This window comes from Charadrius vociferus, unplaced genomic scaffold, assembly GCF_000708025.1.
Source record: "Charadrius vociferus isolate BGI_N301 unplaced genomic scaffold, ASM70802v2 scaffold385, whole genome shotgun sequence".
In the NCBI taxonomy this organism is placed as follows: domain Eukaryota; kingdom Metazoa; phylum Chordata; class Aves; order Charadriiformes; family Charadriidae; genus Charadrius; species Charadrius vociferus.
In genome coordinates, this window is record NW_009648925.1 from 5,238,931 (window position 1) to 5,347,060 (window position 108,130).

The 108,130-nt window shown below is 37.0% G+C and overlaps 1 protein-coding gene across 1 annotated transcript; it reads right to left on the bottom strand.

The window, feature by feature from the left end:
• Positions 1 to 9,003: 9,003 nt before the first annotated feature.
• PTPN4 (protein tyrosine phosphatase, non-receptor type 4 (megakaryocyte)) lies at positions 9,004 to 79,683 on the bottom strand. The gene is made up of 26 exons (XM_009887282.1): positions 79,524 to 79,683; positions 73,372 to 73,479; positions 69,307 to 69,349; positions 69,131 to 69,209; positions 65,114 to 65,158; positions 64,811 to 64,863; positions 62,496 to 62,616; positions 61,289 to 61,376; positions 60,028 to 60,116; positions 53,059 to 53,122; positions 46,515 to 46,687; positions 42,390 to 42,458; positions 35,263 to 35,397; positions 33,851 to 34,009; positions 28,680 to 28,839; positions 25,526 to 25,609; positions 25,385 to 25,441; positions 23,854 to 24,010; positions 22,218 to 22,384; positions 20,706 to 20,796; positions 20,559 to 20,620; positions 19,642 to 19,788; positions 17,232 to 17,360; positions 15,553 to 15,701; positions 12,291 to 12,426; positions 9,004 to 9,753 (listed from the first exon to the last, which is right to left on the bottom strand). The coding sequence occupies exons 1-26, from the start codon at positions 79,659 to 79,661 to the stop codon at positions 9,667 to 9,669; spliced, it is 2,790 nt and encodes a 929-aa protein (XP_009885584.1). The 5' UTR covers positions 79,662 to 79,683; the 3' UTR covers positions 9,004 to 9,666.
• Positions 79,684 to 108,130: the final 28,447 nt, after the last annotated feature.

A 108,130-nucleotide genomic window follows, 5' to 3' on the forward strand; every position in this document is an offset into this window, starting at 1 on the left:
GGGGGGGGTGCGTGTGGGTGTGATGTGATGTGGGGTGGGTCGGTGGGCAGCGCGGTCAGCGCCACATGGGGCCTGGCGGGGAGAGAGGGGCCCGGGGGCGAACACAAGAGGGGCGCTGGCGACCAGGGAACGCGCTGGCGAGGCGGCACGTCGATGCGAACCTTCGGGGTGGCTTTCAACTGATTTGGGAAAATTTCCGGAGTTTTTGCTAACAGGGAGTGGAAGTTTTCCCTCAGCGGTTCTCTGTGCGGAGCCCTCCCCTGGCCAGCACGGACAAGGGGCCTCAGGCTCTTAAACTATAAAGTTTAGAAGAGAACCGTGTTTAAACACTGCCTGAAAGGGTAACTGTGGCAATACACTAAACAGAGCAGAACTGCGCCCAAACTAGCACTGTCGCTATTAACAGACTGGAGGAAGATTATCAGGGCAGACCGTGATGACAAAACGCCGTCTGTGATCTAAAGTCCTTTGGAAATACAAGTAGTCAGTCCCAGTGGTGGATGCTTTTATAGTTTTTCTTACTTGTTGCTGCAGCCTAAGGGGAAGATCCCCCCTCCCTGGCATGGGCACCGCCATTGCAAAGGGCTGCACCGCACTGTGGGTTTTTGAACACGTAAGTATTTGTACCTGGGATCTCCAAACAGAAAACCTCACCAACGACAACGTAAACTCTGCCTGCAAAGCACAGTGCCAGCTAACAGAGACGGTGCTCCGGGTGAAGGAGCTGCAGGCTCCGTCAGAATCCCTGGGAATCCATCCTGTCCGACAGCCTGGGAAAGCAGAGACTGTGGCTTGTTACTGGGAGTGCTTTTCCTAACGGTAATGCACATTTAAGGGAGGTGATTCCGCCCCTCTACTCCACTCTGGTGAGACCCCACCTGGAGTATTGCATCCAGCTCTGGATGCTCTAAGGACATGCACCTGTTGGAGCGTGTCCAGGGGAGGCCAGGAAGATGATCAGAGGGCTGGAGCACCTCTCCTGTGGGGACAGGCTGAGAGGGTTGGGGCTGTTCAGTCTGGAGAAGAGAAGGCTCTGGGGAGACCTTATAGTACTCAAAGGGGGCCCAAAGGAAAGATGGGGAGGGACTCTTTATCAGGGAGTGTAGCGATAGAATGAGGGATAGTGGTTTTAAACCAAAAGAGGGTAGATTTAGACTAAATATTAGGAAGAAATTCCTTACTGTGAGGGAGGTGAGGCACTGGCACAAGTTGCCCAGAGAAGTTGTGGATGCCCCATCCCTGGAGGTGTTCAAGGACAGGTTGGATGGGGCTTTGAGCAACCCAATCTAGTGGGAGGTGTCCCTGCCCATGGCAGGGGGGTTGGAACTTGATGATCTTCAAGGTCACTTCCAACCTGAACCATTCTATAATTCTGTGATTTTCTACCCTGGGCTACGAGACCCAGGCTGAGATAACTGGTCACTCACCTGCCATGCAGAGGAATGGGCATAATGAAACACCCCTTAGTACACCCATACGGCTAAATCGGCTCCGGTGCCCAAATACATCGAGTTATCTTGATGTCATTTGCTGAAATGGCAAAAACAAAGCTGCCAAGTAATTGCCCAGTATTTGCTGACAAAGCAACAAGCTGATTTTAATGTTAAATGTCAGTTATTTTAGCACGCCTGTGTTGACAACAGGCCAATCCTGCCACAGGCAAAAGGAACAAGGCAAGCTTGGGGAAAGGTGGGATTCCAGTCCGTGCGGGGTTATTTACTCAAGAATACAAACTACAAAATGGGGGAACTTAGATATATTTTTATCAGAAGAGCAGGGATTATGCTTGCTCCCACTACTCTGTCGGGAAATACATGTAGGAGTTTGCAATAGTTCCCAGAGGAAACATACAAAATCTTATTGTATTTAAAGAGGAAAAAAAAAAAAGTATCTTGAAGGTTTTTAGATCTCATGAATTCTCCGTGCAGATCAACTATCCGATCATTTGCATAAGAAGGATGCTTAGTTTTTAGCCGAGATCTCTGTCACATAAATAGTAGTCTCCTTGACATTAAGTCTACGATTCAACATTTTTGTATTTCAGACAAAGTTTTCTGGAGAATAAATTACCTGATTCTGAAGAGGTTGTCCCTAAATTTTCTGCCCGTCTTCAACGCTTTCCTCAAACTGAGCTTCTTTTCACTTTGTCACACTTTGTACAAGCTCCCTTGTCACCACCAATAACTCCATTATTTCCAGCTTCCTTTCTGTAGTTTCAGTGACACAAACATTTTTGCTCATTTTTCCTCTTTCTACTTCACACCAGCTTCTTGCTACGCTTCATGTAATTACAGTCTACTCCTTCCCTTCTATTTGATACTCAGATACAGTCCAAGTATATGCACATGAAACTGGTATCTGTGACTTGTCTTCTATCCAGTCTTCCTATTCCAGTTTAAACAAATCTCTTCCTACTTAATCTCTCTTCTTACTATTTCTCTCCTTGAATGCTTTCCCAGTAGTTTACCTTTTTGTACTTGAAATCCAAACACCTTGTCCTCACTTTAAAGTCCTAAATTGATCAGTCAAATTAAGAACATATGGGTCTCTCTCTTTTCTTCGACTCTTATCCTTCCTGAGATTTTTGTCTTGCCTCCTAAGTCCTTTCATCTTCTTTTCCTACTTTTGCTTTGAACGCGTCCTCACTTTTTGGCAGCAAATATTTAATCTCAAGCTTCCATCTGGAATTTTTGTTGTTCACATCGGTATTCCTCATACCCTCAGTTTTCTGATCAGGCTATGATCTATTAAACACTGTCTCCAAAGCACTCACGGTATAAAAGATAAATAAAGAGTTGTTCTTCCACTAGAGAAAAAACTGCAGTATGTATTTCAGATAAAAAACCTTTGGCTGATACTGTCCTGCTGCTTCTGTAGCCAAGCAATTTCACTCCTGATAATTTAGCATCCTCTTATAGTGCTCATAGGGCTGTATTTATGGCATAAAGCATCAAAAAGTAAAACACAAGATGAACATTATCTGGCATCAGCAGTGTATTAAAAGTAGCATAGCAAAACTGTGTGTACAGTAGCAAGAAAAATCGCAAAAAAATGAAACTTTAAATTACTAAAGCACATCTTTATTTTGCAATTAAACAATTAAGATCCACAAGTAAACTATATATATATTTTCAAGTCTGTACCTAGACAACTATTTGTCAACTGAAATTAAATATATCCACAAAATATGCATAACAGCATTTTTTCACATAATAGAATGAAATTTTACTTAAGACTAAAACAAGACTTGTTAAATGTTAATTAGCATATTTATCCTGGGAACTGCTGGTTTTCGGTAGAAGTTAGTGTATCATTTTAATGGCAAGAAATTTCATTTTATCAAAATGAGGACAAATACATAAGGCCCTTTAAAGCATACAGTAGCTGCAGTGACAAAAGCTGAATTTATTTTCACATTGTCCAGTGTTGACCAATTTCAAGTTTACATCATTTTCAATCAACCACCCTGGCTGTTTAGCCAAGACGTTGCATTTAGTTTTGTGTTTTTTTTTTTTTCCTCCCCTTCATGCTTTTAAACAAATTTATAGGCAAAAGTCTACTTCTGGGAAGAACCTTCCCATCCCCCCAACATTAACAAAAATACACAAGAGTTAGTCTAACCAACAAAAGAGCTATTCAACTCCGAGATGATTTACTTTACACTTGCAGTCCATCATTCAGCAGTATGAAACTGAGATGAAATTTGACAACTGAAAGCCACAGCTGGAAATGCAAATTAATTACCAGAAATAACTAGCAAAAAATATTGCCACCAATTCTGATTGTTAATAATGATCTAAATAATATCCTTCCCTTTGTATTTACACATAGTATAGCACCTGTTACAGAAAACCCAAAACCTTACACAAAGAGCCCTGCCAAATTGACTGGTTAAAATGGGATCACTGGGAGACTAACCAAAGCAAATGGACAACAAATCTGGATAAAATAAAATCTTTGTTTTCTTACCTTAATTTTCCTGTAAAATTATTATGGGTTGTTACTGTGGTGCCCCAATGTACTGAGATAATTGCACTGGATCATTTATAGTCTAGTCTTTGTGGATATATTCTAGTTAAAGAAAACAACAGCTTAATGTAAACTGTTTAACCCTTTCACTCATGTCTTAGGCCCCTGGCCTAGGAGTAAAAGGGTGGCAACTTCTTTAAACTTTGTTGTGCATTATCTTTAGTTATCAAAATTCAAATAAGTTAAGTAAAAAAAAAAATACTGATTTCCAGGTAATTGATCTAATGTTAAAAATAATGCTTAGCAGAAAGATTTACAGTAAACATAGCTAATTTGCAGCTAGCTGAGAGATCACAGAGATAAATTTACGAGTACCCTGTAGTTTCTATTTGCACCTTTTTTTTTAAATGCAAGCTTTATATTCTCTTTAAGACAGAAAAATTAAGATGATAAATTATTAATATCTTAATATCTGTTTTCTGACAGTCCCTCAGAAATACATGCACAATAAACCAGAAATGCTTGGAACAACAGAAAGCATTCGTACCAGGGTGTAATCAAAATCATCTCTGTACAAAAACCCACTAAGCATCTCTCTCCAAACCCAATTTATTTTGTCCAATAGTTCAGTCAGTAGTAAGCATGAGATAAAGTGCTACTATTCAAATATCACAATATTTGAAAAAAAACACAAAACAACCAACAACCACCCACCCTTTAAAATGTGTAATCTTGCTAAATATGAAATAACACAACGAACAAATTGTCAGCCAGTCTGTGAAACCACAGCTATACCATAGTCTTAACTAAACCATGCTATAGCAGGCTAGAATGATAGGCATTTTAGTGGCAATTTTTTTTTTTTTTAATAAGGCTACTGGTTCAAAGAAATCAAAAAGTCCACATTTTTTAATTGAAAAAGTCAGCATTTTTTTAAAAAAAGTGACTCATCTCAAGTTTTTACCATTGTGCTCTCAAGGAGCAAAATATGCCAAAACCAACAGCCAGAGCTTACAGCTTATGCACCAGCTAAAAAGCTGGGGAAGCCCTACGAACTGAAAGATGCACACTCATGATAGCAACCAGCACAGAGGTAAAATCACATAATCACAGAATGGTCAGGGTTGGAAGGGACCTCTGGAGATCATCTAGTCCAACCCCCCTGCCAGAGCAGGGGCACCTACAGCAGTTGCACAGGACAGTGTCCAAAATCCAGTGTTAACAAACTGTCCTCCCTTGCAGACTGCTAAACAAACATGCAAAAAAGTATCAAGTTTCAATTTTTAACTGCAGTGGGATAACAGAGACTGGACAGAACAGTTATACTGAAGCAAACCAACCATTTTCCCCTTCTAACAGCTTCCCAATCACCACTAATTATAATCCCCGCAATTCCATGCAAGATCCACATCTGATCAATGAGTACGTTTGTATCAGATTTTGATACTGGATCCTAGCACTAACAGTAGCAGTGGAAAAGAGCTTTTCAAGTCTCAAGACAAAAGGTGGGTAAATTAGCAAATACACCCAGCCAAACAGGGACCTGAGATGTGAGCTACAGAAAGACTACAGGTGACATTACAGGGCACCATTCCTGTACGTTGTGGAAGATCAAATATGCAAAATTTTAATTTGGACCATAACCCAATCCTTCCCTTTATCCTCAGGACTGAGGGTCTTGAAGATTGCCTGCACAGTGGCTCTACAGTCAAAACTACAGCATACATACCGGACAACCTGTTTTCACTTGGAAATCGGTGGATCTGTAGAGTTTTTCATGCTCATGCTAACTCCCTGAACCATCAAACATCACCCACACACCTGCACACACACTGCAGAAGCATAAAAATATCATGTAATTCAGCTCCACAGCATACCTGGAGCTCCAGCATCTCTATGCCGGACCTTCTCTACCTCCCGTCTCCCTGGGGAGTGCAACTGCAGCAGGTCCGCCGCATTTTGGCCCTTCCATGGGTACCACAAAGCTTTTTGGAAGGTCTCCAGGAAAAGTTGCTGGCTACACAGGTTCCATAACATACTCCTCGTGTTCCTTGATCTCCCAACTGCTTTCTCACCCTTTCTCTAATAGATGGTGTGCCAGACTGCGATCAGATATTCAAGAAGTGTTACTGCTTTATCTATATGGGACATAGCTTTCAAGATTTAACAAAGAAATGTGGAAGAAACATCAGCTAGCATTAAGTGTAGAGAGAAGAAAAAAAAAAAAATCAGGCTTTCTCTTTTTCATATCTTGGAGAGAATACATAAAAATAAGTTATTTAAAATACCAAATGCTTCCAAATTCAGGATAAATGAATTCTTCAGCTTTCAGTTGTTTGGTATATCTAAAGCAGTATTTCTCAAAGTGGATTGGCTGACAATCTGTAGCTGGTTTATTAAACAATACCTGCATCTTAGTTCATATTTAGCAAATATATAAAATGCCCCCCAAACACTCAGAGCCCCCACTAGTGCCCCATGTCTTTCTAGTAAAAAAAACCCCTTCAAATCCACTTTAAACAAGAGATGGTAGTGGTAGTTTTCAATCCAAACCTAAAAGGAAAACAAGATATTAATATTATACATTGGCACAAAGTTGTCATAATATTGCTCTTATTCACAATGAAAACTTTTTTTTTTTTAAAACTGGATTTGTATCATTGAAGTGTTTCAAACATTCTCTTTCCCACACTCAGCCAACACTTTTCCTAATCAAATGGTATGAAAATAATTATTCATGAAATCCAACTGTCATAACACCAATCACATATAGATCTATAGGTCATTATGTCTGAAAGATACATTCATGTTTTGTACAGCATGAAACATACAAAAACTTCTTTAAAAAACTCTTAAGGATGATACAGATCTTCATAACCCAAAGTAAAATATTTAGTAGTTTTGCTTTTTTTGGCCATATAAAAATATTTTAAAGGCCATTTATACCACAACAAGTAGAAACATTTGAACGAATGACTTATGGTGCAGAAAAAGCTTCAATGCTGTTCTCTTTCCCAATCAGTTTTTCGTTACCACTATCCTGGCTTTGGAGAAGCCAAAAAGCCACTGAGTCGCTGATGGCCAAGTATCTAAGAATAGTTACTTTGTTCCAATTTCTTCCCCAGTGCAACTAGTTAAGACACCACAAATCAGCTTAAGTCAGCACAGAGGAAGATTCTGAAGAGACCTATTATTCTTGCCTGTGTTTGTAATCAAAACAGTAATGACAAACAACCAACAAATATCCTACTCTTAACTGTGGTATAAATGGGTCTTTTGAACTCAAACTGCTTTGGCAACTTTACGTAAGAATATTTAAATATGTGACATACCAACACTATATAATGTTGCTATAAACTCCATTTCTGATTTCCCTCAGAAAAAAAGGGCAAATGCTATTTTCATTTACAACTTGACTATGAAGAAAATTTATTTCAATATAATGGATGAATTATTTTAATTTTTAGACATTAAGTGCTGAGTTTAAAATAACCTTCCAACTAGCCAGCACCTCAGCTAATAATCTCGTCACATGGAAGTTAAAGCTTATACTTTCCTAAAGAAGAATTTTCTTTTGTTGCAAATGGCTTAAAATAAAACTGAGATTAAAGCTACCTTATTATTCTTTTTCAGTTTATCAGATCCCGAGATTCTTGTGAGATTAATTTTTCACCGAGGGATAATATTGATTTATGCATCAAATCTAGAAATATAAGTAACAGGGCCACAGGCCACCTAATACTATTTTGTTTTCTAAAAATATTTAAAACTCTATCTTCCATTTGGCATTGTGGTTCACGTTTATTACTAAGTCATAAGCCAGGATTTCACTTTGCCTGAATCCCTTTTCACTTAATAGTTCATAGCGGATCTCTTTCAAATGTCCATAGAACACAGTATATTATATTATATAATTCTTCAATAGTTAAAAATTATTTAGCGTAGAACTTTCCATTTTAATTCTATGCTCTATATAGCTTACAACAAAATTTACCGGATAAACATTTTCAGGAAACCAATACAATAAATTAAAACTTTTAAATAGAGGGCACAAAGTTATGTTGTCACAGGGCAGTCAAAGAAGTGACTGATCTTCTTACAGTATATTACACTGGACACCCTGCTCCTGACTTGTATCTCTTATACTGGAAAAATATTAAAAAACTGGGACATTTATGTATCTTTATAATGAGCTCAGATACTGCATCAGACAGACATTTCTTACAAATCTTCTACCTACTAAAATAAGAAGCAACCCATACCAACTGGAACAATTTTGCACAAGCATAACAAAAGGTGACTGGGGTCACTATGGAATTAAAGTAAAGTTCTGGGACAACTTCATAGTGTTCTCCCCCCGCCCCCCCAACAATTAAAAAAAAAAAAAAAAAAAGGCGGCAGACCTGTACGAACATGGCTTGAAATCAACTATGAGGACTTAAGAAGTAATTGGTTAGCAGATAATGGAATTAAATCGCATCTGATTGTAAGTTCAATTTAATTATCAGTGCTATTAAAGAGTTATGTTCTAATCAAGTAAGACAGATATCTCAATAAAAGGATAAAACAAAGTATCAGCTTCTAATGACCTACCAGCATTTCATAGTAAGCTGCTAGTAAGCTACTAGTTGGAAGGAATGAAGGAATGTGTCAGATTTTTTCACATAATTACAATACAGCAGCATACAATGCTCATTCATTAAGTTGGCAGAGGTGCTTTTGCTACCGAGAATCGCACTCAGGTACTTGTAGAAGGAAAGAGGGAACGGTATTTCCATGACCCCTTGTGGTAACACATTCCAAGCACCAAGGGCCGTTTTTAAAATCTGAACCCATTGAGATAAAAATGACAGGACAATACCACCCCCACAGAATCATGAGTGCCTTTCACTGGATGTACGCTGTAAGTCTCAAGGCACTTAAGGGGTTAAGACATAATGCATGCACTAGTTCCCATCATGTAATCTTAAGTCACACGAATCAGAATACACCAGTGTATGACACACAAGCTGTGTCAAAGAAACGCTGTTTATTTTTTTTCTTAATTTTTATTGTTATTATTTTGTACAAGATGCTGGTAAGTGGGCGTTATGCAGCTACTGCTGGGTTAACACAGACGCCAGCTTTGCTCTAACAACCAGCTGGTCTCTAGTAAGGGTGTAGGACAAAGTGTGCTGCATCAGTAGGCAGTGTGTATCTATCTAGTATCGGCAATATTGCTAATGTTGTAAAAAACAAAACAGTGAAGAGTCTGTACATAGTAAATAAACCTAGCACTGGAAAAAGACCATGGCTTAGTGTATTTTTTCATTTGTTTTTCATTTTAAGAGACACGGGTGTAAAACAGAGTGAAATAATTCCAAGCCTTGTTTGTAGCAATTCGACCAGAAGCGCAGTATATGGCACTACAATGAAATATCGTCGATTACCCTGAACACAATTAGTTCTTTCAGTTTATGTTTTGTCCGGAGCAAAGCACGAAAATAAAGTCTTCAAACAGATGAAGGTTAGAAGAGTTTCAGAGACTGATTTTGTTTCAACGTAAAGTGCAACAGTGCTGAAGTTTTCAAAGTCCTTTGTCAATTCTTTGCTGTACTTCACTATCGTTTCCTGCAAGCAGTATTATGGCACAAAGAATGCTGCCAGTTCAGTATAGAGGACAGGATTCCCCAATTGATATCCTAGGTTTTTAGCTCTTTACTTATGCAGTGATGCTTGTAAAGGTTTAATAAATCCTTCTTCATACACCTTCAAAATAGCTTCACATACAAATCTGTATTGACTCTGAAAAGGAAAGTAGGTTCAGTAAATTGAGCAGAAATGTAATTGAACCAAGTCATTTGGAAGCAGAAAAGGCCTTTTAAGATTTGCCCACCCCGTTCTCTTGACAGGCCAAGAACTGTGCTTCAAAGTTAGTTCAGGAAATACAACACAACAAGAACTTTATATTAGAATGCCTTGTTTCTCAACAGAAGAATGGGATGAATGGCACTTTGAAATATACACCAAAAGTCATAGCCGCAAAACCGGTACCATTAATACAGCATCACCTAGTTAGTAATTTTATGCTCTTCATTTCATTGCTGAAGTTTCACTGACCTGAGGTTTCCACGCACTTGGATTTAGAAGCTATAGTTTCAAAGCACTTTTTCATACTTACATTAATTCTGGCATGTTACTGGCACCTCCGTCTCAGAATTTGATAAAAAAAATAAATTGTTTCATGTTTAAAAAAGCCAGAACTCCAGTTTCTCAACATTGTATCTACCTCTGCAATGTATTCAAGTCTAGCACCTGCATACACAGAGGTCACTAATATTTTGTTTTAAACAAATAATAGTTAAAAACCCTAACACTGATCAAATTAGAATATAATGAAAATAAAAGTTAATAAAATCACTGTTTCATAAATCACCAGAACTGAGTAGTGCATAATGGTGTCCATGATGGTCAGAAAGCCAGCACGCTTGCCTTTTCAGTGCCACTGAGTATGTCAGATCTTAAATGGGCACAGTAACAGATTTAGTAACAGAATCATTATTTACTGTGTTGCTGCATGTATATTAAAATAGTTAAATTTATACATATTTGTGTAAAATACTTATTTTGCCTCCAAAGCTCCCCGAAGGAGACTCTGAACTCTCCTCCTATAGCACACGCAGCAGACACCCATGCATAGGGCCATCTTGTGGACACTGAGTAAATCTTTCAGGAAATGAAAAATCAGGAAGAGAGTGCCAGAAGAGAAATAACAATAGCTAATATTTATGAAATCTTTAAAGAAAACACTTCAAATCTTTTACTATCCCTTCTCCCTCTGATGCAGTAAACACCTGCCTTTCACTGAAGCTTGAAAATTCTTGTTTCTCTTAGAAAAATGAGAACCAGAAGATATTTAGCAAATGCTGTGAAAAAATACAGTTAAAACCCTTACCACTGCACCTCCTACCTTTACTAATAAAACTCTCTTCTTCTCTATGTATGTATCTAGAGAGATATGCTATTCATCCTGTATAGTCATCACAAACAGCAGGAGCAATCCTTTATTATATTTTAATGTATCTCCATCTCCCTCATCCTTCCTGTGCTAGCTGAATAATACAACTTTTTTTTTAGTGGAATATGAATAGTGAATGACAGATGACCTAGAAACGGAGGCCCATATATACTTTTTGTTAATCTGAATATTCTCTGAAGAACAGAAAAGGTTAATTCAGATTTGATTAGAGGAACAGCAGCAGGGACACTAAGATTACTATAATGAGTAACTAACTACCTTCAGGTAATTGTGGGAGAGATTTGATACTAGATCAAGTGCCTTTTCTCCTTCAAAATACTTTCTCTTTAAATGCTATATACTATGACTAAAACTATACAACTGATTACTGATTTAAAAAAAATAAATAAAAAACCACCCAAAGTGGAACTGGTCAAAGCTCGGAACAACCAAGAGTCCAAGCTCTTCTTTTTTTTTTTTTTTTTTTTTTTTTTTTTTTTTAAGACAACACAACTCAATCTTTTGACCCTGTTTAGTTATTTTCTAAAAATGCAAACACAAACTGCTCTCAGACATATGCAACACTGACCAAAGTTTCTAAATCTGTTCTAAAACTTTCTCCATTCTGAAATATAATACATTAAAGCAACATGACAAATGTCTCAAAAAATCCCAAATATTACAGATCCATGAAAAATTATAGCCTCTTCAGATACATAAAATGTGAAGAGAGCACTGAAAGAATCCTGGTAGCAAGTTACTTTATTTAGACTAAATACACTTAAAATTACTTTGTTAATTATTGCATCAGATTTAATTACACTGTTTTTTAAACATATTATTTCTCTGATTATTTCCCTTTAATTGAGTCACTACAGGGCAGAGTTAAGGCTTATTTTCGTTATGACTAAGGCAACAAAATCACTGAATTGCATCACTGAAGGTTTTTCTTGCATGTCTTGAATCCTTCTGTGTTTACCTTTTATACAACCCACATTCTGAACACCTGGAATTAGCCTTCTGCTTTCTCCACTGAGTAATTTTTACACTACTTAAAATTGCCCCTTTTTGACATTAATTTCCAGGTATCCCTGAAACCACTGCTGCTTTTTCAAGTTTTCTTCATAGAAATTTAAAGAATTGCTCCTTTCCAATGGTCTTAGCAATTTATTCCTGCCTGAAGCCAAGTCTGCAGCTACACTGGGTAAAGGTAACCTCTTTGCAATATGATCAACAGCAAGTTTATTAAAAACCTGTCTAATGATATGACGAGGTAATAGGAAATTACTCTTCTGTAACACAGAATAGCAAGCATGATACTCACAGGTGTTTGGATCATCATGGCTCTTTGATCTCTCATGGTTCTTACAATATCTAATGGATAAACAGGCTGATTGCACTCAATGAGACACATAGCTGTCTCCATAGTGATAAGAACTCCTGTCCGTCCAATCCCAGCACTGAAAAAAACAACCAAAAACCCAAAACGAAAAATGAAACAAAGCGTCTGGAATATAGTTCATTCATAAAGACCTTCCTTCTCAAGGATTCTCACGACTGATCGTTATGAATCCCATACTATTGGGGCAGGGGTTAAGACAGTTTGTGTCTGTGTCACTGGAAGCCTCCATCCTGCCCAAAGAGAGCGAAAAGCAATCGCTGCACAATTGTCAATCCCTTGGAAGAGGGACTGTCTTAACCCAGCCATTCACTTGAGCAGAATTTACAAACACGTATTTATTCAGATCATATCAGAAGACGATAACAAAGCACAGAGATACCTAGCATACACTGTGCACTTTGGGTCAATTTGACAGTTACTGGAATGACCGTTACTGGAATGTTGGGCTGATTTGATAAGATCATGTTTATATTTTTGAAGTGATCCATACCTTCATATTTCAGAATAAGGAATAGAACAGTTACTAGAAACCTTTGGAAGATGACAATAATGATAATTTTCTTAGTATTAAAAAGTACAAGAGAGCTCTAACTTGTGTAGATTGAAAAGGAACACGTAACAGCGATCCCTTTCAAGACAAGGAAGAACCACAACATATACATCTCAGAATGGCAAAATTTCTAAGAGAGCTTACACAAATCATCTTCAGCTTAAAAATAAAACGAAACTAAAGATTTATCTGCCTTGTTTTACATATACATAGTTTTCCACAAGTAGCAATCCTCGAAGACTGAATATTTAACCTTGAACTTGATAATCGGTTTCAAATTAAAATTCTTCATATTCAAGAAAATTATGCTGGGCTTTTGAAAGAAAAAACCCCACGATTCTCCATATATGAATACGTGACCAAATCCTTATTTTCAAATGCCAGCATTATTTCAACTCACACAACTAGCATTTCCATCAATAAATGAAAGTGTTTGCTTCTAAATTAGTTAATATAAACATTCCAAACTTTGAAACTTACTTGTTCTGATTTTGAACGATAACTTCAAATTAAGTCTGGCCAAACCACTGATTTAAATCTTTGCCCAGAAGGTGGCGTTAAAGCTACTATATATTTCAGTGATGTCATGAGAATTTTATGAAAAGATGTAAATGTACTGGTTATATAACATTATTCAACAGCATTTTGTATTTCTAGAATTTATACATATAGAATTTATATGCAGAAGTTTTTATCAAATCCAGACAGGAACAGTATCTGTCAAAGAACTTAATGACTCATTTTACAACTTCAAAAGATTCAGAGAAAGGCAACAACAATGATGGAAAGTGTGATAGTTTTCATGCGATAAACGTAAGGTAGGCTATGACTCTTCAGCTTGGAAAAAGAAATCTTTGACCGATGGAGGGGAACATTAAGACAGGACATGAAAACCACGAAGGGCATGGACAGGATGGGCGGCTCACCATCTCATCTTGAACAAGAATTAGAAACTATTCAACTAAACTGGTAGGAGCCTTGTAAAGATAAAAACGAACACATGAAGACAAGCTTGGAAACTAGTGCTTTAAGTAGTTTAACGTAACAAAAAGCTTTCCTACTTCTTCATGATTTTGTTGCTGTATAATCTCTTTGGTTTTGGGGGGGTTTATTTTTAAACTGCTATTGTACAAAAGAAACATCTGCTCTACTAGCTACTTGGATTCCCCATAAAAAAGCTGGTGGCTTAGTTCTGAAAACAAGTTTTACCTTTTTTTTGCACTAATGCCTTGCCCTGTTATACTCAACAGACATTAAAAATAGTGTGCACGCACCATATGGAGGAACCCTTGAGCTACTTCAACATGTCTTACGAGTGGAATTTACTTATACTTCCCAACAGCCACCAAGTTAGGCAAATTAAGTAAATTATGTTTAACTGTGATATTCCCTCTCTTTTCTTCTGTGAAGCATAAAACTGTTACGTTGGTATTGAAATTATCAGTATGGAGCTAAACTGATGCCTCACTGAGATGAAAGAAACTGTTCATACTCTCCAAACTTGTTGTTCCAGCGCCTCTGCAGATTTACACACTTTATATTGTAAAAGTTGTATTTGGCTGATACTTTCACTATTCGTTCACAACCATATCAACCAAAAGTACATTAATAATGGAAACTGAGGAACAATATAATTTATGACAGTGGCATTCTGGTACTGGTTCACCCTGACCAGCATAAAGCAGGCGACAGAGTAAAACCAATTAAATACAATTTCTGATACACAGAGTGTTAAAGAGAGAAAAAAAATTACTTTCATCTTCTTCAATAAATCTCTAGTTCACTTGTAGATTACATAGTCTTTAAATTGATTTTATCCCTTAAACCTCTCAGCTTCTCTCTGAAACAGGAACGATGCACGCCTGACTCAGGAACACTGACTGTCTGGGGAGTATTTTGGAATTTAGAGGTCAAATTTTATTCACAGTAGTGCTCACACAGAATTGGTATAGCACATGTTCATTTGAAGACATCTGGCATTATGCATTATTATAGTTTACTAATTAGGCATTTTAAAGGATTAAGATTTTGAAATTCACTATAGGAATGTAGAATGCTATTAAAAACTATTGCACAAGAAAAACACATTTCATGTGTACATAGAAATCTGAGTAACAGTTATTTTAATTCATGACTAAAGTAAATTGTTCAGAAAAACGTGTCATCTTAATGTATGTATCAAAATATCGCGTAGCATAAGACTGCAGACTTGAGAGAAAGTGTGTCTTATTTGATCATTGCACATACCACCCACGTTTGGTGCTATGGATTATTTATACAGCTATTGTGGAGTTTTGTAGAACAGTCACCATGAGGAAGATGCTCCCAAGTATCTTTTGCCATTTCCCTGAATTATTATATAGACTGTGAGCAGAGGCTTTTTAACTGTAAACAAAAAAAAACCCCAAACCAACAAAATCCCCACACAGATCAATGTGTGTAGATACTCATAATTTTGCATATGGAAACATGATTACGATTTTAAGTAATTGTTTAATTTAAACGTTGAGTTCTCCTGTCATCCCCAAAGCAGATACAATTACATGTTTATTTACACAATGAAGCACAGAAAAGCTATTTGATGATAAATAAGTTCAGTTTGATGATTTAATAAAGTTGGAAAAAAATGGATACCTGCAATGAACAACAACAGGTTCTTCTCTGCCAGCCCTCTTCTTTCGCACAAGACACACAAAATCTAGGAAATCACTGGAATCGTCGGGAACTCCATGATCAGGCCATGCTATATACTGGATTTGGGTTAGTTGACGGCTTTCCTCTTTCTAATCAGAAACGTGAAGTTTATTCAAGTGTAAGTCAAGTCCCATTAAAAAAAAGAAAACAAACAAAAACCAAGCCAAAAATAGTAAAATAAAATAAAATAAGAAAACAATAAAATAAAATAAATTAATAAAAAATTAATAAATAAAATAAAAATAAAAGTGCATTTACAGCAACTTGTACTCGTAATAAAAGTGGCTTCAGGCAATTAGCAGCACTTTATTAGTGTTAACCATTGCTCATCCTGGATTTTATAATTACTTTTTCTCTTAAAAATAAAAAAAGTAATCCACAAATGTTTACATCTTCAACAGGTTAAAAAAACCACACGCCATGTAAGAGCAAACAGTTCAAGGATACCAGTGATCTATCAAACACTAGATGTACAAGCAGGCGGTCAAATTTTTAGCAAACAAATTTAACAGAAAGAGGTACTGCCTTGCTAGGTCAAACGCCAGAACTGGGATAGGAGGGGAGAGGCAGGGCCTTCAGACATAAAAGCTTCCTTCAGGCTCCGTATGAACAGCAGCATTGTTTTGCTTTATCTGCACCTCTTAATTTTATCCAGCGTACTACACACAAGATGCAGAATGACTTCGTTTTCCACTCCCTCCTGTCCCTTGCTCTAATATCACAAACATGATCTGCCTCTGGTTAGTGGAGGGAACGCGCCATACAATCAGCAGTATTTCAAAGAATAGGATTTACAGTACCTTAAATAACCTTTAGGCAAGGAATAATTTACAGAGGTTCCACTGCTGATAACAAATGAGCAATTGTCTTAACGGGTCACAGGGAAGGAATTTTAACTGCAAATTGACTAAAAGGCAGCTCTCTAAAACTGGCATCTCATCTGGCAACCCAAGCAGTGAGAAATGAGTACGTGAACTAAATTCCAGATATTCATTTCCAAACATTCCTGAGACTGAAATGTAAGCTGGCGAGGCTCTGAAAACTACACACACCCTGAAAATCATGCAATGCATGTTCAAGAAGGTCCTTGTTTACATGTAGTCACCAATCCCAATTCACCTTTCTCTCAGCAGGATTTATCTTCTATCTACCTCCACATATTCTCCGAGATGGAATTATTAATAACTGTTTGCTTCGACAAAGACAGATTTTCAGTTGCAATAATGAAATACATCTGTGTCATGTTTTGAAAACATCAAGGGAATAACAAGTTTCTCAACTTCTTTAATTTCTCTTTTTCTTTGGCCAGGGTATAAAAGACACCACTAAAGACTTTTAAGACAAATAATACATCTTTTATGGGATTTAAAACCAAATAATATGATTACGGAAACTGAACCTTTGTGATAATTTGCTAGTGAAAGGTTCGTTATCATTCTAAGAGCAGAGTTTATACTAGGTGACTACATGGCAATATAAGTAGTTTTCTAAAGGCTTCTAGAAATTATCATTTATGTGGATATGCCACCAAGTTGAAAAGAAAGTCTGATTAAGTAGGTTTTAGCTAGTCTGTGAGGATTCCACAGACTAATACTTAAAAATATATATTATGATTTTACCTCCAGATTAGTCAATGTCATTTCTCGAAAGACATAAGCAGGATTTCCTTCTTCTGAATGGCAGGTAATCTGGAAATTCCCATAAGATGAGCTTCCTGATGGCTCTGGCCAGTACTGATGGCATTTAACCTAAGATGAACACAGTTTTAAAGATGCCTGTGTTTGAATTCAGAATACTATTTTCATTTTCTCTAGTTTCCTTACACCTTTGTTCATTAAAGTCTATTTTGATCATTTTGTAATCACTGTTAATTTACTTACCAAATGGACTGTATTACTCATTGTTTATAAAATAAGGTATCGCAGAGATTTCCTGGTTCTCTTTTCAAGAGGACATATGCACCAGCTCTTGAGGTTAGTTTAACTGAAGATAGATGCCTTTAACTTTCATTACGATTTTAAAAGTGTATCGATAAATATTCCATCTTAACACTTGAGTGACAAAGATACTGCTTTATAAACATTTCTGACCTCCAAAGCACATTTATGTGGGAAAAGATCAAATGAAAAAAAAGGCGATAAGCAACAAAAAAGTTGCTAAACTAATGCAGAAATTAGGGGGATGCAGATGGTGGACTTGAAAGACTCTTGATCAAGTCATCAAATGTGACTGAAAACTTCCAACACTAAGATTTTCAGGTATACTGATGAAACGCCTAATTACAGAGGTCATTTCAGCTCAAGTGTACTTTTGTTTTTCCAACCCACCTGGCGATTCTTTAAGAGCAGCCAGATTTGCAGACTTCCTGCTCCACTGAGACACCCCGGCATGCAGTGGGATAGTGATGTCAGTAGCCTCATGATCAGCTTTAGAGCAGGGAGTCTGCCTATGGGTATAAGACAGATAAGTCCTTTTATTTCATTACTAAGCAGCTCTCCAAAGAACTCCACAAATGTCATTATTGAAGGGGTGGGGGAACCTCAGAGAACTGCTATTGCAAGTCTGTTCTTAGCAGATCTGCAAAGAAAACTCAAATTAAAAGGGCACTTGTACTGAAATTCCCTCTAATCATGTTTATTTGGGGGCAGGCAACATCATGTTAACATTGAGTCACTGAAAAATGCTTTAAAAACGCTGCAACTCCCCTTCAATTATTTTAATTATATTTAGAGGCCTGACCTCCCAGGAAATATGTGGTTATTAAAAAGTTAGAATATATACAGACAGATGAACTACAGTCTGAGTTGACCAGAACACCCACAACCTGCTATAAATCCATCTTCAAAAGAAATCCTGATTGTGGAAAAATTCCACTGAACTATTATTCCAAACTGTCATTTCTGTCCACGGTCCCATCCATCCAGCGCTACTGTGAACACTCCAGACTATAAACCCACTAACTCTGGAATTACACTGTGTGTATGATCAGATTTGATTGTTCTGCCTGTCTCCAAAGGACAAAGCTGCATAACAAACAAAGCTAGTGAGGAGAAACTATAGCTTAAAATATCCCAAACAAACCACAACATACGCAGCACCATACACAATTATTTTTAGTAATTTATAACTGATTACTTTATTACTAGTAGTCTATTTTTACACATTTTTGTATGGAAATGACTTAAAGGACAAAGATTCTTTCATATGATTAAACAAATGTTTACAGCCACAGAAGAACATTTTATGAAAAATTATTTCAAACTTATCAGGGATTCTATTAAAGACAGCCATGCAGGAATGGGATTGTAACACTACAAAGCTATGTTAGGCTGCCTTAAAAAATTAATCTCTCTAAAAATATCTCTCTACATATCAAAGAACTAATCTACCAAAACTGATGAAACTTCTTGGAGATCCTTCATGTGAAGTTCGGAGAAAAAAAATCCTATGAAGGTAAATTCTAGCTGCTTTTTACTTTGTAATAAAAAAATCAAACAAAGCAGCCTAAAAGTATTTTAACAAATATGCAAAGACTTCAGTGTATTTCAGAACTGAATGAAGTTTAAATATTAGCTACGTTAACAATATCAGAAGGTTTAAAATGTAACCATCATCATTGCAACAGTACTAGGAATGTACTGCCCTTATGAAAAAAGTCATAGAATCATACAATAGTTTGGGTTGGAAGGGACCTCTAAAGGTCTTGTAGTCCAACCTTCCCCTGCAACGCGCAGGGACATCTTCAACTAGATCAGGTTGCTCAGAGCCCCGTCCAACCTGACCTTGAATGTTTCCAGGGATGGGGCACCTACCACCTCTCTGGGCAACCTGTTTCAGTGTTTCACCACCCTCATTGTAAAGAATTTCTTCCTTATCTCTAGTCTAAATCTACTCTCCTCTAGTTTAAAACCATTACCCCTTGTTGTATTATATGTAATAATAGTATATTCCTCTAATCTTTTAAAGGCTAATCACCAACAGGTTTTTAGAATATTATGCAAGCAGTATTTAAGGAAATCTTTTACTTACTCTGCCCCGTTCAACTTGAGTCGTTAACATTACAACCATAGACGAGCCTTGTTCCCAAGTCATCTGCCAAAAATCAGGACAAGTGTTCGGTAATGGACCTTGACAAGCAATGTACTGGTTTATTATTGTGGAAGAAGGGATTTCCATCTAAGAGAAGACAAAGTCATTATTTTAATTCTTACAGAAAATGTAAGTCAGGCACCAGACATTTACTGTTTAGTAAGTAATATATTAAAAAAGCATCGACTACATTAATTCTATTTATTATAAGTTAGTAAACATGGATTGGCACAGACAAAAATTCTTCCAAGTGTTTCACGCACAGAATTATTACAAAGATCCAAGTACACTTAACTTATTAACTGACGGTTATGTAGTTGCCATAATCAAGATTAATGGTCGAAAAAAGAAATGATAGACCAGTTGGCAAATAATTCAGATGCAAACATTTCACGCTCTGTGGATTTCTGACACTAGCTTTAAAAATACTGATCTTGGAATTTAATTTAATCTCTGTTTTTTGTTCCTGAAAGGAAAAGTAAGTACCTCTAATTTTGTCATTACTGACAATGGGAAGGAAAAAAAAAAAAAGTGAAAGGAAGTGCTGCCAGATTAAACTTTACTGATGTTGAACACAACTGCCACATTAGTAAGCAGTAAAGAAGAATTAATTCCTCTGGTAGAGGACTAGCTTCTCTTAGCAGTTTTTGTTTTTCTTGATTTATAAAAACACCTGCCAGACAGCACTAGCAAGTAAGTATCTCTACAGTAAATTTCAAACCATCTGACTAAACGTTTATCAGCCATTCTAGTCTGAACTAGATTCATGAAAATGTTTCTATCTTTAACCAACTTCTCCACTGAAAAAACTGCAAAATTACTTAATGTCAGAAACTCTTTTGAAAAATACTACTCACATTTATATAATTTGCATTGATGTAATCTTCATTACTTTTTAAAATAACCCGTGTAGCATCATCTGAAAAAATTTTCAGAAACATGTTACTTATTTACTAACCACAGTAAAATACTTTTAGAACACATATACAAACACACATACTTACAAGGCGAAATGTCTCTGTATCTATTTTTGGAAATGTTTTGAGGTAATCTGGCACAAGACATTGTCATTCCAGGCTTTTTCCTATACAATTGCTAAAAGACAAAACTGATGGTCAGGCCATAATAGATGCAAAAGACATGTTAGTATATTATTTGCCTAGAGGTACTTTCTAGAGCAAACTACTGCACAAAGGTAACTTCAACACGCATGAAAATACTTTTCAAAAGAAAGCACTATGAACTAGGTACGCTGAAAATAATCAAGACCTCATCACAATTTGTTTAAAGACAAATGGAACGCTAAACTTCAAGCTTCCATAAGAACACTGATCCAGAGAAAAGTCAATATTGTACACTGGTAAGGGAACTGACTGACACTCCCCGTGGTGATTTGGGGCAAGCAGATTGTATTGTCTATAGGCATCTACCTACATTGCAGTTTTTTTACTTTTCTTTTTTTTTTTCCCCAGATGTCCTTCTGTATTTCAATAACCAGAGCAAATCCTGGGCTATCTTACGCTTTTCCTGAACAAAATCACCTTTAAGAAGTTCCTGCCCTCTCATGCCTTAGCCATGCGCTACCACAACCCTTGTGCTAAAATGCTGTATTAGTGAAATGATCTGGGTTCAATAAAAGGCACTTAACTTTTAAATATTGAGCCTGTTTGGGAGATTGAAAATGTATGGTTAAGGAGGGATTTTAAAGCACTTTGAGAAAATCTTCTTTTTCTATATATAAAAGTAAATTTTACCAAAGTTCTTAAAGAATAGTATGAAAATGTATTTTATAAATATACATTGTAATACATAATACTAGGTCTCCATTTGGTGAGGAGTTCACAGAATTCACACTGCTGTGTTTTACGGATCTCCTGCTTCCTGCTTGAGTCACTTGATCTCATGCATAAAAGATGGAATATGATGAAGGCACAACTGGGAGAAAAAGACAGACTATAGCTATCAGCACCTTAGGATCCCAGAGGAAGATCACTGTTCTTCTGAAATATGTCATTAAAAAAATCAACTACTTATAAAAGACATTGTTACATTAACCCTTAAGATTAGGGTTGCATTTTCCATTGGTAATTTTATCGTCCCTCATTGAGACTGTCCATAAAATGTCAACAGCTCAGCTGTCATACAGCTTCTACAGTAACTTAGATATGGAATGAAGGTCTGAGCACAGAACACATATTTCGGTATACATTTTTCTGTCTTCACCTCTATGGAAGTATTTTACTAGCACAGGTCCCCGATAACCACAAAAAGCTGCAAGTAATCAATAAAGCAATTTATAACAATTGACACTAAAAACGAATATTAGGATTATTCTATGTGCATACAATACAAGATTGGATTTTTTGTTGTTATTTTTCTTTTGAGAGTGTAAGACAATTGCTTTGCTTCAAAATGGTGACTCTACTGAAATGCAACTCAAATCTGCTCTGCTTAAAATAATCACTATCCCAAGAGACTTGGAACTTGCACACAGCTACAGATGACACAGTACTCACATCAAACTGAGCCAAAACAGTTCCAGTGATAAGCCCCTCTGCTAGCTGAATCATGGATTCCCTCAGAGCATTATCATCTTGATGGACACCATCAAGTGGAGATTTCTCAGGGATGTACTGGAAGTCAGGCTCACTCTCCAGCTTCTCTTCCACAACATCATAGACAGCTATAACAAATAAAGGTGTGAATGCTCTGACTGAACGTGCTGTTTGGCAAGTGAAGCTAACTCTAAGTCATTTATTTAAAACAGCAAAAAAGACAAGTGTTTCTCCTGCAGAAAAATTCACATTTATTAAGACACTGATTTTAGTCCCCATAAGCAAGGGCAAGCAGCCTTTACTGATCATTATTAATAGCAATTTTAAGTGAAAGCACATCACTGACTGCTAAAATTTTGATCAAAACTCATGTTATACCATACCTTGTCTAATGTACCTCCCTAATCTCAGATTCTCACATCTTGCCTTTCAAGTCACTATAGTTGTATTTACATTTTTACTTTAAATTCACTTTGAACAGATTTTAGACTTCCGTAATTAGGGTAAGATGTGCAGACCAACGGAGAAAGTGGCATTAATATATGCCATTATAATGGTAACAATGCTGTATGCACGTCCTGCCTATAAATAAACGGAAAAATAATATGCATCTTCTACTACATGTAATAGAGACACACGCTGTCAAAAGCCTGGTTTTAAATATCCCATGACCACGAAGGAGGAAACAGCCAGCTCCTCACTTCCACAACTCAAACGTTTTTATCCAGAACACAAAGATAATCAACACACAATGGGAAACTGTTTTAGTAAATCTGTAAACAAAGCTAACAATTTTGTCCGAAAAAGAAAGTAAGCACACAAAAGCTGTACGAGAACTTACCGAATGAGAGCACAAGTGAGTAGTGCAAACAAGTGAATAAAGGAAAATTTGTTTATGAGGTGGCTGAAGTACTCTCCTAAAGTAATCTCAATTATTCCGATTAAACATCTTTATTTCTCATTTTGCTTTTTCCTCTGCAACTGTACTATAATTGGCATGTGCAGCAAAATTAAATCCAATGACCATTTGCTGGCAATGCTTCAACACTGTATTTCATGACTATATTGCACAAGCTGTTATTTAGACTGCATTTTTAGTATTTTCTTCTATTAAGCCTCCTCAAGTAGAAATGTCATTCCGGAGTGTTTTAAAAACATATGGAAGGCTTTTGCATATATTGACCTTCATAGTCATCCAAACACTGGGTGTTTAGTGAGGGTTTGTTTCTTTGTTCCTGTTTGGTTTTTATTTTCCTTAAGGGAATAACAGCAACCTCAGAAACTGCACTCAATATCCATATAGCTTTCTGGACATTTTTATCAATGAGAGTCAGAACAAAATTTAAATAAGCTCTCTGCTAGAAATATTTGATCTCTGACTTTCCTATTAATTTTCAACACTTAGTTATGCACAGCTCCTTAAGAGTATGATATGTACAATTTATTGTTTTGTTGCAATTCCTTTTCAAGCAAGGGAGCTCGTTCTTACAAAGATGTTAAGCATCCCATCTCAGGACAGAAAATGGAGGTTAGAAAATGAAAGCAAGCTGTGGATTTTTATTTTTTTTTAAATTATTGTTATGGAAAAATCACTCACCATTGGGTCGAACTAGGAGCACAAGTTCCCCTGAGTGTCTCTCACAGCTAGCTTTAATAAACATAACAACTTGATCATGGGTATGTTCTGCTATATCCCTGCCGTTAATCAGTACAACCTGGTCCCCTTCATTCAAACGAGGGACACAGAGATCAGCCTGCAGAGCGGGGAAAAAAAAAAAAAAAAAAAAAAAGAAAAAAATCTGTAAAACAAGCCATTTCCAATTTCTCACCTTAAAATAGCAACTTAAAGTAACTATACTTGGGGACTTGAATGCTAACAGCCTAGTTGCTATGGTTGCTGCACTGTATTCAAATGACAAATTTAAGTGTTACACAGTACATAAGACAGTGCCATTCACATGAACAAATCAATTTGCAACTGGGAGGTGACTGTCATTGTAACATGTCTTTCACCGGCTGTTACTCCACTCCTCTGGCTGAAGTAGAAAGCTCCTCTGTTTCAATCACATTTTGTATAGGCAATTAAAAAGCGGGATGTTCTTATCTTTGAAGGCAAGGGAGTAACATGGCAAAGCCTTGTCCAAATCAATTTCACAGGCTTAAATGCTTCAGGTGTGAAATACTCCTGTCATTACAATTGCAATAAGACAAGGATTGAAGACAATGCACAAATCCCAGTGAGAGGAATCAGGTAATAAAAATCATTATTGTAATCATTATTATAAGCATTGTTGCAGAAAAGAAAGAGCACATGCCATCACCAAATATCTCCTCCTTAGGTAGTGGATGCTTAAAGCATTCAGCCAAAATTATTTATGTTATTAAATATTTCAGAGATAATAATTAAGATGGACAAGAACAATGTTCTTGGCAAACATTTCAATAGTTTCAAATAGCCAAAAATCGAAAGCTGTACTTCTTGAATTTTAGCAAATAAACAGTTCACTCTACTCTAAAAAGTACGAACAGAGCTGACTCCAGTTAGCTGAATACCGGGTCAGTATGTTTTGCAATCAACTAACAAAATATTGTACCTAGGTTTGAAGACACCATTGATAGTCCCTGAACACCAGTAACAACAGACAATCAGACCCGATGAATGATTCATGATGTCTGATTTTAATCTAAACCTTGGCTTTATTCAGCTACATCTGTCACTAAAATAAGAGAGATTTGCTATTTTAGTTATTTTTAACATACTAAAAGGCTCTTTCAATATATAATTTATGTGCAATTATATGAATGCCTATATTTAAAAAAAGCAATAAAGTAAATGTATTTTTAGGATAACACAGCTCAAGAAACAGTGCATACTGAACATCTATAATCCTGTAATTTTCAGGAACTAGATTTTTGTCTCAGTAAGAAAAATATATTTTTGAGGACTGAAGAACTTTTAAAAATATGGTATGTAGCCCCATCGAATTCTTCCTGTGCATAATTTGCTTTGTTAGGATAATGTTATAGCACAAACTAATTTTCATAGGCAACTATGCAATAATTTACAGTTTTGAATACTTCAAGATACACAGATATTGCTACCAAGTTTGGGTTTTTTGGTAACTTACAGGTGTTCCTGGAGCTACCCTGGACACTATTACCGGCATCTTCTGATCGTATCCACCCTTTAAAAACAAATTAGATTAGTAATAAATCACAAATGTCAGAAAATAATCTTAATAGACAGGAAGGGAATAGATGTATTGTACCTTTACATTGAAGCCAAACCTTCCATTTTCATCTGGTTTCATTCTGATCATAACAAGATTGTCGTGGGGGACACCACCATTGGGCTAGTAAACAAAAATTATATTATATTAAGATATAGTTTTGTTCATAGTTAGACTTTTGAGCATATTGTATACAATGATTTTGCTGTTTCCTCATCAATTGCTCCTGGACACTTGAGAAAACATTAAGTAGCAGTGCAAATGTCTTATCTTGAGTTTTGCACAGAAGGAAAAAGTTACACATTTAACAGACTTGGACATAACTAAGTCAGAAGTGTGTTCTGTCAAAGCAAGCTCAAAGTAAGAAACAGCATTAGAAAAGACTAACTGGCTTCAAGCAGTCTTAACAAAAACAGTTTACTAAACGGAAACTCCTTACATTTGTTTTAGTTAAGACCACAGTCAAAAGCCTGCAGTAAGAATGCACTATGATGAAAAATAAGGTAATTGAAGGTATACTTTTGTTTCTATTAACAGCAATATGACGGTAGTAAGCACGGACAAGTTCGGCAACAAAATCTTGGTTCTTCGGCAACAAAATATCCCCTATTCCACTTCCAGCGTAGTGGACTATGAGGTGCGACACATGCTCTGCACCAATTAAGCTCTGACAACTTTAGCTGTTTTCTTTCTGGTTATATTCTGGTCACACCACCACTGTTAAAGGAGCTACCAATAAACTGGAGGATATTAGATACTTTTTAAACCTAGAAAAATCAACTTAGTGCCACTGAAGTGATTTTTAGTTTGTTCGCATCAATATGTATTTCACAGACCAAACATTAGCTAGTATTTCTATGGTTTCTATGGTGAGGGTGTGAAGCATTATTAAAGAAACTTGTTTCAGGGAAGTTTTCAATGTTACCTATTAGAGCCAAAGCATAAAATTCATATTCAGAAAGGACAAAAATGAAAAAAACTTATTAAAGCAAACATTTCTATATGTAAGAAAAGTTCAAAGCCTGCAGGTTCAATACGTAAAAGAAGTCTGCTCAACTTGGCTCACACAAAGTTAACTCAATTCCAGGCGTTTTAAGCTCTTGGTTAAACAAGAGAGACACCACCCCCACCCTCAACTACATCCATAGTAATGAAAAGATAAAAAATGTGGGGAAGGAGAGGAAAGTAGCAGTGCAAAATACATTAATGAGAAGGAAGGGTGTTTAGCAAGCCTTATCATACGCCTATCATTTTAGCCTACGTTCACTGGCACAGCAGACCAGATTGGGTTCCAGACTCGGGCAGAATGAAAAACAACTGAGTGCTCACCTGCAGCGTTTGGCAACTTTTGTGCCGTTACACTCCCCAGACAAAAAGGGAATAATAATTTCCTGCTTTAACAGGCTATTTCAAGCAGCAGCTTATAATGAAAAACCTGAAGAGAACACTGTGTATCATCATTAATGTGTCTGACTGAAGGGATTCCTGATCACACCTGTTTTCAAATACTCCTGGACATCTCAGACTGGATACTTAGGAATTGCAGATAGAGTAAAAAGTTGTCATTCCAATACGTGTCCTACTACCTTTCTAAATAGACTCTCCATACATACAACAGATGAAGGAAATTCAATAGCTAAATGAAGTCAAAATGGCGAGGGGTTTTCCTTAAAATATTTGAGATGGAGCAGCAGAAGAGACTTTAGTGATACAGGAACCTGAAAGGCATTCTGGTCAGAAAGCAACTTTGGAAAAAAACCCCACATTCTAAATTTACAATTTAACAAAATTCAGAGTCATGCTGTGTTCCTTCTTCTCTAATACCCCAAATAAAAAGCCACCAGCAGACCAAATTAGATCTTCAGTTACAACAGTGTACTGCCTTAAGCAAGGCTGCATAAATGTGGCCCATCGTAGCGTAGCAAACAATCACATTAACAATGCACAGAGAAAAAAGAATCTCATTCTCAGGCAGCTGTGTTGGTTTTGCAGAACTAAAAGGAGTTAAAAAAACAACTGAAAGTTATTTTTGTCAATTTGGTAAAGATAACTGAATACAGAGCGGAAAAACTTCATGAGTAAAGTAGTGTTATATTTCAAAACAGAACAGTACTTTACTATGACCCAGGTAACCACTGACAGAAGACAAAGCTGTTGCAAATTCTGTTTCACTGTTGAATTAAAGCAAAATTTTTTTTACAACATTCCCAAAATGCTCATAAATTTACAAGTTTCAATTTTGTGTGTTTTATTAAAATCCCAGCTATGAAATTAAACATGGGTTTTAGGGAAAACTTAACTTTGTAATGACACCTGAGAGACCACCTTGGACTTAAGAGTTCAGAATGCAAATAAAAATAAACCAAAGGCATTTCTAAAATATCAATTTTGGGAGCTGAGTCATAATTTTGAATGTCTGAGGTTGGCAAAACTGTTTATAGAGTATTTGCTACATCTGGATGTTAAAAAGGTTTCCTATCCTGCAAAAGATTTCTTGTCCCGCATCAGTATAAAACCAAGAACCGTTTGAAAAATCCTGGAAGGACAAAAATCACAAAAATGGTCAGTGAGATGTCACGTCAGTCAGACAATAATCAACTGACTAGTTTACTCATCTAGCACGTGCTTAAGTGTGGAAAAAGAACTTTTGCTCACACTTTTACATTCCCTGTCATGGGTCCCTTGGTAGTGTCTCTTTCTTGGAAATTATGATGAGAAATTGAACCACAGACTCAAGAAGCCTCTCCTGACAAAACTGCTCTAGAAGCTGGTAGGCGCTTTTAGTTTCAGCTTTTTGATAAAAGCTAGATTCAACACCAGTGGTAGTGTCTGCAATGTCTTCTTTAAACTTGATGGTAAATGAATTCTCAAAGAGGAGGTTAGCTAGAGATTTCTGCATATGCTGAAAAGCTAATGTTCAAAATGTTTGCATATCCATCCCAATGTAGCCATTTGATGACAACTGACATTTGAGCACTACTCCAGCAGGTGGCAAAAAATAGTGGGAGCTAGCAAAGAGACAGTATGTGTCATGGAAATGCTACGATGTAATGCACAAATGCAACAACTCTTGGAAATGCATCAGAACCAAGTTGGCTAGGTTGGTTCTGATGTAGTAGACTATCATTTTGATAAAAGTAGGACTATCATTCCGATAAAACGCCAAACGGTCAAACTGGATCCAAAAACTTACTGTGGATTTTTCAGGTGATGCAGGAACATCAAACGTTTCATTAATATGGTTATCCAGTTCTTGCTGCGAGTGTGAATGATGAATTTGGTTCCAACTGTTCTTTTTAAATTGTTTGGGTGGTAACGCAGGAGGCTGCCCATCTATAGGAGTCTCTTGAGATCTAAATACCAAAATAGAAGTATGAAGAGGATCATGAGATATTGACAGTTTTTTCAAGGTTCCAAATAAACTGAAAATGCTAGAAGAAACTCAAGAGTTTGAGAGCTGAATATCTGTACATTTTTTTAGAATCTCAAAAATATACTGCGGTGGAATATATTGGAAGTATATGTTTGGATAGGTTACTGCTTTTTTCTTGATAAGCAACTGTTCACAGAACCAGTAAGTTCACCTATTTCACACGACTTTTTTTTTAAAAATGGATTTAGCACTCTTAACCTACTTGATATTGGAATATTATAAAATTCTTTGTATTTATGGTCTGCAGTCTTGCTAAAAAAAAAATTCTAAAATATATATGTCACTTAATATGTTTTCCTCAGTAAGAAAATCAATTGGTTTGCATCTTTAATTAATGCCTGCAATTTAATCCTAAAACCAGACACAAGCACCATAATAAAGTGCTCCCACACCAGTTTTGGCTTTTGATCTAAAAATAGGAGGAGTGCAAGTTGAAGACAGCTCAACTGTCTCCCTGCTTTTATTTGAAAAGCTCATTGGAGATCATAGTGTTAAATTTTAAATACATTTCAAAAGAACTTTGTTCTTTCCCCCTCTTGAACATATTCCCCTTTGAAACGTGTGCAGCTTTGAAACATTTGTAAAAATGGCATTCACTGCATGCATATTTTAGTTGAGTTATAACACCATTACTGAAGATGAAATAGCAGAAATTTCTACCTCTGTTTTAGATCTGCAAGCACTCTACTGCAGATTAATAAAAATGTTCTATGTGTTTATGTATAATATGGATAATTTCCTTTATTAGTCCTTTTGGAATAAAAGCTTAACTGTATAATTTGTATTGCATAAATGCATGATTCATCTTTCATTATATGGCTTTATATTTAAGAATTAAGAACATTTTGAGAGGCCCAAAAGGGCAGTTAGCACATAGTTCCCATTAACTAAGTTTGAATGCCAGTTTCTAAATACCAGCGAGGATACCTGCCTTCCTACCCATGAACCACATTAAAAGGTATTATTAAGTAGTTTAACGACTTATGACAACAGCCCACTGATACTAGTGGCATATCCAAAAACCACCAAGAATGAAGTAACAGGTTGCAGCTAAATCTAAAGAGAATGCTACCACCAGAAATAGATGCCGCCTTTCTTTCTCTCACCCACACCCACGGCCCCTTCCTTGAAGCTCTCCGGTGCTCCTCCCTTAGCTAAGTCAGCTTATCAAGCAAGCAAAAATACACTGACTTTTTGGGCAAGCCTGGGTAGCCCTCTGCTGCTTCAACAAGGTGAACCGGGTCATCACAGGGTCAAAGACAATGCGGGGAGCGAAGCACACTCCCAGAAGCCAGAAATAGGACGCTGCCCCTTTCGTTATCAGCAAGCTGTAGCAGTAACTCATATCATAACATCCCTCTAAAAAGCACGGGTAACCACGTGAGTAGTCCTGCCGTATTTAACTGGTCTACCCACAGTAAACTGTTAGCAGAGTAAGACTCTCATTATGAGACAGCATAACATTTCAAGCTGCTGCAAGTTAGAAAACCTAAGGCACACATCAAATTCCCTACCGTATAATTTGTTTCTATGCAATTAAGGAAAGGCAGATCCCAGATACATGCTTTCAAATAAAAACAAAAAAATCAGATCACAATTGTCTACAGTGATTTCAAATACAGGATAAACCTCTTTCAAAAAGCATGACAAATTGAATGGCAAATGGAACACTTCACTTTGAAAAACCACGTTTTCCATTTCAGTTTAAAAAAAAAAAATCAGTCAATTTTCTTAGAAAACAAAATATTGATAACATTTTTTTATCAATGTATGAAAACAGTACATTGGAAAAGATCCTAACAATATTTATTCTGTATGCTTTTGCTTAATTTTGACTTTCAGAGAGTAATTTTTTTTCATGCAGTGTTAAAAAAGTACTAATTATTCAATATCTGAAGCCTGAAGAATCTCAAATTCAAAACACACTAGGAAATAAAAATAACATTTCTTAACACTTTTCAATGGAAGTGACAGTAAAAAAGAGCGTATCATCCTTATATTTTATTTTTCAGGACAAGCAGATTTTCTAAATCCTTCTTTGTGAGAAAAATATTATGATTGTCAACATTTGCAAAATGAATTTTCAAGGCAGCTATAAATTATTTAGACATTGACTTACAAAGGTCACCCAGAGTTTTTTAACTACCTATGTATTCATTCATTCAAATCTGGCCAGCACAGATCATTCAGCCTTTTAAGTGAAGGGCAACGGTTACGTATTTTTCTGCAAAAAATTACTCCTGAAAATTTTAAACCTAATAAAAAAAAGGAACAGAAAACATAAGTAGAAACACAAAATAAGTCGTTCTGATAGAAGTAAAAGATGGGATCTTATGTTTGACTAGATGTCTGTACATACATGTAAACAAACACGACTAAATTCCTATCGAACATACAAACTTATAGAAAAGATTTGAAAAGTTACTTAAAAGAGCATTTTAGAAGCAGCAATGCAAGTACTGTAATATATTAGCATAATGAATTGTGAGAACTAACAATCAAGCCTTGGGCAAAAACTTCATTGCTTTATATTTGCCCAGTCAGCTTTGAATTTCCTTATGAATGCGTAGACAATGGCAGTGAAAGCAGCCTATTTTGCAGGCAAAGCAGCTCTCTGTTACTGCATTCAGCAATTTACATAACAATAAAATAACACACAAACCCTGGCACTGACAAGCTTTGGGTATTTTTGTTACAGATATCCGGTCTGACCTTTTAATATACTAAGCAAAAGTTTCATACACCCCCCCATAAATATATTAAACTAAATACATATCACATGCTTTTGGAATTTAAGGCTGTAATTACCTCAAGAAACTACAAGCAGAAATCTCTCAATTTAGTTTTGAATAGCACATGCAGATGAAGAAAAAAAAAATAGAATTAAAGGTTGTATTAGCTAAGATATAATAACCCTCTAAACTGCATTGAAACTCTGATTTCTTTTGCTATGTTGACTTCAAACTCAAAGGGATCACTAAACCTGCTGCCTGTCAAGTTATCCCCTCTGACTTTCTTACATATGTAAATTTGGTCAATAAATAAAAATTCCCAACAAATCAGCAGATGGACTACTCAAATCTTTTCACCCAGAAAGGTCAAATTGTTTAAGAAATAGCTTTTTGGACTGTAAAACAGTATCATTTTACATTACATGGCTAATATGAACTTCATGGCTATTTCACAAATCTCCAATCTTGAATCAATAACATCACCTGAAACTTTAAGATGACCCTAATGGGGTTCATGTATTTTTGACAGTCAACATCCTCATTCTTAAAAATGTCTTATGCTAGATATCTACATTGGGAGATAAAATTCCACTTGTAAGCTTTCAACAAGAAAAAAACCAAAATCAGCCCCCCCAAACTTAGTGATGGAAGAGCAATAATTATCCGCTTGTGCATAAAAAGTGCAAAATCATGAAAAAGAACAGCCATAGGTTGCATAACTAATTTACAAAACCACTTCCTCTCTTTTTAAGACTAATACCTATGGTGACTTACACAAGAAATCAGGTCTTAAACAAATCCCAAGCACGCTCAGGAACAACTTTTACAACTTAGAGTAAAGGCATATGAATAAAAGAGAATATTTAACTGCTTACTTCACTGTATCACTCTATCATTCAAGTAAGTATTTCTCATAACTGACTTCAGTTGGAAGTCTTGGAACAGAAGGAACCTGACCCTGTCTGGCCTTTGTACAGCAAAACTCTAATATGAGAAAAGATTCACAAGCGTTACAGTTTTGAGGCTCCCTTACCATGGGAATAGGTTAAAAAAGCCCACCTAAAAAGGTGGATTTTATATTATTAGGCCAAACTACTGTTTTAAAGCTCTGAAAGCTAAATAACTATCTGATAGTCAAATTACGACTATTGTACCCTATCATAAAAAGTATCTTTGTGTTATTTTACAAAACTTTAAAACTTTTGTATTCTATGTCCCTCCCCTAAGTTATACGCAGTTGTTAAAACTGAAGGTGCAGTCCAAGTAAGGTTTTAAAATTGTGTTCAAATACCTTCCCAGAGTAGTTTTTCCTGAGATACACAATTTGTTTATAAACATGTAATTATGTATGTGCTATTTTATAGTTCTCAAATGGTTTTGAAACCATTTGCACAATTTCCTTGCTAACAGAGATTATACAAAATTACAAGGGCAAGTTTAGCATTACATGTTTAGCTACATATGAGAAGGTACAGTGGCACTGTTAATAAGTATATCATGCACCTTTTTTCCCCACAATTAATTATTCTGCACTCTGACCACAAGTTATTGAGTATTTCAAATCTTTGAATAACTCGACTCTTTTTATTTGTCATCCTTCTGGACTTGATACACAATAATAATTTTTATTTTCCCCACCATAGCACAGCAAACTTACAGTATCAAGAATATTCATCATAACAGAAAAAAAGCCTGAGAGTGCTTTCTTAAAAAATTAAAATATACTCTGTAACAATATAAAAACCATACTAGGAAGCTCAGAATACTGGGGTGCTACGAAAGTATTTTGCTCTCTCATACTTCTGTGCCTTGACAAAAACCAAAGTTTTCAAACTCATAGGAATTAAAAACTCCTATCACAAAAAAAAACATACTTCAGTTCTACCAAAAAAAAATATTTTCGTTTGCACTTCCAGACACTGATGGTCACATTACAGCAAACCCACGTTTCGGCTGTGTGGGTGGAGAAGGTATTGTAATCCCACACCAGGAACATGTCAGATATAGGTATTAGTTCTGTATCATTTAATTTTCCGTAAGACCTATACTAATACTCCCTAAACAACAGCTACCTTTTCATTAGATTTTTTGGCTTTCCCTGACACAAATATTCAACATGAAATTCTTGATGTCAAAGACTTCCAACTTATTTTCAGAAGCCCTGCATGCTACCGTACAGTAATGACCAACAGAACTTACGGCGATGATTCCAGTATGATGCTATTAGCCTGGGTGGAAGATGGCGATCTGTGATTTACAAATACTTCACTTGGGGAAGTGTGAACTACGTGGTCCACTAAATGTCCAACTGATGAGGGTCGTAACCGGGCTCCTTCTTGAGTGAAGGCAGAGTTGCGACTAAGAGGGAAAGCATGGCAGTGCAATGTGAAAACAATATTATTATTAATCTACGTTTCATACACCACTACAAAGGAATGCTAAAATAATTATTTCTTCACAGTGCAAGCATATGTTCATATACTTATTTTTATTGAATAATTTAAGGTTTCAAAAAAGTCACTGAAACAATTATGTTGTCAGATCAATATGCTATATTTCATCATTTTCTTTTCAAAAGTGTTCAAAAATATTTTCATTAATGCTAAATGGCTACTATTTTTCTTTCCTTTTTTAATTAAAGAAGCCTGAAAGTACTATGGTTCAATGAACAGGCTACTGGACTGACAGTCCAGCCAATGAGAAGAAAAATGAGTCCCCAAGAAGAAAAATCCTGGCTCTGTTCATGGCAGAACTTAACCTGAATTCATTAGGATAAACATTTTATCCCCTGCATCTTCTCCCAGGAAAATCATAAGCTTTGTACTGAGAGTCTTATCGTTTCTGTGACCCAAAACTTCCCTGCTTGAAAACCAGCATAGTGACATAGACATTTTTCTTAAAATGCTTCAAAACACACATAATGCTATAAGCATCATTATTACACAATTTTTGCAATCACTTTTAAATGCTACAGGTATTTACAACAACAGCCTTTTCAATAATATGCTGCAATGCCAAAGAATCTTAAAACTTTCTGGCTTATGCAATACAACATTGGATAACACCAATTCTTAAGTCAGTTTCAGTACACTGAGAAAACTGGTTATTTTCCAAAAGAAATCAGGAATGATTTTTCACTAACTACAAACATAAACCAGAAAGTTCTATCATTTGAAAAGAGTGAGCTTTGAAAGGAAATGCAGAAAAACTGAGGGGAATAAACCTGCAAGAATTTCTGATTAAGAAATTTTCCCGAACGTTTTAAGAATTGATATTAGCCAGAATCAATTCTTTCTAAAATACCACACAGATTTTATTACCAGTATTTTTCTTAGCCAAATGAATAATGTAGTTTTAACTGTGCTTGAGAAACTCAAGCTCTCGGAAGCATGCTAAATCTTACACTTTCTACAGGTCTAGTGAGAAACACCTAAAATTGACCCTCAAATAGTTTCTCTTCTCTGGAGCTGAATGTTCCAGAGAACCACTCAGCACATAATTTGTGAAGTTATTTGTCTCCGTAATGCATTAATCCTTTTATTACACAAGTAGGTCACTCACACTAGAGGTAGACAGTCACTTCTAGGAAGAGAAGATTCGATGCTACTTACTGATTTGGGGTTCCAGGTGGAGACCGTGATGGTAGGCTCTGTGTTTCCAACCTATCATCAGACAGTGAGTTCCTACTCACTACTTCCCAGTCCATTCCACTCATTAATTTCCGTGCCAAGGGTTTACTAGGGGATCTAGAAGAAGAAAGTAAAATGACTAACCAAAAACTATGAGGTACGAACAAAATTACATAAAATTCACCACAATGAAACTGTGGATGTTCTATCATAGGAAAGCAATTTGTATGGAGGAAAGGACATGTAATAATGCAAAACTATATTTACATGGGCAGTCCTGTATTTTTTCAATATATTGTACTTCATTTTCTGTACTTTGTAAAAGAACATCAATGAAATACAGTCATGAAATACTGTCGGCTGGGAAGGAGACAGGCATGATGGAAGAGGAACTCACTAAGCTTCACTAAGCCTTTCTAATGCTTCAAAGAGAATCTGACTCCAACAGAAGAGTCAGAGAGGTCTGAACTTAAAAATAAAATAAAAAATAAATTCTTAATTTTATTCAGCCATCTCAGGAAAAATAAAGCAGTGGAAACATCAGCACAAAAAAACCCTCCCAAAGACTATGAAGAACTGAAAGTGGGGTAATCATCAATGTGGCAACAGAGCTGCTGGGTTTTGTTTACTCATCAGGGATTTCCATCAAGGTGACATGTTTTCTTCCAGAACATGTTTTGTCACCTATAAGGCAGATGCAATCATCCCATTTAAACTTCTTTGGGAGTAACCAAACTTCATTTGGTTTTGTGCCAGAAACATCCTTCAGGTTAAACGTTGTTATCGCCAGTGTTTTTATACAGAAGGAATTGTATTTTCTACTCATTGCCTTTCTCATATTGAGGAAATTTTTTCTTCTCATTCTCCAGTCATCCCAGGATACCTACAATCCCCTTCTGCTGTTTCTTTCACCTATTTCTTAAACACAAATGAGACCATACTTGCAGCCTCTCATGAAATAGCGTATTTCCCTTTTATACTGGAAATCATCAAATGAATCATCCAAGAATTGTGGTTGCTTTTTTCTCAGCATCTCACGGGATGGTTCAGTCATCCTGCGACTAAACATACCCAGACTTCTGCTGTTTGTCGTTTTCAACTGAAAATATTTTCACCACCACCAAAAATTATTTTAAACAATCCTTAAGTAGATGTCCTGTGTATTTTGTGTTACTGGGTTTTTACTTTACTTCAACTACTTTGACGGTGCTATATAATTCAGATTTCTCCTCTATCGTTACTCAAACCTCTCTTGTTCCAGTGGTACCTCAATTTCATCAGCCTTTTGTGCCACGATTATTTAATTCCCATTTGCCTTTATATTCTACCACTATTCTGTACTTCCCAGCTTTGCACAATGAGGTGACAACATACTATTGTATCAGGGTAACTCCTCCGTTTCTTTCCCCAGCTCCATACATCCGTATCACAAACTTCTGTCTTTGCTGTTCTTGGGACACATGGTAACTGTTTTTTATCTTCACCATTATCACCTTACTGATTTACTGAAATTGCAAGTCCAGGAAGAAGGAACTTTGAGAAATTAAGGAACTACCCGCACACAAATTACATCCTTCTGAAAATGAGAACCTTGGTTACAAATACGTTTTTGCTTCTCATGGAACTTAAAACTCAATGCAAGCCACCACCTTAAGCAGCCTGTCCTCAGTATTATCAAAAAAGTCTAAAATAACAAACCAAACATCATACGAAATAACCTATCTTCACATGCAGAAATACCTAAGACCTACTGGTGTCAACAGTGCTTGATACCAAAGGAGCGGTGATCTGTGTGTGGAGGGTTTATTTTTGTTTTTACACCCCCAAGCAGTTCTGAACATGTACTGCATGCTGCTTTGCTGCTCTGAAGACTTACTGAGTAACAGCTGACAAATTTCAGACAGTTAAGCAATATGCGCTATTCTAAACGCTACTGTCTCAGGTCTTATTCCACCTGTGAAAAAAAATCTAATACTATATTGATATTTGAAAACAGGAAAATATCAGTTATTTAATTCCCGAGGAAAAACACATCCAGTTTCTTAGCATGTATTTAAGCAGTACTAATTTGATTCAAAAAGTAAATAACTTGACATCATGTCAATTTAAACCAACATTTCAACTTCCGTGATTCGCTTCAACCGTGAGCAAGTCAAACCACTTAGATATTTTTCTTAACAAACATCACAAAATTAAGCAGTTCTGAACACATGCAATAACAAGAAATCAACAGAACTGAAATGCATGTCTACTGTGATCTGTTCATTATTCTTTTATTAATCAAAGCTATCATTAGCTAGATTTTGCTGACAACATGCTTGCAGCCGGCAGATTAGCACCAAGAGCCAGCTCTGTCAAGAGGTTGTTTCTACTAACCAAAGAACACGCTGAGGGAAAAATGCAGAGGAACATAATATATTCAATGCTAAATTAGGTAAACACAGGACTGCAGATACAGTATTTTCTGACAGACATGCAAAGGCAGCTATTGAACCTTATTTACCTGCAGTGAAAAAGCAACAACTGGAATATAGGAAAGTTGGTGGCTGGTTTGTTTTGGTTTTTTTTTTGTTGTGTGTTTGTTTGAGTTTTTTTATGTGCAACAACAGTGAAAAGGCACTATCCTTGCCTGTATAAAACAAATAAAATTACAAAGAGAGACACAAAAATATATAGGGAGGGGAAAAAAACAAGTTTTTCAAAAAATTACATTTTTCACTGCTTCAAAAAAACCCCACTGCATTGGATCTTAAGTCATAGTTTGTAACTACATTTTTGAAAACTTCCTCAATCTATGAAACAAATGAACATAACTCTAAAATGAGAAAAGCACCACCTTCTTCCCTATAAAAAAAAAAATCCAATGTTAAGAAAACTCACCTTTTACTGTGGATAGGGTCTGATCTTTCAGAAATAATACCTTACTACCATGATAAACAGCTGCAGGGTTTATCAGCAAAGGTTCGTTTCAATTATTTTATTAACAGCTCTAACCTCAGAGTCCCACCCACTCATGTTTGTTGCCTCCGTTTCCTGCCTTTGCAGAAATTTCAAAGAAAAAATTACCACACTGCAGCACCGAACTTCTCAGTGCTGTGGCTTTTTGATACTAACTCTTCTGACAACACTTCTAAATCTAACAATAAGTTATTTTTTTATTAACATATAAGATATGTCCTGAAATATTCCTGCAAATTTTTCCTCTATCACTATTTCCTTACAATATTGCAATAACTATCTCATGGAGGAGTGCAGCTGGAGATGGGAGGGGGGAAGTAAGCTGTAAAAAACTTCTGAAATGCTTTGATAAACTTTGAAATTCTAAATTCCACGTTTGTCTGCTCAGTCTGGATGCTTCTGTCGCACCCCAGCACTGGGCACTGCTAGTTAACAGACTAAGCTATTTTCAAATTTAATTTTTAGTGTATCTGCAGAGACATTTCTAAAAAAGTTGGAAGTCCTATCCTTCTGAGTAGGGACAGAGACCAAACACTTCACCTGCCCCCAGAATCAAAACAGTCTCACGAGCTGCGATACTATGTCAAATACAAAAAAAAAAAAAAAAAAAACAAGTAGCAGGGATGAAATTACACAACGCGACTGAAAAAAAGCATGACCAATTATATTAGCTCAGCTACAGTAAACAAAAGCTTTTGAAGACAGAATTTGTTTTGTGTCCCACAGCTGAAGTGCTAAATTCTAGCAGGAACCGGGAAAGAAAGAGGGTATTGTTTGGGAATACAGGTGGGAATCTTTTAAATCATTTCTGTCCCCAAAAGAAATATAACCTGGAGCCACAGCCCTGCTTTGTATTTTCACAAGGAGTACAGGGAATGCGTTTCTCAGCAAAACTGGCAACTACTGCTTCAGACTCAGAGACTGAAACTGAATACAAATCTGCAGATACACCACAAATGACATATGCAATTTAAAGCAACTGAGGAATTATTGAATTTACCCGAATTAATGCATGGTTGAAGTAAGAGTGGATTTTTAGAAACAGTGACTACAACTTAATGATAGCGAGTTTGCAAATACAAATGACTGACTGAGATACCCGCTCGCTATCGTACAATGCACACAAACTACCTTGTCTCAGCTCCAGTACACACCATCAGAACTGAAGCGAATTTGAATATTTTGCAAGGACTCTGAGAACAGTGCTCTTTAAAAAATCTCTGAATTGATGACTCGGATCAAACTTTTTTCACTTTTATTATCTACTTTCACTTTTATTATGCTCCTGGGAATTCTTATGGGCTTTCTTGGGTTGTGAATATGCTGCAACAAATAAGGTCAAGAGAATAGCTGTAATGAAGATTAAAAAAAACAACTTCTAAACAACCACAGCAACAGTCTTCTAAATGCTGAAGTGAGCGCTGCATGAAGATTAAGAAAACAGCATCTACAAAATGTATCACATTTATTACAGACTATCTCCTCCACAGTAACAGATTCCATTTTTAAAAATTATTTTTAAATGTTTTTATGATTTGGGGAAAAAAAAATATCCCTATCCGATTATCCAATCCTTCATCAAAGTTTAAAGTAAACACCTGAGGACAAACAGCTAAGCCTGCTAATTGCAGGCTGCTTGTTTTATTCAAATGGCTGTGAAGAAATTCTATTTCCACGCCTTGTGCTCTGTATCTATGTTCTGCTCGGTGTGCAAAGGCTAAATGATCATTACTTGTGGCAATCACCGTTTCCCAACTTAGAATAAATAGATCATGCAAAACATCTCAATGTAACTATTGGTGTTATTTTCTTACAATGAAGTGATTAAAAATTTGCTTGGACAGTTATTAGCTCAACTAAGGCAGTTTCTAGTTAGATACTGATTGATGAGAACACAGTGTAAATATGGATAGCTGAAAACATCTTTTTTTTTTTTTAAAACTGATCTTGAATAAATCTTCTGATGTGGTAATAATAAAAGCAACAGTAATTATTTAAGGTCTTTTATGTGTCCACCTAATTCTCAAGAAAGACCTGACTGTAATGCTAGCACACTCCTGGTTTCATAGCGAAAGGCAACTGATACCTACCACAATTTTCAAAAGCAACTGAAACAAGCCTGCTGCTTGACAGCTTAAAAAGCTGTTCAACACCACAATGACTTTGTCCGAGAAAAGCACACTGAGAAAGAGAAAGGCAGGTTCCAGGAACAAAAACCACATTATACTCGTAAAAACTTAAAAAGCAAAATAAAGCGTTAACATCTACACAGTATTTCAACTTGAAATGTAAATGTTTAGAAGACAAGGAATTAAGGATCATGTTCTCAGATTAAGCTTCTTGAACCACACGGTTTTCTCGAAATGTCTTATATTTCAAGTTTTTTCATTCTTGAAAATACTAAAAAGTCTTTAAAACTGAAAATGCAGTAATTGCACACTGTGATGGGGAGGACAGAGGAAGAAACAGTTGATCTATTAAAAGCCTTTCGAGGTGTATTTGTTACCATATGCCATTAATTCCAGTTCACTGACGTACAGACACATGCCTCAGACAATTATCAGTCACCAACATTCCTAAACAACTCAAAAGGTGAGAATGAATGCTGTATACCCTAATCTAAAAGCAACAGCGGAAAATAAAATTCCTGAGGACAGAAGAGCCAAGTATTTTATTAACTTAAAAAAGCCAAAAAGACTTGAGAAAACATCTAACCATGGCTTTCAATTTTACCCAGAATATATATTACAGAATACAAGTGATCATAGCACCACTTGTTCAGTTTTGACTCAAAGGGAAGAGTGCCATCTACTGAATAAGAGTTTCTAAATTGATAAATATACTCCTCAAAACCAAGTATCAGTTCTCCTCCACCCTACTTACTTGTGGGGAATTGCCAAGTTCAGAGTGCAACACAGAAAAACAGCTTTTAACTGATTTGTAACTGTCATTTAGACAAATAAAACTCAGCTGTCACAGTGTTAAGTTTTCTCCGTACTAAAAAAGTTGCCCCAAGTAAAAATCTAACCAGACTCACAAAGTAAATTAAATAGAGTAAAAAACAATTCTACAGTACACAGAACAAATTGATCTTACAAAAATCTACCTGTTGAACAGCACTTCTGCCCTCAAATCCTTCTGATATGGAGATGGGTATCTACAGTGTCCCTAGCAACAACTCGAACTATATTATATTAAACAGGGACAAAGAAGGAGGGGGGAGGCAGGGGGGCAGGAAATCAAGGCAGAATTCACCAATGCTCTGAAAAACAGTGTTTGCAGGTAACTTGAGAAAGGTTGCTGGCCTTGTTACTAAAAGTCTGTGAGCATAAATTTGAACTCCAGAGATCCTTAAGGGGTAACTATGCTAAAAGACATTTCCCATCTCAGTAAAAGTATAAGCATAAAAAGAGCACGGAGCATGCTCCCTGCTCATTAGGATCCTTTCTATTAATGATCTAAACAGATGCAGTAGCAGTTTTACTTTTGAATACCATAATTTCTGAATGAAGAACAAAATCTATGTCTTGACTGTTTTCTTGTAATCACTAAACCCCTCAGGAGTCTGATAGATTCTATGATTAGCCAACTACTCTGTGACAGAATACCTTCAGAAGCAGCTCACTCCCAGGCAAATTCTTCATAGTAAAATACCTCACCGGGACTATAGCGATAAAGCTGTTCTCACCAAATCAGACATTCACAGTACCTTATTCTAAAGGAAATACGTGTGTACAGTTGTAGGTTATCAGGGATAAAACATACTCAATAACTCAATGTTTTAAAGGAATAATGTTTGAGACCATTCTTTGCAATAAAGACAGCACAAAGAGGGCTACTAGTACATTCAACAATATACTGCACAGATGGAAGGCAATTCAGAATTTTTAAAACACATAAAGGGGGAAATATTAAAGAATACCCTTATTAACTTTACTATCATGAGATTCTCCCCCATTTCTGGCTGCCTCAAAGAGATACCCTCCCATATCAAAATTAAACTCCTTAATATGGTTGTCAAGCCACCAGCAACAGTTGATAACAGGTGCTCTTTATTTTACATTTCTGCAAACAGAAAACAATGATCGCATAACATCTTAAAAGATACAAACAGAAGACTTACTGATCCCATACCAATGTAAGTTGCTTACCTTGCAAATACCCTGTCTTTGTTTGCTCTTTCTTTACCATACTGCACAGACTGGACCTCTGTTCTCCCACTGGAAAACAAAACAAAACCAAACCACTAAATCCAACGAACTTAAGATAACAATTTCTTGCTTAAAATTCAACCATCTCAACAAAACAACCCTAAATTCTATTTTCAGTCATGCTCAAGCAATTGTGCTAGCTTCAGTACAGTGTAACTTTAGACACCATTTGGGTAAGTGTAGGTCATCTTTCCCATTAGAGTCTTACTGTAACAAAGACCAATTAATTTTAGGCATAACAAAGCTTTCTCTTCTCTTCCTTTTTCTTCTTACCCAAAGCAATAAGAAAGTTCTGCTTAGATCTTTGGATAATACCTAACACTATAATCTTCCCTGTCATAGCCACAAACAAAGGGTACAGCATGTCCTCCGCACTCCTCCTAAACTATTCCCCAAATTGCTAATAACTTAGTTGCTACTTAGTTCAGCAAAATATCATGAAGAAATCAGATGATAAGCACATCAGGATGGTATTCTTCAACACAACTTGTCAAAACCCAAGATTAGAACTTGGAACTTGCTGACTTCTCACATAAGACCAGATGTCTCATGTCAAATCAAAGATTCTTTATAATATTTCATAATTTCTGGTGGTTTTTTTTTTTTTTTAAATACCTAATTTTCTTTTGGGAGTGTCTATCAGCAGTTAAGAATTGGTGGCAAGATACCAGAAAAACTCCCTTTTGCAGCCACTTCCCCATTTATAACTTCATACTAAGGCACAGAGTCACAGTATACATGTCCGAAGAAGATACTGATATTTAAACCTCTGTTCTTTTCTGTCTTGGTTTGAGGTAAAACAGAACCAATTTTCTTTTCAGTAATTTTACTTTTCAGTTAAGTCTCTTGTAACTAACTGCAATCTCTGAAATTACAAATCCGTTGTTTGTTTGGTGGCCAGCCCGGCCCAAACCACAACATGTACAGGGACATTTACCTGTGAAATCAAAGAATAATTCCCTGTTTTCACATTCATATTACAGAACTACCGGATGTGTGAAGGCTGAAGAAATGGGCCTATCGGAATCTCACTAAATTCAGTGAAGGGAAATGCAAAGACCCGCACCTGGGGAGGAATAACGCCAGGCACCGGCTGAGGGCCAACTGGCTAGAAAGCAGGTTTTACAACACTGGACCAGACCAGACCAGATCTGCAGTGCTGTGTTGAATTCTAGGGTCCCCCAAGTCAAGCAAAGGGCCGTGAAGGCACTTAAGGGTCTGGAGCATCTGGCATACGAGGAGAGACTGGGAGAGCTGGGACTGTTCAGCCTTAGGAAGAGAAGGCTCAGCGGGATCAAATGAGCGCATATGAATGCCTAGAGGGGGAAGTAAAACAAGACAGCCAGACTCTTCTCAAGGGAGCCCAGAGACAGGACAAGAGGCAATGGGCACAAATTGAAATATGAGATATCCTACTTAAACAGAGCGAGGGAAAAACAACAACAACGAAAAACCTACAAAATGTAGGTTCACTGTGAAGGTGGTCAAACACCGCATCAAGTTGCTCAGAGATGGTGCAGAGTTTCCATCCTTGGTGACATTCAGAACATGGCTGGACACAGTCCTAGGCAACCTATTATAGTGGACTTTGTTTGAACAGGGCATTGGACTAGACAAGTGTCCAGAGCTGCCTTCCAACTTCTGTCATGCTGCGATTCCAAGAAATCTCTCCTTTCAAACCTGCTGCCTGCTAACTTCCTCGAGTTATACATTCTTACCTCTGACAAGCAGTAAGCTGTCTACATTTTCCTCTGTTCCTTTCCAGTAACACTGTATTTGCCTTTCTCTAACAGCTACTAGTAATTGATTTAACATTTTCAGAGAACTAACTACAAAGCTCCAAGACATTAATAGCTTATTTACGTTCCTCCTCTTTTCTCTCCCTGTGTAGATTATTTTGCATTTTTTGGACATGAAACTTGCTCTACCGTTTTATTGCCTACTAACATTGCGACATACCACCGGAACTTTCTACAGTCAACTTCAGCTTTCACTACAAAAACCTGTATCACTTCAGTGGTGACTTCCCTTTGTCACGAAGAAGGGACCTACTTGTTTGCCATCTGGTTAAAATACTTGCTAATATACAGTAAAACTCTTCATATTTGGCAGTTTCACTTCTCTAACGAGCATTTGGTGAGGAATACTATTAGAACCACTTTGAAAATCCAAGGACAGTGTACAGAAGTCAGATTTTCCCATCAGTAGTCTTGATCCCTCCTGGAAGCTTTTTTTTTTTTTTTAATAAAAATTTGCTTTAAAATTTGCTGCATTAGAATCTTTTAGTCTAACGGAAAGAACAGATTATGTAACACATGTAACAGTTCAGTTTCATGTCTCTGATTTCTTTCCGAACTGCAGATAATTCTGTCTAGCCCTGGCAGTTTATTATTTTATTAGTTTGTTTTAATCATAAAAATGTTGGCGAGAAGTCTCTAGTTCAATCTTCTGCTAACACTAGGTCATGTCTGTCCATGGCTTTGTCTAGCCAAGTTTTGAAAGCCTCCAAAAATAGAGATCCCACAACCTCTCTGGGTAACTTGTTCCAGTAATGCACTACCCTCCTGGAAAAACAAAAACATCTCTTAATGTCCAGCTAGAATCTTCAAGGTGACATTTGTGGCCGTTGCCCCTTATTCTATCACCTGCCATTACCAGCACAAGTTTGGCTCCATCATTTTTGAAACCGCCCTTGAAGTAGCTTTAGGCTCGCTACTAAATTCCCCCTTCCTTCACCAGACTGAACAAGCCCAGTGCCCTTACTCTCTCCTTGTGTGTCATGGTACTACTATTATGCTGCCTCTAAACAAATCTCAAACTACTTGCAGAAATTCTAGTCTTTTGGCGGCTTCATTAACTTTAATGACCTTCTTCATTTTTATGCAGTTTCCCTTTTTCATCTTACATTAACATAAGTTGAATGTCATCATCAAACAGCTATTCTGTAATAGTAACCGCAATGATTCAAATTCAAAATCTTTACAGAAATGAAAAAGCTCCCTCAAATTCACTACAATAACATTGAACCAACTCTCAAACACTGTTCAGGATCACAGAAGGCTGTTTCTCAAACGGGTGCTGTGAATGCTGGTCAAAAAAAGCAGATGGTAGAAAAATTTAGCCGCTGAATTACTTTTCCTCTTTATACATTTATGCAATTCACAAGTGTAACAGAAATAGTCTGTTATTGTGTTTTCTGGCTTTTCATCATCTCCCTTTGTACGTCACAGACACTGTTGCCATTCTAGACAGATGATTAGTAGTAGCTCCATTATTCTCTACTCCAGGCACGATTCAAACCATCAGCATTCAGCATTACTTGCAGAGACAGTTAACTTAGTTACTTAACTGAGAAGTTGTTTTTTTTATAAAAAACGTTAAAACACTTCAAAAACCAACACCACCCACTCCATCATTAGAACAGAAATTATACTTGGGGATTATAGTTATTCCACAGTCATTCTTTGCACCTCCAAGATTTTTGCCTATTATGCCAAGCTCATTCTTAAAAGTTATGGACTTAATTTCATCCTTATTTTCTAAACTGCTGGTTTTGGTGGAGAACACGTATTTCTTTTGTCTTCACCTAGCTGCCTATTTGTATGCATCTAGCTTAAGTGGGCTTTACTTGTACAAGCTTCTTTTCATTGATTTCTATTTGATCTTTATTTAAGTCTGTTTTGTTGCTGTAGCTGCACACAAGATCTGAAATCCATCAGTTTTCAAAAACACTGGGCCAAAGACTTTGAAGTTCTGAAACAACATTTTTAATATAAACATAATGCAGCAGGTAAACAGGTGAAGAAATGCAGCCTGTGAGATAATCTCAGAGTACTAGCTCAATAATGACCGCTAACAATACATTAATTATATGTCAACAATATTCTACAAAATTACTGACAACGTTTGAAACATAGGTCAACAGGGGAGAGGAACAGTTGCAGGATTCAAAAGCTACTTGAATTATTGCACCTTTTAATATAGAGTCTAAATAATTCCCTATGTTTATTGATGAGTTGCCTGTTCTCTTATATTCTTTCCCATACATTTCAAATCAACACTTACCAGTATCGGAACTTGGAACCCAAAGTGAAATAATGTGCAAAAAAGTTCTTCTGAGGGGGGAGCGGTCTGTCCAAACGGAAGAACGTGTGATGTTCAACACAAGCTTTCCACAAATTCTTACATGCTCGGTAATTCACCATATTGAATCCCAGTAACGTTTCTCTAGATTCATGCTAAAAATGAGAAAAAATTATTTCAGACAAAAATTTTCCCAGTTACTTCTGAAATTAAGATAATACTGTTAGCTTTGGGGTTGGTATTTTTTTTATTTATGTTTTGAAAAGCGGTTTTCTACTTTTACATTAAATTTATGCATTATAAACCCTTTTAAAATACCTCTACATTTTCTCTAACATATTTTTTTTTCTTTTTCTTTAAATGAGCCTGCTCAAAGGTTAACAGTCTGTTTAGTGATATTGAAACAAGTCTAGATGGGAAGAAATGATCCCAAAAGATAGGACCCAAACTACATTCAAGGACCCAAACTGTGATTCAAGAACTGAAAGGCAACATGCCTCCCTGTTTCAAGATTACTACAATTAAGACAAGGAATTGTCATGCACATGTGCCAATTAGAGATTGGGAAGAGGTACTGATCTCAAGAGCAACTGATGTACCTACTTCTAAATGATTAATTAGGTTCCTGGTAAAGGAAAGGAGCAAAATTGCAAAGCAAGCTAAGCTATTCTGCCTGTTGAGGGAGCTTGATTACAACCTTCCTAGGTCAGAAAACAGCAGCAGCACTTTGCTTTCTCTTCACAGTACTAAATCATCCACAACATTTAGCACTTCGCACACCTTAACTGTTTTCACTTAGCAGTAAACTCCTTTTCCAAGTGAAGCTTTTGCTGGCCTTCTCATCTTTACATCTGCTGAGATACCGGGGCATAGATCTGTAACTCTTCTCTCGGTGTTGTATTTGGGAAGTCATTGTGATTAACAGCTAAGAACAACACGGTATTTTCAGCCACAAGATGAATTTAGGGTAAAGAATAAAATGGATTTAAAAGTAAACAGCAAATTCTGAGTATCTGTTGATGAAATTCAGGAAATTATATGCAAGAGACTAAAACCTGATGTCTTACAAAAATTACTTATCTCTCTTCTTAATTTCCCAGTATCGCAAACCGTTCCCTGTATTTTCTAGACATGTTAAAAGTAGTACTTAAAAATTAAAAGTCACAAACAAGGTAACAGAAATTCAGTCCATTACCTATTCAGTTAAAAAAGGCTTTATCAAGAATGTAAATGTACAATAATATAAACAAGATACATTACTATTCTGCAAGAGAGCAACTATATAAAATTATGGACTGCCTCATCTGGATCCAGTAACGGATGAACCAGCTAAGATTTTAAATTCCAGCAAGAAGTTCTCATGATGTAGCAAATTTTAATACTCTGTCAACCTTTTACACTGTTGGAAAAGAGAATTTGAAAAGTTGTATGAGCTCATGATCACGCATTTTCATGTCACTCAAAGCATTATAATTATGGGCTGGGGGGGGTGGGGAATATACTGCTGTTTCCCCTCGTCTGTATTCCACAGAATGAGCTGATCTGATTCTCATGCCATCATCTGATCACTAGATCAGGCATGAAGCATGAAGGAGGAGCTGGTATCGCTCATGAGAAGGAGCTGCAGCTAGATCAGCTTAATTGTAATGCGAAACAGCACTTTCACAGGAACTTGGTGTGTTAGAGCTTTAAAGGTACCTTAACAATAGTTCTATTCATAGCTTTTAAGGCTTTCATTGCCGTGCAGAGAGAACTGATTCTCAAACTCTACCCTTCATCTCAATTACAGCTAGGAATCAATCTTTAAAGTAAAGAAGAGTATAAGACATTGGCTCCTAACTGCATCCATCCTTCTCCCATCCACCCTTGCAGGTTCTGCAATATCCAAACGTAAGTTGGGCACTTGAAATTCATCTTTGCTGATGACTCTGGGGTGCAAACCCTGGTTCTACCGCTGTCCGGTAGCTGGATTTAGAGTAAGATTGCCCCTGTTTTCGCTGAAAATCGTAGGCTTGAATCTATGTGGGCTCAGCACAAGACCCCAAGGCAACATTTATAACGTCCATGTTACTTTAGCCAAAAGCACATAAAAGAACAGGACAGCTATACTGCAGCCTACGAGAACGTTTTTACAGCACAAAGCTCCAGGAAGATGCTGAATGGTATGACAATGACGTACAGGTATTTCAGGATTTTAGGTCTGTTGAGGCAGTGTTAGAAGACCACCTCAGGGAGTCACAGTTGGATTCTGCTCTGAAATGACGATCTTACTAATTGTGTCCATGGTTCCTATTAGAGAGAGGAAAACAGTCTGCTTGCTATGGAGGGGGAGAAGAGCGAAGCAGCTGGAATGCAACACAGGTGATGATGCTCAGGGTCCAAGTGCGAAACTGTAGGTAAGCCAAATACCACCACGTAAGTTAATTTAAATCCTAACCTTACAAATGTACACTATGTGGCAGGCTACCTACAGAATCCAAGAAGAAACACTGGAGGGATAGTGCAAAGTAAAGGCTAATTCCTGTTTGTGGTTCCTTTTATTAAAAGGACAAAAACCAAACAAAAAAGCAGAATGGATATGGTGGCCCTCTCACATACAGCTCAGCCCCTGAACATTCACCTTGGGTGGGGACATTCATTCAAACCCACCTCTGCCTGATTTGAAACAGGGACTTTGGAGCAGCTCTCTCGCTCCCAGAGAAACTGGGTTGAAAAACATATTCTCCAGTGGGTCTCTCTCACTTTTCCCAAATGAAGGAAAATCCCAGAATAAAGCAAAAATTCCCTACAACCCTCTCTGAGACAAAAACTTGCACTTTATAAGTGGCAGATGCTCCAGAGACTCAAAATATTCCACAAATAGTAGACAAAAGTCCTGTGAAAATTTAAATGCAACACAGATTGTGCCAACAGTATCTGTTCTTCCCACAAAAACCCAACAGCAGAAACTTTTGATAGGATTAGGCAACAATCAACTAGGCATCTAATGGATGCCACTATTACTTAAGATCAAGTATATACTCAGGCAGATAAGCATACGTATCACCTTCTGTTTCTAGCCCAACTTCTTTCCAAAAGTCAGTAAGAAGAAAAAATTCAAAGCACAAACTTCAGATATATTATCTATAATTTAAAAAAAAAATATAAAATTTTGGCCACTCACTGAAACCAGGTCTTAGTCATGGACAAAACTTATTATATTGTTTTGTTACCAACTCAAGTAATTTTTTAGTGGACATTGGGGCTCTAAAAGAGCAAAAGAACATGCTGAACAGGTTATTTGGCTGTCGAAGAATCAAGACCACTTTAGTGCATTAGACAGCATTAAGAGTTTGACGCTGTTGACGTTACAACAGCCAAGGGTGCCACTAACTAAAACCAGAGTAGCTTAGGGACACATCTAGAAAAACAAAGCTACTGAACTACTCTCAAACAGCTTCAAAGCATGTAAGGGAAGCAGCATATGAAACCGGCAGAATAAAAAATATGGTGAAAAAACCCTGCCATTGAAGTTACGGCTCAGGGGGCTTCTAACGTCAGATAAAGAAGTCATACATGTAACATTCTTTTCCCCCCACAAAATCATAAAGAAACAACGGCAAGAAAATCTACTCCACTGGATGCGTGCTCCAGCTATGTAATTGTCAGAATATACAACCAGCTTCCATTCAAGATTATATTATGCTACCAGTGGAAAATGACTTTGACATTTAACTGCTTCATCTGACTTCAAGTGATTTATTTAAACAAAGATATAATCTATTGAAAGTAGGCAAATAATTCTTTACTTATGTTGATGCCTCTAAGCAATGCCAAGTCAGGGAATAAATTTAATAGGTGATTAAAAGATAAGGCACTTGCACTTTTGAAGACAGTTGCAATTAAAAGATCTCAACACTCATTAGCAGTATTTGAAAAAAATATCTGTTTAGGACTACTTAAAAGCATATACAGCCCAGTTTGGAAAAAATAAATACACTGGAAAATTCCTCTCCCAGGTCCACTAATTTAATATCCTATAGCACCTCAGCTTTGCATCCAAATAAATCTGGCTACTCAGCTGTACAATTTGTTATATATTTACCCACAACTTTGAAACACATCATCAGCATACCACGAATGTATTTTCACTGCCATATCATAAATTGATGCTTTTAAATATACACTCAAAGCACTAGACCAGAGATATTTTACATACCAAATGTGCAATCACTGAGTCACTTCACCTAGTTTCTGCTGCCTAGAAAGAGCCATTTAGGCTCCCCTTACTGTTAATGAAATGTACTGGGAAAATACTGGGAATGAAAGCAAAAGTAAGCATACACCACCCAAAGAGCAACTTAATCCATCCTAAAATGTACTTCCAATTCATGCAAGATGTTTCACCCTTTGCATGTGTCTGGGTACTATAGAGGAAGTCTAACGATTAGCTTTGGTTAGCTAATCATCATGAAACAGAAAACATGTTCTTTTAACCTCACCAAAGCTGAATATAGGTGAGATGAATCTTATCCTATGAGTCTACTCAGGGAAAGTAACTCTGGAAATAATTTTAATATTAGGTTTGATTAAAAAATTAGTTTAAGTATGCCTTCTTTGGAAGCCAAATTTGAGCTTTGATCTTAAGATATTCATGAGTTGGAATGAATGAAAATGAAGTTCTTGCCACCAGTTTTCATCTGATACATACAGTTTAAAGAAAAACAGTACGAGGCTTTTTAATTTGTTGGCTTGGATAACGCGTCTCAGAAGAGAAATTACATTAGTTACGTATACTACATTCTGGTGCAAGTAACAATATGCAGAGCACTAAAAAGCAAAAGAAAAAACAAGATGAGAAAGCTATCTTTATACTACCTTCAATTATATGCAGATTTTTTTTCTGCAGAAAATAGAGAAAACACTGAAGTACAGTACCCAATCCAATTTTCTATCTAGGTATCGCAATCTTCAAGGTCCCGAACTCTGCTATTATAGTCTTTTCCTCAAATTCTGATTTAGAAAACAAGTACAGTTCATAATTTCCGAATTCCAAATAAAACCCCAAATTCTCATCTCAGATCAAAATACACCATATGCCTGCAACTGTAATGCAACTTACACACACTGGTATGAAGATAAAATTTGACCTCTGTGCCTGTCAGAGATCAGTTTGCCTTTGAGAACCAGCCTACAGCTCCTCCAGGGTATTAAGAAATACCCGTGTCACCACAATGGAATATTCCCCCCCCTTCCTTTTTTGTATCATTATAATTTTTCTGCTCACAGTGCATGATGTCTGCTCAAGTTGACAGATACTCCTGTTTATTTCACATAATAGCCAAAGTTAATTTATTTCTACACGTAATTACTCCAAAATCCTCTAAAATCCTGTTACCCTACTTCTGAACTGATAGCTACTCACACTGCTCCAAGCACACAGGTTAAATTTCTGTCAATTAATACACAAAGTGTCTGCATGAGGTCAGGTAGTTGCATTTGTGAAAACTGCAAACTCCTGGGCTTCATTTTAAAGGATCTGCTTTTAAGATATACAGTTTGACATCTATTTTCAGTACTAGTACAAGTCACCAGCCATTGGCCTGATCTGATGCAACAGGTGTTTCCTCCTTCTATTTTTCTTATCTCACCACATTGTCTCTAGATTTGGAGTAGTCCTATAGTACTCAGGATGCTTTTCTGCCTAGAATCCATCTTTTTTATCTAGTCAGTAACTCTGTATTTCAGGTCTTCAATTCCTTTCAGCTGTAAGAACTGCACAAAACCTTTTAACTAATCTGATGAGTTAAATCACATAGTCATGTTTTTAATTAATTCCTTCATCTTTCCCCAGTGATATGTCTGTGATGGGTTTAGACTAATCTCTTGGAGGTGTGGAACAATCCATTTCTTGCTAAATGAACACGCAGTGGTCCTGTGGTGCTTTACAGGGCAGCAAACACGCTCCCACAAGCAGTGAAATACACAGATCCTTCACAGAAAACTTCAACTTTTTCCCTAACGAATTTAGAAGTAGGCATAAAAAATTACCATACGTAATTTAAAACAGCAAAGACATTCTTATCTCTTCCGTTTAACCATAAGTAATAAAGCCAACTTGTATTACTAAATCCGAATAATACAAATTGGCATGTTTTAATCAAACATTTACTTACAGGCACTTATAAAACTAAAGCAGTATTAAGCATTACCTTTAATGTGGTTTCTTCTAAAATTTAAATTTAATATTGATTTACTTTCAACGTTTTCACCGTTCATCTTTTATATAAGCAAGTTAGATTTCCTGCACACAAATGTAAAACTAAATGTATCTAAAATATAAGACACATCAAATGAAAAGAAGTCTTATAAAGTATTGTAATGGCCCATTTGAGAACTAAAATAGCCAGAATGTTGGTGAAACTGGACTTTTAATTGCAAATAAAGGCAAGAATCAAGATAATACCAGTCAGTATAATTCAGACATGCAGTATGGAGAAATTTCATTGCTTTCATTTTTTGAGATGAAATTTAAGACAGTACTCACCAATTCTTTCCTAAGTTGAATAAAAAACTGTTTGCACTTGAAAGAAATTTTTACAATCTTCAACCTAAATGAAAAATAAAATCACAATATTTAAAAATTCAGTATACTGAATCATGGTTAAAGGCTTAAATACACCTATTGAAAATACACTTTCTAGAGAGAACAGATTTTATTTCATTTCCAGGAGATTTCCATAGACAAAAAATAAGATATCAAAGATCACATAAAATAGCTTGTATAATTTGAAATTTATGAGCCATTCATTTAAGTTACCTATCAAATTCACTTCTTTTCATCCTAAACCCAAGGAAGTTGCTAATTTAAGTATCTTTTCCCAGTTCCAAAGTCCAAAGAGCTATTCTATCCCCAAGGTCATTCCAACCACAGAAACCACTATGAGGAGGAAAAAAAACCATTTAAAATATCACATGACAGGAAAAAAACAGCCTATGGATCTTTTCATCTTGCAGGTTATCTATAAACATCCGAGATGCTGACAGTAATTACAGACAATTTTGCATGGTCACTGCAATGCTAGTTATGCTAAATGGGAAAAGACAGGCCATACTTCCATTACAATCTAACAATATACTTTTTCAAATAAATGCAACATTAGGATAGTACACATCCTTTATTAAATGTTAAGTACAGGAGCATTATTGTGGTCACGAATAAAAGCAAGGTTACAATTGTAACAAGAAAAAACAGAGTAACTTTCGTCACTTTGAAAAAGAAAAAAACCTGATATGATACTGCAAACTACTAAATTCAAATGCCGTCTCACTCAAAGGAGATTTCACTGACAATTATGAAACTCAAAGCAAAAGGAGAGTTTAGATCACACAGTTAACTTGCAGGAAACTACACAGCAAACTCTTCAGGGGTTACAGTCAACCTTTTACACAGCATGTTTATACAGAGCACCCTTACTAATCTGAACTGTCATCTCTGATGGTCTCTGTACTTCAAGTTATTATATTGGCCTGGTAAAGCTACAAAAGAAAGAAAAAAACCCAAAACGAACAAACAAAAACCCCCCACCAATCCCCCAAAAAACCCAACACCAAAACATGTCAGTGAAGACAGTGCTACAATTTTTGAGATAAACGTATTCATGAAGAACATACAGGGACCTCAATAGTGACTGGAATTACTACTTGCATATTAATCGCCTTGTGGAATAAAAAACCCTCTAGACTGGGAAGGATGAGAAGCAAAACATTAACAGGCACCTAAGTTGGCTATCTGTATATAGAAATTATCTTCTAAACTAAACCAAATGGAGACATTTTTCTCCAGGGGACTATTCAGAACAGGAGCCTAACTTGGACGTCCTAATTTGTTGAAAGAGTCTCTATCTCAAATAACATAAAGGCAGTCTGTGAATATTAGCCTTTAAATTATACTTACTTAAATCTTTTCCCATTTCTTTTTTCTCTCCTAGCTTTGCCATCAGTTAAAAAAAAAAAAGGCAGCATCTTTTTTTTTCTTTTTAATTCTTAACAGTTTGTTGCCTGATTAGTTTCTCAAGGATTAGAAATTATAAAGGGGGCTACAACTTATCTACTGAAATCATGTTATTCCACTGGCAATGCAGGAATGTTCTTAGCACCTCCTGTGACAAACAATTGCTTAAGAATAATTAGGGATGGGTCCTAAATTTTCTGGATGGGCTACACACTAGTGATTACAGCAGTCTGACTGTGGAAAAAACAGAAAAAAGTTTTATTAGACTACTTAGGCTGCAGTTAACCAGAAGTATGTTATGATTAATTTTCTAAAATTTGGGGGTACAGGGCAATTAAAAGAACATTTTAATATACACCTTTTCTAAAAACAAAACTGCACACACTACAACATATCAGATTTGCTTAGCATGCCAACTGAAAACCTGAAAATAAATAAAATTATTCCATTTATAAAAACATTCTACTACCTTTTATTCTTTTTTTCCTTCTTCTGCTAAAGAAATTACTGCCTTTGGTGATTTACAGACTCAAAGAGAATGATACGGATGAAAGCTGTACATACTGTTTTTTAATCTCACTCCATAATATAAGCAGAGTGAGGTCAGCTGCCTCTTAAGCCTCAAACCATTTGGAACAGACTCAAAACTATAACGTTAGCCATTAAGGTCTAACTTAACCCATAAGAATCACCATTCAAGTACAAAGAAATGACTCAGCAAAGCTGAATCTCAGCTATTTTCGAAAAATACAGCAGATAAGAGGAGTTCATACACACTGCTAATATCCTGCTAGTCATTAAATAAGAATATCCCCAATCAGCCAAAGCAAAAGACCTGTCTGCCCATGTTTCCTTTTTCTGACTGTCGGCCACGGTGCATATCCAAGGAAAAGGCTAAGAACAGGCGGGCCTCAACAATATTTTCGTGGTATGAATTTTCCAGTCTCCAGTCATCTCAGACGTCCTGAATCATAAGATATATCTTTTAAAATGAAGAGATATTTAAAAGTCCTAGTCTAAAGTCAGGACTGTACTCAAAACATGTGGAAGGAGTCTCGTGATATCAAGCACTGATTCTCACTAAGAACTTTACCACCCCAACCCTTTGCCAGGACGGTGATAAGGCAGGACACAAGCAATCCAGCAAATTTCTTGACCAAGACTTCTTTGACACAGGTTCTGGACCAGTAAGCTAGGGAAGATGTTCTTGGTAGCACAACTCACAAATACGGAAGGACTGTTCAGATTTAGTAGTCAAAGACAAACTTGCCTCCAGCAGCTGTGAAATGGTGAAGCTAAAGATCCCGCGAGAAGTGAGAAGAGATGCAGCAGACTAAACAACCCTGGAGTTCAGGAGAAGAAACTCCAGCTTGCTTAGAGCTCTGGTATGCAAAATCCCTTGGAAGCTGCCTTTTGGGGCACACGAACTGAGGAGAGGTGGCCAGTCTTAAAGGACAATCTTCTCAATCCAGGAAAATCCCGATGTGTTAGAAAACATGCAAGCACGGAAGAAGGCCAGTTTAGATGAACTCGGAACTGCAGACTGAGCTCAAACACAAAAGGGAGTGTACGGGATGCGGAAGCAGAATCAGATGGCCAAGGAGGAACACAGAAGTACTACCTAAGCATTCAGGGATAAAACTAGGAAATCCAAAGTGCAACTGTGGTTGCAACTGGCAATGGACATGGAAAAGCAAAAAAACTTTCCAGGAGTACACCAACCACGACAGAAAGGCAGAGGAAAACATGTTTCCACTGCTGAATGGGTCATCTACTAACAAAGCACAGGCTGAGGTACTCCATGCTCTTCTCCTTTGGTCTTCAAGGGCAAGATCTACTCCCTGGATTCCCAGGTCTCTGTGCCTGGCAGCACTATTTGGGGAAAAGAGGGATTACCCACAATACAGGAAGATCAAGTTAGGACACACTGGATAAAAGGCAGTCTCCTTTGTTTTGCCTTATTCCTGCCATGTTTCCCTCCTGTTTCATTTCTCTCCATGATCATAAGGTTCGTAATATGCAAATTAGATATAATATCAAATTAAGAGGGAGAGGGCAAAGATACTTTACTTGATTCTTCTCTGAGCAATAGAGTTAAACCTTTATTTCTTCCCACATACACGCGTGTCTATCCTCTCACTTGTCTCAAAACTCAGATCAGGAGTATTGAAAAAGGGATAGCTAAACATTCACTGTAGCCATAAAGCACTGGGAAGACATAACACAGCTCCAGCTGCACAGGAACAAGAATAAGTGGAAACAAGGAGAAAAAGCATCAGTACTGGTGTCACTGGAACAGCTGCATGACTATGGATAAAAAAGAAAGGTAATAGGTCTACTAGTGAGCTGTATTGTGAGAAATGACATTTCAGATCCTTACTCATAGCAAAAGAAAGCCTATAAGAGGATGAAAAAGGGGGGTGTTGGGGTGGGGTTGGTGTTGGGTTTTTTTTTTTAAAGATAATTATGTTAGTACTATAGTCTTCACAGGAAGAAATTAATATCCCTGATGTCAGCTGATACGGTTGAATACAAAGAAGAATTGTTTAGGTAATTACACACACACACAAAAACCACACTAAAAATTTAGATCAGCATGCAAACAATATGAAGCGGAGCTCACAGAAACCTCTAGCTTCCAGCAGGGACATGTAGCTTAATTATGACTTATATTGTATGTACTCAGTAATTTACTGGCATGTTTTACAGAACCTATTTCTACTATTACTGTTTTCCCAAAAATAACAGCAGTAAAAGCAGCCTGAATTAAAACCTTCCTGGTCATTACAGCATTGCATTTATAAAGCAGCCTTAACCCAGAAATGGCTCTAACACTTCAAAACTCTTACCAGATGAAGGGTACCTTTCTTAGAACACGCTGCTATTATAAAGGAGGGTCTGACTGACTAGTATAGCAGTTCCAGGCTTATCATTGCAAGATCCAGTTTTAATTTAACCAACTCACCATGGAGACTGAAAATTTACATGGTCCACAGTTGCCTCAGCCTTACTTTTCTTTGAATGCTTACAGGCAAAACGTTTACCATGTTCAATTGTATCTGGCTGTGAATAACACTTATGTTGTAACTTTGGTTTTTCTTTCTCTCAAAATCTACTAAAATTTCACCATTCACACTGTTTCTCAATATGGTGAGCCACAGAATACGTAACATCCTACAATAAAACTTGAAACTAAGCTTAGCACATAAAACCAGAATGTCTCAACAATTCATTGGGTTGAAGATCAAGACTGCGATTAACATCTTAAATCTCTGCAAGGGAACTTACTAAGAGAAAACAGGTCACTGATTATAGGTAATGGATCTTACCCCATGCTAACAGAAAACAACAAAACCCCATGTCCTACATGTGGGTGGCAGCAACCCCAAGCACAAATACAGGCTGGGTAGAAAATGGATTGAGAGTAGCTCTGAGAACAAGGACTTGTGAGTATTGGTGGATGAGAAGCTCAACCTGAGCCAGCAAGGTGCGTTCACAGCCCAGAAAGCCAACCACATCCTGGGCTGCATCAAAAGAAGCATGGCCTGCAGGTTGAGGGACATGATTCTGCTCCTCTACACCGCTCTCCCACCTGGAGTACTACATCCAGCTCTGGGGCCCCCAACATAAGAAGGACATGGACCCGCTGGAGCGAGTCCAGAGGAAGCCTACGAAGATGATCAGAGGGCTGGAGCACCTCTGCTATGAAGACAGACTGAGAGAGTTGGGGTTGTCCAGCCTGGAGAAGAGAAGGCTCTGGGGAGACCTTACAGCAGCCTTCTAGTACTTAAAGGGGGGCCCAAAGGAAAGATGGGGAGAGACTCTTTATCAGGGAGTGTAGCGATACGACAATGGTTTTAAACTGAAAGAGAGTAGATTTAGACTAGATATTAGGAAGAAATTCTTTACTGTGAGGGAGGTGAGACACAAACAGGTTGCCCAGAGAAGCTGTGGATGCCCCATCCCTGGACGTGTTCAAGGCCAGGTTGGAAGGTGCTTTGAGCAACCTGGTCTAGGAAGGTGTCCCTGCTCATGGCTGATGATCTTTAAGGTTCTATGATTCTGTGAATTCAGTATAGACTACTTATTCATATGTTCTGATTGCAAAGCAGGTATTTGTGTGGCTTGACAGGGCTGTGGTCCTGCTGCATACCTGCTTATTTGCACAAGTCTGAATTGAGACCAGATACTCACAGCTTGGGCATCTCCTCCACATGTTCCCAAACTTGGTCGCTGAAACTGGTTGTGAGGTCTGTGGGGTAAGCTATCCTTTGTTCTTTTCTCCTCATATGGGCCATCTGAGAAGGCTAACTAGCACCCTACTCTCAGAGCAGTGTCCCCATTAGGAAGATGATCTTTAAGGTCCCTTCCAAGTCTAATCATTCTATGATTCTCTCTTTTTATGAAAAATTTTTCCAATTTCAATTGTGGCAATCAATTTAATCTGTTTATATGAAGATGACAGACCAGCCAAGAACTTAAGAAAAAGTCCAGTGCTGCCTTGGCCAAGCACACACATCAGCAGCAAATGAAAAATGCAAAATCAGTAGCAAAGGAAAATTAAAAACTTTTCATCACTTTCTAGAGCAAACAGCTTCTGTGACTGGTAAACTAATGTTTATTATGATAATTTTATATGGCTGACTTCACCCACTCAGAATGCTGTTATAGCATACTCAATGACATATTTAATAAATAAGGTTGTCAAAGCGGATTCCAGTCAAAGGAAACCAAGGGAAGGTTACCTCTGAGAGAACTAAAAAAAAAAAGCACTGGGGAAGGTAACATAACTTCTATAGAGTACTACAGAAGTTACAGAGCATTTCTTTAGAGCACTATAGAAGTTACTGTGCAGGACAGGATTTCTCTTTTATCTTTCCCCTTCTTATATGAATAAATAAGAACAAGATCCCAACTTAAGACGACTGATAACTAGAGTAACTTATTTAATGAGGATAACTCCATGTTTACAGAACAGCTTTAAAAACTATTTTAGTTAAGAGAAGAAATAAATGACAGCATTTTCTGCAATAAATTCACTTTTTGCTCCTTATCATGAAAATGGTTATTTATGGATGAAGAGATGACAATACTCCGAGTTCTCCACCTTAGTTATCCTCAAGTGCCAAACCTTCATTACATTTAACACACACAGTGCAATTAAGTTATATGTGACAAAACAGGTAAGAGCAATCACTTTCCAGGTTAATGTTTTATGTTCAGTTGTCTCTCTAAAGCCTGTGAGCTAGACCATAACGTTGGCCCTAAACATAAAGTCAGCTTACAAACTCTTGAAGAAAATAATGTATTAAAATTCATTATAGTTTGCACCACAATCATTTAACAGCATAGCATGCAGAACCCCATCATAAAATTACCCATAGCACAACTTGATATGCTACAACTAAGTTTCAATCTTTTTTAAAGTATGTGACACTGTTAGTTGCAAAAATATGTTTTGAAATAATGAACAAAAACATTAGCTTAAACAGCTGTCCTTACCACTGAAAGGTGTTAATTCGTACTCTGTTCTTAAAAATTAATATTCCACCTGACATGACTCCAATCATTATTTCATTGTTACTCTGATCCTTTAAAAGAAAAGAGAAAATTACTTCAAGAACAACATAAATATCTTTGAACATTCATCTATGTTCTCCTCTCTCTCCCTCTAAAAAAAACATAGTAAACCAGATCTCAATTAACATGGAAGGAAATGCATTTTAATAAGACAAGTGAGAATTAAATTATTCATTCCTATTTAGGACAAGCCTGAATGTTTGCTCTGAGTTCTTTATAAGCTACTGCAGAATTTTGATTTCTTAAGTTAGATCTTCTGTCTTCCACCAACTTCGAAGAAATATACAATATAAAGTACTCTAGCAGTTTATTACAAATAACAGCACTAATACACTGGCTTGGCATTTGCTACACTAAAAGCAACCAGCAACTTAAATTCCTACCTGAAAGGAAATTGCAATCTCAGAACACAGAGAGCAGAGATTCTAAAACAAACAATATTGTAAGCGTATTTAAATAGCACATTTTTCCTGAAATATCTTTGCACTCTAATCAAACACCTGCTATAGATCTCAACATGTGTGCAACAACAGCAGGATACAGAGCAGTGAAGTAGGATGCATTTCAAATTCTATTGCAAGGTTCTCTAACCTTAGGGAGTAGCACAAGAATATTTAAAAACCAGAGGGGTCTTAGTTACTAAAAATAATTATATTCAGAGGCTTTGCAGAAATGGTAGCACTGTACCAACAGGTTAAGATTGTATGAGTCAAGACCTTGAGCTACTTGCTTCACCAGATAAAACTGACAAGATCAAATTAGAGTACGCTTACCTTATATTAACAGTTCATATTACATAATGATAATGATTTAGAATTTGGTTCTAATCAGAACCAGACTAAATATTTTTTAAAGCTGACAGAGCCTTAAATATCAAAAGCACATTCAACAAGTACATTTTTCTTATTCACCAGCAGTCAACCGAACTGGCATTCAGGCCAACAAGGCCTGAATAACACACGTATAACTAAGCCCAAATTTAAGCGAAGAAATAAAATCACTAGAGTGAAATAGCAGCTACTAAAATTGGTAAATCACAGTTAGGCACCTAGTAAGATATTATTATTTTTTTTTTATCTTGTAAGCAGCAGCCAGGAAGGCTTACTAAAAGTAAGTATTTGTTTTTCCATAAATCTCAGAGGAATCCATTTTTACATCACAACACTAGTTCATCCAAACTTACCCTTGCATAGTGCAATTCAACTCCATAAAGTTCTAAGGTACGTGCTGTATTGAGATAATTGAACTCCGCTTCTGCAGGAGACAATCCTCTGAAAGAAAGAAGCCAAATCAGAAACATTCTAATACAATCCCCCACATCAGGCTCCCTAGTGAGCTCAAACAGAAAATCTGCATTTGTTTTACTACTTCTACCCCCACCCTGAAATCTGAATTTCCTTTCTCACCATAAACAGACTTCAACCCAAAAACTTTAACAGAAAAAGACTTGTGCTTCCACATAGATAAAGTCTTGACAAGAGTCCGTGATACAGCTTGCAAACGCTTATGTTTTATTTCTAATCCACTGCATCATTTAAATGTCTGTGAAGCTCTAGAATCTGGAAATTACATTTGCAGTCCTGTATTTTGTATTGATAACAGCAATTTCTCTCCAAGGACTCACTCTTAAAGTTTAAATTACCATCAACTCTAATTTCTTAACCCTACACCTAACAGAATTTGCTAAGCCATTGACTGAAATGTAAGATAACATTCAATATTTTCTAAAACCAACAACACCCCAATTAAGCAAATGTATTTGTAAACATAGCTTACATTTTGTTAAATTTAACTGTAACAAAAAGGACTTAAGTTCTAAAATACCGAGGAACCGTCACTAAAAAAGTACCACAATGTTACACACTGAAAAAAAAAAATATTTTCCATTGCTTCATCGCCTTTTCCTCTTTAGTAAAAGGTCACAGACTTGCACACAGGAAAGAGCAGATATCGAAGAAAAGGACTTTGTTACTTCTAAATTAACTCTTGTTTACTGGTGAGAGCACCACGAAAACAAATCCTTTATGCACAGAGCATTCCCAAAGACTGAAAAAAACTCTTAAGAAATTATATCCTGCTAAGTTAATATTCTATGTAATAGACACAAACACTGTTTTCAGTGTACCTTTAACAAGTTCATTTTTTCACTTATTTATCCTGTCATTCTGTCACAGATATTCTATTTGTGCAGAGTATCAATGGTACTTATTACACAGACAATCTACCCCCAAAAAAATCACATTAAATGTACTATTAAAAAAAAACCAACCAAAAGAACCCAGAAACCTTTAAGACAAAATACTCATTTTTTTTTTTTTAAATACAATAGCACAGCACCAGCAGGCAGGATTTGACAAAGTCAGTCAATATCTTCTGCTGTAAATCCTTACATGTGCTGCTGATGTAATTTTGCTATTTCTTTTTCAAAGTCTTGAGGCTGGCTAGGGATGAAAGAATAGTCTGAGAGGTAGCCTGGCAAGTTTTCTGAATGGTTGTAGTCTCCCAGCTCGGCTAAAATATTAAAAAGAGAGGTTATTGTTTATCACTGATATACTTGGCATTGTGCAATGCCCCCAAATTCACAAGAGTCTGCTCCCACATACTTTATGATCTACAGCAAACAAAAATAGAGAATACATTTGAAATCCACTTTTCCCTTTTGAATAAACAGTCACGTTCTCAGTGAATACAGTGGAGAACATTTAAAGAAAGCTTTGAGTAGGTGCTTATGCAGGAAGTTTATGAAGTGTTTAAGTTTTAATACACAAATTCACAAATGCTGTCATAAGGGCTATCATTAAATAATATACTTCAAGGTATTTGATTTTTTCTTCAACCTTTGCTTGCTTTCATGTGATTACACAATATATATATTTTTAACACTATAACTGCTGTTTCTTTATTAAGATCTGCAAAACCCACCAACTCATTCTGTACTAAGATATATTCAGAAGCATTAGAAAAATATTTTTTTGCACATTCAATCGTATGTATGGAAAAAAGTATGCATACATACACCTACATTGAAACTACTTTATGTGAAACTTCTAAAAAGTGCATTTACGTAATTTCTAACACTTTCTTAGAATTATAGGAAATACACTAAAATCACATTTATTGTCAGAGTAAAAAACAGACAAACAACAACATTTGCTAAAAATACAGGCTTTGAGGCTTTCTAAGTCTAATAAAAAACCCCGCAGCTTTAAATAGTTGCAATCCATGTAACAGATTTACAATGACAGATAAGTAACATAACATGCGAAAACTGGAAAGTTCACAGCAACACAGCGTGACGTGAGTCCTGGGCAGGTCTACTGCCACTTTCATGGGGCATGGAAGAACTGACAAGAGAGATGAAGGCACTTATGGAGTGGGATGATAAGCAAGGGAAAGGTAGAAAAGTCTGGAGCACTCACACTGCCAGAAAAAGATCCTATTTTAAATAACTTGAAAATTGGAAAATGGGACCAGGTTTTATAACGGAGTGCATGCCTTGCTAAAATCCACTACAGAGAATACAGGACTATCTGAGAGCTACATCTGCTATTTACCTATATTTATACAGAATCCCAAGAGCTAAGCCCAGAGGGAGTTTAGTAACAGGCACGTACAGAAAATCAGTAGACAGAGGTCTGCACACTGAAGAACTTAAGGGCAGCACAAACTCATATATATATATGTCATTATAATGCACTGCGCATTCCCACTTCTAAAATATTTGAAAAATAAAAACATTTCATTCTTAAAAGCTTAAAATGTTATAAACTTTTCATAGTGCCTGCTTCATTATCAAATACCTTATCTCTTCTAAGGCAAATCCCTAAGGCATGACAGCACTTGCAGTACGTATCTATTTCCAAGAAGTGGGAGTTTGGGAGTTTTGTTTATGAGAAATTGCTCTATTGATTCATCTGGAAAAAGGTGACCACTTATCAAAACTATGCATAAAACATTAAGTTTTTTTTCCCTGAAAATATTAACATGGACACTATTTCTCTGATATGTACAAATTATACATAGTACTAAATGTAGATATAAGTATCTTTAATACCACAAAACCACATAAATATAGACAGATATATCGGGATTGCTTAGAAAACTGAATTTCTAACAATCACAAATTTCAAGTGCTGAACAGTCTCTTGGTTGGTTGTTGTGGTGGTTTTTTTTCCACTGAACAATTTAAGTTTATGAAGGAAAATGGGGAGAGAGGAAGAAGACTAAATCTCAGTCTTCAAGACTTATCTACTCACTGGCTGGCTTGAAATTGACAACATGGGTATTGAACTTTTTGGGTAGATATGACCAGAATTCTCTTTTCCACACCTATTTGGAGGTCCACTGTATGGTATGTTGAAAATGTTAAAGTCTCTAAAAAATGCTTTAGTATAACTCTAAAGAAAAAAACCCAACCCTACGCTTCAGAATACAGAGAAATACAAGAGGATTGTTTTGGGGCTTTTTAACTGCATGGGTTTAAAGAAAGAAAGCGTTACCAGGTTTTTTTTCCACATCTAATTCAGCAAAACATGCTGGGGGAGAAAAACCAACCAACCATATTTCCTTAATCATGAGAAAAGTAGCATCATGTCCAGAAACATCATAATATAATGCTATACAAACTATATTCTTTAGAAACTAATCAATGCTACATTTTATACGTTTCAATACTAACATGTACATGAATACTAATTATACTTACATTGAACAGCATAGGAAGCCAGAAGAGCAGCAGTATTATAAGGACAGGGCAATCTGTTTTGTTTTGTTTTTAAAACAAGAAACAAATAAAATTACATGTTTCATATGAATTTGCTTATTTCAAAAAGCCCAGTCTTTCATAGTCCATGAACAAATTGCACAGATAACTATTATAAACACTTCTACTTGCATAAACAGTGATTTATTTTAAATATATTTTTATTTTTGCAGGTAAAATCCCTCACCGTTAACTTTTTCTAAACCAAAGTTGCATTTAATGTTTAACACAACAAAAATGTCTTACCTTCCAGTAACAATGTCCTGTTTAATTTGCAAGAAATACTGGTACCTTATTAAAAAAAAAACAAAAACAGAAACCCCCATTATAATTAAAAATAAAATTATATAATAGTTTTTTATCAATTTAATGCATTTTGCTTTCAGTTAGTGCAAAACTAAAACTTAATATTTTGCATGCTGTTTCTTAAGCTCCTATGGGAACGAAATTAAACTGTGATTAGTAAAATAATAATCCAACTTTGTAAATTAAACTAGTTACAGGCTATGAAGTTATACATTATATTTCAGTAAAAGGCTGCAAATTTCACATTATACCTGCTTTATTTTCCAGTATTTATGTTGAACAAAGTTTAAAAAAAAGGAAAAAGAAGTGCCTTCATGATGAATGAGTGTGAACAACAGAACTATTCAATATGGCAAATAAAAGTTGAAGTTTGCATCTGTGTATGGAGGTACCTTAATAAGAATGATTTGTACTCCAGGTAGATAAAATTAGTTTATTCTCATTGAGTATTTGATATTACTCTGTTTTCATTTAAATTAAGAGAATTTATTTTAGTATTTTGGAGTTACATTCTTAAATAAAAAGTTGTGGGTTCTATCATGTCAAACGCCTTCCAACTGACTTCCCTTGAACTTCTGAAGTTTTCTTTAATTATGATATGAGAAAAGCTTGGTTTATAAATTCATCTAATCTTCCCATGCCCACTCTTTCAAGTCAGGAAGGAGACAGAAACAGCAAAAGGAACAAATAAGCACTTTAAAACAGCAGCAGCAGAAACACTATAACAGAAATCCCAACAAACCTGAAACTGCCAACAGATTTCCCTCTAAACTACTTCCTCTGTTTCTCCAACAAAACCCAAATATTTTGTTAACATCTCAGAATGAATCTTTTGTTCATTAGATTTAGTTCCTTCATATTTCACTCAAAGGTTTCAGACAATTTCAAAGTAGTATAAATGTTTACATCAAGTGGCCAATCACACCTGCTATAAACCTCCACTGACAGAGAGACTGAAGTGGGGTAACAAACAAGACTTACTGAGATGGCAGGATGTTAGCACAAGCTTAAACTTTCAGCAAAAATTGCTTATTATGGGGCGTAAAAGCAGCTGTAGAATTTTGGCTTTAATGCCTTTTTATTTAAAAAAACAGTTTCACTGAGTGGAAAATTTAAACATCATTCCTGTTTATAAATTTATTCTGTTTTGGGACCTCCTACATTATTGTCATTACAAAAATCATCTGGTTTCCTTCTTGTTATTCTGATTTGAAAGTAGAGAGTCAGCCATACCCATTCATTATAAACAGTCATCAAAATTCCTTATCAAAAACACCTAGTTCAAGTTCGACTGAAACCAAACATTAAACATTTCCCAATATTAACTTGCAATAAGAAATTAAAAATAGAATGTAACACTTTATTACACATAATAGGACTTCTCATAATTGTGCAGTCTTCAGAAAGTGGATTAAGTACCACTTTAAAGACTTCCACAAACATTTACAAATATACACACAGAAATCCAATCATTTGCAAGCTAAATATAGTGGAAAGGTAAAACATTCCATGTTTGAAAGAAAACGAGGGAAAATAATTGCAGACTGACAAGCAAAGATGTTAGCCCATGTGCTCAACTCCTACAAAACCGTCTGAAGGTTCTTTTACTGACTAGAATGGCAAGAAGCTTAGTTTAAACTATTAACCTCAAGAAGTCAAAACTGAGACAATAGCCAGGCTCTAAAGACCTCAAAATACTTTTTTGTTTTCCACCTTAAAATGCATATTGAAACCAAGAGACAGATAAAGCAAAATTTCTTTACCTGATTAAAAAAAGCAATAAATGACAAGTTAATTTTATGTATTAAAAGAATATGCTTCACATACTTAGCGCTTGAGCATCTCTTCACAAATATACCCCAAAAAATCAATTTTTCCTATTTTTCCCGTTAACCGAAAATTTATGGCTGCACAAATGTAGGACAAAATAATCCTCTATGTGCAGCTGCACCTTCATTTATTTTACTGGTTTTGGTGTAATGCTTTATTGAAAATATCCCATGGTATTTAAGGGACCTCGTGATTAAATAATGCCAAGCAGAGTTCATTTTCTATCCACTGTTTTCAGCAAACAGTGAAGTTAATTGCTTGTTAGCTAACCACCCCAGTTTGAACGCAGAAGCCTTGCATATTATTGAGCAAGATGGGAAATCAATAGAAGCTTTAGCAATGGAGATCTGAAAAAGCCTGCACAACAAATTCAGCTAAAACAATGAAGGCGGCATTGCATTACAATGTTTTCATCTTCCTTTTATATATATACAAATATATACAGACCTAGAAAAGGGTAAGACAGAGTTATTGCTAACTGGAGCCAACATTAATAAGCAAGTCTTTCTGCCATGAGCAGAACTAATGGAGCTCCGTCTCCTACCAAGACAAGTTCCTAAAAAACTCTCCAACACAAGCTGAGCTCCCACTGACCTCTCCTGACCTGGGGCATTCGTAACCTGTCTCCCTCACACAAATTCGCATTAGTCTAATAAGACACAAACTTTCACTGAACCTTTCCCTGACATCTATTCATACTGCCTCGTATGTTGACTCATTCCTCTGTTTTCATGAAATTTAGAAAAACTGAGCATCTTCCAAGAGTCTCAGCTTGAGCCAGAATTGTCAGAACTTTGTGCTTTGTTTCTTTTCTTTTCTTGCGAATACTGATTACATGAAAGAACCCCGTATTTGTGACATGGCACCCTAACCTTACTCCAAAATCTCCCAAGGATAACAACTCTCTCCTTATAGTAATTCCAAATACAAATGAGTTTCCTCAGGGGCAATTAGGCCTATTAGCAAAAAAGGCAAAGCCGACCTAGATAAAGCAATCATATATTATTCTTCATCCAAATGGATGCTGTATTTATCACGTTGTATTTACAGCATAACATTTAAAGTAAATAATTATCTCTTCTTTACTGTTTACTTCATATTGATAAACATTTACTGGTTTTCCCACCTCCTTAGGAATATTACATATTGTCCTTTAATTCAAATAACACATTTTTCATTATTCAGATATAGTAAATCGCCAAATTTTCTCAAAGCAAGTATTTCAATAAAACAAAGCCTGATCCAGGATCTCCGAGACTCATTTTAGTAAATTCTGTCTGCATAGTTGTGTCTAAAATTTTGGCCAAAATATGACAAATCACAAGAAATCATAAACAAATGTGGACTCAAATTTTCAGTTTTGGTACTTGCATTTCTAAAGCTATCCTTAATGATTCAGATATTGTTTTTTGAGTGGGGCTGACCTGTTTTCAGACTGGCTGACATCCAAAAATTCCAATCTGTCAAATCATGCCAGTTATGGAGAGGACCAGAACTAATTAAGAATAGTGGAAATTTGATGTATTTCTTCAGGGACTAATTGCAACTCACAAGCCTCCTATCTTCACTCACACTGAGCGTTTTCTTCAACGGACTTCAACACACTGCTATTAAAAAATAGCTTACATGCTTCAAGCCAGGACTACAACCATACAAACAGATTAATTTTATTAGTGCCAAGCAGAAAATTGGGGGGTGGGAGGGGTGGGGTATCAAGAAAAAAGTGCAGAAAGCTCAGGATTTATTTTTTTTTTTAATCACAAAGGAGAAAACAAGTAAGGATAAAATTAAATTTGTACTCATTGGTGAATAGTGGGATTAAGTTTTTCCTCTCTTCTCTACTTTCCCTTTTCTCTTTCTACTTGGTAGTATTTTCTTCATGTAGTTACTTCACTTTGCATATAAATTTGCAAATTTATTCACAGAGGCTTTTTGTTATATTGATTTGGTGCAACTGCATAGTTCATATCTGTAATTATTAGGCAAAAATTAGAAGCTTGCAAATATGACACAAAAATGATTTAAAAGAAAATTTCCATTTTAGACCTTAAAAAAATTAATGATAGGTTTCCCCTTAAACATAAGCCTTCTAGGAAAATGTTTTCTTGATAAATTAATTAGACCTACCTTGTATATTCTTCTTGGAGCTTGTTTGGGTCACTTACAAAAAACTTAACTCTGAAGTTCAAACTGTGAGGCGATCCTCCTACGGTCAAGAAAAGTTATTTCTAATTAATCAGGGTTCCCTGGAAAAACAGCGTAATAATGATATATGAATTGACAAAATACATACATGTACTCACTTTTTAATTGTTTCCTGATAGGTTTGTTTGGATCCAACCACCTCTGGAAAGACACAAATTATAATGCCAACTTTAGAGACACAATAAAGGTACTAATTATAGCCTTATATATCAAGTAACTTGCTTTTCTATTACTTTTTACTTGGTCTTTTACGGAAACATCTTACTGGCATACAGTCTTCTTCCTGATTCTGGAAAGACACCAACATTATCATCAACATTTGCTATTGTTCTTCTTTCCCTGAGATTAACCTCTGTCCAAGTATCTGTCTCTTACAGTGCTAATTCGACTATAACTTGGTTATATGATTGACATCTGAGCCTGAGAAAGGTTAGAACTCAACTATGGTGCGTTTAACCATCTTCAGCTACTCTTTAAACTGATTATCTAAGGTGAACTAACTGTGGCAGTGAAGAACTTATAGTAGGCTAATTTAAGCAGGCTAATTTACCCAACTCAGAAGTTAATTTGCTTAAACTAGTTCCAGTACTTTTGACTCGGCATTTTGCAGGTCTGACACATCCAGGGAGTGATCCCACTGGCTCACAGATTCTCTTCAAATTGTCAGCCCGAGTGTCATCTCTGATAAGTCACTAATTGGGATCTTGGAAACCAAAGGCTCAACACTCAGCCTAATGGATTAAGGACTACAGAACAATTTTACCAAACAGTGCCCAATCTTGATCATGTCTATGGGAGAACGCCGCTGTGGGGAAGTACAGACAGATCTTTATAAAAATGAATGGTGCAAATTTCAGAGAGAAGTATGGTACTCTGGAAAGCCCTACAAGTTGTTTAAACCACTCCCCACCAGCAACCCAGCAGAGTCTGCAAATACCAACGTACATCAGTTAACTCATAAGTCGACCGTTGTTATAAATACTGTTCGATTCCTCATCCTGCCTTGCAGTGCAAGCCCACAAGCCTCAGGAAATGGTTTTATGGCCACAGTTCCTATGAAGTGACAGAGACCTAACTCTGCACGGCATATAACTACTTCACAATTATGACAGGGCTTTTTATTTTTTTCATGTGACGGAGGAGGAAACAAACACACGGAGGTACCTGAGCTACCTGACACACACTATGGATCTGAAGTTAATTCTGAGTCATTTAATTCATCGGGAATAACAAATAATGATGACTACGTCCATATGCTGTATCCTTGTAGTAGATGACCTAAAAGGAACTAAAGAGATGGTATGACACAGCTTAAAGAGTGTGATTATTAAAAAAAAAAAAACAAACAAACCCAACCACCTCACACCGGATCCACTAACTTTTAAGACTAAATATAAAGGCTTAAGAAAGAGCTTTCCAGCCAGGGATACCCATTAATTTTATATAAGAACCTTTCAAAACACAGTGAAAGATACTACAGTACCTTTAAGCAAGGGGTTATGATCCAATATATCTGATAAATAGGCAGATCTGACTGACAATCCTCCAATTTTTTATTTTTTTTTAAAATGGAAAATATTGTTTGCTATTACAGTTAATCCAGAAAAAACTGGAAATGAAATGTCTAAAAGAAAAGCTTGTATTTACACTTCCTTCTGGTTGTAAATATCAATTTGGTATGTACTAGCATAGCTCAAAGCACAGAAGCGTAACTGTTTTTTGAACCATATTTAACAGGCAATATCCATGCTTTCAAGTGATATCCAAAAGCAAATGGTGATTTTTCTCTCTGAGAAACTGCAAAGGGTTAAACCCCTTAATATTAAGCTGAAGTTGATGGGATTTAGGCAAAAGTACCAGAACTTTATGAATCAAGGTGCTGCTAGCAACACATGTTATCCCATTTACGTCTCCATAAATCTGAGAGGCAGGCAGATTTGGAGATTCATGGATTTTGTATCCCAACCCCTTAGAGAGTCATTTCTGTACTCTCTCCTCCCCCAGCAACGATCCTTGCCTCTCTCCCTCTTGTCAAGGGTGCTCCAGCACCCACACTGACAGTACTCGCTGCACCCTCACTCCCACTATGCACCATTACCCCCTTCTCAGCATTGCTCCGGGCACCCACAGCCCAAGACCCCGGCCAAATACACCACCAATGCTTTCTTGCATTGGCTTTTACTGTGACATTAATATTCTAGAAAAACACAAAGCTTGTGCAGTTTACGAAACCCACATTTAGGCACAATGATAGAGGTTTCCCACTCAATTAGCAGAATCCCCTTTTCCCCCATCACCTTTATCTCCTGCCGTACTGACTGCATCTTACTAATATTCAGTTGTGCTATTTCACAAGTAACTAGAATATTTGTCTGGGTTCTCTGTCCAAATGAACCGAGTGTAAAAGTAAACTGATATCAAAACCTGAAATTAGTCCAACCCATAAATTCTTCAAGCTTACATGACTAATATTGGTAACATTTCTATTTAGCTCTGACACACAGTTTTCATGGCAACTAGATATGCGCCGAAAAGCCAAAATATTTAGAAATCAAAGAATACTAAACCTTTAAAGCATGTGCTTATACCAAATAGCTGGGAAGTCATTCTTCTTTTGGACTAACTCTTAACCAGATCCTTCTATTACAGTGGTGTGTTCAGCTGCTGATAGATAAACTGAAAAAAGAGATCTTGGAGGAGGTCTAAGCTTTGGGAAGCCAGATAAATGAGAATAAGAAGCACCACAAATTTCTGAATGCAGAGTAAAATATTCAGTGATATTCAATTAAGTACTTTTTAAACAAAGCTGAAAAATAATTCAACCTTTTCTAGAGCATGGCTAGGTCTTTTCAGCCTGGAAACAAAGTTTCCAGAATAAAAAGATTAAATGAGGCCAGCTTGCCAATGTCTTAAAACAACTATCCATGAAGTTACAAAAGAAAACTTTTTAAAATACCTACAACTGTGCTATATAGGCTTACTCATATTAATAATCTTACCAGAACTTAGAAAAGGAATATAATTAAGAATAATTCACTCTAGAGAAGAAAGAAATGTGGAAGTTGTTAACTATTCAGGCAGAAAAAAATTATGGCTGTATTGTGACTTCTTTCTTCCTCTTCTACATTAAAAATAAAAAAAAACCCCAACCTTTTAGTAAGATAAAAAAAGTATTCCTTCTATTTAAAACAGTCACTCTTGACGGCAAAACAACAGTAGACCCAATCTGCACTTTCGAAAGTTGCACTATCTTCTGAAATTCACCTTAGTTACTGAATGATTAACACTACAGTGTCATTTATCTCTAGATCACATTCTGCACATTTTGTGAACAAAAATTACTTTTGACACACAAGTTGGGAGATAAATTTAGACCCCATCACTGTGACATGCATATAATGGGAATTAGGTAAAGAACTGTATTATAAGGAATAATAGTTAGTTAAATTGCACTTTAAAACAAGTGCCGAACGTTTGATGCCTATAAAAGAAAGTATTCAAGAAGTATTCTGCGAGCAATCATGATCTCAGCAGTGCAGCTATAACTATTGCAGCCACTGAACGTTAAAGCTGGATCTATTTGTTTCTACTAGTGAATTATAAAATGATTTACAAAGTTTCAGTCCTATGGAATTTCCTTTCAATTAAAGCTCATGAGCATTAAATTAGAGCGCATTTTCAAAGGAGTCCCTTCTTTTTTCTGTTAAGGTGATGAGCTGACAGCCCTTGTCAGACAGTGGACTATATGAAGCACTATTAAAAGACCTACCGGGTATCTGGACTAGAAACAAAAACACTGTACAGGACAATCTAAAACCCCCTCTCTTTTTTTTGTCAGTCTTAATTAAAAAGAGTTACTATTTCTTATCCCGACTGACAATGATCACACAGTCTAGTAAATAGATTCAATAAAAAAAGCAGTGTCCTTTTAAGGTATTATTTCTTAAGCACAGAACTCGGTATTTTACTCCAAACCTGTAACTGTTTACATTTAGTTTTATCGAAAATGCAAGGTGATACGGAACCACTCCAATAACACAGTTGGAGAAGAGGGCACAATATTGCAATTGCTTCTATTTACTTCTCTTTACAATGACACAGAGCATAGCAATGAACATGATCAGGACTTATACAATCATATTTACAAAACTGGGTAAACTTACAGGGTTATCAGTAGATTCATCAGCCAACTGTAAACCAAAGTAATCTCTCTCTGTCAAATCGAGATGCTTGAAGACTACATCCAATAGAACTTGTCCCTGATCATGTTTCTGCAGAGAACAAATGCACATATTGTTTAATGAATATATATATAATTGGACACACAGACTTGAGGCAGGCAGAGCATATACGCATTCTTCCAGATGTGCTCTAGCAGCCTAAATTTTAAATATCACAAGTGCATCCCAGGAGCACTATTTTTAAATGAATTTCATCTCTCTTTTTGAAACATATGTAAGGAATTACTATTTTTCTTCTTTGTCATTTTCTGACAGTAAGAATTTCTCACTTCTTAGCTAGCTACGTGATTATTCCTGAAAGCCAGTCATTAGCCAAATTTGATATTTAAAAGGAGTACTGAAAAAAAGAAAAGAAAAAAAGTTAGGATTCGACAAAGAACTTTATAGCCTTGTTTGGGTCACTAAATTTAAAAGTACAGGTCTGTACAAGTTATTCTTACTTATTTTATCTGAAAAGTCTATTTCTGAATCTAAACGAACCAGTATATTGAAAATATTTCCAAAGTTAAATGGCATAGACAGCTGAAGCAGCCAAATATCTAACTGAGAAGCGTCATTTAAATGCATTCTCTCAAAGATACTACTTCACTCTAAATGAAGTAATTTAAATGAACTGAATAACAGTAACATTGCTTTTCAGAGACAAATGAACAAACCCGATTTCTACTACAGGGACAAATCTTACCCACAAAATCATACAAAAAGAATCCGTAGTTGTCGATACCTTGCAATTTTTTGCCTAACCTGAAAATACTGCCAACACAGTAACTGAAATCCTGAGTGTGCCATTATGACAAATACATTTGGTGAAATCTGAAAGGAGTTTCCCAAAGAAGATAAAGTGTCATAGCTTCTTGAAGTACAAAAGATGAGGAAAAATTCTGCAAGAACAACTGTCAAACAAACAAAAAAAGATGAAAGAGCTGATTGATACATTTTCCACCCAGATTTTCTACTTCTCCGGCACCAAGCAAGCTTCTACCAATCTCCTAGGTGCCGAGTATTATTGATACCATAGAGGATTTGACACATCTTGCCTTGTTTACTGTAGGCAGTAAGGTATTTTTAAAGTTTTAAAACAAAAAAAAATGCTGTTCTGCTCCCAAATGACCTCACTTCTCATAGAGATTGTATAACAGTTACTTTTTACAGCCGTTAAAACAGAAGTATGTAACTAAAAGGTCAAAAGAAGGTTGCAAGAATTTAATTAATATCCGTATGTGGAAAAATCTACAAATAGCATTCAGACATTTGTTAGCATCTAAGAGCATCCTCTTAGAGTAAAACTTTTTTTTTGTTCAGCTGAAATTACACTGAAGTTGAGTAAACTGTCAAAAGCATTTATCGGGGGCTAAAAACTCCAAGAAGCTTGATAATTTATTTCATAATAATAAAAAAATTAGAAAAGCTATCAACAAATTATGCTTGAAATGATCCCAGCAGGACAATCATAACCACAGCTCTGTGTACTGTAGTTGAAATTACAAAAGACATATATTTCAGGTCCCATATAAACTTTGCTAAGTTAAAGTGATCTAAGAATTGCTATATTTACTTTGAAAGAAGATTTTTTTTTAAAATCATACAGAGAAAATTTCTTGCTGTTTAACGAAATGAACAGCCAGAACGCAATTGTTAAAAAGTTCACTATTGAAAAATTTACTTTCCAATAACTAAAAACAAAGAAAAAAAGCTAACATAATAAACATACAACAGTAAAAACGCATAAGGCAATTTTTATGTAGAATCCCAAAATAGTCATTCATTTTTACTAAACTAGTTGTTTCTGATATATTTGGAAATAAACCAGTAATCAGTACAATTTTTTCAGCAAATAAAACTAATTTTAAAATTACATAGTGACGCTAATTGCTTCTTGGTATTTTTCCCCCATGTAGATTTAAATCAGAACTCAAACTAAGAACCTACAAGAGTAACTACAAGAAAACAGGAGATGTTTGTAACCCAAGTTTAGGCTTACATTTACCACAGCTGACATGTTACTTCTTCAAATAACATGTAGTTATCGATTCTGTAGCTTTTTTCCAATCTAACATGAGAATTTATACTGGTTCTTAAATATCAGAATAGATGTTTCCTAATGAAAAAGATTAGAACTTGCTGATCAGTTTGAATTTAGTAATACAGAACGTCATTTCACGACCGCAAGGAAGGTATTTCTCCTGCAACAGAGCAGCAAATTTGGTAAGAGAAGACTAGTTTCAACATGAAGCATTTGTTTTGATCACAATGTTTTACTCTCGGTGCAAAATAAAGATAAGCATCTAGTAAAACCAGACCTCAGTTTAACCCATCTCTGATATTTATATAACGATGTTGCAGCTTGCCAGAGCAGGTGAAGGTCACAATCCTGCTTGTTGTGAAAGGTCCAAAATATTTATAATACTATCATAACCATTGAATAGCTGCTATAAATTATAAAAAGTATGATAACACATATTTCTACTTTTGCCTTTTTTAAATAAAAAAGCAAAACAAATAAATGTGTTTAGCGTAAAAAGAAACTGGCTTTATTCCTACAGATAAAGTTAAACATTAATATTTCCTCTTACAATGGAATAATGGAAAAATATATGAAAAATCTATGAAAAAAACGGTTAGAATGTTATATGTACTTATTAGTCATTGCTGAAGGCAAAATATCTAATAAATTTCGGCCTTTCAGCAAAAATATGACATTAACACTAGAAATCAATATAGTAACTACACTTTATGAAGTATTTATCATCTAGTGGCTAACATCCAGTACCACCAGATATATACACATTAATTTCTAATTGCAAAATGACTGTTAGCTGTTTGCAAACACCCATGTTTGAAAATTTAGGAAAAGATCTGCAAATACATAGGTTTAATGCCTATGGAAAATTTTCATTTCTAGAATTACAGGTGGGCTGGTTGGGTTTTTTTGTTTGGTTGGTTTGGGTTATTTTACAGATCTTTAAATTTTATTTCCATTAGAGTCCAAATTCACTAACTTTGAGGAGAATTCTGACACAATAAAGGCTGCAAACTGAAACGTTTATCCATGACTGCTATCCCACTAGCCTTGTTCACAGAACAACTCATCCCATCTACCTTGACTTAGTTTTCCCTCAAGTTTAGTGTGAGCTCTGTATCTATGTACTGGCTTCCAGGGAATACAATTAAGTCAGCCTGCACGGAAACGATACGATTTGAGGTATTTAAACACTTAATTAAAAACAATTAAAGCAATTTGATCTTGAATAAGCAGGTTTACGGTAATGCAAATCATCCTGATCATGTTATTAACTCAAGTCAGCCTCACTTCTTCCAGTTACACATTTTATGAAGTATGCTCTTCAGGGTCAATGTAGAAATTCTTCATTTAGAAGGCAGAGCATTTTATAGAAATGATTTCTACTCTTCAAACGATGCACAGGTTAGTTCCAGCTGATTCTTCTGCTGGCAACCAAAATAACCCCTCTCTGGCTGCAATTCACAGGGATTATTTGATTTGATTTTTTACCTTCTATACAAGGTAAGGCTTAACACAAAGAATGACTATTTTGTAGATCAATGGAAAAAGCTGGTTGAAATGTGAACTTAGAACATGTCACATAAATTACCAAGAGACATTGTCTGTGATCAGTACTTTGCTGTTGGGAGAAGAAATAGCATTTGAGTACATTTTTATTAATACAGCACTGTATACTCCAGATGATTAAGCTTTACAATCATTAGCATACAGAATACCTATAGCAATCATCAAGACAAAACACCTTGCTAATTTATTTTATGTTATTTTTGTTCTTCCTATTTTGAAAACAATGCCATAAATATTTATTGCCAAGTATTGTGTCAACCACAATAAAGTAAAACACAGCTATAAACCCTGAAAACCTGTATACCATGTAGGTTAACATACATTTGCTATGACTGAATACTTTATTACTCCCTAGCTATAAAAAACAGATTGAAGCTAAGACCCGAGAACAAAACGTTGAGGACCAAGGAACTTTTTATTCCCTAAATTCCGTTTTAACAGACAAACCTGAAGGCTGATCTGTGTAAGCAGTAAAGCGTGATCCATGCACTAAAATATTTAGTACACTAGGAAGGTGGCAAGAACATATTACATAATTTTTTCTTGGGAGCGACAGAATAGACTTATGAGGATTTATAACTGGTGATTCTATTCTAGAAAGGCACTAGCATTCTCTAACAGCTTTTGAACACCTAAATCAAAAAGAAGCATCATCTCCCATACTTATTGTATACAACAATTATTCCTTATTTCAGCCAACTCTTACAAACAAAGAACTGCAACACAGGTATTTCAACGGAAAACTCAGCACCTGAACGGAAAACCCACAACATTACAATTTCTCATGCACTTTTAATGCTTTATCTCCGACTACCTTTTGCACATGCTGCTTTTTGGCAGGCAGCATAGACTGGGAAACTGTTAGCAAGGATGAGAAGATAAGAGAGAGAACAGCAGGGGAATATTGGGATATAGGAGAAATTATCCCAGAAAGTAAATGAGGCTTGATGTTGATAAACTGAAGTTTCGGTCATCCTTATCCCAGCTCCATCATCCAAAATTTTCACCGTTAACTACTCAGAAATCCCAAGAAGTTAAATAGCTCCTGATAGAACTACAAAAATGCCTGAAGAGAACATCCTAAAACCTTCTATCTTGACTGAATTATCTAAAAAAATAACCACCAAGTCTACCTCTAAGTCTTAATCCACTCAACACTGGATCCTTGCGAGTTTTTGCTAGATAACAGAGATTTTGCTCCTCTGATAGGCAGCTGCAAGCTGCACAGGTTCTAACCACCTGATCACAGAACAGAGAAATACAATCACTATCACAAATCTTCCCTAAAACATTCAAATGGATCAATATCCTCACTGAACACTACATATCAGAATTCGATGTAATTACTGAGCATTAGAACTTTTTCAACTAGCCCAAATTAAACTTGTTCACATCAAGTTGAGAAGCCCTTCAGTTTCTCCCTCACTTCCCACCTGAAGTCCCACAGCCTTATTCGGTACTGAGGTACTCCTTCACGCCACTCGCTGAAGTTCAATTTTCTCTTGAAAAATTGTAATAAACATGCCACCTGAAACTTTCACCATCACACTATCGAACCTTTCTCCAGATAAATCATCAATTCTATAGCTTATAAAGTAAAAGCTGAGTTCTCCTGCCCCAGGACACCCAACAGCTGCTTTTCTGTTGAGTTCTCATTCTTCTCATGCAAAGATCACTTTAAATGCTCTAATGTGTTCTTGTGAGGTCCTTGCCTGTTGTTTGTGTGTTTTTCTTCATCAAGAAGCTGAAAGAAATGGTTGCACTTGTGTGAACATATGCACAAAATCATGAACATTTTCATTTTAACTCCTTATCAAGGATTACACACTAGAAAATGCGATGGATAACCATTTTAAATTCCAGGCTTATAGGTAAAAGTTATTCACTTTTCCCAGTAACAGCCCTCATCATTCAGCAACCAGCTTCCTATTTTCTTTCCTGCCATCCTCACCAATGCATTAGAAGGTGGTAAGTTTAAGTGAGGGAACGCACTGAACAAGACTACAATCTGAGAAAACCAAAAAACAAAGAGATACTTTAAGATGACAGCTGTAAGCAAATATAACCATCCATGTGACTGAACACAGCTAGACAGTCACAAGGAAAGTTATCATTACACCTTACTCATGCTCAAAATGCAAAAACCAAAATGGAGCAAAACAAAAGCTCGTTTCTCATTCATCTCAATGGCAAAACTTCCCTCCATTTCCACTATACAACTTTAGTCTGTGAAGAGAATTACTAGAAATAAATTGTGCTTTGTATATTCAATTTTGAAATGAAGATGTGTTTGTACTATAGAGGACGCCAGAATGACTAAGTTCACAGTGACTTAGTATGTACGTGTACAAACATGCCTGCCTGAACATAACTTTCCCTTCTGTTCTGTACTTAACACTATTTTGAAAGTCATACTCTAGCCATACAAATCCAGCAAAGGAAAGCAAGCTCAGTGATACTGATTTGCAACAAGCAAATTACTTACATTAACTCTGAAAGCTTGTACAGTGTTATCCAGGAGAAGAATGTTGCAGACCACCTCCGTATGCTGCCTGTCTCGTGCCAGCTCAGATGCTCGTACATTGTAGGTTCTGCCAGCAGGCAATCGGAAACGTGCGGTCATTACTGTCCACACAGAGTCTTTAGGCAAAACAAAATTTAAAAAGATCAAAAAATGCAAATGCGAGAATGTCATACTTCAAATAAAGGTCAACACACAGCAAGCCCATTGTTAAAAAACTCCATTACAGACAAAAGAAAAATGACTACTGAATTCATGGTATCCAATAACAAAATAACGTCTTACAAATTACAACACAACCTCATTCCAAAATACTCAGTCCTTTTACTTTCTGCCCATTGTCCACTCCCTCCCATTTTAAGGTTGTTTTGCTGGACATCGTGGCTACTAGGCTCCCAATATTAGAGGAAATTAAGTAACTAATTTCAGTGCAAAACAGAAAAAAAAAACCAAAATGCTTACACCAAAAAATTTGATAGAGAAAAAGCACAAAGAGAACAGTAAACACACAAATGTTTTGAAGTATTATTCTGCAAAGCCTGTACATTTACTGTATAACCATTAGAGACAAGAATACACAGTGATAACAAAAACATTAGCATTGCTTTTTGCCTTTTTTTTTTTTTTTTAATTACAACATAAATAGATAAAGGTTTGTCAAACTACTGAATCTTCTGTCTAGGTCACCTTGATTGGATTTACATATCTAGTCTGGAAACACAAGCAATTCTTATGCCCCAAATAAGGAACCTTGACCAACACAAATCTACACCCTGTGCTAAGTGCTGATAAATAAAATGCAAAAATTGAAATGTGACTTTCACTTTTCAAAACTAAGATTCTAATGACTACCACGCAATCCCAGTCCAACAACGTACTTATGTGCACACCTGATGCTATTAGCCCTATCCAACGATACTAGTTGCTTTAAGCACCTCACAGGATCAGGGCCTGTGATTCACTTAATTACACTCTCAGCAAACTATTTCTACACCCTTTGACAAGGGCGTAAGCAAACAAAGTTTCATAACTTAAGTAGATAATATATTGAGATAGAAAATTAAAATACCTTAAAAATAGTAAAAGAAAACAGGTATTCTCAAAACTGAATACAAAATGATTGATTTTCCTTATTCTGCAAAAAATTATAAGGACTTCAAGAACGTTTACACGTTTGCTTCCTATTTTGGGGGGTGGGTGTGTATCATAACAAAAAAAAGGAGAATTTAGCAGAGGACAGCAAACACTCCAGCAATGATTAGAGAGCTTGCCTCAATCAGAAGAGATGTATGAGCTCCAATATACACAAATGAATTGGGGTAACAAGCAAAAGATCAATCTCCTCTTAAATAGTTGATAGCTTAGATACTTAGACCCTCATGGGAAAGATCCAATCCACCTGTATCAGGACGGGCCGGGACTTTGCAGTTTAACTTTCTTCCCACCACCTGCAGCCAACCTCCTGAGTGACTGCCCTACAAATCCCTGAGGTATTTTGCTTTTCTAGAGCACATCTTCAGCTCTTTCAGCATGACCATACATCTCAGACATAAAAAAAAAAAAAAAAAAAAATAAATATATTTTTGATGATAATCCATCCTTGCAAAATGTTTCAGTTTTGACTTAACCAACATTTTTAGATTAAAAGGTATTTGTTTCCTTACCAGACAGCTTTTTTCTTTTTTTTTTTTTTGGCTACTCAGTCACTCTGGCTTCAGAACTGTATTCACGTAAAATTACAGCAAGTTTATTTTTGTTTTGCTAAACCAACATGACAAACTGAGAAAAGATAAAGATACCAGATAAACCCACCAGCTGCAAGCTAAACTCATGACTTTCTCTTAATGATAATGAAAAATTGTGTCGCAAATATTAAGATTCCAAAGTAAAACCCAACAAGAAAGTACACGTCTGACAACTCCTCATGAAGAGACCACTTCTGCTGTGCCTTCTACAAGTCTCAAAAACAAAAGGCAGAAGAAAACCTTCTACAGAGAAGAACAGAAACTGAACCTCCATACCACTGATCTGAGCCAACAACATAACATTTCACAAACAATATTCTGTCACGTAGACACAAACTAAGTCTCTCGCCTTACTAGCTGTAACGGCATAAAGATCAGCATCTTTATCAGTGCAGCTACACAACCAATCACTACAGCCAAGACTTCAGAGTGGCATTTGCCTGTGAGCTGAATCAAAGAAGGTTCCAGAACAGCATGCAATTTGATTAAAAACAGTTTATCCATACCACAGAAACAACCTTTTGACAGGCATATTTTACAAGGATTTGAATAAGTGACAAATCAACCAAGACACAGTGAGGGTTTATCTCAGAGCCCTTTCCCACGAATACAAACACCAGTGCAAAAAGTAGGACTGTTTAGCTTCCAAATCAGTATTGGAGTCCTCACAAAACCATTTGGTAGTGAGCTAGGAGGGTCTAACTCAACAATCCACAATTTTGCAGCAGAAAAAAAAAAAAAAAAAAAAAAAAGACTTGTTAAAGGGCAGAAACCATCACGCTTTAAGGGAAGAAAAATACAAATCTCACCTTGCCTCTTGTTCTCTCCCCTATTTTTGTCTTATTTGCTGATCAAGACCGACAGTATTGCTTCCTTCCTCATCACTGCCTCAAACTAGACAGAACACTTCTGAGCATCAAACAGAGCAACAAATTCACAAGAGTGAGCAAGGTGAAAATCTGCCCTCAGTGATCTTCAAAAATCCTTTCATACCAAGCAACTATTCACAGTATCCTTCGACAGACCCAACCTGCAGACCCAGCAAGGTTTCTGCTGTAACACAGATGATCTTCACTCCAACCAAACAAAAACATTGAATAGTCACAGACAACGATTCGGGTCTTTCTCAATGTATATAAATGAAACAGTCAAATTTAAGAAACAAGGCACTGTATTATGAGTTCACTAAAGAAACAGGACCAGCTATACTGGGCCAGAACAACAGTTCGCCTCGCTCGCAGACCTGCAGGGAAATGCCTTCTCACTCTCTTTAAGGAGGGAAGAAATGGACAGGACACTGTGGAGTTAGCATCTTCTTGGTGTGGAGCACATATTCACATTATGCTGTGCATCAGTCATTCATAAATGTTTTCTTCATGGACTTAAGAAACCATGTTTTGAACTTTCAGGTTAAGCAATGAAGCATCATATTGTGTGTCCCACGTGCAATGCGTAGTACCCTGCACAGGCATCTTGTAGTAGACCAGTTTCTTCCATGAAACTAAGAGGTTTCTGCAACTACAGAATACAGTTTTACAACTAAGTATAACAACTGAAACCCTGAAATACTTCTACAAAATGGAAATATAACAACCATGAAAGTTACAGAGAGGAAGGTGACAAAAGACAGGCTATTTTCTGCAAACCACTTAACAAAAGTTACTTTTTTTCCCATGTGTCAGCAAAGAAATTATGGAAGGATGTAGAGATTATGTTAAAAATGCCTTCACCACCACATACTCTCTCAAAAATATTCCTCCTTCTACAATCTGCCAGAGCTATTACATGTAACTGCTTTGTGGCCAATCATGTGTACACAACCCATATTTAAACCTCTATCAGCATATGTACATACAAAAAGGACACAGTTGTTAAGCACAGCCAGACCCTGCAATTACGGGTCTTACTATGACACACTTGTTTTGCAATATAATTGGCCCTGAACTGTATCCATAATATCTTTACTACTCTTTTCTTACAGAAGTACCTGCACCAAGAACACAGACATATATTATATTATATTATATTATATAGGAGACAAAAGGAAAACTAGGGAAAATGTGGGCCCGTTGTTGAATGAGACAGGTGCTGTGGTGACGGATGATGCAGAGAAGGCGGAGTTGCTAAATGCCTTCTTTGCTTCTGTCTTCACTGTTCGGGCCAGTCCTTGTGAGACCCAGACTTTGCAGGTAACAGAGAAAGTCTGGGGGAAACAAGACTATCCCTTGGTTGACAAGGAGCACGTTAAAGATCAGTTAGATAAATTGGATATACATAAATCCATGGGGCCTGATGGGATGCACCCTCGGGTGCTGAGGGAGCTGGGGGAAGTCATTGCTGGGCCTCTCTCCATTATCTTTGAAAGGTCCTGGAGGACAGGTGAGGTGCCTGAGGACTGGAGGATAGCCAATGTCACTCCAGTCTTCAAAAAGGGCAGGAAGGATGACCCGGGAAACTACAGGCCGGTCAGCCTCACCTCCATCCCTGGGAAGATGATGGAGCAGCTTGTTCTGGGAGTCATCTCAAAGCACCTGGATGAAAAGAAGATTATCAGAAGTAGTCAACATGGATTCACCAAGGGGAAGTCATGTCTGACTAATCTGATAGCCTTCTATGACAAAGTAACTAGATGGGTGGATGAGGGGAGGGCAGTGGATGTTGTCTACCTTGACTTTGGCAAGGCTTTCGACACTGTCTCCCACATCATCCTCACAGGAAAGCTTAGGAAGTGTGGCTTAGATGAATGGACGGTGAGGTGGATTGAGAACTGGCTCACAGATAGAGCTCAGAGGGTTGTGGTTAGTGGCGCAGAGTCTAGTTGGAGGTTAGTAACAAGTGGTGTCCCTCAGGGGTCAGTACTGGGCCCAGTTTTGTTCAACATATTCATCAATGATCTGGATGAAGGGATAGAGTGTACCATCAGCAAGTTTGCTGATGACACAAAACTGGGAGGAGTGGCTGACACGCCAGAAGGCTGTGCTGCCTTACAGCGTGACCTCGCCAGGCTGGAGAGTTGGGCAGAAAGAAACCTTATGAAGTTCAACAAGGGTAAGTGTAGGGTACTGCACCTGGGGAGGAATAACCCCATGCACCAGTACAGGTTGGGGGCTGACCTCCTGGAGAGCAGCTCTGTGGAGAGGGACCTGGGAGTCCTGGTGGACAACAGGATGACCATGAGCCAGCAATGTGCCCTGGCGGCCAAGAAGGCGAATGGCATCCTGGGGTGCATCAAGAAGAGTGTGGCCAGCAGGTCGAGGGAGGTCATCCTCCCCCTCTACTCTGCCCTGGTGAGACCGCATCTGGAGTACTGTGTCCAGTTCTGGGCTCCCCAGTTCAAGAAAGACAGGGAACTGCTGGAGAGGGTCCAGCAAAGGGCAACAAAGATGATTAGGGGACTGGAGCACCTTTCTTATGAGGAAAGGCTGAGGGACTTGGGTCTCTTTAGTCTAGAGAAAAGAAGATTGAGGGGGGATCTTATTAATACATACAAATACTTAATGGGAGGATGCCAGGGGGATGGGAGTAGTCTTTTTTCAGTGGCACCCAGTGATAGGACGAGGGGTAATGGGCATAAACTTGAACATAGGAAGTTCCATCTTAACATGAGAAGGAACTTCTTTACTTTGAGGGTAGTGGAGCACTGGAACAGGCTGCCCAGAGAGGTGGTGGAGTCTCCCACTCTGGAGACATTCAAAACCCGCCTGGACGCTGTCCTGTGTAACGTGCTGTAGGTGACCCTGCTCTGGCAGGGGGGTTGGACTAGATGATCTCCAGAGGTCCCTTCCAACCCTAACAATTCTGTGAATTCTGTGAATTCTGTGACATTATTTCTCTTGACCAAGTACTGCCATTCTTGCTATACATTTTGGAATTAGCAAAATAGTGAGATGGCTTATGAGGTTATAAATCATAATTATCTGATTTCCCAGCAAATACTGATGTATAAAATGACAAAACTGGTAAAATTTAGCTACACTGGTTGCAAACTTCTGCAATGAAAATATGTTATAGCTAAAGTTAGTATGGAACAAAATAAAGGACTGACTTAAAGCTCTAAAGTAAAATCTGCAGCCTGAAAAGAAATAGGAGTAAAGACAAATGGTGAGATTCAACCAAAAAAAAGTTTGACAACAACTGGTTTAAACAACAGCTTAACTTAAGCAAGTGCATACTGTATGTGCATATTTATGTCATGGACACTACCATGGCCACTTATGCTAAAATCTTTCTGTATATGCAATTGCATTTAAATTGGTTTAAACTTTGTATATGAAGAAGGTTTCTGCTTATAATTTTTCAGCGTCTTCTGCTAAGGATGTAATACTTAGACACCTCAATTAACAACCCAAAGTACGTGCTGCTACAGCAACTGGAGAAGGACAGAACTTGTGCAATGAAACTCCACTTACCTCTCAGGTCTGTGGAGGGAGTAAGTTGAACATTTCCTGCCTGAGCTCAGGTTTCAAGCGATGAAGCAATTCTAGGGAGTGTTCCCTATCAAAGGGCAGAACATTCCTGCGATTCTGGCTTGGTTAGGGCATTAAAGAGCATACAGAAGCTTCACAAGTGGATTTTCAGCATCCTCTATTCTTTTATGTAAACACATACAGTAAAATGACAATTTGCTTGGGCTTACAATAAACTAACCAATTTTAAGCAGCTTAATAAGTAAGCAGTTGGTTAAGAAGGTAATTGACTGAAATTTAATTTATCCAAGAGTGCAGCCGATTTGCTGACTTGAAGCAAAAAAGTTCTTTTAAAGGTGGCTCACATCATGTACTATACACAAAGACAACACCTTAGCACAGTACAGTATGCACATGTGCAGGCAAGGACATGAGAAATTTCATTTTTCTAAAGCAGCTAAGAAGCTAACCCATTGCCAGATTTCCATTTGTTTAGAGGCTGGTATTTTAGCAAGCCAGAAGGCATACATTTCCACTGCAGCCCACCTGCTGATTTGGGTCCAACACAGTACATGAATTTGTTACAAGAGGTGGAGAAGTAGGCCAGACTCACAGAAAACCCACATCCTTATAATATGCTGTAGCTTGAATACAGTAAATTCACCGCAGACCCCATGTTCACTAAAATTATCCAGACAATCCAATTAGGATGAAAACAACACTATTAAAAGTATAAAGACAATTTTGAAGGTTTAAACAGAGGAATACAACATACTGCATTTCAAAGAAACACTGAGTTATATCTAGAACCCATCTTCATATAGTTTATTGAAAAATGTTAGTGAAACTACATTAAATGTTTTAACCTAAACCAGTTTGAAAATGCTAAACATTAGTTGATTGTGCACTATTCTGAGGGAAGTCCACATTAGTCCAACAAATGAAAGTTTAAATTTTTTATCTTTCAAAAATTTGTTTTGAAAGCTTTCAGCAACTCTGATGCAGCACACAGTGACAGGACATTCCTTATAAATAAAATCAGAGTAGAAATGCATTTTCACTTAAGTGAATCGACCCATGCACTACAATCCTGAACTCGTTCCAACAACTCATACTTCATTCATTTCTTCCTGCTTTCTGCTGACCAAAAAATGGAAAGTATCCATAATTCTTGAAAGTTGATATGTATGTATATAAACTTTGGGCCATTTCACTTTGTCATCACCAGGTGCAAAGGTTCAAGCCAGACTTCTAGCCAGGAAAGAGCATCATTAACGATTCTGGGCTATATCAAAATCTTCTGTTTCTTTTGTAAGTTTATAAATTATTTGTAATATATAAATTAATGAAATTCATTCTGCTTAAGGAAAATAACATTCTCCTGTAAAGCTATCATATGGCCACTTACTAAACTCTTCCTAAAACTTCCACTGGAAAAGAGGGACATCGTGTTTTTCCTGTGGACAAACTAGGACAGTTGCAGTGACCGCACAATGTAACTACAAGCACTATTTCTTTAGTGCTACCACATTCCCAAAGAGCTGTCAAAAGAGAACGCTGGATATAAGCAGACACTGGCATTGGAAGTTAGGAAGGTAAAGTTTCCAAAACCTCAGCAACTTCTTTTCACTGGTGGGTAACCAGATCATGCGCTCGTTAGCCCAGGTATCTGCATGGGGCTGGCGGCTCTGGGACTCCAAGCTCACCCCACTCCTCCGTTAGGGCTTCCCGCACCCTTCTTCACAGCCTGGCCTTGAGCAGCCTCCACGCTTCATATGCAAAACTGGTACACGAAACTCATCTAATCTCCAGCTGCTTTTATACATTCCCTCAAGACTTCTATTATCTGCAGGCACTCTGAGCTGCTTGATTAAATCCTCACAGATGCAAGAAGTATAGAACAGCAAAAGAAGTTCCTATCTGCAAGTATTTCACTCTTGAGAGCAATAACGAGCAACATTCATGCCCACAAAAATGTCCATAATCTCACCTGCATTTCAATGAATGAGGCACTCTTACATCCTCCTTTTCCACACCCTCAATCCTCAAACACATCAAGAGCCAAATCCAACACAAAACGCATTAATTCTTAAAGTACATCTGACAGTTTCTGAAAATTTTGGGCCTGAAGTTTAACAGCTGAGATAAGAGAAGCTGAATTTAGCCTCTCCCCTCCATCATCAGCTTCTCTTATACATAAGCCAGAGAGAATTAAAATTCTATCCACTTATGTAGGTAAGTTTCTAAGACTGTTAATTCATTGCATTTTATAAACACGAGTATTTCATGGGATTGGCTAGGGCTTTCAGTACAGGCTCAACACCTAAATTAATAATTACTCTCAATTTAAAAATTATTTAAGGCCTTCTTTTTAAATTAAGACCTCCTTGGATAATGCTTTTTATCTACTACTTTGAATACAGGTTTCAAATTTGAACAACTGCTGTGTAATATCAAGCAAGATTTTCACTGCTTTAATCACATCGTTACTAATAGAGACAAAGGTTAAAGGCAAAACACCTTGCTCTGTCACTCCCAGAATTTTATTCTTTCCAACATAAAAATAGTAATTAACAAGTGTTTGGTCACTCTACACAGGACAGTGGCCAATCTATTAGAGAAAGCTGGAGAATGTATACCAGAACACAGCAAATTAGTTTGGTAGTACTGTAGCAATCTAGTATTTAATATGAAAAATAAACTATTTTGATAATTTGACAATTCCCTCCTTTGCTTCTCCCTTCTCCCAAGAACAAGAGCATAGCTAACAGAAAAGCCTATTATAAGTGGCACTTGTATCTAATGAAATGTCAATACTCATTATGTTTGAACTGTATGCACAACACTCCAAAAAAGGGCCTCTCAAATTCAGCTGCTCCCTTTCTCTGCTTTGGGTCTGAAGTAGGAGAGGGCAGGAAGTTCTAGTATCTGCTTTTCTTCACTCCTGTACATAACATTTCAGGAAACACAAAACCAGCAAGATAAAATTCATTAGAGTTTACAATACTTACTGGCACAGTTTAGGAGTAATACTAATTTAAAAAAGTAGTTCTTCGAAACCATGCCATCAACACTGCCAATTATTTTGAACCTAAATCCTTTATGCCCTCCCTTTCTATGCCCAGTCATTTTTCACATGAAGAAAGTAACTCTTCCACCTTCACTATCCAGGACTCTAGATTAGATACAGTCCGAGAAGATATTAAACTTTTTTTTTTTTTAGGGAAAAAGACAACACAAAAGAGACAAATGGACTTATAGATTGCTAATAGTTCAATATGGTTCATTTTAAATCCATTTTTAAGGTTCAAGTTTATTCTTAGTGAATACCTGTCCACATCACATTACAACTGGCAGCCTAATAAATGCGCTGGGTTTCCATAGCACATCCCGTCATAGTAAATCTGATCTCTTTTTTCAGTTTTTGACCAGTTTTCTAGACAGGGAACTGAGCTTCAGGGAGGCTGAAGAAATACACCCAATACAGTAGAGGTCTGCAGCTAAGAAAGATCTAGAATTAAAATAGTCAGACTACTTTCTTTTTAAACGCTATTCTACTTCAGCAGGTTCAACCCATTTCCCGTTTCACTGCAATGGTCTTACAGGTCAGAGTGTGAATGAATGCAAAGACAATAGCAAACCTCCTTCCAGCTAGCTCCTGCCAGCTCAAGGCCGGGTACTCACTCACCTGATGACAACACTACTTCAGAAGAGATAGGACTTTTGCATTACTTCCAAATGATGCAAAAATAAACCTGTCCAGAGTCCACGTGCCTTTAGGAAAAGGCTTCACATTGAGTACCTATGGTTATTCACAACAAATAGAAACCCACCCGTCCTATATGAATCTGCGCAGTCGTATTGTTTCTGACCCTGAGACCTTTCATTTGCAGGTGATACTCAGGGGTAAGGGAAGTTTTATGAAACAACAGTCACACACAGATTTGACCAAATGCGTGAACAAGTTTACGTGAGGTTTCAGAGATTATTTTGAGCATAAATCTGGAAAGTTTCTATATGGTAGCAATATACCTGTATGCACCTCAACAAACCAGAAAAAAACACCTATCCTTCTATTAAGCAATAAACTATAATGGATCTTTAGGAGTCACCTGGATCACAGTGCAACAGCTTTACAGAATAATTTAGGAAAGGCATAGCATGGTGTGAAGAAACAAGAGAGCAGGCAGCTGAAGCTAGAAATGTCTTCAAGTAAAGATACTGGTATAGTTTAAGGCCTGTAATATGAAGACAGAAGTTGATGGCAACCACCAGCTACAGCAATGGCCAGCTTGTGAGCCAGCGAAGACACAAAGAAGGACAAGCCCCTGGGCGCACAGCTGTGGTCACTGTACAACCACTTCAGCCAGTACAATGGACAGCAAAGAAACATGTGCACTGATTTAGCAGCAGTCCATGTGCCTGGAACAAGCAATTTAGGATGGAAAATGGCAAAGCTAGCAGAGAAAAAAAATTAAATCTAACTATTTAAATAAATAAATAATGCACACCAAACCCTGTGGAAGGGCAGACAGCCGAAACAATGAGAAAAAGACAAAGCTGCCAGGAAAAAGAACTAGGAAGAAGAATATTGTTTAAATATCACAAAACTGTGACTTAAAGTATCCTTCTATATTAAAAAAAAATAATTAAACAAATATGCAAATACATTGACAAAACATAAAACCACCTTGTTTCCTAGTATCCAGCTGCCAGCTCATGATATTTGGAGGCACTTAGCTTATGTAAAGATTACTAGGAATAAACAGAAAAGTTTTCCAAGTGAATTCCACCTCCAATATTTTAAAACTATTATATCCATAACCTGCCCTTGTTTGAAAATAACCTTACAAATGGCAATCCGTGACCTTCACACAGATGATTACCACATGTAAGTCTTCCCATTCCTGGAGAGTTGGATCTCTTATTCTTGGTTTCATGACTCAATGCTATAATAAGAGGTAATAAATGGAGATTATAAAGAAACATCACTAAGATATCTTCTTGACAGAAACTTCTCAAAACAAATTTGCAGTAATTTTTAAAAATGTGTTCTTAAACTAGGTTAAATAGACTTAAATAGATTTTCATTAAAAGAAAATTCTTGCTCCCATACAACTCTAAGATTAGGAAGCCTAAATGTTTACTCACCAAAAAGAAAAAAGGGTTGAAACCAGTGCAAAAATCAGACAAACTAAAACCAGAAGCACCAGGTGATAATAACAAGTTAGTGTTTTATATCTTGCTTAAGAAGGGGGGAGGAGGAACAACAAAAACCCAATCAACTTCTTCCAGTTTTCCTCAAAAGTATCAAGGAGTAAATAAATTTGATTCCTTTGCTATATGACTCCAAAAAAAGACTACTTTACCTATTAAAAAAGGACTTTACAGCCTTCTACAGGCCTAGTAGAAACCAAAAGCTCTTCAGTATCTATAAGAGGCCTGCTAATCTTCGAGCCTTTAATGACAATGTACAACCGCCTACAGCTAGAATAACCTAGTACAGTCCTTTCAGGACAGTAATTACTAACAGCTCTAAACTTGAGCAACAGCCTCACTACATGCACCAAGTCAAGGAAATATAGCAAGTGAGAGTAAGGTTTTTATTTCAGCTTTTCCATCTACAAATAGGAAGGGTTTTTAACACAATTTAAGAAGCTAAAAAGAGAAAGAAATTACATGTAAATAACAACTGCTGGTCTTCAACAGTTGTGTATAACTAAGCAGACAGAACACAGGTAAAACACCAAATGTTGAAAAGTTACATGTTCTAACTTGGCGTGACTGTAAATGAACACAAGTCCCACATCCCGTACACTGTACAAGCTTCAACCACCATTATCTGAAGACAACATCAACAGAAAACATACCGATGGAGAAAATCTGTGGGCTATCTATTAGCTACTTGAGCACCCACAGATCAATACTGCTGCACACAGCAGGATCTTCAAGGCCAGAGCAGCCAGTTGAATTGGCAGCTTTAGTTCCAGCCGTGGCATCTATGTTGTGAAGCCTTTGAAGATGAAGGCAGTCTGAATTGAAAACAAACTGGCAAAATTCGGAAAAAGCTTTTATTCTACTCATAGCCAACTTCAAGTTGAGTTTTGGCTGGCACTAGAGCTGAAGTATTAGACAGAGGGAGGAAAGTTGTCTGTGTATATTCTGTTCAGAGTTGCTAAACCTAAGCCAAATTATCTTCAATAGACTTAAACACAGCAGATGCTAATTCTAACACTGAATATAACCAATTGGACACTTTCCACCAAAATTAGTTTTTAATCAGAAATGCCATTTCCATAAAATAGAAATTTTCACATGGAAAATTTCAGTTTTGCCAAAACCCACCAATTTTCCACTGGAAACATTAAAATAATGCCTCTCTGGCTCCCTGCCTGGAAAACGCTTGTCAACTCCGCTTCCTCCTCCAACAGAAAACAAACCAAGGGAAGTCTTCTAGCAGCGCTGCCCAGAGAAGTGACCTCACTCCATCCGTGCCCCTGGCTCCCAGCCGCCCTGCCTCACACTCCTTCCCCAAGTACCAGGATACTCAGCCTCTCCCCAGCTTTTTGGCCCTGGGCTATGAGATCGGAGCAGGTCACCTCTTTGGTTGCTCTTGGGTGTGTGCACTAGAGAGAGACCCCAAAGCACGTCTGGACACGAGAGCAAAAAGTTCTCTGCACAGGGCGAGAGCAGCTCTGCTAACAGACCTGCCCAGTAGCAAAACAATCATCCTATTCATATCATCCCAAATTTTAAATTCTCCTTTTAGTTATCTATTTAAGAGCTCTCACATTTTTACAGCTTCAGCGCAGCTCAGGTAAGTATTTTTCTGACTCGCCTCTGCCTCCTCTCAAAGATTTTTTTTTTTAATAGGAAACAATTTCCATTTTCAAGCCAGCTCAAGCGGACTAGAAGTTCAAAAATTTGAGTGAATCTGGCAATGAAAATATTGCTTATGTTCAAGTGATTAAGCAGTTAAATCTGATAATCATTCACGTACAGTGAAATTAAAACAGTAAATTGCAGTTTTGGGGGCTTAGTTTCTTTAGCAAAGTACCTTAAAGAGGTCCAAGCTCTGTAAATTGCACAAACTTTCTCTGTAAAAGGATAATTTTCAAAGATCTTGACCTCAAAATGACAGGACAATTCTATCTGTACTTCCTATGAAGTGAAACTCACAGCCAAACCGAAAGTTTTCCAAAACTGTGGCATACTGACCTCAACAGTTGCACCCTGTTGGGGGTTATGACATGATGAAACATTAAGGCCAGACTACAGGCTCCACACACGTCTCTTCATATATTCTGAGTTTTGTAAATTGTTAAACTATAATCAATTTTGTACATAACGAAGAGGAAAAATTACCTTCACGCGTATTCCTAAGGTTTATCTAAAAATGCTTTTCCTTTTGTGATGCTTTTCCTTCTTTTGAAACTCAATTGATAAACTCACAGAAGCATATAAACCTTCTTTAAAAAAAATATTGGAAGAAAACATAATGCAAGAGGAAAAACAAGATCAAAACTTGCATAAGAGGCTTATAATTCTTACCAGGGTTCAGCAAAGTAGACTTTTGAAATAACTTTTTTGTTTTATTTGTTGTTTCTGAAAATGACTGTTTACTTCCTTTTAGCTTTATTCTTTTTAGAATTACATAGCAAGACTTGGAAGTTTCCTCAAAATTAACTTAGCAAAAATAGCAGATGTTAATAGTTGCGTGAAAAGCAGTATCACACTGTCAAGGCTAACTATGAATATACTGCAACAACAACAAAAATCCCTACATTCCCATGCCTAAAAAAGTAAAGCCACAAAGTTGTAGGTATACAACTGGAAGAGGCACAAAATCTAAAAAGAAGGAATTTTTTAATGCACTACAGCACCAAAATGAAGTCATACCATGTCACCCAAGCAAAATGTGACAAACTTTGTATTTATATACTACTCATCTCAGCCCATCCAATTACATCTCTAGAAGTTAGATTCCTTTTACTAACATAATAGTAAGTTATTTTCCAGGTACAGGGTATACATTTTCAATATAAAAAAAAAATCTAGTGCCATTGCATTTGATAAAACATCCGACTGAGAAAAATTATCTGGCATTTCACTTGCAGCTGAAAACTTCTAAAATCAGCTGCCATTCAGAATCAGCAAGAAACTTTCAATATTGTTGGTTTGAGATGAATTAATTTAATTATTCTATAATTTACTGAAATTATTTTTAGTAGGAAAATAACTTCTACAATCTCCTCCAAAGCATGCATGTTCAGGAAGACAACAGAGGCTTTAACACTTCTTTATCATATTGGCTCAGTTCAGTATGAAGTTTCATGTCCACTGAAAAAGCAGGCACATAACCATGTTACAAGCCAGCTAATCAACCAGAAACAAAGCAATAAAAGAAACATCACAGCTACAGCTGGAATAAAAAATTACCAAGATGGGTAAATGAACCCACACGTCCAGAGTTAGTGTGTGCTGAAGTCAAAGACCAACAGACTATTAAAAGAAGAAAGTACTACAAAATTATAAAAGGCTATTTTTAAGTTTAATGTCACACTACTATTTATCACACTGCTATTTAGGGTTTCTCTCACATATTCGCTGCTTTTAAGCAAGAACACAGCCCTGAATGCAGTTTAATCACCTGCATATCACAGGGTCTTCAGTTTCATTTACTTACTTCTTTGCTGCTCCTGAGAACTTTCATCTGGCCAAATCAATTTCCTGATAGGAAGCAAGCACAGACCTCCTGCCACAAACCAACACGGGAACAGCCCGTCAGCCCCGATGATACCTTAACAGTAATCAAATTACATCTTATTCTTCAACAACCGGAGGCCTGGAAGTATCCTGCTAAAATATTTTCTCTGCCACTGTAACTGTAAGATAGTTCAAATCCCCACCCTGAGCCTCTTCGCTGGGTTGCAGTCTGCAAGCACACAGTCACCATGCCTCAGCTGAGAGGCTGGCAGCAAGTTCTGGTTTTGCTTTTTCCCCTACCGGAACCACAAATGCCAACCTGATTGTAGCCACAGCCCAATACAGGAGGCACATCATCACAGCAAACCTTTTCAAACCTGGGGTATGAAAGATCAGACCAATTTTATTTTTTTAAACAAAGCCTAAGTCTAAGAAAACCATGCTGACAGAGGTGGTTATATATCTAGTCACTAAACTTTCAGTAAGTGAAACACAAATCAACTATTCCACTACATTGCCTATAACTGACAACTACTTATTCATAATAAAATAATCTAACCATAGAAGTTGCTCTTCAAAGAAATCTTAATTGAATGATTAATCTAGCTTTATACGCAACAGTGAAGTTCACACTATTTGGGCAAAAAAAATTACTGTTAAAAATGAACATGTTATTTTGCTGTTCAACTGCATACTGAAGAGAATGAGGCATTCTAGCCTTTAACAACCTTTTCCCACTGTTTTAAAGGATATGGCATTATTTTTCTCTTTGAAGTCAAACGACTGAAGTGGCAGACTGATTTAAGAGCCTTCTATCCAAACTAATTCACCTTCCAACTTAGAGCAGCTTCACAAAATGCTCAGCAAAAAACCCCTTTGGATAGTCTCTTCCACTATACTGCAGTTAACAGATACTATTGTAACTGAACAAAACCAGTTATAATCTGCAGGCTGTTAGAAACCAGAAGTTTGCAAGGCCGTTCCATCTTTACTGCAGTCAGTTCTCTTCGCTCCTCCGTGCAAGCCCTAAGCTCCCAAGCCCCACCTCTGCTGAGCCAGGGACTAGGCAAGGCAGCAAGTCTGAATGACAGATTTTAACGAAGTCCCTCAGTGCTCTCAGTTCTCCTTTGATTCTACTGAAAAAATACTTTAAGTAATAATGAATGATTATGCTAAACATCTATCTGTTTCCACTTCATAACAAGCATTTGAAGCACGCGGTAGTCTACAAAAACCTGACAGCAGAGACCTAACACAAGGCTTAGTGAGCATGTTTTCAGCAAAGTTGGTGTGCTACAAATGCCAGAAAGGGATTTCATAGTCAAAACAAAAGGGTAATGTAAATCTGCAAGAAAAAAAAAAATCCACAACACAAACGATCTCCAAAAGCATGTAAGGAACACATATTTTAAGTAGCTGATGTGTACTAACAGCCAAAGGAACAGTCACAGTTTAAAACGCACCCTGCTACTATATTCGTACCCCTGTACAAGGGGTGAAATTTTGTCTCCAAAGCTATTTGAAAGCATCTCAGTAAGACAAGTCAATGTACTTTTATGATAGTAGCAATATTTGCAAATTCAGTAGGATCGATTACATAGACAGCTGACGTTTACCCAGAAAAACCTATCAGACAGGGCAATAATTCCCCACAGTCAAAACTAACCATGGAAATGATGCTGCAGTTGTTAAATCTAGGAAGGGCTACTTCCTCAGTTTTAATTGTGGTCCATGCCAAACACAGTAAAGGACGTAATAAGTAGGCATATTTCTGCCTGGCATTTCAATTCTCAAGGATCCATACGTACTAAGTGACCCCATACTTCCAGTGTGCACTGGTATGTGGAGACGTGAATCTCTGACAAAGAAACTCTGAAATTCCTCCAAGCCTACGGAGGCAAAAAGATTCAAGTCTTTTGACAGAAATGATAAATTTAAGTGTCCTACTGAGGAAAAGATTTGCAGAAGGTACCCAAGTTTCCCAGCCTCCTGTCCTTTTGGTAAAGGTGAGAATCAAAATCTTTGCTGTTTTCTATAAAAGTAGTGGAAGAGAAGCTGCCAGCAAGTAAAATCATCGCCTTCCTTAAATACCTTTCCTTTAAGGCCATCATTGAACACTTGTTTCTGCTCAACTGCCAAACAGTCAACATTTTGGGACAGATTCATTTCCCTCTTCTAGGAGGGAACAGAAGCTACTGTGGGGAAAAAAAAACAAAACAACACAACAAAAAAACAACAAAACACCTTCCCAAAATACAGAGCACAAATGAGTATCTGTGTGGTGTCTCTCTCTGAATAACGCCACATGCAGAGACTGTTGATGGTAGAAGGAAGAAGAAACATCTAGAATTCAGCTTGGTGTCAGCCATCCCAAAATTACGAGCAGTCCACAGAAAAAAATTCACCACATACAATCATACAATCAGATGTGATTAGTCTCCACTAGCACTAACTTGCACAAAAGAGAAATTGTACCTGTGAGATCAATTCAGCAACCAAACCTCAAAAAAAAAAAAAAAAAAAGGAGGCCAGCGTTATGAAGAATCTAGCTTAGTTTCTCAAAAGCTCTAAAAGAGCTTACTCCACACATTTATGTTTTATTTAAAAGAAAATGCAGTTGTAAAATTTCCCACTACAATTCTTGCTTATATTCAGAGTTCCTTAAGTCACAATAAAAGGCTACGGCTCTTATAGGCAAAGGTATCAGCACAGACTTGCAGAGAAATGAAAACAAGTTACAAGAATGAATATTTAAGTCACTTTTACGAATACCATTATAGACAATAAAAATTCCTATCAAGTTGATAACATAAACAAGGAATTTTTCTCTGTATATTTTCTTATGTTATAAAGACAGATATGCTCTCTTGGGAGAACCATTCTTCTATGAATATCTGACATAAAATGCAATATTTTTTGTCATAGCAAGTACATGTTATCATCCCAGAAAGAAATAATAGATAACAGTGGATAGTGGAGATTGCACATCATTAAGTTTATGTTTTCAGACATTTAAATATGGCTAATAATAGCACTTTGAAAGTCATTAGGCATCATTAGGCAATTTAAATAATATACTAATTAAGTAATCTTAAAATAGCCTGGCTCTTGTTCCTGCTGTTTTCCCTGGAAAGGCAGGTACAAACATGGGTCAAATTCACACGCTGATGGTTACAGATTCACAAGTTAATGCAGTAGCCATGCTGAAACGGCAAAGGTAAATATTTATTAGTGAAACCATCAGTTGCGTACCATTCGCCTCCTTCAAGTACCCCAGGCCTCCTCCCTGTCCCTCTTCTCAAGGCTCTAACAGTCCCCCTTCTAACAGAAGATGGAACAGCAATAGGAATTCCCAAAATGTCCCCCAAAACCACAGAAAACCAAACGTACCACCTGGAGGCAAGAAGAAAAACTGTAGCCAAGGGACAAGAACCATGCCCAAGTCTGCTCCCAAGCTTAAAAGAGAGATGCCAGGTACATCTACAGAGTAACACCACGGGTGTAAGGTGCCTGATGCACCCTGCTAAGATGCTTTCCACATGGTTATAAATGGAACGGATGGATGGCAACATCATTACCTACACAGCGTTACCAAAAGTCATTAAAAATCTTTAAAATTTCACAGATTTTAACATGAGGTACAGAAAGATTTCCACACCATCAGAAAAATCTGTAAAGGACCTGCATAGTCAAATGAAATCCCCGAACAGTCTCCCAGATACACAAATTTTGAGTTAATTCTGGTTTTTAGAACTTAGCCCTGCCTCATTTTTCTATCATCTTCACCAACAGAATTAATTCAATGCCTGTAATGCTTAGGGACAACCTCCTTCAAAACAAGACTTTCAGGAGAAGAGAAATCCCTGCAGGAAAACTGATAAAGTACAAGTCTATTCTCAACATGCACAAACATGTTGACAGTGACATGATATAGTTTTCCAGTAGCTAAGTTTTCTGATACATAAAAGAAGAAAACTTACAGCTTCTATCAAGTGTGAATAGACACTCAGAAGATAAAATATTACATGCCTTTTTTGTCTTTAAAGGGAAAATATTGTACAAAGTGTATTGAGAAGGAACAGTCTAACAATATACAAATGAATCTACGAAGAAGGCATTAAAAGGTGACGAGCTCTCTAAGTCAGCACACCTGCACTGCTTTTCTGGGGCATTATGTTTAAAAACTGTTTTCATTCATGTGCCTCTGCAGTCAGGCCGAATTGCTTTCTTACATCCTTTTCTTTAGGCACTGATTTATAATTAAACTTGGCTTCCCAAAACTATGTGCTGTCTTCTGCATTACATGACAGAAAGTGAAACTTCTACCTCATACAGAGAATCACTATTTTTTCCCTTGGAGGCAAAGACACAATATCATAAAAATTATGCTTCTTTTATTATAAGGAAGCATCAGTAATACTGCCTTGGATTCTTTATTCCAACACTTTTCATTATCTAGAATTCATATCCTTAAAAAAAGAATGCGCTAAGCTAAAAAGCTATTTAGCTAAGAGCTAAACTATATTATCTTAGAAGTGCAGTTTATTTATATTGCCTATGAAAAATATTATTCCTCCCAACTGCTGTAAAGATAGGTTCTCAGGGTTTAGATAAGAAAATGTAAGGAATCTCATTTCATAACACTATAAAGTATAAAACCAAACGGTCATTTGTTGTTGATGATTTTAGTTAATTTTTCCATGCAGTATTAACACTAATATTACCCTAATATTCAAAAAAATTGTTTGTTAATAAGTTCTAATGGTGTTCTACAACAGGAACACAGTCTAATATTACTGAAGCTCTTCTGAAGGCATCTCTATAGCATCCCAGAATTAAAATGTTAAAGAAAAGGGACATATGGCAGGGTATGGAATGTGCACATTAACAAAGACACCAAGTAACCGTGTTCTATTTTCCAATGTCTATTCACCTGCACTTTCCCCTGCCAGCAGCTCTGCAGCTCAGCTCAGTTCTCCTGGAAGCAGCTGCAGGAGCCACAGGTGAAAGCAACAGCAGCGGTGTTCTACAGAGCAGTCTCTCTGCACGGTGGTACCATGCTCAGCTGGGGGCACAAAGCTCTTCCTCACGCTCCCACCAACACTCAGGAGAGATGTTTTCCAAAAATGAAGACACTACACAAGCGCTAGCCATATTTGCTGATAGGATGCGATTACTTTCTTTCTAAATAGCAAGATACTCTCATCAGAATATCACAGATCAGATTCAGTTCTTCTGGGGGACCAAGTCTTTCACTACAGGTACTTTAAATGAGGACTTTAAGAAATTCAGTATTTCAAAAAATGCCATGGGAAACTGGGTTAGCAACAAGCTTCATCGTAACAAAGATGTAGGAGACAACCCAGAATAGTAAGGCTTAGGAAGATTCAGAGTGCCAAGCTAAAACCAAACCACTAGCCACTTAGTTCAGTTTTCACAGTTAAGTCCTTCCTGATACAATTAGAGGATCCATGACAGAGATGAACAAGCTTGCCATATTACGAAGAGACAAAAAACTTCAACCCATGAAATGGAGAGGTCCCTTTTCCCATTACAGAATAATAAACCTGGGAAAAGATACAGAAACTGCATTTTTTTATTAGCATGCAAAGGAGATCTGAGTATGCTACATTTGCATTATGATTATAGGGAGCGTTCCAGCTGACAAAGTCTGTATTATCCCTTCTGAATCTCAGTCACTATACCGACATTAGCGATTCAGAAGAAGTACGCTTCAGCAAGTACCTGTCACTGTGGACTGGCAAATAGTGACCAGTCATCTAGGTACAACCATGCAGTTGTTGAAATGGGCTGCCAATATCAGAGTTCACAGTCTCAGAACTGTCAGGAAATCAAGTAACACCAGTAACATCCTGGTCTACCGTGAAACTGTTGAAACCTTCCATAGAAAGATGCGACAACGGCATACAATTTATTCCCTAGATCACAGCAAGGAGACCCCAGCAACCCACGACTGGAAAGATTTCTGCAGCTCCAGGAAGTTGCAGAGTAGAAACACACAGATTGATGGGTTCCATTAAAGCCCAGTAAAGGTTTGAAAAGTCTCAGCTTTGTCCAGTGCTGGAAAAGGTCCTCTCCTCTGAAGTCAGTGCTAGCAGGTCCAAAACTGGAGTCTGTGAAGCCAGAGAACAAAAGAGATGTGGTTCCAGCTGGATCAGTCGATTACCAAGCTCAGCCTGCCGGGAACATTACCCGCCACTCACGAAACAGCGGGTAGCCAGTGCCGTGCACCATGCCACTCCTTCAGCATTAGTCAATGGTGGGGCGGCTCAGAAGGCAAGCCAAGGGACATCTGAGTGTTCTTCAGTTCTGACTATTCAAAGGAAAGAAATGAAACAAAGCTTGTCCCTTCCAGATTCAGGAGCTGTTGTCAGGATGCTCTGGCAACAGCTTAAGAACGAGTGTGATGTTACGTGCACATCAGAAAGAGGGGCAATGGTAAAGAGTTTATTACCACCACTGCCTTATCCTTTTGAAAAGTAGCTCCCACTCTCCAAGAACCAGCACAGCATGTTTATTTACTAGAAGGTGACCCAAAAAGCTCTCAAAGAAAGAGAACTTCTCAGCAGCCAAGAGTATGGGGAATCTACAATGCCCATCCGAGAACGTGCTGTTCTCAAACTCTGAAAGCTGGAGCCCAGAGAGCAGAATTCCCTGCTATTTAACACAAAACTAGCAAGAAGCTTCTGTCTGCTACCAACAGGCAGGCAGACGGCTGGGAGCTATTCTGATTCTTTACGAAGGATGTAACATGAGCATTATTAAATAACAGACGTGTCCATCTGTCCTCTGGAAGTATATAAAGAGAAACACAAATTAGAATTTCTTCACAGTGTTAGATCATCTGCCTTTCTCTAAGAAAATCTGCTGAAAAAAACAGAGAGAAATGAAGAGGTGCCAACTAGACTGAACAAGTGCTGACAGAGCTCACGAAAGTGCAGAAAAATCTCATCTAGCTCTCAAGAAATCCAAAATAAGCAACTGAAGTGCACAGATACCCAAACCTACAGCTTATGCGTACTTTGTGGTAGGCTTTGTTTTTTAACAGACATATAGGCTCTGCTACATGTACATCTTTCTGGCACACGCTGGTCACTACAGCGAAATAACTTACATTGATGAAGGACCACTAATATTTTTGCCACTCTATATTCTATTAAGCCATTTTGTGAACTTGCTGTTACACTCGTCTGAAACATGATATGGGAAGATACTGGTAGCTGGAGGAGGAGCAGCCATGCCACCACTACAAGGCAAGTTTTAATAATACCACAAATCTGGTTCTTACATCTCATCTTGCAATTCCATGGACTGTTGAATTTTCAGTCTGAACCACACAGGATGGAAAAGGTCTTAAAATTACAGTTGTTTGAACATTCATCTGAAATTAAGTTTTGTATTTAGCTTGTTTTCCTGTTTTGTTGGCTTCCTAAGAAGCTCCTTTCAGTTTTCTACTGAATATGATTGATAGAGAATTTAAGAATAAACAAAAATCGCTTTCCAGAATAACGGTATCTGAGTTAAGGGAGATCAGAGAGCCTTACTTAAATGCCTGTTTTCAAAACACTTACAGATAAAAATATGACATCTGTGGAAATTATCTAGGCAAGGTAACAGGGGAGAAATAGAAAACTGACTATTTGACAGCAACATGTAGGTAAAGAGAACACAACCGCTATCTCCACTGGCAGCAATTCAAGAAAAATATCTCAGAAATCCAAGAGCAACTCCTGAATGAAGATCATGCCTTCCTTTCAGTAGGGAAAAAGAGAACAGCCTTCAAGGGCTTATGGGAAAGAAAAAAAAATAGGATCCATGTTATCGGCAGGTACCAGCAGTACAGAACAGATACAGGCTAAAAAGATATTATACGTCTATTGAGAACAGGAAGGCGGCGATGGTAAGAGCTCTCAGGCAGATGAGTGCTGCCAGTCTTATGACATGGGCATCAGATCCCCAAGTGCACACACAGTAAGGCCTTAGGATATTTTGGGAGAAGGTGTAGAGATCATGAGACATAAACCCCCTAAAAGTCTCATTTATTTACATGCCATAGAACAGTCTGTTTTCCATTTCTTATTGGGGTTTATACTTCAAGAGATTGGAAATAAACAGTTCACCTTCATCATGGCAGTGCATCAAATCCTGGTATTAGTTTGGAAAAACAACTCATTTACTGAAAAAAAAACCCTAATACTGAATGATGTAGCCTGAGCAAACTCATGTTTGTTTCGGTGCATTAAGCTCAGATTTTTGTTTTACTTCATGGTTTGGTCTTTGAAAGAACCAAAGATTGATCCTTTTGTCCTAGAAACAAATGGAAATTTTGAAAGTCAATAATCAGGATTAATATGACCAGAAAGAAGGCAAGGACAACACAATGAACTACAGCCTACATGTTGATCAGAGGGTAATTAATATCATTCCTTTCTGAAAGGACACAGCTGAATATCAAAGCCAAGCTGCAGAAATTGTCTCAATGGTGTATATCACACTCTTAAACTATGCCACTTTTTCTATTACTTTTTCCAAGTAAATAAAGGAATACAGGGAACATAATTTACATGATTTTTTTTTTTAACAACAACGAAAAGATATTCTTTGGTTAGCTGAGACTTAAACACATTTTGAGACTTAAACACATGCAGATGCACCATTACATACAGGTTTGGATTGAGCCAGAACATCTATTTACCCGGCACCACGGCAGTATGCAAAACTGGATTTAGATGTGAATTTATATTCTTTGTGGGACTTAACCTAGGCTCAGATTTGAAAATGCCCAGCTTTGCAGGTCACTTAAATCCAGATGTGTATTTCACCATTTCAGAATCAGTTTAAAAATCTGTAGAGTAAAACAAACCACCCTCTCCCCCAGCCCCCAAAAACCACAAACGCTTTTATGCTGCTACTAATAACTTGATTGCATACTAATGAAAGTGCATCTCTGTAGACTAAGAAAAAGGGTGGGATTATTTAGTGCATTTGTTTACAGACAAAGAGCACCTTGTAATTTCAGGGACATGAAAAACAAGATTATTTGTAGTGAAGGTAGCCGGTCCCTGCTGGAAAGACACTACGAAAGCAGACAAGGTTATATTACACCTTTTTTGTTGCCAATGATTCTACCAAATAGATTAAGTCTTTAAAATTTCATACTAAATAAGTATCATACTGTGCTGCCTTGGAAAATACTGATTTAAATAATTCTTTTGAAACTTATATGTATCCAACTGCATGAACTTATCAGTCTAAACCTTATTGTAATTATTTAATAGGTATTTCCAAATGATGGTACAGGTTTGACTAATAATGCCCACCCAAATGATTTAAATACGAGGCTTTCAACATGTCCTGAGGATGACAGGCTCCACCTCCTGTGCCCATTGAGAAATGGAGGCTTCTACCTATGTTGTTATTGATCACTTATTACAAGAAAGAAATGAACAAGTAGCTTTGGAAAATATGTTAAACAATAAAGGGGAGAGGGAGAGAGGTTAAGGAACAAAAGCAGCAGAGACCAGGATTTCCAGAAGTAGGATGTCATCATGTCAGAGACAATTAGACTTTACTCTGCTGAACTCTTTATTTTGACATAACCTGGCAACGCTAGCTAGAGCAGCATTCCCGACCCACTCCTGAGTCCAGCCTTGCATCACCCTCTCCCTACTGCTGACATAGCCATTTGTACAGCCATATGGTAAACCAGAGTGGGGAATTAAGAAAGAACACAATTTTGGCAAAATTATTTTTCAGTCAGACCAATTCCCCAGTATGGTTTGCTGTGCAGTGGCATAAGCACCACAGCAGCACAGGGAAGACAGGAGGTGACCATAAAGGCGATGTACTTGTTCTGGTGGGGATAGGGTTAATGTTCACACAGATCTGGCACGGGACACAGGTACTCCATACCACGTGATGCCATGCCCAGTCTATAGCCTGGGAGCTGGCAGAAATAGCTGCTTGGGAGCAGGCTGGGCTTCAGGTTCCAGTGAATGAGCAGTGGTATATTGTGTATTCCTCTACCAGTATTATTGTTGCTGTTTTCCTCTTTCCTTGGCTGTTCTGTTAAATTGCCTTTACCTCAACCCACGTCTTTTTCTTCCGATTCTCTTCTCATTCCAGTGGGGGGTGGGGGGAGAGACGGAGTTGCCACTAGTTCTTTGTCACCGGCTGGGGTTAAACCACAAGAGTGGGAAGCTGCTTCTTTCATGGTCAAAACAAGGAAAATGGAGTAAAGGTATTAACATCCAGCCAAGTGAAGATCATTCACTTTGGTAAAAACAATTTCAAAAGAAGAATAAAAGAGTGGAAAATGGAGAAAAGGTGGGGGGAAAAAATGTAAATAGAAATGCAAAACTGAAGTTTTAGATTGTATATTTACTGCATTTGGGGCAGAGCATGACCAGATGAAATGGGGTGATAGCTAGAGTAACTGACGGGATGGAATTTTATTTTATTTTTAAATGACGAAGCTAAAGCAGGCACTTCTTGTGAAGAAAAAGTCTAAGGAAGTCAGCAAATTAAAAAGGGATGGAGAATGATGATAAATGGCATGGAAGGAAATAAAGATGCAAAACCAGAGGGGCAGTCATTTACAAAAGGAGACAACAGCATATTCTTCCTTGAAGCACCAGAGACCAGAAGTTTCATGTACCCTTCACCACTTTCACAGCTATTTATGGAGTATCACAAAATAAGTCTAAATTTATCAAAAAACAAACCATACATCAGACCTAAGTTAACTTCCACGTGTCAGTGCTGAAATAATGGCATTCTTTTAATGTTTATCCAAATCATTTTCTGTATATACCTGAAACTGTTGCATCATTTCTCTACTTATCTACTACAGACCCCCTTTAAAATTTCCTGCATTATTTAGGACCCTTTCACTACAGAATACACAAGGACTTGCATACAATGCAGCAAACAATGACAATGAAGAATAGTTGGGAAGAAACAAGGGGCATGTGATTTGTTTTGTGGTGTCTGAATCATTAATTTGTATTTTGTTTCAAGAGGTGCCAGGGGAAAGATTAAGACTGTAGTGTTAACACAGAGGATTCTAGAAAGGTCAGGTTTCCCAAAACATTATGAAAACTCAGTGATAAAACATAGCCAAAGACATAATGTGAAAGAGGTGATAGAGATTGACAGAAAACTGCTCTAAAAGACTCCCTGTACTATTTCATCTGAAGGTGGCACAGTGTCTGGTCTATCAAAGAAAACTGAATGGTAGTTTATCAATGCACATGTCAGAGAAGTTTTATTGAAGCTGTACTAACTATAAAAAGACTTGAATAGAACACAGTCTCAAGTCCCAAGTCTGGCCTAAACACCTCCTTTTGCTTGAGCTTTACAGAGGTCTTCAGAACTACAAGGTGCTTTAATACAATCCATAATGAGCAGCAAGACACATTGTACTGTGTACTGGTGAAATACATGCATAGAACCTGGTATTTGCTGCACTTTCTCACTTCAAATTTATATACTCAGTAGGCGTACAAAAAAATAATCTCCTTTTATCCAAGGATCTCAAAGAGTTTTACTGGGAAACAATATTTCTCATTTACAAAGGAGTAGATCGAGATGCAGAAAACTGAGTAATTTGCCTGTCATTACACAGTGAGTCAGTGGCAGCAGCCCACACTGGTCATACATCTCTCGCTGTTCTTATCAGGTACTGGCATTAGAATAAGGTCTTTTATAATAGTTACATGCCATATGTATTAACAACATGATCCTCACAATTTCAAATTAATGCTTGTTCTTTCTTTTGCTAAGAAAATGAACACTAAAGCTTATACAACACACTCTATTTAAAAGATAACACACTAGTGGCTTCCTTTTTCAGTCTAGTACTTCATTGCCCGAAAGACACCAGAAATGCTTTAGAGTTTACCATGAACCTATAAAAATAGTTACATCTTCTACACAATGGAAGTTATGGCCATCAGTACCTACATGTGAAAACCATACAAAACCAAGAAACTGATTTATAACTAGTTCGTATGTGGCTACACCAAGGAAGGTTCACTGCATACAGGACTTGCGTCTTATACTTCTCCCTGTTATTCATCACTGTCAGGATTACCGAGTTCTGTATCTTTAATCTGATCCAACACAGCACTTGGGTTCTTATCTGCAGCACGTGCTGTGCCAGTCCTTTTGATGCAGAATTTTTCTCCCCATGGTATGAAAAGTGATTAGTGCACTGTGGGGGGTGAGGGGGGGAGAATGATGATGACAGTACAAACGAACAACAAACAGCAATACATAAACAAAAGATAAATTGTTAAAAGAAAGGTTAATTTATGCAAGTCAAAAAAAATTTCCTCTAGTTTAACAAGCAATCTTTAAATCCCACAGAACTTGGCATAAAAATCTATGATCCCTTTAGCACATCATCTTTGGCACACAATCACAGAAGGCAGCTCAGGAAAGACTGGATTTTATCTTCATCAATGACTTTGGCAGACCTTTCCAGAAATACAGACTTTCCCGTTGTAATTAGTGCTTATACACTTTTCTACTATTAGTCTCTCTAGCAGAAACTTTCACTTCAGTTTCTTATTGCGTATTAAGTTTTACTATTTGTCAGAATATTGCTGGAGTCTAGACTTCTAATTCACAATCATTTTTTCTTATCCTGCAGATGTCAAATAGATAAACATATATTGAAAATAATCGTTGCCGCTTTTGCCAATAAAAGACAAAGCATGATATTCTGATGTACGAAAATACGAGAGAGATTAAAGATTCTCTGCTATGAAGAGTTTCATGCCAGTGCCATCTAACATAATTGGTATAAAACTTTCAGCTCAGGCAGTAGGGGGTGGGGTAGGCGAGGCCAAGTTATGTAGCTGCTTGATAATACATCTTCTACCTGAAAATATCATGTAGCCGTACACAGATGGACTCCGAAGAGCTGCACAGATTCCCAGTTGTGAGTAAAGCAGAAAAGAAGAAACAGCAGAAGGAAACAATAAAGCAGGATCTGTTCCTTCCCTTCCAAACTTCTGTCATTATCAGCTGTTTCGAACAGTTATTTGAATGCAGCATCCTAGATACTGACATCTGCATGCAATCGCTTCTGCTGCACCACCTATCATCTGACACCAGCAATGACCAGCCACCTCTATCACACCCTGGCCACAGCAGGAGATCACAAGTAGTACTGAGATAGTGGCATTGGAATTAGAAGGGCAAAGGCGATTAAAAATGGATGAAACAATCTGCCTCTAGGAACTGCCGCAGGCTCCCTACAGGTTTGCGGAGCTGCATCACATATACACATGCTCTTAAGTTCTTCTTCTCAACGCTAAGGGCCAAAACCTTTGTAAGCAAAAGTTAACATATTAATACGTTTAGAAAGGTTCTGAAGTATCAACACAACTCTTAAGATGTCAGTGCATGTACACATTCCTCTGAAAAGACAAAGTATTAATACCATGTACAATAATTCCACTTAAAAATATGCTTAGGAACATGTATAGCCATAGAAAACCTTGCTTCAGAGGGTTTATAGTGCTCAAGGGATGTATTACCGCTATTCTCAATGAGAAGAGTTGAGGGGATGTAGGCTTAACTATGTGTTAGGCGGAGTTATCATCTTCTGGAAAATGACTACACCAGGCATTGGTGTACATCTTGGAACAGCAAGTGCTACAGAAGAGAAATGTTTATGCACAGA

Bases quoted from the DNA above. Each gene is read 5' to 3' on its own strand.
- PTPN4 (XM_009887282.1), bottom strand. From the start codon at position 79,661: ATGACCGCACGTTTCCGATTGCCTGCTGGCAGAACCTACAATGTACGA. The intron at 60,117-61,288 runs GTAAGTTTGGAT...TTTCTTTTAAAG, and splicing joins TTGAATTGCACTATGCAAGG to GATCAGAGTAACAATGAAAT. The intron at 42,459-46,514 runs GTAAGTGTTGAT...TTTGTTTTCCAG, and splicing joins GGTTCCAAGTTCCGATACTG to TGGGAGAACAGAGGTCCAGT.